This window comes from Carica papaya, chromosome 5 (assembly GCF_054855325.1).
Source record: "Carica papaya isolate Zhongbai chromosome 5, ASM5485532v1, whole genome shotgun sequence".
NCBI lineage: Eukaryota > Viridiplantae > Streptophyta > Magnoliopsida > Brassicales > Caricaceae > Carica > Carica papaya.
In genome coordinates, this window is record NC_142313.1 from 33,382,645 (window position 1) to 33,526,823 (window position 144,179).

A 144,179-nucleotide genomic window follows, 5' to 3' on the forward strand; every position below is an offset into this window, starting at 1 on the left:
TATGAGTGTATCATCTTCAAATGGTATGTAGCTCTAACTTTCTATTATTTTTCATTTTCTTATGATGTATAGAATTTAATAAAAATGACTTCTGCATCAAATTTTCTTACATTATTTTCTTAAGAAAAACTTAGAAACTCTTCAAGAAGTTCAAAGCGTTCACCTAAAAGAAAAGTGAGCAGCCAATAAAAATTTTGAGAACAAAACATGGTGGAGAGTTTCTCTCAAAAAAATTTGATCAATTTTGTGAAAAAAAAATGGCATTCAAATGTAGCTAATAGCCAGTTATACTCTATGACAAAATGGAGTTACTAAAAGGATGAATCGCAGCCTCATAGAGATGGCAAAAAATATGTTGAAAGCCAAAAGTCTTCCAATTAGCTTTTAGGCAGAAGCAATCCATACAACTCTTATATTTTGAACCAATCTCCTACATTGAATTTGATTCGGCAAAGACCATTTAAAGTTTGGCAGGGATGGAAACACAAGATATCTCATTTTAAAAATTTTGGCTGCATTAGATTTGTACATGTTCCACCACAAAAAAAAGTAAGATAATGACAACATCAAATGCATTTTTGTGCGTTATAGCAACAAAAACCAAATGATATTGTTTTTATAATGTTCTTATCGATGTTTTTCATGAGAAAAGTTATTAGAATTGAAAGAATATTCAATTAATTTCATGTGTATTATTGGAAGATAGTGAATACCTTGACACTCAAACAAATCTAGGAGATCAAAACGAAAGCAGCCCCGATTCATTTCCTTCGTCATATATGTCTATACCAAACTCTTCTTCATCAAAAAAACCACCAAGAAAATAGAGATCCTTATGAGAAATTTATGAATGCACACAATTTTATCAAGACACTAAAGGTAGAAAAGAGAAATAAAAAAATGAATAAATTAGTCTTTTGTATGTATCAATTAGGGTTAAGCTTAATATTTTGAATACACTTCCACAGCAACCACCGCTACATCAAGAATGACCACGGATTCTGGAAGTGATAATTGCTGCTTTAATTGGTTATAACCTATAAAAGACTCAATCTTTATGTTATAATCATTAAGGAAAAAATAAGAATAATTTTGTAGATTTCTCTCATCTCTCTCTTCTTTCTCTCTTCTCTCTCTTCTTTCTCTCTTCTCTCATTCTCTTAGAGGGTCTTTTGATTTGTCAAAGGAGAAACAAAAGAAGGAGAAATGGAAAAAGAAGAGGTGGAAGAAGAAGACATCAACATGGCGGCGAGAGGCAAAGCAATTAAAGTGGCCGGAAAGGTTGCACTAGTGGTGTGGAAGGGCTATTTCTAAAGGATCTTATTTCTTATTGGTAGAAGTAATAGAAAACTGTTTTAAATATATATATATATAATAATTAAAAGATATATATTTATAAATAAAAATTATAAAAACTACTTAAAATATATATGAAATTAAAATATTAAAAATATAAGAACAAAAATAAAATAAGAAATAAAAAAATAATTAAAAAAAACCAAAAGTTGGATTTTCAACCTCGAGAATGAGGTTGATGTTGACTGCAAGGGTATTATCAGAACACTAAGGGTAAAAACGAGAAATAACAACAAGGGTAAATTACTCTTTTGCATGTATCAATTAGGGTTAGAGTTAGGGTTAATGTTTTGAATACACTTCCATAGTAGTAACCCCTGCATTAAGAACAACCACCGATTCCAGTCATGATAATCATTGTTTTAATTTTATTATAACCTATAAAAGGCTCAATCTTTATGTTGTAGTCATTAAGGAAAGAATATTTTCTTCTCACTCTCTTTTCTTTCTCACTTCTCTCTTTTTTTTTCTCAAATCAGACAATCATGTTAAAAGCTTCTAATAAATGTTTACTTTCTCAAATTGAAGAAACAATCTGTTTTGAAGATGAAAGCAAGTTCAAATAATGGTGCAAAGTAATGAATGAAGAAATGAAAACTTTAGAAAGAAAAAAGACGTGGGAACTAGTCTATTTTCTAAAAGGAAAAAACTTTTGGGCTGAAGTGGATTTATAAAGTTAAGTTTCGTACTAATAGGACTATCTAGTAATACAAAGTAAGGGTGGTCATATGTGGCTACATGCAGCAGGAGAAGATAAACTTTAGATAGACTTTAATTAGAAAGTCCATCAATTTGATGTAAAATTAGCATTCTTATATAAAACTTTGGAGGAAGAAGTTTATGCAAAACAACTAAAAGGGTATGAGATAACAAGTTAAGAAAATAAAATGCATCACTTGGAAAAGTTTCTTTATGGTTTGAAAAAAGTGTCACGACTTATATGAAAAAATAGACAGGCATTTCAACAATAATGAGTTTCAAAAAAGTTTAAGTGAGCCGAATTTATATGTGAAAACTAGAGGTACAGCTGACATTCTCATTATTTGCCTCTATGTTGATGATCTTATTTATACTAACAATAACAATGTCATGTTGAATTAGTTTAGAAAGTTAATGATTAATGAGTTTGAGATGACTGATTTAGGAATGATGAATTATTTTTTGGGACTGAAAATTAAACAATGTCATGAAGGTATCTTTGTTTCTCAAGAAAAATCTGTTAATGATCTTCTTAAGAAGTTTAATTTAAAGGATTACAATCCAGTGAGTACTTTCATTTGCACAAATCAAAAGTTTTGTTTGGATGATGGAGAAGAGAATATTGAAGTTTAATTTTATCAAAGTTTGGTAGGGAGTTTGTTGTATCTCATAAATAGTAAGCCAGATATTTTACAAGCAACAAGCCTCTTATCTAGATTCATGCGTCAATCTAAGCAATACTTTGGGGTTGCTGAACAAATTTTAAGATGTCTAAAGGGTATAAGCTCATTTAGAATTTGGTAAAGCAGTATATTAATTTGAAATTATATGGCTTTTTTTTATAGTGATTTGGGAGGTTGCATTGAGGATAAGAAGAGCAAAACGGACTATGTTTTCACAATGGGTGTTGGAGCTATTTCATGGAGTTCAAAAGAATAACCATCTATAACATTGTTATGTTTAAAAGCTGAATATGTGGTTATTACAGCAGCAGCGTGTCAAACAGTTTGGTTGCAAAGAATCTTGGCTGATATGAAGCAATTTCAAGAAGAGGCGACTACCATATTTTAGGATAACTAATCAGTTAATGTAATGATAAAAAATCTCATTTTTCACAGCAGAACAAGGCATATAGGCACTTTTCATCACTTCATTAGTGAGCTCGTTGCAAAAGGAGACATCAAAATGGAGTATTACAATACCAATGATCAAGTTACTGATTTATTTACCAAGCCACCTCCAACGAAGAAATTCATATATTTGAGGGAGTTGTTAGGAGTCAAAGATTTCCAAAGTAAGGGGGGTGTTAGTGTAGCGGCCCCGGAAATTTAAATGAAATATATATATTAAAAATCTCAAATGCAGAAGCGTAATAAAAATTTTGATTAACATCCCTTACACAATAACCAAAACGTACTCAAAACATGAAGGAACAAACTAACTAAAAGAGATACTCGAAATAAAAACTATAAATATAACTATAAAGTCTTTAGGCGTCCCCTTCGCCGTCTTCATGCGGAACGGGCTCAGGAACAACGTCTTCCTGATCTGAAATGGTTAAATAAGGGATGAGCTACAGCAGCCCAGTAAAGACATCACACTATCTCACCGCCACGGAAGTAAAGGTGGGTAGAAAACAAAAATAACCAATGGAGCATAATTTATAACGAACTCGTTTATTAATATAAAAACTTTTACTGTCCACTTACTTCGGTGAGATCTATGAAAATAACATATAAAAATAATAACCTTATAATATCATGAAATCATACACACTTTATAACATAACACATATCATACCTTTACATTTCAATCATCAGAAAATAGATTTCCTCTTTTACCAGCCTACTAGAATCCCTTGGGATCCATAGGGGGTCCCCGCTACACGTGAACCATTAACATTTACAACCTGATTCCAGGGCTGTCCCCATACCCCGTCCGGTATGGGCGCCAAAACCATGAACCTCAATACCCCGTCCGGTATGAGGGTTAAACGGGCCGTCCCCATACCCCGTCTGGTATGGGCGCCAAAACACATAAGGTCTCCATACCCCGTCCGGTATGAGAGACCACGTTCCCGGTAGGGTTCCCTACGGACCCAGTCTGTCCACCATCTCCTAGGATATCTAGTCAAGCTGTCCACATTATCCATTTATCAATTCACATAACCTTTTTGCCTTTTTCCTTGATCTCAATCATCAAATCATACACAACATGTAAACCAGTAATTGACACCAAACAAGACAACACAGTATCGGGTTCACCATACTACAAACCATAATAAAAGAAACCATGATTCATGCATACGAGACCATAACATAATTACATCAAACATCATCCTGTATTTAATACTGAAAATTAGATCAAACAATAACTGACCAACACTGTATCAGACTCAGGCTCCATTAGCAACCTTAATCAATTATACATCTATAAAGTCACACAGTACAGTTTAATTATTTATTTAGCTTTAATACCGTGATAGGAAATAGGGTGAGGAGTCCTTACTTATTTTGGGGTCTGAATTCGACTCTACAGTGTGCCTACAGGCTGTCCCTAATTTTTCTGATATTTTTCCAGAAAACTGAAACGCACTACTAGTACCTGCACGTGTCCCAAAAAATCCCAAATCAGACCTAGGACCCATTTCGGCCAATATCGAAATTTTGGCACGGCGGCTCCGTCGTGCTCCGGCGCCACCGCTTGCGGCAGCGATTCACCTCGGGTTGGCCATTTTCGGCCGAATTCGGCCACACTTGCATCGGTCCCTGCGATAAAACAACCCTAGGGCCCTCGATGGGCCAAAAAATCACGAAAAACTGAAACTTACCGGCGGCAGTGCTCTCGGATGCAGCGGCTCCTCTGGCGTGAGTTGCGTTTTGATGTTTGGCTCCGATCAACCTGTAGAGAAAAGAACGGTGATCACAGCGGTATAAAATTTGCATCGAACGGAGGCCAGGAAGGTCCTCATCGGAGGCAAAAACAGAGGGGGGCGCGGCGGCACTGCTGAATTCTGCAGGGTTTTTTGGCCGTTTGGCCGGTAGTTTGGCTCCAGTTTGGCCATAGACGGACTCAACATCGAGAAACAAGCCAAGGGGAGAAAATTTACTTCGATCGGCGGTCGAAAACTTCCCCGGTGCGGCGGTGGGTGGCGGCGACCGGCTCCTCCGGCGTCTGGTTCTTCTTCTCCGGCGAGGCACTGGCGGCTAGGGTTTTGTGGTCAGGTGTGGGTGGGGTTATTTATACCTTTTGCCTTTTAATCTCAACGGCCCATCAAGATTAAATCTGGACCGTCCAATCGCGATTTAATTGGGATTAAATCTGGGCCTTCCATCGCGATGCAATTTGGGCCGTCCGTACCTGATTGAATCTGGGCCGTCCGTACGTGTGAATCTGGGCCGTCCGTAAGCGTGAATCTGGGCCGTTCGTACGCGTGAATCTGGGCCGTCCGTGCGCACGTTTGATCTGGGCTGTCCGATCGCGCGCACGCGGATCGCACACGTGGCTCGTCCCCTGGTCAGTGTTTCCTTGCCACGCGGCGTGTCTTGGTTGGCTTGGGCTGCTGACCGGGCCGTTGACGTGGCTGCTAATGTGGGTGCTGACGTGGCACAACTTTTCTAAATTCCGTTTTGACCTCTGGTTTCTGATTTTCTTTTCAAAAACACCCCCAGAATCTAAATTTTCACCCCTTTTTCCCAAAATCAATTTCAATTAAATTCAAATAATATTTTTACCCAATTTTATCATTATTATTATTTTTATTTTCATTTAATTAAATAAAATTAAATTAAGTAAAAATCTAAAAAAATCAAAATACAAAAAATGGAAAATAAAAATAATAAGAATAAAATTAAAATACTTGAGTGTTACAACTCTCCCCCCTTAAAGAAATTTGGTCCCCCAAATTTGCCTCTTACTCTTGGTCGAACAAATGAGGATATTGAGCTCTAAATTCTGATTCTAGCTCCCAGGTAGCCTCCCTGGGCATGTGGTTCTGCCACACGACCTTTACAAATGATATTTTCCGGTTGCAGAGTATTATGTTCTTTCGGTCAGTGATACCGACTGGTACTTCTTCATAAGACAAGTCCTCTTAGAGTGGAAGCCGTTCATGAGCCAGGACATGAGAAGGGTCCGGGTTGTACTTACGTAGCATGGATACGTGGAACACATTGTGGACTCTAGAGAGCTCTGGAGGCAGTGCTAGTCTGTATGCAGCAGTACCAATCCTGTCTAAGATTTCAAAGGGTCCAATATATCGGGGGTTTAATTTTCTCTTCCTGCCGAACCTACTAATCCCCTTGAAAGGAGTGACCTTAAGAAACACCCGGTCGCCTTTCTCAAACGCTAGGTCTCTCCTCCGGGTATCTGCATAACTCTTCTGCCTACTCTGAGCTGTCTGAATGTTCTTTCTAATTTTAACTATTTTGGACGTGGTCTCCTCTACAAACTCCGAGTCGAACAATCTTTTATTGCCCACTTCCTCCCAACAAATCGGTGATCTGCACAGGCGCCCATATAACGTCTCATATGGAGCCATGCCGATGCTAGCTTGGTAGCTGTTGTTGTAGGCAAACTCTATCAGGAGTAGATGGTCGTCCCAATGGCCCCCAGAGTCCAGGACATAAGCTTGGAGCATATCCTCAAGCGTACGAATTGTCCTCTCTGATTGTCCATCAGTCTAGGGATGGAAGGCAGTACTAAGAGACAGCTTTGTTCCCATAGCTTGCTGGAAGCTACTCCAAAACCGAGAAGTGAACCTGGGATCCCTGTCGGATACTACTGTCACTAGAACCCCATGCAATCTGACTATCTCCCGGATATACATCCTTGCCAACTTGTCCAATGAATCGGTCATCCTGATGGCTAGGAAGTGGGAAGACTTGGTAAGTTAGTCAACGATTACCCATATAGCATCATGTCCTGAACTTGCCTTGGGTAGCCTCGATACGAAGTCCATGGTGATGTGTTCCCACTTTCACTCTGGGATCGGTAAAGGCTGAAGTAACCCACCTGGGCGCTGATGCTCTGCCTTGACCTGCTGACATACCAAGCATTTAGATACAAAGTCGGCTATGTCTCTCTTCATCCCATGCCATCAAAACCGGGGTCGCATGCTTTGGTATATTTTGGTGCTTCCTGGATGCATGGCAAACTTCGAGCTATGGGACTCTGTCATGATGTCTATTTTTAACTCACTATCATCTGGGACACACATCCTGTCTTAGAAACGAAGTAATCCATCGGCAGAGATTCGGAATTCTGAGCTCCCTCCCTGTTCTGCATCCTTCTTGCGAGCTACTAAGGCGGGGTCAACTGTTTGGACTTTCCTTATTCTCTGGATTAACTCGAGCTGGACTGTCAGGCGGCCCAAACATGTGACTCTCTTCAAATCATGAAGTCGAACCTGTTGCGTGGCCCCAATTGGTCTGCATTCTGAAACCATCAAATGGGCTAAGATACGTGCAATTTTCCTGCTGAGGGCATCTGCTACCACATTGCCCTTACCCGGATGGAATAAGATATCACAATCATAGTCCTTAAGGAGTTTCATCCACCTTCTCTGACGCATGTTGAGATCCTTCTGAGTGAATATGTGTTTCAAACTCTTATGATCGGTATAGATTTGAAAGGTCTCTCCGTACAAATAATGGCGCCAGGTTTTCAAAGCGTGAATGATTGCGGCAAGTTTCAAGTCATGGGTGGGATAGTTCTTCTCATGATTCTTTAACTGTCTGGACCCGTATGCTATAACCTTTCCATACTGCATTAGGACACAACCCAGGCCCAGATATGAGACATCACTATAAACTGTATATCCTCCCGATCCACTCGGTAAAGCCAGCACGGGTGTAGTGGTCAGCCGCTTCTTTAATTCTGAAAAACTTCTTTCGCAGTCTTTCTTCCACTCAAACTTGGCATTCTTCTTTGTGAGTCGGGTTAGAGGAGCTGCTAGATTGGAGAATCCTTCAACGAACCTGCGGTAATAAGCTGCCATTCCCAGGAAGCTACGGATTTTCTTAACTGATGTCAGCTTCTCCCAGCCAAGTACCACTTCAACCTTTTTGGGATTCACTGATACCCCTTCCTTCGATATGATGTGTCCTAGGAAAGCGATCTATTCAAGCCAGAATCCACACTTACTCAACTTCGCATAAAACCTCTTGTTTCTAAGGACCTGCAAAACTTGGGCAAGATGGTAAGCATGTTCTTCTCTGCTTTTTGAGTAGACTAAGATATTATCGATGAATACGATGACAAATTAATCTAAGAACTCTCTAAAGACCCTGTTCATCAGATCCATAAAGATTGCCGGGGCATTGGTTAGCCCAAATGGCATGACCAGGAACTCATAGTGTCCGTACCTGGTTCGGAAGGCCGTCTTGGGGATGTCTTCTGTTCTTATCTTCACCTGATGGTAACCTGATCGTAGGTCTATTTTAGAGAAGACCTGTGCACCCTGCAGCTGATCAAAGAGGTCATCAATCTGGGGAAGGGGATACTTGTTTCTGACCGTAACCTTGTTCAATCCTCTGTAATCAATGCACAGTCTCAATGTTTCATCTCCCTTCCTTGTAAAAGTGACTTCGGCACCCCAAGGGGACACACTGTGTCTAATAAAATAACTGTCTTGAAATTCAGTGATCTGTTTCCTTAGCTCTTCCATCTCAATGCGGCTCATGCGGTAAGGAGCAACTGAAATGGGCTGGGTACCTGGCTGTAGGTCTATAGTGAACTCGACTTCTCTGTCCACTGGCAGACCGGGCAGTTCGTCCGAAAATACATATGGGAAGTCTTGGACTACCAGAATCTCTTGAATACAAATTTCCTTCTTGGGCTTGCCTAGTCAGAGAAAACAGCAAGATTAAGGCACTAGAAGTTAAGAAAACTTGCCATCAAGGAATAAGTACTGAATAATTTTATTAATTTATAAATGGCTCCTCGTTAGGAGGATTAAATACAACTTTCTTGTTAAAGCAATCTATGGTGGCGTGATACGCCGTTAGCAAATCCATTCCTAAGATTACATTAAAATCCCCCGTGTCTAACCCTATCAGGTCTACACTCAGTTTTCTATTTGCTATCTCCACGGTACAAGCCCTATAGATAGTTTTCCATAGTAGTGTTTCACCCCTTGCAGTAGACACAAACAACAATGAATAAAGTTTATCAAGTGATACATTAATTTTGGAAGCAAAAGCATGTGAAACAAAAGAGTGCGATGCACCAGTGTCGAATAAAACATGAGCAATATGGTCACAAATAGTATACATACCCTGTACTACATCCGGGTCGGCGTCGGCATCCTCCTGGGTAAGGTTGTAAGCTTTACCCTAGATAGGAGGCCTCCCTTGATTCTTGTTCCTCGGGCATTCTCTTGCATAATGCTGGGCACTGCCACAAATGCGACAAGTCTTGTTGAGGCGGTAGCAGGGTCGGTCCCTGTGATCTCTGCCGCAAGGCTGACAGATCTTCCCACGTGCTGCCCCGGAGCCTGAGGAGGGGCCTGGATCGCTAGTCTGGGCCTCTTATTTGGTTGGGCAAGCGCAGTAGGTACTTGCCTGCAGAACGGAGCTGAGGGTCGGGAACTTCCTCTTAGCTGAGGATGGGTGCTGAAGCTTCTTTCCACGATCTGTGCCTTTGCTAGGACTGCTGAATATGTCTTGAGCTCCAATACTAACAAGTGTTGCCTGATCTCTGGGCGGAGACCTGACTGGAATCTCTTGGCCTTTCGGCCCTCATCCATCAATGTCTCCAGAGAGTATCGGCCAAGCTCTAGGAACTTACGAGCATATTCTGATACTGTCATGTTTCCCTGAACCAGTTGAACAAAATTCGTTCCCTTTAGGTGTCGGATGTGCTCAGGGAGATACTCCGCATGGAAGGCCGCTAAGAACTGCTCCCAAGTGACTGGTGTAGGCAGGGTGGTCTGCTTGAGCTCCCACCAACGTCCTGCTTCCCCTACCAACATGTAGGAAGCAAGGGCAGCTCTCTGCTCAGGAACTACTCCCAAGATCCTGAAAGCTCTCTCAGTCTTCGCCAGCCAGTACTGGGCCTCTTCAGAAGAGGATCCCCTTGCAAAGGTGGAGGGGTTCAGTCTCCTGTACCTCTCTATGTAGCCCGGGTCGATCAACGAAAGAGCGGGGTCCTGTGGTGGCACCTGTTGATATGCTGGGGGCACTGGGTCGTTCTGTGGTGGTGCCCGGTAGTACCATGGCTGGGGCACCGGGTTGTACTGCGGTAGTGGTGCCAGGTGGTACTGTGGGGGAGCAGGCTCGTGCCGGGTGGCTAGGGATCAGCCTGCTGTAGCGGAGGCTCAACCTGCGGTAGTGGAGGAGGGTCGGGTAACTCCCTTCTCTCCTCTCGCCCTTACTGGGAAGCTATGAATCCTTCCATCATCTCAAATAACCTGTCTACATCCTCCCGAAGTGAATTATCCCGGGCCACTCGATTTAGTGGAGGTCTTCTTCTCCTCATCTCTCTGCACCTGCATTTCATAAGGAATGGTTGAGTAACGGTTTATCGGTAAATATTTCTCTAAGCATTATTGTGTAAGGGATAGGTCCGAGGAACGCGGCTCTGATACCAACTGTAACGGCCCCGGAAATTTAAATGAAATATATGTATTAAAAATCTAAAATGCAGAAGCGTAATAAAATTTTTTATTAACATTCCTTACACAATAACCAAAATGTACTCAAAACATGAAGGAACAAACTAATTAAAAGAGATACTCGAAATAAAAACTATAAATATAACTATAAAATCTTTAGGCATCCCCTTCGCCGTCTTCCTGCAGAACGGGCTTGGGAACAACATCTTCCTAATCTAAAATGGTTAAATAAAGGATGAGCTACACCAGCCCAGTAAAGACATCACACTATCTCACCGCCACAGAAGTAAAGGTGGGTAGAAAATAAAAATGACCAATGGAGCATAATTTATAACGAACTCGTTTATTAACATAAAAACCTTTACTGTCCACTTACCTCGGTGAGATCTATGAAAACAACATATAAAAACAATAACCTTATAATATCATGAAATCATACACACTTTATAACATAACACATATCATACCTTTACATTTCAATCATTAGAAAACAGATTTCCTCTTTTACCAGCCTACTAGAATCCCTTGGGATCCATAGGGGGTCCCCGCTACACGTGAACCATTAACATTTACAACCTGATTCCAGGGCCGTCCCCATACCTCGTCCGGTATGGGCGCCAAAACCATGAACCTCAATACCCCGTCCGGTATGAGGGTTAAACGGGCCGTCCCCATACACCGTCCGGTATGGGCGCCAAAACACATAAGGTCTCCATACCCCGTCCGGTATGAGAGACCACGTTCCCGGTAGGGTTCCTTGCGGACCCGGTCCGTCCACCATCTCCCAGGATATCTAGTCCGGCTGTCACATTATCCATTTATCAATTCACATAACCTTTTTGCCTTTTTTCTTGATCTCAATCATCCAATCATACACAACATGTAAACCAGTAATTGACACCAAACAAGACAACACAGTATCAGGTTCACCATACTACAAACCATAATAAAAGAAACCATGATTCATGCATACGAGACCATAACATAATTACATCAAACATCATCCTGAATTTAATACTGAAAATTAGATCAAACAATAACAGACCAACACTGTATCAGACTCGGGCTCCATTAGCAACCTTAATCAATTATACATTTATAAAGTAACACAGTACAGTTTAATTATTTATTTAGCTTTAATATCGTCATAGAAAATAGGGTGAGGAGTCCTTACTTATTTTGGGGTCTGAATTCGACTCTACAGTGTGCCTACAGGTTGTCCCTAATTTTCCTGAATTTTTTCCAGAAAACTGAAACGCACTACCAGTACCTGCACGTGACCCAAAAAATTCCAAATCAGACCTAGGGCCCCTTTCGGCCAATATCGAAATTCTGGCACAGAGGCTCCGTCGTGCTCCGGCAACGGCGCCGCCGCATGCGACAGCGATTCGCCTCGAGTTGTCCATTTTCGGCCGAATTCAGCAACACTTGCACCGGTCCTTGCGATAAAACAACTCTAGGGCCCTCGGTGGGCCAAAAAATCACGAAAATCGAAACTTATCGGCGGCGGTGCTCTCGGGTGCGGCGGCTCCTCCGGCGTGAGTCGTGTTTTGATGTTTGGCTCCGATCAACCTGTAGAGAAAAGAACGGTGATCACAAATGTATAAAATTTGCATCGAATGGAGGTCAGGAAGTGCCTCATCGGAGGCAAAAACAGAGGGGGGCGCGGTGGTGCCGCTGGACTTCGACTGGGTTTTTCGGTTCTTTGGCTGGTGGTTTGGCTCCGGTTTGGCCATAGGTAGACTCAACATCGAAAAACGAGCCAGGGGGAGAAAATTTACCTCGATCGGCGGTCAGAAACTTCCCCGGTGCAACGGCGGGTGCCAACGGTCGGCTCCTCCGGCGTGTGGTTCTTCTTCTCCGGCGAGGCACTGGCGGCTAGGGTTTTGTGGTCATGTGTGGGTCGGGTTATTTATACCCTTTGCCTTTTAATCTCAACCGTCTATCAAGATTAAATCTGTATCGTCCGATCGCGATTTAATTGGAATTAAATCTGGGCTGTCCATCGCGATGCAATCTGGACCGTCTGTGCCTGATTGAATCTGGGCCATCCGTACGCGTGAATCTGGGCCGTCCGTGCGCACGTTTGATCTGGGCCGTCCATGCGCGCAGGAACGGATCTGGGCCGTCTGATCGCGCGCACGCATATCGCCCACGTGGCCCGTCCTCTGGTCAGCATTTCCTTGCCACGCGGCGTGTCCTGGTTGGTCGGGGCTGCTGACCGGGCCGCTGACGTGGACGTGGGTGCTGACGTGGCACAAATTTTCTAAATTGCGTTTTAACCTCCGGTTTCCGATTTTCTTTTCAAAAATACGCCCAAAATCTAAATTTTCACCCCTTTTTCCCAAAATCAATTCCAATTAAATCCAAATAATATTTTTATCCAATTTTATCATTATTTTTATTTTTATTTTCATTTAATTAAATTAAATTAAATCAAATTAAATTAAATTAAATAAAAATCTAAAAAATTCAAATACAAAAAAAAAGGAAAATAAAAATAATAAGAATAAAATTAAAATACTTGGGTGTTACAGTTAGAGAATTAATGTAGAAATTTTATTTTATTTTAGATTTTTTATTATCATTGAACTAGTTAATTAATTGATTGTTAATGGGTTTATAATTTTTTATTTTTAGGAGAACATTTAGAGATTATGGATATTTTAGTGGAGTATTTTGTCTTTGGTTGTTGGTTACATATTTGTATACTTAAGGCTGGTTCATGGTTGAATACAATTATGTCTTGTATTTCCCTTTTTCTTGCAAATAAAGTGTTTGACAAAAGCCCTCATATAGTTGATTTTCCAACAATATCTTTTTTGTTATCTATTATTTTCTATAATTTTAACAACCCATATTATTAACACGTCAAACCTTTAGAGCTCCCATTGGACCAAAATTTCAAATTGTTGAAAGAGATGTTAAGTTTATTCCTAACTTAACCATGCATAAAAGCCTTATTGGAAGGCTAATTCATCAGACTCTTACAAAACCATACTTATCCTATTTTGTGCAACTTGTGATTCAGTTCATGGAGCATCCACAATATCAACATCTTAATGTCGCTTACAAGGTCCTAAGGTATATTAAGCATGCTTCAGGGTAAGGTTTGTTTTATTCATGCTCTTTAGAATTACAGCTTAATATATAAAGTGACAATGATTTAGGAGCTTAGCTTTACACTCGAAGATTCTACACAGGGTATTGCATTATTCTTGGATCATCTTTGATCTCTTAGAAATCAAAGAAGAAACAAACTATTCTCATTCCTCTGTAGAAGCTGAATACTAAGGCATGAACACTATGTGCTATAAGCTGACTTGAGTAAGATATTTATTATGTAATTTAGGGATTGAGTATTCACAACTTGTTATCATGTACTATGACAACAAAGTTTATGTACATTGTAATAAATTATATCTTCTACGAAAGAACCAAGCACATAAAGTTAAATCATCACTCTAATTCGTGAAAAGATTAAGAACGAAAGCATTGTGACAAAGCATGTCATCAGTACATAACAATTACTGACATTCTAAACAAGCCTCTCCCAAGTGTCATCCTTTATTCACACATGTCCAAGATATGAGTAAAGAACGATTATTCTTTATCTTGAGGGAAGGTGCCAAAATATGAGATGTGGCCCTCTCAGTTGCGTCTATTTATTCAAGCTAAACTAAAAGCAACTTAAGGGTCCTGTAGTGATTCGATGTAAATAGTATATATATATGTATAGTATATACCTAAGAATAAGGATGGTGTTTCGTGTAAATCTAGTATACATATGCCTTTCTCCTTTTCCCCTATATAGCTTTTTTGTCTCATTAATAAAGGCGCGAAGAAAAAAAAAACTGAATTAGGATTTTATCAAATCACTATCTCCTTCCCTTTTTAACTTTGTCTCTTTCTTCTTCTAGATCTGCGTGGATCTCAATTGTTTCTTATTAAAGCTTTCTTCATCAAAACCTTTTAAGTCCAATTCGAATTGTTATTTTCAGTCTAGTTTAAACTGAAATGGACCAAAATATTTTTTTCATCTTCTAAAAAATAGAAAAAAAATTAAACTGGTATTTCTTTAATTAAATAACATGGTGTAAATAGTTTCTTTTGGAGAAAAAATAAACTTTTACATGATGGTTCCATTGGGGAAATAAAGGCAAATGAGAGGTAGATATAGAGCATAAAAGAGACATATGCAAAGTAAAGTAGAGCCCTCATTCGACCTTCAGTAGACTTTTGCACTTCGTGTTTAGGGAGGAAGGTAAAAAGAATAGCTAGTAGTGCAATGGGGTTTCACTTCTCGAGCTTATGATGTTGTCTAAATTAAGTCAAAAAAATATGTTAGTCGCGTTATGTTTTTGCTCTGAACCGATATATGAACATTCTTATATTAGGCGAGTAGAAGTAATTATTTAATTTATTTTAAAACTTTAAAATCTCTACTTTCTTTACAATTTTTAAAATTTTAAATTATATGCTTAATCTTTTATTGTATTTTCGATCAAGTTATTTATTATAGCAATAAAAAATAATGAACTCAAGTGAAACATAGTTGCAATATTGCAAACTATCTCTATATTCATTATTAGGAGCAATATAGCTTAAAACTTTTTGTTTAAGGAGCCATTTGCTTAAATTTTTATAAAACATAGATTAAATATTGATTATGGGACATTATACATAATTAATGAAAGAGCTAAAATGAAAAATAGTAATGAACACAATTGAAACAACTACTAAGCACCAGCGGATGGATGGAACCAGTATGGATCGTGATTCAGAAGGATCAATTCTGATTGATCAATAAATAACAATTATTCATTGTATTATTAACTTTGTATCATTACCTTTAGGGAAAGTGACTAGTTCAAGAGTCGAAGAATACATTTATCTCCAAATAGGTATCAATAGTATATAGTAGTCATGAATATCTTCAAGATGCTATAAATTCTCAATAAATTTTAATTTAAAAAAATAAGAAAATATGTTTAGATCTACTTATGATGAGAAGAAAATATAAATATTTTAGCAAAAAAATTCAATTTTATTCATTTTGAATGCAAAAGTAGTAAAAACTTCATAAACAAATAACTCTACTATGTTTATAGACATGTCATAAATAAAAAATTATTTTTTTCTTATAAATGCAATAAACAAGTATGAGAAGTTTTAAAGACTTTTAAATAACTTTTTTTTGTTTCTATGACTTTTCAATGATAAAATAATCAATAATACAATAATAAAAATCTATGTGAATAAATACTATTTTAAATTTATTAATTTAATAAAAAAAAACTATGATAATATTTATACTATATTTGTAACAGCCCCGGAAAAATTTGATATTGGAAAGGCATATATATAGATAAATAATCTAAATTTGCGGAAGCGTATTAAACATTGCAATTAATATCCCTTACACAATACCAAAACGTGTTCAACAAATGAGGGAATAAACTAATTAAAATAAATGCTCGAAAGTAAGAACTACAATTATAACTATGGGATCTTTAGGTGTCCCCTTCGCCGTCTTTCTGCGGAACGGGCTCGGGAACCACGTCTTCCTGATCTAAAATGGTTAAGTAAGGAGTGAACTACACTAGCCCAGTCAAGACATCACTCTACCTCACTGCCACAGGAGTAAGGGTGGGTAGAAAACAAAAACGACCAATGGAGCATAATTTGTAATAAACCCATTTGTTCATAAAAACGTTTACTTTCCATTTACCTGGGTGAGATCCATAAAACAATACACAAGAAATACATTATCATCATCACGTTATCACATAGACTTTATAATACAACATTTATCACGCGTTTGCATTTCAATCTTTAAACAACATAATTCCTCTTTACCAGCCTACTAGTATCCATGGGGATCCATAGGGGTCCCGTTACCCGTGAACCCTTAACATTTATAACCTGATTCCGGGGCCGTTCCCATACCCCGTCCGGTATGGGCGCCAAAACCATGAACCTCAATACCCCATCCGGTATGAGGGTGAAACGGGCCGTCCCCATACCTCATCTGGTATGGGAGCCAAAACACATAAGGTCTCCATACCCCGTCCGGTATGAGAGACCACGTTCTCGGTAGGGTTCCCTACAGACCCGGTCCATCCACCATCTCCCAGGATACCTAGTCAGGCTATCCACATTATCCGTTTGCCAATTCACATAACCTTTTATCCCTTTTTCTTTAGTCACCATCATCAAGTCACACACAAACATGCAAACCAGTAGTTCATGCCAACAAGACAACACACAACATCGGGTTCTCAGTCATTCAGTCCATAATCAATGAAACAGTGATACATGCACATGAAATTATGAAATAAAAACATCAGACATCATACTGCATTTAAAACTGTAAAATAGAACAAACAACAATTGACCGATAAATACACTAGACTCGGGCTCCATTAGTAATCTTAAACAATTTCACACAGCTATTGATTCATGAAATACCATTTTATCATTTATTGCACTTTAATACCGTGATAGGAAATAAGGTGAGGAATCCTTACTTATTTTTGGGACCCGAAATAGGCTTTTCCGAGCACCTGCGGGTTATCCCTAAATTTCCTGAATTTTTTTTTGAAAAATTGAAACACGCTACCGGTACCTGCACGTGTCCCAAAAATCTCAGAATCAGACCTAGGGCCCCTTTCGGCCAATATCACAATTCCGACACGGCGGCTCCACCGTGCTCCAGCGACGGAGCCGCCGCTTGCGGTGGTGATTCGCCTCGGGTTGGCCATTTTCGGCCAAATTCGACCACACTTACATCGATCCCTGGTATAAAACAACCCTAGGGCCCTCGGGGGGCCAAAAAATTACAAAAAATTGAAGCTTACCGGCGGCAGTGCTCTCGGGTGCGACGGCTCTTCGGTGTGGTTCGTGTTTTGGTGATTTGGCTCCAATCAACCTGTAGAGAAAAGAATGGTGATCACGGTGATATAAAAATTGTATCAAACGGAGGCTGGGAAGGGCCCCACCGGAGGTAAAAACCGAGGAGGGGCGCAGCAGCGCCGCTAGGTTTCGGCCGTGTTTTCTAGCCGTTTGGCCAGGAGTTTGGCTTCGATTTAGCCACAGGGGAACTCAGCATTGAAAAACGAGCTAGGGGTAAGAAATTTACCTCGATTGGCACTCGAAAAACTCCCCAGTGCGGCGGCGGGTGGCGGCGGTCGGCTCCTCCGGCGTCTGGTTCGTCTTCTTCGGCGAGGGCTGGCGGCTAGGGTTTTTGTGGTCAGGTGTGGGGGGTTTATTTATACCCTTTGCCTTTTAATCACAGCCATCCATCTTGATTTAATCTGGGTCGTTCGATCGCGATTTAATTTGGATTAAATATGGACCGTCCATCGCGATTAAATCTGGGCCGTCCGTACTTGATTGAATCTGGGCCGTCCATGCGGGTGCATCTGGGCCATCCGTGCGCACGCTTGATCTGGGCCGTCCATGCACGCTGGGACGCATCTGGGCCGTCCGATCGTGCGCACGCGGATTGCCACATGGCCCGTTTCCGGGTCGGTGTGGCCTTGCCACGCGGCAGGTCCTGGTTGGCCAGGGCTGCTGACTGGGCCGCTGGCGTGGCTGCTGACGTGGCGCTGACGGGGCACAATTTTTTCTAAATTGCGTTTTGACCCCCGGTTTCTGAATTTCTTTTCAAAAATACTCCCAGAATCCAAATTTTCATCCTTTTTTTCCAAAATCAATTTCAATTAAATCCAAATAATATTTTAACCCAATTTTATCATTATTAATATTTTTATATTCACAAAAATTAATTTAAATTAAATTAAATCAAAAATAAATAAATAAAATAGAAAAAATTATTTTGGGTGTTACAACTCTCCCCCCCTTAATAAATTTAGTTCCCCAAATTTGTCTCTTACTCTTGGTCGAACAAATTGGGATATTGGGCTCTAAAGTTTGATTCTAGCTCCCATGTAGCCTCTCTGGGCGTGTGGTTCTGCCACATGACCTTTATAAATGATATTTTTCATTTGCGGAGTATCCTGCTCTGTCGGTCCGTGATATCAACGGGTATTTCTTTATAAGACAAGTCCTCTTGGAGTGGAAGCAGTTCATGAATCAAGACATGAGAAGGGTCAGGTTGTACTTACGTAGCATAGATACGTAGAACACGTTGTGGACTCTGGAGAGCTCTGGAGGCAGTGCTAGTCTGTAGGCAACAGTATCAACCCTGTCTAGGATTTCGAACGGCCCAATAAATCGGGGGTTCAGTTTCCCTCTCCTGCCGAACCTACTGATCCCCTTAAAAGGAGTGACCTTAAGAAACACTCGGTCGCCTTTTTCAAACGCTAGATCCCTCCTCCGTGTGTCTGCATAACTCTTCTGTCTACTCTGGGCTGTCTGAATGTTCTTTCTGATTTTAGCTATCTTCGAAGTGGTCTCCTCTACCAACTGCGGCCCGAACAATCTTCTGTCGCCCACTTCCTCCCAACAAATCGGTGATCTGCATGGGCGTCCATATAACGCCTCATACGGAGCCATGCTAATGCTCGCTTGATAGCTGTTGTTGTAGGCAAACTCTATCAGGGGTAAATGGTCGTCCCAATGGCCCCTAGAGTCAAGGGCACAAGCTCGGAGCATATCTTCTAGTGTACGAATTGTTCTTTCTGATTGTCCATCGGTCTGAGGATGGAAAGCAGTGCTGAGGGACAGCTTTGTTCCCATGGCTTGCTGGAAGCTATTCCAAAATCGAGAAGTGAATATGGGGTCCCTGTCAGATACCACTGTCACTGGGACTCCATGCAATCTGACTATCTCCCGGATATACATTCTTGCCAATTTGTCCAAAGAATCAGTCATTCTGATGGTCAAAAAGTGGGAAGACTTAGTGAGTCGGTCAACAATTACCCATATAGCATCATGTCCTGATCGTGCCTTGGGTAGTCCCGATACGAAGTCCATGGTGATATAGTCCCACTTCTACTCTGGAATCGGTAAAGGCTGAAGTAACCCACCTGGGCGTTGATGTTCTCCTTTGACCTGCTAACATACCAAGCACTTAGATACAAAGTCAGCTATATCTCTCTTCATCCCATTCCACCAGAACCGAGGTCGCATAGTTTGGTACATTTTGGTACTTCCTGGATGCATGGCAAACTTTGAACTATGGGACTCCGTCATGATGTCTCTTTTTAACTCACTGTCGTCTGGGACACACACTCTGTCCTTGAAACGAATCAATCCGCCGGCAGAGATATGGAATTCTGAACTCACTCCCTGTTCTGCATCCTTCTTGCGGGTGACTAGGGCGGGGTCGACTGACTGGGCTTCCTTTATTCTTTGGATTAACTCGGGTTGGACTGCTAGGTGGCCCAAACATGTGGCCCTCTTCAGATCTCGCAGTCGAACCTGTTGCGTGGCCCCAATTGACCTGCATTCTGAAACCATCAAATGGGCTAGGGTGCCTGCACTTTTCCTGCTGAGGGCATCGGCTACCACGTTGCCCTTACCTGGATGGTATAAGATATCACAATCATAGTCCTTGAGGAGTTCCATCCACCTTCTCTGACGCATGTTGAGATCCTTCTGAGTGAAGATGTGCTTCAAACTCTTATGATCGGTATAGATTTGAAAGGTCTCTCCATACAAATAATGGCGCCAGGTTTTCAAGGCATGTATGATTGCGGCAAGCTCCAAGTCATGGTAGGATAGTTCTTCTCATGATTCTTTAGCTGTCTGGACCCATATGCTATAACCTTTCCATGCTACATTAGGACACAACCCAGGCCCAGATAAGAGGCATCACTATAAACTGTATACCCTCATGACCCACTCGGTAGAGCCAGCACGGGTGCAGTAGTCAGTCGCTTCTTCAATTCTGAAAAACTCCATTCGCAGTCCTCATTCCATTCAAACTTTGCATTCTTCTTTGTGAGTCGGGTTAGAGGAGCTGCTAGGCTAGAGAACCCTTCGACGAACCAGCGGTAATAACCTGCCATCCCCAGAAAGCTGTGAATTTCCTTAACTGCTATCAGCTTTTCCCAACCAAGTACCGCTTCAACCTTTTCAGGGTTCACTGATACCCCTTCCTTCGATATAACATGTCCCAGGAAGGCGGTTTGCTCAAGCCAGAATCCACACTTGCTCAACTTTGCATACAACTTCTTTTCCTTGAGGACCTGTAGGACTTGGGCAAGATGATGAGCATGTTCTTCTCTACTTTTTGAGTAGACTAAGATATCATCGATGAACACGATGACAAATTGATCCAAGAACTCTCTGAAGATCCTGTTCATTAGATCCATAAAGATGGCCGGGGCGTTGGTTAGCCCAAACGGCATGACCAGGAACTCATAGTGTCCGTACCTGGTTCGGAATGCCGTCTTGGGGATGTCTTCTGTTCTTATCTTTACCTGATGGTAACCTGATCGTAGATCTATTTTAGAAAAGACCTGTGCACCTTGCAACTGATCGAAAAGCTCATCAATCCGGGGAAGACGATATTTCTTCTTAATTGTTACCTTATTTATCCCTCTGTAATCAATGCACAGTCTCAACGTTCCATCTCCCTTCCTTGCAAAAGTAACTCTGGCACCCCAAGGGGAAACGTTGTGTCTAATGAAACCACTGTCTTATAACTCAGTGATCTGTTTCTTTAGTTCCTCCATCTCAATGCAGCTCATTCGATAAGGAGCAACCGAGATGGGCTGGGTACCTAGCTGTAAGTCTATGGTGAACTCGACCTCTCTGTCCACTAGTAGACCGGGCAGTTCATCCGGAAATACGTCTGGAAAGTCTCGGACTACTGGAATCTCTTGGATACAAACTTCTTTCTTGGGCTTACCATGTACCACGTCCGGGTCTGCGTCGGCATCCTTCTGGGTAAGGTTATAAACTCTGCCCTGGATTGGAGGCCTTCTTTGATTCTGGTTCCTCGGGCATTCCCTTGCATAGTGCTGGGCACTGCCGCATATGTGACAGGTGTTGCTGAGGCGGTAGTAGGGTTGGTCCCCGTGATCCTTGCCGCAGTGCTGACAGATCTTCCCACGTGCTGCCCCCGTAGCCTGAGGAGGGGCCTGGATGGCGGGTCTGGGCCTCTTACTGGGTTGGACAGGTGCGGTAGGTGCTGGCCTGCAGAGCGGGGCTGAGGGTCGGGAACTCCCCGCTGGCTGAGGGTGGGTGTCGAAGCTCCTTTCTATGATATGTGCCTTTGCTAGGACTGCTGAATATGTCTTGAGCTCCATTACCAGTAAGTGCTATCTGATCTCCGGGCGGAGACCCCACTGGAATTTCCTGGCCTTTCGGCCCTCATCCATCAATGTCTCCGGGGCATATCGGCCCAGCTCCAGGAACTTACGGGCATACTCCGACACGGTCATGTTTCCCTGGACCAATTGAGCAAACTCCATTTCCTTTAGGTGTCGGATGTGTTTAGGGAGATACTCCATGTGGAAGGCCGCTAAGAACTGCTCCCAAGTAGCTGGTGTAGGCAGGGTGGTCCGCTTGAGCTCCCACCAGCGTACTGCTTCCCCTACCAGCATGTAGGAGGCAATGGCAGCCCTCTGCTCAGGAACTACTCCCAAGGTCTCAAAAGCTCTCTCAGTCTCTGCCAGCCAGTATTGGGCCTCTTCAAAAGAGGATTCCCCTACAAAAGTAGAAGGGTTCAGTCTTCTGTACCTCTCTATGAAGTCAGGGTCGATCAAGGAATGAGCGGGGTCCCGAGGTAGAGGGACTGGGGCCGGCTGAGGGTGAACTGGGGGGCCCTGTGGTGGCACCTGCTGATGTGGTGGGGGTACTGGAATGTGCTGTGGCGGTGCCTGGTGGTACCGTGGCTGTGGTACCGGGTCGTACCGCGGCTGTGGTGTCAGGTGGTACTATAAAGGAGCAGGCTCCTGCCGGGGTGGCTCGGGATCAGCCTGCTGTAGCGGGGGCTCAACCTGCAATAGTGGAGGAGGTCCAAGTAACTCCCTTCTCTCCTCTCGCCTTTGCTGGGTAGCTACGAGAGCTTCCACCATCTCAAATAGTCTGTCTAAATCCTCCCGAAGCGAATTATCATGGGCCGCTCGGTTTAGTGGGGGCCTTCCTCTCCTCATTTCCGTGTACCTGCATTCACAAGGAATGGTTGAGTAACGATCTATCGATGAGTATTTCTCTAAGGCACTATTGTGTAAGGGATGGGTATGAGGAAACGCGACTCTGATACCAACTGTAACAGCCCCGAAAAATTTTGATATTGGAAAGGCATATATATAGATAAATAATCTGAATTTGCGGAAGCGTATTAAACATTGCAATTAACATCCCTTACGCAATACCAAAACGTGTTCAACAAATGAGGGAATAAACTAATTAAAATAAATGCTCAAAAGTAAGAACTACAATTATAACTATGGGATCTTTAGGCGTCCCCTTCGCCGTCTTCCTGCGGAACGGGCTCGGGAACCACGTCTTCCTGATCTGAAATGGTTAAGTAAGGAGTGAGCTACACTAGCCCTGTAAAGACATCGCTCTACCTCACTGCCACAGGAGTAAGGGTGGGTAGAAAACAAAAACGACCAATTGAGCATAATTTGTAATAAACCCATTTGTTCATAAAAACGTTTACTTTCCATTTACCTGGGTGAGATCCATAAAACAATACACAAGAAACACATTATCATCATCACGTTATCACATAGACTTTATAATACAACATTTATCACGCGTTTGCATTTTAATCTTTAAACAGCATAATTCCTCTTTACCAGCCTACTAGTATCCATAGGGATCCATAGGGGTCCCGCTACCCGTGAACCCTTAACATTTATAACCTGATTCTGGGGCTTACCCCATACCCCGTTCGGTATGGGCGCCAAAACCATGAACCTCAATACCTCGTCCGGTATGAGGGTGAAACGGGCCGTCCCCATACCCCGTCCGGTATGAGCGCCAAAACACGTAAGGTCTCCATACCCCGTCTGGTATAAGAGACCACGTTTCCGGTAGGATTTTCTACGGAGACTCGGTCCGTCCACCATCAACCAGGATACCTAGTCAGACTGTCCACATTATCCGTTTGCCAATTCACATAACCTTTTATCCCTTTTTCTTTAGTCACCATCATCAAGTAACACACAAATATGCAAACCAGTAGTTCATGCTAACAAGACAACACACAACATCGGGTTCGCAGTCATTCAGTCCATAATCAATGAAACAGTGATACATGCACACGAAACTATGAAATAAAAACATCAGACATCATATTCCATTTAAAACTGTAAAATAGAACAAATAACAACTAACCGACAAATACACTAGACTCGGGCTCCATTAGCAACCTTAAATAATTTCACATAGTTATTGATTCATGAAATACCATTTTATCATTTATTGCACTTTAATACCGTGATAGAAAATAGGGTGAGGAATCCTTACTTATTTTCAGGACCCGAAAAGGCTTTTCCGAGCGCCTGCGGATTATCCCTAAATTTCCTGAATTTTTTTTCGAAAAATTGAAACACACTACCGATTTCGGCCGTTTGGCCGGAAGTTTGGCTCTGATTTGGCCACAGGGGAACTCAGCATTGAAAAACGAGCCGGGGGTATGAAATTTACCTCGATCGGCGGTCGAAAAACTCCCCGGTGCGGCGGCGGGTGGCGGCGGCCGGCTCCTCCGGCATCTGGTTCGTCTTCTCCGGCGAGGGCTGGCGGCTACGGTTTTTGTGGTCAGGTGTGGGGGGTTTATTTATACCCTTTGCCTTTTAATCACAGCCGTCCATCTTGATTTAATTTGGGTCGTTCGATCGCGATTTAATTTGGATTAAATCTGAACCGTCCATCGCGATTAAATCTGGACCGTCTATACTTGATTGAATCTGGACCGTCCGTGCGCGTGCATCTGGGCCGTCCGTGTGCACGCTTGATCTGGGCCGTCTGTGCGCGCGAGGACGCATCTGGGCCGTCCGATCGCGCGCACGCGGATCGCCCACGTGGCCCGTTCCCGGGTCGTCGTGGCCTTGCCACGCGGCAGGTCCTGGTTGGCCAGGGCTGCTGACTGGGCCGCTGACGTGGCTGCTGACATGGCGCTGACGAGGCACAATTTTTTCTAAATTGTGTTTTGACCCCCGGTTTCTGAATTTCTTTTCAAAAATACCCCCATAATCCAAATTTTCACCCCTTTTTTCCAAAATCAATTTCAATTAAATCCAAATAATATTTTTACCCAATTTTATCATTATTAATATTTTTATATTCACAAAAATTAATTTAAATTAAATTAAATAAAAAAAATATAAAAAATTATTTTGGGTGTTACAATATTAATTTTAATTAAATTTTAAAATAATTTTATAAATTAAAATTTCCAGAAAATTTTGAGGGGTCATGAGCCTCTACCTCTTAAAAAATTTACTTTTATTTAGAGTAACATTCTTCGTTTCTAAATTAATAATTAGTCATTCTGCTAAAAAAATATATAATTCATTGCCTCTTTAAAATTAAACTAAATATGCTTTAACAATTTTTGTATAAGCTAAGTTCCACAACAAATTTGTCAATGCAAATTGTTCACTTTTAATCATTTTTATTCTCATTGTACCTAAAATATATGTAGTGTTTGGTAACAAAAAACAAATAGAGGTGAGGTTGGCAAAAACAATTCTGAGGTTGACTAGGTAGGTTTATTGTTGGGGTGTTAAAGGGATCCAAATAGCATTCATCCAAGTCTAGTCTATCTTTGATTCGGCAAGTTCCAAAATTACATTATTAATTTGTAATTTATGTCTTGTTTTGTTTTTCATTCCAATTTTGTTTTTTGTTTTTTTTTGAAATCAAAATGAGAGTTCATTACTCCTATTGTGAATAAAATTAAATACTAAATTATTGTTAGTCTCAAAGTAAACATTGGATCAACATTATACAACATGAGAAGGTATGAGGCATCGACCATATGACATAAACTAATTAATTAAGGTTATAACTTACGTGTACTATTTGGTGTCTAATCTATGTGAAGTGTGTGATAGGAACATTCATAATTAATTAAATTATACTATGTTAACTAATTTACAAACTAGATTGGTGCGAGGGAAATCAAAATACATATGGAACAAAGACTAAATAAAAGAGGATAAAGTTTAGTCTTTATTTTCCTTTCAACTTACGCTTTTAGCTTCTCATGAAACTTTAAATCCCAAAATCATGGTCGATGAATACATGAGCAAACAATTTCTTTGTCATATTCTCTCAAAATAAAAATCCAATATATGCATATATAAAAGCAAAATTCTCCAATATCTCTAATAAAGTGATATGCGCATATGAACATGCATCCTTGAAGAATATCTCTCTCCCCCTCTCTTATTATATACTATTTTTCAAAAAGTATCACACACATTTAAAGTTTTTTCAAGAGATCATAAACATACCTACTGTCTTTAAGTTCAGTTAAAATACTATGTTATCATGAACTTGTCTGTGTGTCTCAAGTAAAATTTAGCAACTTATAATTTTGAGGAGCATACAAGAAAAATCAATTTTAAACTTGTTTGCTTTCCATAGTGTCACATATAAAACATAGGACCAAGGTTCAAAATGGTAAACAATATGAAATAATACTCAATCGGGTATATTAACTTGTCGAGAAATACCAATTTGAATATTTAATAATCCTCATCAATGAATTATAACAGTTTCAGCATTTAATGGGTCAAGAGAAGTGACAAATGGGAACATAAGAAAAAAGGAACTTGAAGTGACAAATGGGAACATAAGAAAAACGGAACTTCAAGCGATATTTGATGTTTAAGTCGTCAAAATTTTTGTTTCGCAAAGAAGACAAGTTTGACACAAAGTCATGGATTGAGTTGTCCCAATTTATTATTTTTATTTCTATTTTATTTCTTATTTATTTTAATATGTATTAGAATTTTAGTTTAATTTTTTAATATTTAATTTATAAGATTTTTATTTAATTTAATTTAATTTAATGAAAATAAAAATAATAATAATGATGAAATAGGGTAAAATTATTTTTGGGATTTAATTGAAATTGATTTTGGAAAAAAGTGGTGAAATTTTGGATTATGGAGGTGTTTTTGAAAAGAAAATCAGAAATCGGGGTCAAAACGCAATTTAGAAAAGTTGTGCCACATCAGCAGCCACGTTAAAAACCCAGTCAGCGGCCCCGGCCAACCAGAACACGCAGCGTGGCAAGGAAGCTGACGCAGGAGACCATGCGGACGGAGTCACGTGAGCGATCCACGTGCACGCGATCGAACGGTCCAGATCTCACGCGTGCGGACGGCCTAGATCTCACGCACACGGATGACCCAGATCTCACGCGTGCGTACAGCCCAGATTGAATCACGCACAGATGGCCCAGATCGCATCGCGATGGACGGCCCAAATTTATTTTCATTTTAATCGCGATCGGACGGCCTAGATTAAATCGTGATGGACGGCTGAGATTAAAAGGAGAAGGTTATAAATAACCTTACCCACACCCGACCCCAAACCCTAGCCGCCAGTGCCCTCGCCTGAGAAGAAGAACCAGTCGCTGGAGGAGCCAGCCGCCGCCACCCGCCACCACACCGGAGCGTTTTTCGACCGCCAAATGAGATAAATTTTCTCTCCTTGGCTTGTTTTTCGAAGTTGAATATGCCTATGGCCAAATCGGAGCCAAACCACCGGCTAATTGGCCGAAAAAAACCGTCGAAGTCAAGCGGCGCCGATGCAGCTTCTCTCGATTTTTGCCTCTGATGAGGCCCTTTCCGGTACCCGTTCAATGCAATTTTTACACCACTGTGATCACCGTCCTTTTCTCTACAGGTTGACCGGAGCAAAACATAAAACTACGACTCGCGCCGGAGAAGCCGCCGCACCCGAGAGCTCCGCCGCCGGTAAGTCTCGATTTTTCGTGATTTTTTGGCCCACCGAGGGCCCTAGGGTTGTTTTATCATAGGAACCAACGCAAGTTTGGCCGAATTTGGCCGAAAGCGGTCAACTCGATGCGGATCGCCGCCGCGGACGGCGGTGCCGTCACTAGAGCACGGCAGAGCCACCGTGTTAGAATTCCAATATTGGCCGAAGAGGAAACCTAGGTCTGATTTGCGGTTTTTTGGGACACGTGCAGGTACCGGTAGTGCATTTCAGTTTCTCGAAAAAAATTTAAAAAATTTAGGGACAGCCCGTAGGCGCACTATAGAGCCGATTTCAGACCCCGAAACAAGTAAGGATTTCTCACCCTATTTTCTATCACAGTATTAAAGCCTAATAAATGATAAAACGGTATTTTATGACTTTATAGGTATGTATAATTGATTGAGGTTGCCAATGGAGCCCGAATCTGATATATTGTCGGTCAGTTGTTGGTTGATCTATTTTTCAATATTAAATGCAGTATGGTATTTGATGTATTTATTTTATGATTTCGTATGCATGAATCATAGTTTTTTTTATTATGGTTTGAATTATGGTGAACCCGATGTTGTGTTGTTTTGTTTGGTGTTCATTATTGGTTTACGTATTTGTGTATGATTGGATAATTGAGACCAAGAAAAATGAAAAAAAAGATATGTGAAGTGATAAATGGATAATGTGGACAACTTGACTAGATATCCTGGGAGATGGTGGACGGACCGGATCCGTAAGGAACCCTACTGGGAACGTGGTCTCTCATATCGAACGGGGTATGGAGACCTTATGTGTTTTTGCACCCATACCGGACGGAGTATGGAGACGGCCCTGGAATCAGCTTATTAATGTTAATGGTTCACGTGTAGCGGGGACCCCCTTATGGATCCCCATGGATACTAGTAGGCTGGTAAAAGAGGAAATTTGTTGTCTGATTATTGAAGTGCAAAAGTATGACATGTGCTATGTTACTAAGTGTATATGATTTTATGATGGTTATAATGCTATTGTCTTCATATGTTATTTTCACAAATCTCACCGAGGTAAGTGGACAGTAAAGATTTTTATTATTACGAAATGAGTTTGTTATAAATTATGCTCTATTGGTTGTTTTTGTTTTCTACCAACCTTTACTTCTGTGGCAGGGAGATAGTGTGATGTCTTTACTGGGCTAGTGTAGCTCATTCCTTACTTCACCATTTCAGATCAGGAAGACGTGGTTCCCGAGCCCGTTCCACAGGAAGACGGCGAGTTAGACATCTAGAGACTTTATAGTTCTATTTATAGTTTTTATTTCGAGTATTTCTTTTAATCGGCTTATTCTTTCATATGTTAAATACGTTTTTTGGTTATTGCATAAGGGATGTTAATCAGAATTTTTATTTCGCTTCCGCATTTAAGATTTTTAATACATACTTCTTCACTTAAATTTTCGGGGCCGTTTCAGTTGGTATCAGAGCCGCGTTCCTCGGACTCATCCCTTACACAATAATGCTTAGAGAAATACCCACCGATAAATCGTTACTCAACTCTTCTGTGTGAAATGTAGGTACAAAGAATGAGGAGAGGAAGACCCCCACTAAACTGAGCAACCCGGGATGATTCGCTTCGGAAAGATGTAAATAGAATATTTGAGATGCTGGAAAGGATCATGGCCGCCCAGCAAGGTCAAGAGGAGAGAAGGGAGTTACCCGAACCTCCCCCACTACCACGGGTTGAGCCACCGTTACAGCAAGCGGATCCTGAGCCAACCCAGTACGAGCCTGCTCCACCACAGTACCACCTGACACCACCGCCGCAGTATGAACTAGTGCCCCAGCCACTGTACTGTCCCGCACAGCCACAGTACAATCAGGTGCCCCCACCATATCAGCAGGTGCCACCACAGAGCCCCCCAGTCTATCCCTAACCGGGCCATCCCTCTTCCACGGGACCCAGCTCCTCCCTTGATCGACCCAAGCTATATAGAGAGGTACAGGAGACTGAACCCTTCCACTTTTGCAGGAGGATCCTCTTTTGAAGATGCCCAATACTGGCTGACGAAGACTGAGAGAGCTTTCAAGACCTTGGGAGTGGTTCCTGAGCAGAGAGCTGCCTTTGCTTCCTACATGCTGGTAAGGGAAGTAGGTCATTTGTGGGAGCTCAAGCAGGCCACCTTGCCTACACCAGCCACTTGGGAGCAGTTCCTAGCGGCCTTCCATGCGAAGCATCTCCCTGAGCACATCCGACACCTGAAGGAGATGGAGTTTGTTCAGCTGGTTCAGGGAAACATGACAGTATCAGAATATGCTAGTAAGTTCCTAGAGCTGGGCCGATACTCCCCGGAGACATTGATGGATGAAGGCAGGAAGGCCAGGAGATTCTAGTGGGGCCTCCGCCCAGAAATCAAGCAACACTTATTGGTACTGGAGCTCAAGACATACTCAGCCGTTCTAGTAAAGGCACAGATTGTGGAGAGGAGTTTCAACACCCGTCCTCAGTCACCAGGGAGTCACCGACCCTCAGCTCCACCCCGCAGACCAGCACCCACTGCGCCAATCCAACCAAATAAGAGGCCCAGACCAGTGATCCAGACCCCTCCTCAGGCTCTAGGGACAGCACGTGGAAAGATCTGCCAGCACTGTGGTAGGGATCACGGGGACCGACCATGCTACCGCATCAACAACACCTGTCGTATATGTGGCAGTTCCTAGCACTATACGAGAGAGTGCCCGAGGAACCAGAACCAAGGAAGACCTCATTTTCAGGGCAGGGTTTACAACCTTACTCAGCAGGATGCCGACGCCGACCCGGACGTGGTACAGGGCAAGCCCAAGAAGGAAATTTGTATCCAAGAGATTCCAGTAGTCCGAGACTTTTCAGATGTATTTTTAGATGAACTACCCGGACTGCCAATGGACAGAAAAGTCGAGTTCACTATAGACTTACATCTAGGCACCCAGCCCATTTCGGTCGCTCCTTACCGCATGAGCCACATTAAGATGGAATAGCTGAGGAAACAGATCACTGAATTGCAAGACAATGGTTTTATTAGACATAGTGTGTTCCCTTGGGGTGCCGGAGTTACTTTTGTAAGGAAGGGAGATGGAACGTTGAGACTTTGTATTGATTACAGAGAATTAAACAAAGTTACGATCAAGAATAAATATCCCCTTCCCAGAATTGATGATCTCTTCGATCAGTTGCAGGGTGCACAGTTCTTCTCTAAAATAGACCTGCAATCAGGCTACCATCAGGTAAAGATAAGAACATAAGACATCCCCAAGACGACCTTTCGAACCAGGTACGGACACTATGAGTTCCTGGTTATGCCATTTGGGCTAACCAACGCCCCAAAAATCTTTATGAATCTGATGAACAGAGTCTTCAGAGAGTTCTTGAATCAATTTGTTATCGTGTTCATCGATGACATCTTAGTCTACCAAAAAAGTAGAGAAGAACATGTTCACCATCTTGCCCAAGTTTTACAGGTCCTCAGAAACAAGAAGTTATATGCAAAGTTGAGTAAGTGTGGATTCTGGCTTGAGTAGACCGCCTTCCTAAGACACATCATATCGAAGGAAGGAGTATTAGTGAATCCCGAAAAGGTTGAAGTGGTACTTGGCTGGAAGAAGTTGACATCAGTTAAGGAAATCCAGAGTTTCCTGGGGATGGCAGGTTATTACTGTAGGTTTGTTGAAAGATTCTCCAGCCTAGCGGCTCCTCTAACCCGACTCACAAAGAAGAATGTCAAATTTGAGTGGAATGAGGACTGCGAAAGAAGTTTTTCAAAATTAAAAAAGTGGCTGACTACTGCTTGGCTTTACCGAGTGGATCGGGGGGGATATACAGTTTATAGTGATGTCTCCTATCTAGGCCTGGGTTGTGTCCTGATGCAGCATGGAAAGGTCATAGCATATGGGTCCAGACAGTTAAAGAATTATGAGAAGAATTATCCCACCCACGACTTGGAGCTTGCCGCAATCATACACGCTTTGAAAACCTGGCGCCACTACTTGTACGGAGAGACCTTTCAGATCTATACTGATCATAAGAGTTTAAAACACATATTCACTCAAAAGGATCTCAACATGCGTCAGAGAAGGTGGATGAAACTCCTTAAGAACTATGATTGTGATATCTTATACCATCCTAGTAAGGGCAACGTGGTAGCAGGTGCTCTCAACAGGAAAAGTGCAGGTATCTTAGCCCATTTGATGATTTCAGAATGCAAGCAAATTAGGGCCACACAACAAGTTCGACTCCAAGACTTGAGGAGAGCCACATATTTGGGCTGCCTGATAGTCCAGCCCAAGTTAATCCAGAGAATAAGGGAAGCCCAGTCAGTCGACCCCGCCCTGGTAGCCCGCAAGAAGGATGCAGAACAGGGAGTGAGCTCAGAATTTCGAATCTCTGCTAATGGATTACTCCGTTTTCAAGACAGGGTGTGTGTCCCAGATGACAGTGAGTTAAAAAGAGACATCATGACAGAGTCCCATAGCTCGAAGTTTGCCATGCATCTAGGAAACACCAAAATGTACCAAAGCATGTGATCCCGATTTTGGTGGAATGGGATGAAGAGAGACATAGCCGACTTTGTATCGAAATGCTTGGTATATCAGCAGGTCAAGGCAGAGTATCAGTGCCCAGGTGGGCTACTTCAGCCTTTACCGATCCCGGAGTGAAAGTGGGAACATATCACCATGGACTTCGTATTGGGGCTACCCAAGGCACGTTTAGGACATGATGCCATATGGGTAATCGTTGACCGACTTACCAAGTCTTCCCACTTCTTAGCCATCAGGATGACCAATCCCTTGGACAAGTTGGCAAGAATGTACATTCGAAAAATAGTCAGATTGCATGGAGTTCCAATGATAGTGGTGTCCGACATGGACCCCAGGTTCACTTCTCAGTTTTGGAGTAGCTTTCAGCAAGCTATGGGAACAAAGCTGTCTCTTAGTATTGCCTTCCATCCTCAGACTGATGGACAATCAGAAAAGACAATCTGTACACTTGAGGATATGCTCCGAGCTTGTGTCCTTGACTCTGGAGGCCATTGGGACGACCATCTACCCCTGATAGAGTTTGCCTACAATAACAGCTACCAAACGAGCATCGACATGGCTCCGTATGAGGCGTTATATGGGCGCCCATGCAGATCACCGATTTGTTGGGAAGAAATAGATGATAGAAGATTGTTCGGCCCGGAGTTAGTAGAGGAGACCACGTCCAAAATAGTTAAAATCAGAAAGAACATTCAGACAGCTCAGAGTAGGCAGAAGAGTTATGCAGATATCCGAAGGAGAGATCTAGCGTTTGAGAAAGACGACTGGGTGTTCCTTAAGGTCACTCCTTTCAAGGGAATTAGTAGGTTCAGCAAGAGGAAAAAATTGAACCCCCGATTTATTGGACCTTTTAAAATCTTAGACAGGATTGGTACTGCTGCTTACAGACTAGCACTGCCTCCAGAGCTCTCCAAGGTCCACAATGTGTTCCACGTATCCATGCTATGTAAGTACAACCCGGACCCCTCTCACGTCTTGGCTCATGAACCGCTTCCACTCCAAGAGGACTTATCATATGAAGAAGTATCAGTCGGTATCACAGACCGAAAGAGCAGGATACTCCGCAACCGAGAAATATCATTTGTAAAGGTCGTGTGGTAGAACCACACGCCCAGGGAGGCTACCTGGGAGCTAGAATCAGATTTTAGAGCCCAGTATCCCCATTTGTTCGACCAAGAGTAAGAGGTAAATTTAGGGGACCAAATTTCTTTAAGGGGGGAGAGTTGTAACACCCAATTTATTATTTTTATTTTTATTTATTTTAATATATATTAGAATTTTAGTTTAATTTTTTAATATTTAATTTATAAGGTTTTAATTTAATTTAATTTAAAGAAAATAAAAATTATAATAATGATAAAATAGGGTAAAATTATTTTTGGGATTTAATTGAAATTGATTTTGGGGAAAAGGGGTGAAAATTTAGATTCTAGCGATGTTTTTGAAAAAAAAATCAGAAACCGGGGGTCAAAACGCAATTTAAGAAAGTTGTACCACGTCAACAGCCACATTAGCAGCCCAGTCAGCGGCCCCGGCCAACCAGAACACACCGCGTGGCAAGGAAGTTGATGCTGGAGACCACGCGGACGGAGCCACGTGAGCGATCCGCGTGCACGCGATCGAACGGTCCAGCTCTCATGCGTACGGACGGCCCAGATCTCACGCACACGGACAGCCCAGATCTCACGCGTGCGGACGGTCCAGATTGAATCACACACGGACGGCCCAGATCGCATCGCGATGGACGATCCAGATTTATTTCTATTTTAATCGCGATCGGACGGTCTAGATTAAATCATAATGGATAGCTGAGATTAAAAGGGGAATGTTATAAATAACCTCACCCACACCCGACCCCAAACCCTAGCCGCTAGTGCCCTCGCCGGAGAAGAAGAACCGTCGGAGGAGGAGCCGGCCGCCGCCGCACGCCACCGCACCGGCTGCTAAACGAGGTAAATTTTCTCCCCTTGGCTCATTTTTCAAAGCTGAATTTGCCTATGGCCAAATCGGAGCCAAACCACTGGCCAATCGGCCGGAAAACACCGCTGAAGTCCAGTGGCGCCGCTGCGGCTTCTCTCGATTTTTGCTTCCGATGAGGCCCTTTCTGGTTCTCGTTCGATGCAATTTTTACACCACTGTGATCACCGCCTTTTCTCTACAGGTTGACCGAAGCATTACATCAAACTGCGACTCGTGCCGGAGAAGTCGCCGCACCTGAGAGCTCCGGCGCCGGTAAGTCTCAGTCTTTTCGTAATTTTTTGGTCTAGAAATGGCCAACCCGAGGCGGATTGCCGCCGTGGGCGGCGGTGCCATCGTCGGAGCACGGCGGAGCCACCGTGCTGAAATTTCAATATTGGCTGAAAAGGGGCCCTAGATCTGATTTGGGATTTTTTGGGACACGTGCAGGTACCGGTAATGCATTTCAGTTTCCCGAACAAAATTCAGAGAATTTAGGGACAGCCCATAAACGTACTGTAGAGCCGATTTCAGACCCCGAAACAAGTAAGGATTTCTGATCCTATTTTCTATCACAGTATTAAAGCCTAATAAATGATAAAACGGTATTTTATGACTTTATAGATATGTATAATTGATTGAGGTTGCCAATGGAGCCCGAATCTGATATATTGTCGGTCAGTTGTTGGTTGATCTATTTTTCAGTATTAAATGCAGTATGGTATTTAATGTATTTATTTTATGGTTTCGTATACATGAATCATAGTTTCTTTTATTATGGTTTAAATTATGGTGAACCTGATGTTGTGTTGTTTTGTTTGGTGTTCATTATTGGTTTACGTGTTTGTGTATAATTGGATAATTGAGACCAAGAAAAATAGAAAAAAGGATATGTGAAGTGATAAATAGATAATGTGGACAGCCTGACTAGATATCCTGGGAGATAGTGGACGGACCGGATCCGTAGGGAACCCTACCGGGAACGTGGTCTCTCATATCGGACGGAGTATGGAGACCTTATGTGTTTTGGTGCCCATACTGCACGGGGTATGGGGACGGTCCATTTCACCCTCATACCGGACGAGGTATTGAGGTTTATAGTTTTGGCGCCCATACCGGACAGGGTATGGGAACGGCCCTGGAATCAGCTTATTAATGTTAATGGTTCACGTGTAGCGGGGACTCTCTTATGGATCCCCATGGATACTAGTAGGCTGGTAAAAGAGGAAATTTGTTGTCTGATTATTGAAGTGCAAAAGTATGACATGTGCTATGTTATTAAGTGTATATGATTTTATGACGGTTATAATACTATTGTCTTCATATGTTATTTTCACAAATCTCACCGAGGTAAGTGGACAGTAAAGATTTTATTATTAAGAAATGAGTTTGTTATAAATTATGTTCCATTGATTGTTTTTATTTTCTACCAACCTTTACTTTTGTGGCAGTGAGATAGTGTGATGTCTTTACTGGGCTAGTATAGCTCATTCCTTACTTAACCATTTCAGATCAGGAAGACGTGGTTCCCGAGCCTGTTCCACTGGAAGAAGGCGAGTTAAACGTCTAGAGACTTTATAATTCTATTTATAGTTTTTATTTTGAGTATTTCTTTTAATCGACTTATTCTTTCATATGTTAATACGTTTTTTGGTTATTGTATAAGAGATGTTAATCAGAATTTTTATTTCGCTTCCGTATTTAAGATTTTTAATGCATACATCTTAACTTAAATTTCCGGGGCCGTTTCATTGAGTTGTTTAATTATTTCAAGAATCAACTCTAACCTAATACATTTTTAAACATAAACCAAATGAAAAGGGAGAAAAATAATAATGAAATGAGGAATACAAAAAAAGTTAGGATAATGAAATTTTATAACATCATTGTTAATCCACAATAAAGTTTACAAATCAAAGAAAAATAGTAAGGATTTTACCAAGACTTTTAAAAATAACTTTGAACATGTAGTAAAGATAAAACACTTGTAATTCTTTGATCTATTTCTATTTTACTCTCTATGTAACCTAACAAAAATTAAATTACACCTAAATATTTTATGAAACACACTCTTTAACACTAAAAGTTCATTTGTGACCAACCTTATGAACCTATATATTACCTAAATAACATTAATTAACCAATTTTCTAATTTTTGTATTATAATTCAACAATAATAGAAATTAGATAATCCAAAGAATATGACCATACAATAAAAAATTAAAATATAATATACATAAATAATCTATTTAATCTTTAGTGTCAAATATCAAATATTCATTTATCTTTAAGTTTAAAATATAAAGTAAGTCTAATTGAAAGTCAAATCAATAAATAAAATAGGTAGGCGACTAATAACATTCAATCTTAATTCTTGAATTTGCTTATCTTCCTCCTTCGTTTTGTTGTTTTTCCCATCCTTTTTTCCCTTTCTCTCTCTCTTTGACATTCTTTCTTCCAGTTTCATTCTCATGCCCCTCTTTGTTTTTGTTTCTATTCTCTCTCCTCTCCTTTTTCTTATATCTACCCCCTTTCCTTCTCTTTTTTACTCCTCTAATATATATACGTTTATTGATAATGAATTTATTTTGTATTTTACTTCGAAAATATTACATTAATAATTATCAAAATATAAAATTAATGTATATTTATTTAAAATACTATTTACCTCCTATAACACAAATAATTTCTAAAAAACTATTTTTTAAAACTTTTGATTTCACTTTTATAAAAGTAAAAAAAATGTTTTTACCTAGGATATATTTCTAGTTTGTAGTTCCTAGAAAGATTTTTGGCATTTTGACTATAAAGGTAAAAGCAAAAAATTAGCTAAACATGTACTATTATTAACACTATAATTGTGAAGTTACTTAAAAATAAATTGATTTAACCCCACAATTTTGAATTGTTTGAAATTTGTGAATCTTGCCTCAGTAGGAAAATAATAGGGCTCTTTTTTTTGGTAAAAGAGAAACAAAACATGATTATTGGATTTAATCAACATAGATAGTTGTGTGTCTATGTATAAAAAAAAAAACTATAGTTGAATAAGTTTTCTAAATTTTAAAGATGATATTAGATTTAATCGTGTGTCTATGTCTTAAAAAAACTATAGTTGGATAAGTTTTATAACTTTTAGAGATGATTCCTTTTGTTTTATATATAAATGTTTAATGAAGTACAAATTTGAAATTCTTGATAAATTTTAACAAGTACAAAGTAGAAGTTCATAATTAACTATAAAGAAGTATTATGTCAATTTGATTAGATCAAAACAACTAATATTTAAGTTATTACTTTTCAGATTACATGAAAATAGTGAGATTCTTTTTCAAATAACGCTTTATAAAATATCACATATGAATTGTGTTATTGAAAGAATAAACTAAACTTTGTTAAACATGGTTTAATCCAAAATGAGTAAAACATCTTCACCAATATCTTTTTCTGGGTTATGTTCTGCATAAAACCATGTATTTATTATATAAAAACATATTCACCAATCTCCTTTTTTAGGTTATATCCTGTATAAAACCATGTATTTGCTGTTGGTTTTTGTGTCCAGCTCACAAGGGCAAATTAGTAAATTAAAAAAATAAAAATAAAAATTAGGGCTGCAAGTTTTTGTGGGAACAGTTTCTTCTCCCACACACATATATAGGTTGCACAGTGTTAAAAAAGTAGCGCAAAAAAGCAACACCAGAAAAAAAAAGGCAGAAAACTTGATACTCTCTCACTCTCATGCATGCACACCAAAAAGGGGGAGAAAGACCAGAAAAGCAAGCAATTTTCATAATATTATTTTGTTATCTTCTTTGCATAGAAACTGAGGAAATGTGAGAATTAAATTGTTTGCTGTATTTGTTTCCTTTGGGCACAGGTTTCGAGGCAAAAACAGAAAAGAGAGATTTGTCTACTTCATGCATAGAAATCAAGACAGAGAAAATTTATTGACAAAAGTGGTAATTTTTCTTTGGTATATTTGAATCAATTTTTGGAGAATACCTTTAATTATCTTGGAGTGATCATTCAAGAAAGATTGAATTTGGTTATAGAGGAATTTGTGTGTTTCTCTAAAACACTGTGTATTTGATTTTTATGATAGTGGATTTGATTCGAAACTTGTCCCGTAGTTTTTTCTTCTATACTGGAAGGTTTCTTATGTAAATTTTATGTCCTTTTATTTTGTGATTGTTTTTTTGTTTGCATTGGAACTATTTACTGATTGGTTGGCTTGAAAAAATTAAATTGGGATTCTCTAAATTAATTTTGAGATTGCTTTAATTTACGCAAGTAAATTAGAATGTTTGAAAGATCCAACAAGTGGTATCAGAACTTGGTTGATTGGTTCGTTGATTGATTTGTGGTTTGAGATTACTTGTGTGGGTTAGAATAAAGGAATTTGCTGGTACTACGATAAAAATTTTCTTCTTCAAATTATTCAATTTAGAAGTTAAAGATAAAAAATTTTCTTTATTGTAAGTATTTATATAATCCAATTAAGTTAGGAATTGCTTCCAATGGAAAAATTATATGATGATTGTAAGAAGATGCATTAAAAGACTATAAAAACTATCAGACAGTGGGTGGATAATAGTGTTTATCATTATATAAACAAAGAAGTGAATGCACAAATTTTGTGGAATAAATTGAAAAATATATATGAGATACTCGAAATAAGACTTTTATCATTAGAAAGCTTTTTAATCTGAAACTAAGAGATGGACAATCACTTGCAAAACACTTAAGTAAATTTTAAGATTTGGTAAATGAGTTGAACACAATAAGAATGACTCTAGATGATGAATTACATGCGTTATTGCTCTTGAGTTCTTTGTCACACAGTTGAAAAACCTTAATAGTGTCTCTTAGCAATTATACTCCAAACGGTATTTTGTCTTTACTTGTGGTAATAGATAATCTGCACAATAAAAAGACTAGAAAAAAAAATGGATATTGAGACTTCACAAACATTTATTACAACAATAAAGAGCAAAAGTAGAACTAAAAGTAGAGGTCTTAAGGGGCGCTGTAGATCTAGAGGTAAATCACAATCAAAATGAAAGTTGAGTTGCTATCATTATGACAAAAAAGGACATATGAAAAGAAACTGTAGGATTTGAAAAAAGGAATAAAATAGTGAGAAAAATTAGAAAACGACAGGTGATCAGAACACTACTGCAATTGTGGTTGATGATAGTGAAGAACTAGTTGTACTTTCATTTGTTGAGGATTATAGCCATGTTACTTATTCTGATACTGAGTGGATTATTAATTCTGTAGCATCCTACCATAATACACCGAGAAGAGATATTTTTACTATATACATAGTATAAAATTTTGGCAGAGTGAAGATTGGTAATACCAACTACGTAGATATTGTGGGTATTAGTGATATTTGTATGTAGATAGATGTTAGTTGCACGTTGACTCTGAATAACGTGCACTATGTACCAGATTTACATTTTAATCTGATTTCTATTAATACTCTTGACTTAGATAGTTATTACAATCTATTTGGTGGTAGACAATACAAGACTGAGGTGAATATTATTAGAGTTGCACTAAATGTAGTTGAAGATGATATTTCACCATATTTGTGGCATAAGAGGCTGGCTCACATGAGTGAGAAAGTGTTTGTAGATTTTGGCAAAGAAGTCTCTTATTCCTTTTGCCAATGGTATGAGTCTAAAACCTTGTAATTATTGTGTATATGATAAATAACATAGAATTTCTTTTATTAGTTAATTTAAAAAGAAAAAACGTAATTAAATTTGTTTACTCTTATGTGTGTGGTCCTATTGATGTGAAAATTATAAAAGGTAGTAAATATTTTATTACTTTTATTGATGATGCTTCATGAAAGGTTGGAGTGTTTGTGTTGAAAACAAAAATTAGGTTTTTCAGTATTTTAAATAATTTTATGCCATTGTGGAAAGAGAGAAATGAACATCTTTGAAGTATCTTTATAGTGACAATGATGGTGATTACACTTAAAAGGAGTTTGAGAATTACTACATACAACATAGAACTAGACATGAGAAGACAATATCTGGTACTACTCAGCATAATAGTGTAGCTGAAAGAATAAACAAAATCCTTCTTGAAAAAGTCATATGCATGTTGAAAATGGCTAATTTACCAAAGTTATTTGAGGTGAAGCATTCTACACTGCCTGTTACTTGATGAATTGATCTCTATCAACTCCTTTAAATTTTTATATTCCTCAAAGAATATGGTCTGGGAAGGATGTCAGTTATTTTCATTTGAAGGTATTTGGCTGCAATGCATTTATGTATGTACCTAAAGAGCAGAGACAGAAGCTTGATGGCAGGATAGTCTCATGTGTTTTTCTAGGTTATAGAGATGTAGTGTTTGGGTATAAATTGTGGGATCCCGTGAAGAAAAAAATCATCAGGTCCAAAGATGTGATTTTTTATGAGTATAAGACATTGTCAGACTTTGAGACATAAGAGAAGATTACAAGTGAAGATATTCATCTTCCTACATTAATTTCTCCTTCAATCAAAGATGTCACGTATGAGGGAGAGTGACATGATGATCAAATGTTTGATGATATGTCAACAGTAGATGATGTTGAACAGGGGGAACAACCCCTTGCACCTCAGGCTATAGAAGAATATCAGCTTAGAAGATCAACTAGAACACATCATCATTTTACCAGATATCATAATTCTGAATTTATTATAGTTACTGAAGAAGAGAAGCCAAAAAGCTTTCAAGAAGTTCGTAACCATCAAGAAAAACTTAGTGGTTGAAAACAATGCAAGAAGAGATGAGTTCTTTAAAAAATAATAATTCCTATAAGTTAGTTGAACTTCAAAAAGGTAGAAAAGCTTTGAAAAACAAGTAGGTATAGAAGCTTAAAATGGACTGTGAGAAGCTAATGAAATATGAGGCTGGATTGTCAATCAGAAGAAATGAATTGACTTTGATGAGATATTTTCTCCTATTATGAAGATGAGCTCCATTCGAATAATTCTTGGTTTGACTCCATTCTAGTAGATATTGAGTTTGAACAGCTAGATGTGAAGACAACATTCCTTCATGGCGATTTGGAGAAACAAATCTACGTGGATCAACTAGAGGAATTTGAAGTCAAAGGGAAAGACAACATGGTTTGCAAGTTTAAAAAGAGTTTGTATGGGTTGAAACAGGCTATGAGACAGTAGTACAAGAAATTTGGTTATTTCTTGGTCGGCCATGGATATACTAAAACGGATGTAGATCATTGTGTATATTTGAGAACATTCCCAGATGGTAAGTTTGTCATTCTATTGCTTTATGTAGATGATATATTGATAGTAGGACAAGACATTACAGAGACTAATGGTTTTAAAAAAGGAATTATTTGATTTTTTTAATATAAAAGATTTGGAACTAGCACGATAAATTTTGGGTATGCAGGTTATTCGTGACAAAAAAGCTAAAAAGTTATGGTTGTCATAAAAAGGTATGTTGAGCAGGTTCTAAATAGATTTCATATGAAGAATGTTAAGGTAGTTAACTCACCGCTTGCTAATCACTTCACACTTAATAAGAAATTATGTCATTCCACTCAAAATGAAAAAGAAAAAATGTCAATTGTTCCTTACTCATATGTAGTTGGGAGTTTGATGTATGCTACAGTTTGCACCCGATCAGATATTACTTATGTTCTTGGTTTGGTAAGCATGTTTTTTGTTTAATCCTAATAAGAGTCATTGGGAAGCAGTAAAATAGATCTCCATATATTTGAGAGGTATTTCTAAGATGTGCTTATGTTTTAGAGGCTCATAATCAATTCTAGAGGGATATGCAAATACAAATATGATAGGTGATCTTGATAGCAGGAAGTCTACTTTAGGGTATGTGTTTACTTTTACAATGAGAGCTAAATCATGACAATCTAAATTATAAAAATGTGTTGTTTTATCTACAATTGAAACAAAGTATATAGTTTTGACTAAAGCAAGTAAAGAAATGCTCTAGATGAAAAAATTTCTCAAAGAGTTGGATTTGAAGTAAGATGAGTATGTGACGAATTATAATAGTCAAAGTACTCTAGATTTGAGTAAAAATGTCACATATCATTGTCGAACTAAGCATATTGATGTGAGATACCATTGGATACGAGATGTGGTGAATAATAAATATATACTATTGAAAAAGATTCACATTGATAAAAATCTAGTTGACATGTTGACCAAAATAGTGACTTATGACAAACACCAGTCTTGCACCAAGAACATGGGATTGATTGAAAATTGAACAATGTATTGTGGACATCTCTTCATGGGCTGGAAGGGGAGATTGTTGGTTTTTGTGTCCAGCCCACAAGGGTAAATTAGTAAATTAAAAAGAAAAAATAAAAAAATTAAGGCTGCAAGTTTTTGTGGGAACAGTTTCTTCTCCCATATATATATATATATATACATATAGGCTGGACGGTGTTCGAAAAGGTAGGACAGAAAAGCAACACAAAAAAGGGCAGAAAAATTGATACTCTCTCACTCTCACACACGCACACTGAAAATGAGAGAAAGACCAGAAAAACAAGCAATTTTTAGAATATTATTTTCTTATCTTCTTTGCACAAAAACTGAGGAAAGGTGAGAATCAAATTGTTTGCTGTATTTGTCTTCTTTGGGCACGAGTTTTGAGGCAAAGACAGAAAGTAAGGATTTGTTTGCTTCATACATAGAAATCAAGACAGAGAGAAAAATTATTGACAAAGGTGGTAATTTTTCTTTGGTATATTTGAATCAATTTTTGGAGAATATATTTAATTATCTTGGTGTGATCATTCAAGAAAGATTGAATTTGGTTATAGAGGAATTTGTGTATTTCTCCAGAACATTGTGTATTCGATTTCTGTGATAATGGATTTGATTCAGAACTTTTCCTCTGATTTTTTTCTCTACACTAGAGGGTAGAGAAAAATTAAATTTTCTCTAATTTTTAGAGAATATCTTTAATTATTTTAGTGTGATCATTCAATAAAGATTGAATTTGATTATAGAAGAATTTGTGTATTTCGTCAGAACATTGTGTATTTAATTTCTATGATAGTGGATTTGATTCAGAACTTATCCCGTGATTTTTTTCTCTAAGCTAGAGGGTTTTCCACATAAACTTTATGTATGTTTATTTTTGTGATTATTTTTTCATTTGTATTGGAACTGTTTACTGATTGGTTGGCTTGGAAAAATTAAATTGAGATTCTCTGAATTAATTTTCAGATTGTCTTAATTTACAAAAGTAAATTATAATATTTGAAATACCCAACATTTGCTATATAAAGTTTTGTTTGAATTGGTAAATAAGACTCCATACAAGATGTGGACAAGTAAACTAAAAGTTAGTTTTTACTTGAAGATTTATATTCTTCTGACTTATATAAAGTATCTGTAATCTAAAAAATGAGAGTTAAAGTTAAATAAGTGTTTCTTAAGTATGAAAAATATATTAGTATACCATGTTAGAGAATTTTTTTTTTCTAACATGTTCAATTTTTAAAAGAATAGTACATTCTAAATAATAGCTGTGAGAGTGAAACGAAACTCAAATAAATTCAAGAATAGATAAATACTTAAATAGAACATATATAACCCACACAAAAAAGTTGATGCATGTGAATGAAGTGCCTTAGAGATATTATAAATTTCTTATGGATGGTAGTGTCAAGGATCTCACTGAGTATATATATCATTTAATATATGAGGATGCAATATCATTATTGATTGTGAAAAATAAGAGGAAATTATGAAATCTAAAATTAACTTATGTATTGTAACAAAGTTTAAAATATACTTGACTCTTAACTAAAGAAATTTTTCTTATTGAGAACAAATGAATATATAAGAGAAAATAATGAATAGATATAAAAATAAAGACCTCCGAAGCTAGATTAATAGTTAAATGGTAGTTAAGTGGTTTAGATAAAGACAATAAATTAACTTTGGAAAAATATTTTTGTTAACAATCATAGTAAACTTTATTATATCTTTATTTGCAATTGCAGATTGTTTCATAACTATTTTCTTAAATGAAAACACTGAAGAAGAAATATAGATTACACAATTTAAAAGTTTTATCTCTATTAATTAGATCTCAAAATGTATAATCTTTAAATGTTCATTTATGAATTTTGGTAGTAAAAGAGATCGTAATAGTAATGATAGTGACCTAGTAGTTATTGTGAGTAATAGTAATAATGATAATAATAGTTTTAGGGTAGAGGTGACAAGGATAATAGTAATAATATTTTTATTAAATAGAGGTAGAAGGAAAAATTATAAAAATATTTAGACCTTTTTATAATACTTTATAGGTATATCTTACATTTTTGCTTATTTAATTTTTATTAATAATATTATCAACTTTATTCCAAGTAACATTTACTATGTTCATACAAAATTTGTTCGTTGGAAATTGAATAAAAAAAGTAAAAATTACTCTTGTACTACCTCACTAACCCTATCAAGGCATACGCCTTTAACACACTTACCCTGAAGGAGCTACTCTCGTATCTTCAAGGACGGTGACCCACGTCAAATAACCCGCAGGTCACCCAAACATAATAATGGAAAACGCACTACTATATAATTACAGTTTTGAGACTCACTACGACTCCTCCCTCAACGATTCTTGAGTCATCAGCAATCTCCAAAAGCCCTTTCCCTACCACATCTCGCTTTATTCCTCTCCATTTCTCTTAACTTCTCCTCAACTTCCCAATCTCTGTATCGAAACACTATCATTGAATCTTTCTGGCTCTTTAAGGATATCGTATCATTGAATCTCTTCTCACCATGCTTAAGTTTTCTTCGACGGTCTCAAATCAGGTCCGTTTCTTGCTCCAGAGTTTGAAAGAAGCGAGCGCAGAATCTGTAATTCAAGAGCTCCGACAGGTATTACATCCATTTGTACATCGATACCCGTATATACATCTGCCGGATGTTCATGATGCAAGTTTTTGCTTTAAAGGAAATCCCAGCATTTCTTCAACCATCTGAACTGAAACCCTGAAAAATTTCATAAAATTTGGGGTTTTGTGTAGATTAGCAAATTTTACTTCATCTGGTTGCTGACGGTCCCGGACTAACCATTGCTTGTCTTACATCTTCACTTTTGACATGGGGATTTCTCCATCTATTTTGTGTGGTAATTAGCACTATATAATAACCAAGTGCAGTCTGTTATAGCGTGTCATGTGGGGTTTTTTTTGGTATCTTGTATGCTTTAAAAGATTTTTGAGAGCTCGTCGCTTTCAGTCATCGGGAGAGTTAATTGGGAGAGTTAACATTGAAACCTTTCTTTTAAAGAAGGGGATTCCCCTGAAATGTGGCGAAGTTCCGATAGGCTTGACGTTGTTATTGACTGAGGTCCAGTTTGATTTATTTCAATTTGATTTTTTTCTTCTTGCCTCACTTAATATTATATCATTATTTTTACAATTGAACACCTTAACTCACATCTTGAATGTCTTGGACTAGAGTCATAATTCTTATCTCTCACGATTAGTTTATGAATGAGTATCTATGCGTAGAATAAGGTAGAAACTAAAGGAGGATCTAAGCAATGCACCATGAAGTTAATGGCGTGTGAAGAATGTGTCATTTTTCTTTATAGAGAGGTCCCTTGAAACCATTTCTCTCTGAGACATGTAGAAATCTGACCTGCATTTGTGATACAGGGATGTTTGCTAGTCAACCATCAGATATTTTTTCTTGCCTTAATAAATGTGTCCAAAGTATAATAATTTTTTATTTCTGAAACATATCCAATCAGCCTACTTGCATAAGTTCCCTGGGAAAATGCATATATTGTGGCTTTAAGTATAGAGTAGGAATTTTGTTCTGATGATATGATATAAATATTGTCCATACAGAGATAACTTTAATCTCTTTATGATTAGGGAAGATTTCTGTACTGAATCTAAATAGCTTGTGATTTTCCTGTATAGAACTTCTTTTTAAATCAAATTTCATGCTTCTTACTGGTTAGTCTGTTCTATATTTTCATTTTTCTAGCAGTTTGTTGATTATGGACTCAATGGAAGTATTCTGGTGCTGGAGACCTGCTTAGATTATCTGACTTTTCAGGAGACTGATGTGACCTTACAGATTGGACCAGTTATAGCATCAGTTTTTAGATATATTGTGGACAAACCAAATTTCAGCACAGTGTTTTGTCAATCACTAAGGAATAAGGAGATCAGTGAAGACTTCCTGGAAAATTTATCAAATGTATTACAATTGTCAGAATCTGAAAAAATTGGCATTGGCCTTGCTTTGTCTGACTCTGAAAATCTTGAGACAAGAACTTGTGGTAAGCTACCGGCGTTAGGTTGGCCTGGTAGTTGATGGCCTCTTCTTGTTTTATTACCAATGAGCCATCAATTTCTCATGCATTTGTTGTGTGTATAATATGATGGATCTTAACTTCTTTTATCTATGTAGGGAAGAACTTTTATATGTCTCAAATTGAGAAATTGTTTGCAAATCCTCTTCCTCTTGATTCAGCCGAGGAAATTCGGAAAATTGTCATGTTCCTCCAGCGTTCTGAGGATCTTTCCAAGCATATAGACTACTTTATGAAGATTCTGTCTTTGCTCCATTCTGAAGATGTGGTCCAATTTGTTTTAACTCCAATACTTTCAGAGGAATTGTGTGAATCTAACTTTCTGAGGTTCAGAAGATTTTTTTCTGTTATTTTCTTCTGGAGATAAAGTGTAACATATTTTCTTAATATGTTAGAATGCATCATCTCTTTTATGGCTACAGGAACGTGGATTTAATTCAGGAGTCTGGAGAATATGATTTTGATGCCATCTTAGCAGAAATGGAGGAGGAAGTAAGCATGGGAGATATCATGAAAGAGCTAGGTTATGGATGCACGGGTAATGCTGCACATTGCAAAGAGATTTTATCTCACTTCTTACCGCTGACTGAGGTCACTATCTCTAAAATACTTGGTACAATTGCCTGTACCCATGCTGGTCTTGTGGACAACAACAATGCATTTTCAACCTTCAGTTTGGCCATTGGTTGTGGTACTACATTGGATATGCCACCACTGAGCTCCTGGAATGTTGATGTCCTTATAAAAGCAATCAAGGAATTGGTGAGTCTTACTTGTAATTTATTTCTTGTGTTTTTCTTGGCTAGGCTTTCCTTTTTCTATTGAATAACAATGCTAGTTCGTGAAAAATTTTGATGTTTGTTTCTAAACATGGATGTCAAATACAGGCTCCTGGTACCAACTGGATACAAGTAATAGAAAATCTGGATCATGATGGATTTGACATTCCCAATGAGGAGGCCTTCTCCTTTTTGATGTCTGTATACAAGCATGCATGCCAGGTATATTTCTTGTTATGTTAAATTGACATGCTTGACTGAAAGTATCATGATGTGCGAGTTTATGGATGGCATCCACTTGAACAAAAGCGAAGTAAATGACTAAATACTGATTTATTAAAATTCCCTGCACCTTGTGTTAGTGTTGAATATGTGGACATGAGTTGTGCAGGATTCCTTCCCGCTTCATGCTGTTTGTGGGTCTGTTTGGAAGAATACTGATGCTCAACTATCCTTTCTAAAGTATGCTATATTAGCACCACCGGAAGTATTTACCTTTGCCCATTCAGCAAAGCAGCTGGTATGATGCTTTGAACAACTAGTTCCGGCTTTGCTTGTGTTGCAGTTCATTTTTACTTTCATGATCAATTATTCCTGCAGGCATACATTGATCCAGTGCATGGCCATAAGCTTCAACTTGGACATGCAAATCAAGCATGGTTGTGTCTTGATCTTTTAGATGTGCTATGTCAACTAGCTGAAAGAGGACATTCAAATTCTGTTCGATCACTGCTTCAGAATCCTCTTAAACACTGCCCCGAGATCTTGCTTCTCGGGATGGCCTATATTAATGTATACTTCTTTAATTTCCTTGTCCTTTTCTTCCTCATTATTAATATTATTGTTATTATTATCTTAAATATCAATTTTGTTTGATAAATTTTGGCATTGGTTTTGGCAGACTGGCTATGCTCTCATCCAGCACGAAGTAGCATTCACTGTTTTCCCTACGATAGTTAAAAATGCTTTGGGCAATGGTATGATTCTTCACATTTGGCATGTGAATCCTAAGCTTGTGTTGCGTGGGTTTGTAGATGTTCACAATGTTGAGCCGGAAAGCATGATTAGGATATTGGACATCTGTCAAGAGCTAAAGGTAAATACAGATTTAAGCTAGTGTTTCCTTATCTTTCTTTATCACTTGAGTAGAGAAAATTCGCATGCTGACTGATTTGCCAAAGAGTATAAAGGTATCAATTTATGGATATTTTTCTTGTTTTATCATTTAGTTGCTTAGAAGTTTTTTTTTTCTTCTGTTCTGTGTTCTTCATTTATTTGTCTTATATGATGTAAGCTTATCTCAAACTGGTTGATTCTGTAATTATTTTCTTTTTTTTTTAATACAGATTCTGTCATCTGTGCTGGAAATGGTCCCTTTTCAATTTGGTATTAGATTGGCGGCTGTTGCTTCTCGGAAAGAATTCGTGGACCTTGAGAAGTGGTTGGTCAGTTACTTAAATATGTATAAAGACATCTTCTTTGAGGTAATGTCTGGTCTGTTACAGCTTTCTAATAAAGATTTTCTCACCAAATGAAGTTTTTTTTTATGCGAAGACTTGACATTCATTCAACAACTTTTCAGGAGTGCCTCAAATTCTTAAAGGAAATTCATTTTGGCGGGTCACAAGATTTTTCTGCCAGACCTTTCCATCACTCTGGTGCTATATTGAATCTTTATCTGGAGACAAGTTCTACCTTCTTGAAGGTTCTACGTCTCCAATTTGGTTAATTTTATTTTTAATGCAATTCTGATTCACTACCATGAATCATTAGTTGCTTCTATAGAAGGGAACACTTTGGAGTGAAGGAAAAACATCCAATATTATTGTTTGTGTCATGCAGGCTCTCAAAGCTCACGCCAGTCTGATTGACTCTTCCCAGCTTTCTGAGGAAATGGAAAAGTTACATGCAACAATTGTGGATTCTAATCTGAAGCTGCAGAATGGAGGGGCTACAGATTCTTCGGCCCCTGACGGATTTGGGGATGATGTAGATGCTGAAGCTAACTCTTACTTTCATCAAATGTTTTCTGGTCAGTTGAGCATTGACTCTATGGTTCAAATGCTTGCGCGATTCAAAGAGTCTTCTGTTAAAAGGTATAACATTTAGGAATTTCAGTATAGTTGACTCATTTCTTGTGGTCAATATTTTATTTTATCATCATTTTTTCTTCTGGTTTCACCTAAAGCTTTGGTATTCTTCTCAGCGGTATTTTGTTTAATTTCGTCCATTGATTCGGCTTTGTAAGAGGAAAACATATGCTGAGATTTTTATTTATTAAAGCTAGCTGTTGGTCTTGATCATATCAATTTTTTGACAAGTGCATCTTCTTGATCCTGTTAGTCTGTAGTTCTCAAATCTAACTATCCAAATGATTCTGTTTTTATATTTCAACAGAACCTCCTTTTATTTTACGGCCAGAAGGAAACATGTCTTCTTATTCTTTTCAAAAGAAAAAACTCCAAATTCGAAACTCACACTGGTTATAACCTTGTCATTACTAAAAGTGAATTCCTGAAGTGATATAATATATTTCTTGCTTGGAGGAAATTTTGATGAACCTTTCTATAGTTAATACTATTATGGTTGTTGGTTTTAGTGCTTTGTACATTTCTGCGTAATGGATTGAAAATAAAGTGCACGTTGTAGCTCTGTCTCTTGAGTTTCTAAATCTTTTAGTTGATATTCGGATATAAAAAATGATGCGGGACACTTTTTAACATCTGACAGGGAACAGTCAATTTTTGAGTGCATGATTGCCAATCTGTTTGAGGAATACAGATTTTTTCCTAAGTATCCTGAAAGGCAGCTTAAAATTGCTGCGGTCCTCTTTGGTGAGTTTAAATATACCATATAATATTTTCCTGATATTATTGATTCACACTTAACAAGCAAGAATAGTGTCTACTTGTGCAATTTATTAAGCTTTATTTTATTTGCTTCCTTGCTATAGTCTTTAGTATTTAAAATTACTGATCAAACTTAACAAATAAAAATAATGTCTTGTGCAATTCATCAAGCTTTATTTTATTTGCTTCCTTGCTATAAAAAGTTTTTATGCTTTAAAATGACCGTGCAAAGTACTTGTAGCAAGATATGTAATTATTTTAGTATCAGGGTAAAACTAATTTGCTGGCTTCACACATTCATGTAACTCTTGTTTAGTTTCTTAGTAGGTTGCTGTACTCTTTTCCTGTTCTTTTTTTTCTGTTTTGCACGAAGTCTGTAACTATGGCTCCTTTGCAACACACAAATGTGCAGTTCTACTCTAGGTTTCATTATGCAAAATGGATTTGATGTAGGTTTTTTCAAATAGATTAGCAATTATATTCCTCTTAAATCTAAAGATCATTATAATATATAGGAGTCTATGGGTACAATTTTTATAGCATTTAGACTGTTATTTATACTTCAGATTCTTCAAAGCTTTCTAAGGATTTCTAGTGATAGTTAGATTAGGGTTAAATTTAAAGCCCTCTCAGTACCTTTGTACATCAAAATTTCAATAGTGAGACAATTGTTATTTAATGCAAGTGTTCAAAAAATTTTCTTGACACACTTGTTATGTATGATTTTATGATGCAATCAAATCTTCACTTTATGTGTGATGCTTACTGATTTGTTATTTGAAAAAAAAAGTGATGCTTACTGATTTGAGATAATGCACCTATTTACATTTCGTTGATATTATTATCCAAATTCTTAGGTCTGATATCTAATTATCTTTACATCTGACCTAATTTCTCAGTTAGAAAATTTAATCCTAATTTGTCCTATATCCATTGGTTTTAGATCCAAAAGGTCCTAATTTGCTTGCCAATTCCCGAATTCGTTGTATAAGAATGTCAAATCCCAAAACCATATCCTATACTATACCTATCTCTGATTACTATAGCTTGCAAACATATCTCAATTATTTGGAAAAAATATTCGGACTTCAAAACCACTGGTTATCATGCATTTCTAGGTGGATTTCACTGCCGCCATGTCCCCCAAAGTTTCGTCAACTTATTCTCTCCAATGAATCTTTTGTCGAAACCCCGACTCTTTCTGGTGATTGGAGATCTGCTTGTGTGTTTTTAAGCGCAGCAATCCAATGAGTGGGCTTTGCCAAAAGCTACCTTGTTTTGACTGCTTGATCCTAGTTTCACTAGATCAGCTCACCTAGCCTGGTTTAGGCCCTTCCAAACAATTCTTTATCGGCTCTAAGCTGTGTTTTTGATATTATCTCTTTGTTTTGCAATTTGTGTAATGAGGTTCACACTACTGTCTTTTCATGGAAAAATCTTGAATACTTGAAACAGGGTAATAATTATTGAGGAAAGGATTTAACCATATTTCAAAGGGTAGAATTCATATCTCTAACTTGGCTGTAATTAAACACATCTGAGCAATTAAAGTGCAAGAAGATCTGATGCATTTACTTTTTTTCAAACTTCTATATTAAATAAAAGTAAGAAGCTTATCATTCTCATGAATTAAGTTAAATCAAACTGCTGTAAGTATTTGTATAGTCTCTCTCTCATGACAAAATGGATTTGTCAATACAAGAATTGGGAGTTCTCTCAATATTTTTGGTTGTCTCATCAATCAAATCTTAAGGGTAGTGGTAATAATCTGTCTTTTTGGATGTGACATCTAACATTCCTTTGGGTCTAACATTTTGGATTTACCCAATTTCCCAAGTAGGCAATTTAATCCTAGTTTTTCATGCATCTAGGGGTGGAACCAGGGGGGTTGGGGGGCCAATGGATCCCCTAGCTCCACCTCTATATGTGCAAATATAATAATATTCTTCTGGCCCCCAAAGTTTTTATAAAATAATGTCTAGCCCTCCAAAATTTATAAGAGTACATATAACACCCCAAAAATTCTAGGTGAAAATGAATACGTGCCCTGTATATTTATTTTGTAGTCTTTTTTTGAGAAAATATAAGTTGATAATATAGAAAAATAAGTTTGAATAATATAAATCAAATGTAAATATATCATATTAAGTATTTTTTTTTTGTAAATATGGTATAAGTGTAATATACATATTATTATTTATTTACAGATAAGATAAATAATTGTATGAGAAATAAATGCTGTTTTTGTTTATATAAAGTTATTGAAGTAATTTGAAATGTAACCTTGACTTCCTAATAAGAATTTTATACGAAAACTAAAAATAAAAATATAATTGAAGTGCACCTTATTGTAGAGACTTTGCCCTTGCACCCCCTTGCTCATTTTAAACCACCCGGCTAAATTTTTTTTTCCACCCCTGCCTACTTTGTTTTTTCAGATTGTCTTATCAATCTGTTTTTTTTGTCAGATTGTCTTGTCGTATCTTTTTGTTTTTCATGAACAAGGCTCATGGCGGAATGGCTTTGGCACTCATCTTCCTTTGGTGCTTTGCAATCCCAGATCACTTTACCTGTTCCATTCCAAATTCTACAGAATATGTATGGTTATAGAGGTCTACCAAAGTGAATAGAATACTATGCCTATGGTTTAACTATATTTGACTTCATTCTATTCCTAATCTTTAATCATTTGGAATGTATAATTTAATCATAATTTACAAATTGATGCATAATTGAACCAACTCTAACTAAATCTTCAAGTCCGTAGTGATGAATTTGTATTTCTGTTCACAAAATTAACTAATTTGAGTTGTACGTGGAACTAATATGTAATTAGAATAAAAAATTGAAATTTGAAGCAATTCAACCTTACTGTCATTAGAGAAGGAATAAGAAAATTTTTTATGTCGCCTGTTAGAGAATAATAAGGTTTTTATCAAATATTCTTTAGGTGTTTAGCAGTTTCTGCATTATAGGTGAATTTCCCATTCTTTTAATATGTATCATATGAGTATGACATACTAGTCCTTTAACATAATAACTAGTGCGATATCAGTAATATATCGCTTTATTCTTCTGGCAGCTGTGACTTCCCTGGCCATATTTGGCATTCTTAGCATACATGACAATAGTAAATGGATTAGACATTTCCTTGTGAGAAAATATTATTAAATTGAAATAAGTTGAGATTTCAGTTTCCTTATGTTTGCCTGTTAGATGCACAAGGATTTATTGTATGGTGTCCTGAATGGTAGTGCTACTTGTATCTTATTGAGCATCATCCCTTTCTTGATGGGTTTTTTCGTGAGGCATTTCTTCCATCATCCCTTAAGAGTAATGCAGTGTTAATACTTACATTCAGTTCTTTTGGCATTCTCTTTTTCTATATATTTCAGGGTCTGTAATCAAGCACCAGCTTGTAACTCATCTCATGCTTGGGATGGCACTGCGTGGTGTATTAGATGCCTTGCGGAAACCTGCGGATTCAAAAGTATTTTTGTCTTTGTGACTAATGTATTCTTAGTTGGTATTGATATTATATGGCATTTTCTGACTGCCTTTTGAATGCAGATGTTTGTGTTTGGTACCAAGGCTTTGGAGCAGTTTGTGGACCGTCTGATCGAGTGGCCACAGTATTGTAATCATATTTTGCAAATATCCCATTTGCGTACCACTCATTCTGAGTTAGTTGCTTTCATCGAACGGGCTCTTGCGAGGATATCATCTGGTCATCTAGAATCTGATGGGGGCAGCAATGCTTCTGCAATTCATCATCATGGTGCCACTCAGACTGCCTCAGGAAATGGAGAGGTAAATAGTGTTTGGCGTCATCCGCTTATCTGTTTAACTATGATTACTTTTTTTGTTCTCATGGTTAGTAATGAGGAAATCAAATTGACATCAGGTTTTTCCATCAAATAATTTTGTTTTGGGTGTTGTTTTCTTTCATTTTATTTGCATTCATATGTGTGTTCGTTATATTGGTGCATATGGATGTTGTTCATGTATCCTAACTGAAAGTAGAGCTGACATAGGTCAACAATGTTGATGAACTGCCATATTTCTTTAAATCTGAATTCATAGATTTGTGGGGAGCTGGGACTGGTGCTTCTATCTGTTGCATGTATACTCCAACATTGAGAAAGTAAATATGTTCATTAATTAGCACAACCAATGTTGATTAAGGATGATTCTGTTGCCTGTTTATGTTCGTTAATTTGTTTTTGTATGTGATATGTATCTGTGGTATGAGATTATGTTTTATATCTGGTGGCTGGACTGGTTGCTGCTTGCTAAGTTTATGCGGAGAAATTGTTTTTCTTTCTGTTTCTAATGTTTATTCATTGTTACAGTTGAATAATTCTGGCATTGCGCAGTCCGGACAGCAACTTTCATCTACACTCCAGCTTCAACAGAGAAATGAAAGTTCTCTTGATGACCGGAATAAAGTGTTTGGTACTTCAACTAATGATGGAAAGTTAATTCTTCCATCTGGAGGTCAAGCTGCAGTTATGCCATCGGGTGATGTTGGTGCTAGTCAGAAGGCATGCCTGATTGCTTCTCTTCCTGTTTTCCCTTTTGCTTTTTGGAGGTTTTCTGTCTTTGTCCTATTTCTTTCAATGCTTACTGTGAAATTGGACACACAGATTGCTGTCAATGCTCCAGCTATGCTATCTACCTCGCCTAGTTTTGTTCGTCCTTCCCGTGGAGCTACTTCTACGAGTAACTTTCCTTCTTGCAAAGAAGAATTGCCAATTTGTATTAACGATATTAGTTCTGTTCCCATACTTGCACAATCTTTTTTGGTACAGGATTTGGTTCTGCTTTGAACATTGAAACTCTAGTTGCTGCAGCTGAAAGAAGAGAGACTCCAATTGAGGTACTGTATTGTTTCGTCTCTGTTGTAATGATTGTATAGGATATTGGTTTAAGCATGCATGCCAATTTGTGATTATGTACCTCTACATAATAAACTGCTCAATGAATGTGGTATACATTTGTTACTGTATCCTAAATTTAGTTCTGAGGTGTATCTTTCTTTTGCCATTTCATATAATCTGAATCTGCTCATTCTTCTGCTACATCCTATGAATATGATTATTGTAAGTTCCATGCAACTGTACGAGAGAGTAATGGAAAAGTAACATAGTATCCATGAAAAAACATAGAAGCAAAATTACTGAATGGGAAACCACTTGAAAATTTTTTGTTGGGGAGTGAAGATATATGGATCCTTGGTAAATGGATGCCGTAGCTTTAAATCTTGGATCCATATATATCATCACATGTTTGTGACGCAAAAAGAAAAAAGCAAGGCCTGGGCATGCTGTAATTTTAGTGGCAAAAAATGTAAGAAATATAATATTTTTAGGACAGAAAAGTAGGAAGGCCCTTGTGACAACGAGTCCTATCCTGCATGTCGGACAGTTCTTATTGTGGTTGATCAACTAATGTTTCCTTCTTGTGTTTAGGCCCCAGCATCAGAGGTGCAGGACAAAATATCTTTCATAATTAATAATATTTCAGCAGCAAATGTTGAATCAAAAGCAAAAGAATTCACTGAATTATTGAAAGAGCAGTACTATCCCTGGTTTGCACAATATATGGTCATGAAAAGGTACTTGTTTAATTTAAAGTATGGCTGGTAGTGCTGAATTATCTGCCAATTGTATATCTTTGTTTGACTCATCATTCGATCCCACATCTCATTCTGCTAACTCTTGACAGAGCAAGTATTGAGCCAAATTTTCATGATTTGTACTTAAAGTTCCTGGACAAGGTTAATTCAAAGGCTTTGATTAAGGAGATTGTTCAAGCGACATATGAGAATTGCAAGGTTAATATCGTATACTAGTTGTTACTATAAGAAACATATTTAAACTAGTTTAAAATTTTGAATTTGTTTTTCTGAGGGAAGAACTGAATTTTGCAATTTATATATTCTTTCAGGTTCTTTTAGGGTCAGAGCTCATAAAGTCAAGTTCAGAAGAGCGTTCCTTGCTAAAAAATTTGGGTAGCTGGCTCGGAAAATTAACTATTGGAAGAAATCAAGTCTTAAGGGCACGTGAAATAGATCCCAAGTCCTTGATTATAGAGGTACTTGTTCATCAACTTTATTCCTTTTCTTTCAGTTTGATTTTTCCCTAAGGCTTTCTCCATTTTCTTTCAGTCGTCCTTCAAGGGATAATTTTTATTTTGTGGTTATCGTTTGATGTTATGAGCTTTTTTTGCAGGCATATGAAAAGGGGTTAATGATTGCAGTGATTCCATTTACTTCCAAGGTAAGCAATTGGTGATCTTTTATGTGCGCTGTATTTAATGGTGCGATTGAAGTTCCTACTTCTTGCTGCAGATTCTGGAGCCATGCCAAAGCAGTCGTGCATATCAACCTCCTAATCCATGGACCATGGGTATCCTTGGCTTACTTGTGGAAATCTATTCGATGCCAAACTTGAAAATGAACCTTAAATTTGACATAGAGGTATTTCAATGTATTCTATGCCACATGCACCTGCAGACATGAACCTCTATTATATTATTGGAACAATTCTGTAGAATAATATACAACTAGTTGTCTTTTTGTATTTCAGGTTTTGTTCAAGAACCTTGGTGTTGATATGAAGGACATAACACCAACTTCTCTTCTCAAGGATCGGAAAAGAGAAGTTGAAGGAAATCCTGATTTTTCTAATAAAGATATAGGAGTATCACAGCCACAGATGATTCCCGAGGTTAAATCAGGAATAATTTCTCAACTAAATCATGTCGAGCTACCTCTTGAGGTTGCAAGTCCACCTAATTCTGGTGGTCATACGCATTTATTGTCACAGGTTTCTTTAGCATGGCGTCTTGTTTGATATGTGCAATTCTTAAGCTGTATCTTAATATCTTACATCTCATTTCCCCCCTCTCCCCCACTGGTGGTTTCAGTATGCGGGTCCTCTTCGTCTTTCTTCTGGTGCACTGTTGGAAGATGAAAAACTAGCAGCTTTAAGCTTGTCCGATCAGCTTCCTTCTGCTCAAGGATTGTTTCAATCTACTCCATCACAGTCACCTTTTTCGGTTAGTCAAGGGTGATTTCACACTGCAACACTTTTACCATGTATGAACTCAAAAGAGTTTATGTTTTGTTTCATGTGTCTGCAGCTTTCAACACCAATTCCTAACATTGGAACTCATGTTATTATCAACCAGAAGCTCAGTGCATTGGGCTTGCACTTGCATTTTCAAAGGTTTGAAGCTGTTGCTTAATGGGCATTTACAGTCTATTGAATATATAACCTTCAGTTCTCTTACATTAATTCCAACTGTTTATGCATTACAGAGTTGTTCCAATTGCAATGGACAGAGCTATCAAGGAGATTGTTTCTAGTATTGTTCAACGTAGTGTTTCTATAGCCAGTCAAACAACCAAGGAGCTTGTCTTGAAGGTTTGGTGACTATCTCAGTAGTCTTATGTAATTATTTTGATTACTTACTTTAGAGTTGTTTTCTTATTTACTCTGACTGAATTGCTTTCACGAGGTATTTTGGCCTTGTATTAACACTGTCTGTTATATCATCTGGTTCTTGTGACATTTCTGACTTGTATAAAATCTAAACCTCCTGTAGGTCAAGTGGTTTTTTGCCCTTCAGTATGGCTGTGATGACTTTCATCATTTGGTGACTTTTGAATTCTTGTTGATGTTTAGCTTCATTTTCTTCTCAGTTTTCTTGGGTGGTTAGTTTAGTTACCCTTTGTTTGTTTAAATCTTGATTGATCTGCTTTATGTCTATCCTAAGGGCATGGTCCTTCCTAATATTGTTCTCCATATGAGGTAATTGATTTATTGAGTGAGCACAAGAGTGACCTCTTTTGGTATAACTATTAATTATAGGCTGGTTTAATTCATTAGAGTTACTTTTTTGTGTTATGAATTTCTCTGCACCTCTAGTTATATTTCTGGTAAACATATGAATAATTAACCATATGGATGTAAATATCATGAATGTATAGCCTATTGTGATGCAGTTTCTTGTTTAAATTATTTGTTGATGGTTATTGCTTGCTTAGCATTGCTCTTTTTCATTACCATATAATCTTAGCATTGCTCTTTTTCATCACTATATAATCATCACTGTTAGAGAAACCTGCAGTTTCACTCATGGTTTAGCCTTATTAAAATTCAAAGCATTTGGTGTTTTTAACGATTCATTACTTTTGTTTTAATAGTTTAAATAAAATTAGGGAAAAAAGAAAAAAAGTTGATAAGATAAGAGCTTTAAAAGCTATATTTCCATGCAAATGACAAATGACCAAAACTTAGGCTCTAAATTATCACTATTTCAAAAAAAAAGGCTCTAAATTATCACAAAAAGCACAAGGTTTGGATTTGAATAAGGCTGAGCCATAGAGAGGGAGGCTGTTATATCATGTTTTAAAACTTAAAGATATGTGATTTGGATGATGGAGCGAGTACTACACACTGAGAATGTGATCACTGTTGGTGGAATGGTGGAAGAATCACTCTTGGCTTTAGTTACTTTCAGCTTCTGATGCTTAACCAAACTTATTGGTTCTTTCTTGGTTAAGAGCTTGAGCTCTTCTTATTAGGGGGATTGAACCAACATAGGTTATCCAGTAAGTTTTTTGCTGGAGAGAATTTCAAATCAAAATGAGCCAAAAACTCCTGCTAACCTCCCCTCCCCCCCCCCCCCCCCCAAGATTAGGTTATGCTTGGGAAGATTGAAATACTCTTTCCCAGTTGTCAACGCCAGCTCATCCTGCTGACCAATCATATTCGTACCAATCTCTAGTCAGCCTAATAGTGGCCAGTCTCAACCGAGCTGATCAACTAGCTTGCTTGGTTGCATGGACTGTTTGACTCACTTGGTTGTGGCCTGGGTTGCCTACCAAAATTTTTATTAAAAACTTAACATGCTTTAGTAGTTTATTGATTTTTATATATTACTAATTATCGGATTCTGATATATTTTATTCTTTATTAGTTTTAGTATATTGCTTTACTACTTTTCTGTAAGTTATCCTGCAGTTACAAGCTTCTTCAACTGGTGAAGAGAAAAAAAAACTGCCAAGTTAGGGAGAAAAGGGCTCTTAATCCCGTGACTTAGGAGAAAGCCTCTTAAAAACCTCTTTGACTAACATTATGAATCATGGTCTTATTTATTTTTCTTTTCAACTTTTTAGCTAAAAAAGGGCTCTTAATCATGTGACCTATGAGAAAGCCTCATAAAGTCCTCTTTAACCAACCTTATGAATTGGATTTAATGAGAGGGGTGTGGGTGGGGAGAAGGAATCAACAAATTGAGGTCACTCATTTATTTTTTGCTGATGACACCCTGATTTTTTGTCAACTAGATGAGAGGGTGATCCTGGGTTTAAGCTGTATTCTAATGTGTTTCCAAGCATTTTCCGTGTTGGATATTAACTTAAATAAATCTGATATGGTCGGTTTAGGGAGCAGGGAAAATGTTGATTTCTTGGCGGACTTGTTGGGATGTAAGATGACAAAACTACCTATAAAATATTTGGACCTTCCCCTTGGCTCCAAATATAAGACTTAGGGACATGGGACCCGGTGATTGAAACTTTTGAAAAGAGGCTTGCTAGTTGGAAGAGGAATTTCTTATCCAAAGGTGGTAGACTTATACTCGTTAAAAGCACTCTTGCTAACTTTCCTATTTATTATTTGTCTATTATTACTATACCTATGAAGATTGCAAAGACTTGGGAAATAATTCAATGCCGCTTCCTTTTGGGGACGAAGAAGGGAGAAGGAAATTCCACTTGGTTAAGTGGGAGGAGGTGAAGAAGCCTATGAGAGTGGGGGGGTTTGGGGATCCATTCGTTGATTGAGATGAATAAAGCATTACAGGGTAAATGGTTATGGAAATACTTGAAGGGGGAGGAGCATTTATGGAAAAGAGTGGTTGATGTGCGGTGGGGTAGGTGGGTGGACTGTGTTTCTTTGTGCTCTTTGTGTCTTCTCATGGTTTAAGTTTATGGAGGAAAATTGGTTAAACTGTGATAATTTCTCTCATTATGTTAAGGGGCAGTTGGGTAAGGGAGATGAAATCCGTTTCTGGCTAGGAGTGGATTGGTAGTGGGAAGCTTAAAGATCAATTTCCACATATTTTTGCCATTGCTAAGAATAAATATATCTTGTTGGAGAATGTTTTTGGTGGAGGGGGGCAGGGGAGGTGTGGAATCTGGATGTGTCATGAAATTTATTGGGAGGTTGGGAAAATGAAGAGTTGCTGCAGATGCTTTCTGGTGTTCAGATGACTGCTAACGGCAACATTTTGGTGTGGAAACAAAAGCATGATGGAAAATTTACTGTTAAGTCTTGTTACAAAGTGTTGATGAATTTTAATGTAAATGAGGCTTTGCAGTTCCCCTATAAACAGATCAGGAAAGTTCATGTGGCACCTTGAATTGCTTTCTTTGCTTGGGAGGCTGGGAAAGAGTGTATTTTGACCATTGACAAGCTGAAGAGTAGGGGTAGAGTGATGGTGAGTGCTTGTTATTTATGTAAAAGAGTGAGTGCTTGTTATTTATGTAAAATAGCGACTGAAACCTGCAATCATCTACTTTTATGGTGTCCTATTGCTCATAATTTATGGCTGATGGTTTATAGTCTGCTGGGTATTAGTTGGGTTGGGGCGGGATCCGTGGAGGAGGAGATTTGGGCCTGGGGTGGGGTCTGTAAAAAGAAGAAATTTTTAGAACTTATTTCCTTGACTATTATTTAGGTGATTTGGAAAGAGAGGAATGGGAGGGCTTTCGATGGGATGGAGAGTGATATTGTAAAGATTAAAGATAATTAGTATGATTATCTTTTGCTCTATTTTTTTGGGGCGCGACATGTATAGGATTGAGGATTTCAGACATATCATAGATAGCATTATTGAGCTGTAAATAATTATTGTATATGGGGTGCACCCCCTTGGTTCTTTACCTTTTATATACTTTTTATATTTTTTATTTCATTTTTTTTAATTTGTTATTTAAAAAAAACCAACCTTATGAATCATAGTCATACTTATTCTTCTTTATAACTTCTCAATGACAGGATTATGCTATGGAATCAGATGAGACGCGCATATATAATGCTGCTCACTTGATGGTTGCCAGTTTGGCGGGAAGTTTGGCTCATGTGACATGCAAGGTTTGTCTAATTGAAAAGCAACAATTTGGATTTGTTGCTTCTTAGAATTTCTGTTCTAGTGGATTTCTTGGTTTTGTTAAACTTTTGAATGTTTATAATAATTGTGGATTGCTTGTATCCACAACAATTTCCTTTTGATGTTAAGCTTCACAGTATCAGCTCCTGTCATTGTGACCGTTTATTATGTTTTTGGTTCATTAGGATTACTTGTATTACTGATAATGTCCTTTTAGGCTCTTGCAGCCCTGAGTATCACCTTGCTTAAATCTGATATTTTGTTATATTTATGGTCCATTAGGAACCATTGCGCAGTTCTATATCAAGTCAATTAAGGAATTCACTTCAGGGTTTGAATACTCCAAGCGAGCTTCTAGAACAAGCTGTGCAACTTGTTACTAATGATAACCTTGATCTTGGTTGTGCAGTTATTGAACATGCTGCTACAGATAAGGTTGGTTTTGCATTTTAATGCATATTATTCTTGTCAATAAGTGTTTGCCTAGTATCTAACAGATTTCCTCAGATGCAGTTTGATTGTGCATACATATGTACTCTTGATGCTTGCTTTTGAGTTTACTAATGTATATTGGAAGTCATACAAATTAGTATCTTATTTAGTGCAAGTCTCCTGGAGGTCTGCATTCTGATGCTTGGTAGTTTGCTGCCTGGAGGCCCTGTATTAAAAGATTCCGTTTAATCTTTTTTTTTTTCTTTTTTTTTTCCGGTTTATGGATTCTCCTGAATACAAGAGTTCATTTTCTACTTGAATTTATCTTGTTTTGAGTTTTCAGCAAAATCATATGAATTGTAAATTAATTCTTACACTAAAATAGACACTTCTCAGTATCATGTTATAAATAAACATACATTTGTGTTTTCTTGCTGGTCTTCCAAATCATATTTATTTGGGGTCTCTGATCGTGTATAACAATCATTGCAAGAATGCATTTATAATTTTGAAGAGTTTTATTGTGCCATGAATGACGTATTTATTGATTTCTCAATGGTTTATTGCTTTTCTTAGGCAATTCAAACAATTGATGGGGAAATTTCCCAACAGCTTTCGTTAAGAAGAAAGCATAGAGAGGGTGTTGGGCCGTCCTTTTTTGATCCAAACATGTATGCACAAGGTTCTCTTGGTGTTCTACCAGAGTCTCTACGCCCGAAACCTGGTCATTTATCCCTTTCTCAGCAGCGAGTTTATGAGGTAAATATTGTTAAGCATTTTCATGTTTTATAATGGAGTACTGAGAAGAAACACACAAGTTTACTTGCTGCATATTCAGGACTTTGTTCGGCTTCCATTGCAAAGTCAATCCAGCCAGAGCTCACATGCTGTTTCTGCTGGTTCTTCAACTTCATCCAGTGATGCTGGTCTTACTGGTGCATATGGTGGTTCGGTATCAGGACAACTGAATGCAGGCTACCCATCTGGTCCTGGAAACACAGGTTTAGAAGCAGTATCTCGACCATTAGATGTTGGTCCTGAGGCATCTGAATCGAATTCTGCTGCACTTCTTAGGTGCTTTATTTCTATACGTGAAGGTGTTTTTCTGGCTTTTATAGGTTCATTGCTCACATGTCTCTCTTCTAATTTGGTAGTGCATCTTCAATTCACATGGGGACAGCTGATGTTGCAACTCCTCATACTTCAGAAAATGATCCTGTCAGTGGTTCGTTTCCTCAAGCTTCTTCAGCCTCTGATTTACATTTGGCTGATTCTTCTGATGCTGGAAAAGTGAGAGGATTGTGTGTTTTCAAGTTTCATTTCTGATAAAATTTCATTCTTTGTCATTGATACATTTCCAATTTCTTACAAGGAAATGGGAGCTCCTTTACAAACATTAACGTCATCTACTGCAACCGAGCGACTTGGGAGTAGCATCGCTGAACCTTCACTAACCACAAGAGATGCATTGGATAAATACCAGCTCGTGGCTCAGAAGGTTGTAAATCGCTCTTGTAGTTTCTAATTTTTTTTCTCCTTTGGTTTTGGCTGAGTACGGGGAGAACTGCAGTCTGTAGGCATTTGGTATTGAATTCATTATTTTCTTTTTTAAAAAAGTGAAATCTTCCTCTCTTTTTGCCTTCTTGTTTGTTTTATGAGGGGAAAGAATGTAAGCATACCCCTATATCCAATCAATGGTTATAGGCAATGCATTCCTATGCTTTATACTGGGGCTGTCCATAAATTATGATCCATCAGTAAAATAGAGAATTGCAGCATATGAAAGTAATCATACTCTTGCACATAGGAGCGTGCTGGCATCTTTCAGCCCAATGGCTGGATTGTGCCTTGTGATTAGTTCTAGTCTGCTTCTTCTAGTGTTCTTGTGTATTAGTTTTTACTTGGAATTATTGGTTGAATTCTGACTTTTTTCTCATAACTACTTGTATGGAATTTTTTCAGTTGGAATTGTTGGTAACAAATGATGCAAGAGAAGCTGAAATTCCGGTATTGTTTATCCTCCTCTTGGAATTTATTCTCACAGATTTTTCTCTTTCTTGAATATGTAGTATATTAGTGCTATATTAGCACTTACTGGTTTAGGTATTTTCTTCTTCATTCCTTTTGTGATGGTTGTTTCCTTCTGAAGGCTTTTCTTCTGAAATTTTTCTTCTAATACACTTTTTGAGGTGAATTTGTAAATTAGTGGCCGTGCTCTTATTTCAGGGAGTAGTTTCTGAGGTTCCTGAAATCATTCTCAGATGTGTAAGTCGAGATGAGGCTGCCTTGGCTGTGGCTCAAAAGGCCTTCAAAGGCTTATATGAGAATTCGTCAAACAATCTTCATGTTAGTGCGAATTTGGCTATTCTTGCTGCTATTCGTGATGTTTGCAAGCTTGTTGTTAAGGAGCTCACTAGTTGGGTATGCTCTATCATACTGTTTCTTTTATTAGGCATTTTTTCAGAGAGATCCTTTTTTTTTTCTTTTTTTTTTTTGAAGTTTCATGGTAGTCTGATTGTATATTGCTGTCTTGTATGTTCTATTTGCAGTATTTTATTTTTATCTAAGGTTTCTTTCTTTCATATGATGCTGTCTATGTAGTTTTCAGAGGAACTTATCAATTTCATAGTTCCTTTCTTTCAGTAAAGGAAGTCACCATCTTTTTGTGTCTAGATGTGACATATAAGAGAATGAACACCCACGAGATAGAGAATTTTGTGTTGCAAATGAAAGTATGACTTAATGCACATTCTCATTTATTTTTCTATATGTTTGATCAACCATTTCTGCTGCTGCAATCATCACTAGATGTTTTACTGACACCTCTATTTGTTTGCCTTTAAGCTTTCCAATGTTTCATCATTGTAAATCTTTCTGAAACTGCCTCTTGCAGGTGATTTACTCAGATGAGGAGAGAAAATTCAACAAAGATATCACACTTGGCCTTATTCGCAGCGAATTACTTAACCTTGCTGAGTACAACGTTCATATGGCAAAGCTTATTGATGGGGGAAGGAATAGTATGTGTTGAGAATGGTTTTTTTATATATATTTTATTGAATATTATAATCCTATATATGTAGGTTTTATAGGACGAAAAAGAAAATATATAATTAATTATGAAGGATGTAATTTACCCTTTTTTTTTAAATAAACAGCGCAAAATTTTATTAATAACGACACCAAGAGGATGCCAACCCGCATACAAAATATTTACATATCTACCAATAAGTCAATAAAGTTCCCTAAATCTTTCATAGAGTACAACGCATGACCTAATAACAAAAATCCAAGGGTTTGAACCATCTATTCCTAATTTGTTGAAACCATTAGCATCGTTTACCCCTTCAAAAGCTCTTACATTTCTCTCGTTCTGAACCACCCAAAAAATGGTAATTGGAATAAGGTTTGCATGTTTCCTCCACCCGTTAATACCTTTCTCATAACTCATCTTTAACCGATCCCGCTAGTACCCACATGTAAACCATGATCCAAAACCGTAGACCATGATCCAAAACTTGTAAACCTCTAGCACCAAAGACATAAATGCTTGCAAGTCTTTGCAGTTCTTTACAAAAATAGTGTCCATTCACCATAATCTTACCCTATATCATTAACTTATCAATGGTCAGAATGCACTCCATGCTGGCCTCCAAGTGAAGAAGGTTGTAATTTACCCTTATAACATTTAACGTAATTTATTCTTAAGATGGGGACTAGATGTTTCCATCCCCAACTTACCGGTATGAGTTTGAAATGTTGGATTGCTTATGCCTTTATTAACACATTTACTAGTTGAGAATTGTTGGGTATGTATAGAGTACATATTAGGTCACTGTTCAAGTTTTTCTTTGATAAAATATTTGTCAATATTTTAGTAAGGTCGTGTTGCACTAGATTGTCAAAGATACTTATCGCTGACTTGTTATCACAATATAGATGCATAGGGTTTTCCCACTTGATTCTAAGATCTTCCATTTTTTTTATCTGTAATAGTTCACATACTCCTTGTGCATTATCTGAGATGCTGATTCTGCACTCGTTTTTTTTTTTTGAGATAAAAAGTATAAACTATATATTAACAAGTTACCAAGGTGGTACCACCCATTTATAAGAAATTTATAGTTCTGTTAGTATATATTTGACATTTCCAAAATCTTCCATCTTATATATGTCATGATCCAACATCAAAGAGTGAAAATAATGTATCTATCTATCCCTAATCTTAGACATTTTGTCCTCAATACCCTCAAAAGTCCTACCATTTCTCTCTTTCCGTAACACCCAAAAGTTAGTTAGTGGAATTCTGATTCTACACTTAATCTCGCAACTATATTTTGCTTCTTACATTTCCAGGTGATTAGCTTGTCCCCAAGGAAGGTACAATATCCTATAGTAGATATTCTGTGTACTTGATCCTGCACAATCTGCATGAGGATAGTCTTTTAGGAACAATTTATCATTCTTCTTGAACATAATTCAAGGTACAATATCTTATAGTAGATATTCTGTGTGTACTTGATCCTGCACAATCTGCATGAGGATAGTCTTCTAGGAACAATTTATCATTCTTCTTGAATATAATTCCTTACTCTTTTGACCCTTTAAGTACTACAATACCTGTAGGTTGTTTGTAGGTGCACTTTTTTGGATTGTGCATGAATTCATTTACTGCACTTGCTGGATAGGCGATATTTAGTATTGTACGAGAAAGTATTTCAACCTCCCAATGAACATCTGACACATTTCTTTGTTTGTTGGCATTTCTTCTTCTGCTGCTCCTAATTTATCATTAAGATCAATAACTATGCCAGTTGGTTTGCATGCTAGCTTGCATGTGTTTTTTAGTAGGTCATGAATGTATTTCTATTGAGAAATTAAAATTTCAAATTTTGAGTAACTGACTTCAATTCCCAAAAAATAGTTCAGCTTGCTTAGTCTTTGATTGCAAATTCTTCTACCAGGTACTACTTTAGTGTTGTTACGATAATGTCATCAACGTATGCTATGAAAGTTTTAACTCCCTTTGTTAACTGATAGGTAGTTTGAATTGGTTGAAATTTGCTGGTGAAGTTTCCTATCTTGGAATATGCTTAAGTATTTTGGGATATCACCTCAGACATCTTTTAAGAAATGTATGGTAATAGATATCAAAAAGAAAAAATTATTGGAAGAATTTTACCCGAAATATATGACTGCATGCCGAGAGAACCTGCAGCTTGCAAATAATCTGGCTCTACGTTTGTCACTGAGTCAACTTGCTGATTCAACTTGGACTAGAAACTCATTGAGTTAGCTCGGATTAGAAACTCAGGGAGTCTATTCGGAACAGGAACACTAACTCACTGTACACAGGGTGTGGTGAGAGAAGAGGGCCATTTGTCTGTGTTTGCCGTTCATGGCAAGCACCATTTCTCTGCAGATAACATCACACCTGCATCTAGCATTTGTGCTTGGTTGTGAGTGGAGGCATCAACAGACAATAATGGAGCAGAGAGGATTGCGTCTGTGTTTGGTTGTGGATGCGTCTTGCAGGTTGGTGCACAAAAGATTGAGCTGTGCGGTGGCTAGGGTTGTGCCCGAATGGAGATTAGGGCACCATTGGTCGACAAAGACCATGTGAGAGGAGACTACGCAACTAGGTTGCATTTATGACAGAGAGAGCAACTTACGCATTTGCGACAGGGATGAAGTTCGTGGTGTAGCTGCATCTGTTTGCAGTGCAATTGCGTCTGGATATGCTGCTGAAGGCGACTGCGGCTGAGGGATGCTCAAATGGTGCTGGCTAGGGTTGCGTGTCTGGGTAGATTGTGCGATTGTGTGACCGTGTCTGGGATTGTGTGCAGCTGGGCTGGCGAACTGGATCTGGCAATGAAGGTCAGTCTTAGTGGAGATGGCCAGCTATGATGTTGGCTTGTGGTGGAGGTGGCTGGTCTGTGGTGGCCGACGACTAGGGTTGTGGTTGTTGACAATGAAGGCTGACCTCATTAGGGTTTTCTTATTTTGGCAATGAAGATCGAATAAAATTTATAAAAGAGTTGAAAGTTTCTTAATATAAAACTCTAATACCATCTTAAGAATGATTTTTTAATGTATATTCTATTGAAAATTACAACTCTGTATATACAGGTTTTTTAGGATGAAAAAAGAAATACATAATTAATTACAATTAATTACGAAAAGTGTAGTTTACTCTAATATCCTTTAACCTAATTTGTTCTTTCTTTAACAGTGTTCCTCATCCTTTTTCCATTTAGTCTCATGAGGTGTGTTGAATTATGGATAGCTCCTCACTGTTTAAAACTATGGAAAAAACTTTCTCATCCTTTCTGCATTTAGTCTCATGAGGTGTGTTGAATTATGGATAACTACCCGCGATTTAAAACTATGGAAAAAGCACCTTATTTTACAACTAACTATACAGTTTGTCCCTTGGTCATTCACTCTGCTAAAGATTCCTTCAATTTTTTATTTTCATTTCAGAATATAGATCATTAAGCCTGAAAATGTTCTCTTATTAGAAAACACTTTAAAAAGTCCTAACCCTAAAAAACTGGAAACTTATTTTTTCTTTTTGAGAAATATTACTAAAGATTTCTTCTATTTTCTTTTCCACATAACAAAATATAATTGTCAATAACCAAAATCCCTTCACCTATTTCTCAAAACACCCAAAGAATATATGATCAGTGAATTCAGGGGACAAACTATATAGTATGTTGTAAAGTGGATCAGTTTTAAAAGTGGAGGGTCTTTACATAATCAAACAAACATCAGGGTAAATGCACCTTGTTCAATGGCAGTTTAGCTAATCTACGTTGCTATTTGAATGTTCACTTTATTTAATAACTTATTAGACAGTCTGTCCCTTGTCATTCACTTTGCTACCCATTCATATTTTTTTTTTCCGTGTATATATATTTGTTTCCAAAATATCCTATCTTATTCCTTATGAGAACACTAAAAATCCTTGACCCTAAGAAACTGGATTTCTTTTCTCTTATTGGGAAACTTTTAAAGATTTCTTAAACAGTATATTTTATTAATAACCAAGAATCTCTTCACCTTTTTCTTAGAGCTCTAAAAAATTGATAATTGGTCAATGATTGACAAGGCACAAACTGTAGTAGTCTTTAAATTAGACTGTTTTCTGTTTAGTTTTAAAGTGAGGGTTTCTACATAATCAATCAACCATCAGGGGTAAATGGACTTTATTTATTGGCAATCTTGCTAATGTATTGTGCTATTTGAATGTGCAGAGGGTGCCACAGAGTTCACTATTTCCCTTCTTGAATCTTTGGTCACTGATGAGTCCAGAGTTGTCTCAGAACTCCATAATCTTGTTGATGCATTGGCAAAGGTCAAGTCCATTTTTATTTCTGTACATTCTTGTCTTTCTTATCTATGAAGTTCAATAAGTACCTGTTACTCTTGTTTCCTACCATGCCTTCTGTAGAAAAATTGAGTATGCATCCCAAAAAAATGAAATGAGGAAGGTTTGAAGAGATGATATCATCAATGTCCAAGCATAGAAAGTGTAATATTGTTGTATCATAAGTGTTAATGGATTTTCTCGAACTTTATTATTCCAATGTGGAGAAAATTGGTACAAGGGAGTCTTGCTGATTTCCATGCACTGTTTATAACTGATCTGTACTTGCAGCTTGCTGCCAAACCTGGTTCTCTGGAGTCTTTGCAGCAACTAATTGAGATTATCAGGAATCCAGTTTCAAGCGCTGCTGCTCTCTCTGGTGTTACCGTTGGAAAAGAGGATAAAGCTAGGCAATCAAGAGACAAAAAGGTTAGCTGGACTTATTGTTTACCACTTATGGTCTTAGAGTACTTCAGTGATCAAAAAATTTTGACATCTTTCTTTTTTCTGAGCTTTTCTTCTTAATGGTAACAGGCACCTGGTCACACTACAGCAAACAGAGAGGAGAATAGCAGTGTAGAGCCTTTGGATCCAGATCCTGCTGGGTTCCGGGAGCAGGTAAATTTACTTTATTTGGTTAAAGTATTCCTAGGTGGAAAAAAATCTTTCTAGAAGGCATGACTATTCTAACATTGAGTAAGTTAATGATTCATTTCAATACCATGGGTGCAATAAAGGTAGGTAATGCGGTGGAGAGAACTGGACCCTTTTTATTTGGTAGTACATGAATTTTTAAGTAGTGAGTTGCCTGCTTGTATGAGTAGTCTTCTTGCCTGCATTGTGAATGACACTGACAATCATAATTGCCAAATTTAGATTCCAATCAAACATTGAAATTGTAAAACTTTGAAGCAAGAAGTACATAATTAGATTTGGAGCATTTCTTGGATCAAAATTTAATACTTGTATATATGTTAAACAAAAAATGCTTAATAATAGAAACTTAAAAGAAATTTAGCAAAGTATTATATGTAGTATTGACATTGTATTAGAAAATATTTATCTTTAAATACAGTATTTATTGAAAATCCTAACAAAATATTCATGTTGTAGTTTATTTTTGTCTATATTTTATGTAGAATAAGGAGATCTTAATTTGAAATAAATTTTCTATTAAAATTTTTTATAACTATTATTATTTTGTATTTTAAAATTATATAGGTTATTTAGGCATTATAATGTTTTAGTTTTCTTCTAAGTAGGTTTTAACTAATTTAAGAATTAGAATTAGATTTTCCTTTTCTATAATTTTTTTTTGTAAGTTGTATCTAATGCGTAATGAAGACTTGTAGCTTCCCCAAAGATAAAACGGTAATTGATTAAGAATTTTTTTGTTACCTGTTGTCTATCTCTCTTCATTCTTATCATTATTGTTTTGTCTAACTTAGTTTGTTTAGTTTATTTCTCTCTTTTTTTCTTTACCTTAATATCTAATTTCCTCCAGCCAATCTTTACTTTTCTGTTTCTTACCTAAATTTTCTATGCTTAAACTATCTGTGGACAAGTTAGTTTCAATGCTGTTTGTTACACACCAGTTGATCTCACAATGCATCCTGTCAGTTTCACTAGAAAGAGACCTAATCTTTTTCCTGCCTTTTCTTTCAAACAAATTCTGAAGTCCGCACCAACAACTTACTATAACTGGTCTCAGCATAGATCCGCAGCAACCACTAAGCAGTGGCCTTACCAAATTTTAGCCCTTGATTCCATTGGAAAACGTCTTATTCATTGGCAAAAGAGAGGATCGTAGTTATGTCCTAGATTTCTGCCCTCTTGTCCATTGCGAGTGACACTAACCACTGAGATAGAACCATTATAGCAAGACGAATCCATAGCTGGAACATTAACCCTCACTGATGAATGAGGACTGATGCGTTTACTTACGTGTGCACACCTATGACTAGGAATTTTCTTGTTGACCAGTTCCAACAGGTTAACCAATCTGATTTGAACAGTCCGGTTCAGATCCTTTCAGACTGGTTTTTGACATGTTTTAGACTGGTTCCTAAGGTTTTAAAATGTATTCTACCCATTTTCAGGTTACTTTGGTTAGAGTCACATCTTATAATCATTTTCAAAGCAGATCAACAGTAAATGTGACAACTCATCATGGAATTCAACATAATTCTGGTTACAATTCATGATACAATCTACCTAATTATATATGATATATTGTGCCAAATTTTTGGGTCTTATGGATGCATAGAGAGTATTCAGATACATCTAAAATTAATTCCTATTAAATTCTCTTGACAATCATTGCATATATAGTAACTGTTGTTAGTTAAGTACTGACTATGAAATAAACTTACACTTAGAAGCTAAGAAAGCATTGGGTTCTACAAGAATTAAAGACTGAGGTTAAGAGTAGAATTAACACTTCTCCTGTGTTAGAAGATGAAAAACATGATGCTCCTTGCTAATCACCAATTCTAACTCAAGAAATATTAGTTCATGTTTAAGTTTTTTATCTTCACGTTAATGATGTTGAGCAACTTATTCCAGTCAGTAATCTTGTTCTACCTACTATCCATGATAACTGCATGAAACATATTTCTTCGGATGATTTCATTTGGACTCCTTGGTTCTATGATATGATAGAACATATAATTTTGATTAACTTAACTCTCAATTTTTCTATGGGGATTATCAAAAACCTCGACTTTTTTAAGATTTTAAAGAGCATGTTTAAGCTTTTTCTATCTTGATGCTCCACTGCTTCAAAACTCAAGTCAAGTATTCGCCAAGTGGATAGAAAAGTGTAGATCAATATTTTAATTTGTAAAAGAATTTCCATTAATTTCTTTTTATTAATTGTTAATGGTACTTACTATTTTCAAGTTTAAGTTTATCTGGACCTTATAATATATTTTTTTCTTTTTAGGTAGATTTTTTTAGTATTATAAGGATTTGAATCTTTAACGTTGATCTTTAATAATTTTCCTTACTAGTGGTAACTAATGGCTATGCAAAGGCTAGCAGCTAGTGACAAAAAGAATGAACTACGGTGAATTAAAAATTTCTTTGTAAGGTTTTTATTAGTTGTTATGTCTCTCTTAGTTCATTCTTATTTTTTTTTTGTCTAACCTATTTCATTGAGTCTAGTACTCCTTATATTTCTTCACCTTGATCCCTAATTTTCCTTGACAAATCTTTTTATTTTCTATTTCTTACCTGAATTTTCTCCATTTCTAAGCTATTTGTGGAATAAGTTAGTTGAACAGCTGTCATCATCTCTCGTGCTGTTTAGTTCTTATTTTCTTTAATATAATTATGTTTTCCATCTGATTAAACTTTCAAGTTCCTTGGTCATACACATCTGTATATGTGTGCAAAAGATTAAATTTATTCTAAGAAACTGAAACCCACAAGCTATTAATTTAAAAGTTAAGATGAAAAGTAGACAATTCTATGAATTGTTCCCTCAAAATGAGAGTCACATCTAATTTAACAACCTTTCTGTGTGAAATGGATTTTTATACTTTGGTTCAATTCAGGTCCAAATCAAAGTTTGGTCTGATCAAGTTAGATCCAATGGTATCAGGATCGGCTGAAGTTCAGTATTCAACTTGATTTTGTAGGATTCACCACTAATTCTCTCAATTTTCTGTTGCTTGATATATTGGGGTTTATCTTGTACATTTGAATCATTTTTCTTGTTAATTGGATGATTCTAAGTTTTATCTTATTATCCTAACAATATTGCTTGTGGTGCATTCTTATCTCCCTTAAGTGCATGAATGTCGTAGTCCAATACATCCAACTTCCCCTCACTTTTTCCCTTTATTATAAATCTTTTGTAGGTCTCCATGTTGTTCGCAGAATGGTACCAGATATGTGAACTTCCTGGGACAAATGATGCAGCTTGCACCCATTTTATTTTACAGTTGCATCAAAATGGACTACTTAAGGGGGATGATATGACAGAACGCTTTTTCCGCATACTAACAGTTACCTTTCATCTTTGAGAGAGATTTGATTCAGTATTTAAGAATTGTCCTCTGGAATCCTGGAGATTAACCTTTTCTTTTTCTTTTTAAATTTTAGGAACTTTCCGTTACTCATTGCATTTCTAATGAGGTGCTTAATGGTCCATTGCAATCACCTCAGCAAGTGCAGAGTCTATATCTTGCTATTGATATATATGGGAAACTGGTGTTTTCAATCTTGAAGGTAGTCATCCTTCTGAACTATATTTTCATATGGTCTCCTTTGCCCTTGGATCCATTTACATTGTGTTAACATCTTTGGTTATTACATATACAGTTTTGCCCAATGGAGCAGGGATCGAGCAAACTCTTCCTCATGTCAAAGGTGAATACTGGAATAAATTTGCATTTCCTTTTAATTTTTTTTTTATCCATTTTTGTCAGAGTGATGTATTATTTTGACATGACAGATTTTGACTGTGACCGTGAGATTCATTCAAAATAATGCTGAGGAGAAGAAGTCATCTTTTAATCCGAGACCCTATTTCAGATTGTTTATTAACTGGTTGCTAGACCTTGGTTCCTTAGACCCTCTTACAGACAGTGCAAACTTTCAAGTACGAGTCCTTCACATATTTGTATCCTATTTCTTTGTATTGAATGTCTAATGTTTGTTGTTTTACTGCAGATTTTGACTGCTTTTGCAAATGCATTCCATGCTTTGCAACCTCTTAAAGTTCCTGCATTCAGGTTAGGTCCTAATTTTTGCTTAATCATTGGCTAAGAGTGAGACTTCATGAATTTATTCACCAGACTAATTATTATAATCTCTTTGAATTCTTTCAAGCTTCTTATTTTAGAAAATAACCTAATCTATTATTAGGTAGTAAGTTATTGGTAATCGCATGGAATTCTCTGCAAGCTTCTGATTCAGAAGATAACATAATTAATTATTTGCAATTTTTGCTAGTCAAACAGAAATAACCGTCTATTTACCATGAAATGTTTTTATCAGCACTTTTGAGTTTTTGACATGCTTAAAGCTGTAAACGGAAAAGGATGCACGAGCATAAAAGAGGAGAAGAAATACCCTTATTATAGTATCTTGTTCATGAAATATCTCTTTATTATAATCTAATGGGAGTTAGGCCATTGGATTGTGTTCAGCTTTGGCCTATTTGCTTGCAATTTTAGGAGATTACGTTCGGTTGTGAAAAACCGAAGATAGATAACTTGCTAAAGAGCCCAACTTTTTGCTAGAAATTTTACATTAGAAAGATTTGACATAGCTGTTGTTGAACTGGTCTTCAGCTTTGCATGGCTCGAGTTGGTGAGTCATAGGAGTTTCATGCCGAAATTACTCACAGGAAATGGTCAGAAGGGTTGGCCATACGTCCAGCGCCTTCTGGTAGACTTGCTTCAGTTCCTGGAGCCATTTCTGAGACATGCTGAGTTAGGAGTGCCGGTTTGTCGCAAACTGTCCTGTTCTTATTTGGAGCAGTTTAGGACCTAAGCATGATTTTTTTGACTCATTCTTCTGTGGGATGCCTATGCAGGTCCACTTTCTTTATAAGGGTACACTGAGGGTGCTGTTGGTGCTACTTCATGACTTCCCTGAGTTCCTCTGTGATTATCATTTTACTTTCTGTGATGTAATACCCCCAAGTTGCATACAAATGCGTAATATCATTCTCAGTGCTTTTCCTCGCAATATGAGACTTCCAGATCCATCTACTCCCAACTTAAAGGTATAATAAAGATTTGTAATTTGGAGATAGTTTAGCATAAACTGATCTTTTCTTGGTATCCTACAGATTGATTTGCTTCCAGAGATAAGAGAACCCCCTCGGATTCTTTCTGAGGTTGATGCCGCTCTCAAAGCGAAACAGATGAAGGCTGATGTAGATGAGTATCTGAAGGTGCTTGGAAATCATTGTTTTTGAGTATTGGCCTGATATTTGGTTCCTTATTGCAATATGAGGAAAACTCATTTATACTTTCTCCTTGTTTATTATACCTGAACCGTCTTAATAAGATAATGCTTCGGTTTTGGTGTTTTTCTCCGAACTGTTCTTTCTTGTTTACCTTCAATCAGGATTTAATTGTTTCAAAATTTTCATCACCATCATTCTTTACCAGTTATAAAATATTTTGAAAATCCTGCAGACAAGGCAACAGGGTTCTTCTTTTCTGTCTGAGCTGAAGCAAAGATTACTCCTTTCCCCCAGTGAAGCTGCTTCTGCTGGTACCCGTTACAATGTGCCATTGATAAACTCTCTTGTTCTTTATGTTGGAATGCAGGTATTTTCTGATTCTTTTTCTACTACCGTGAATACGTCTTTTGGTTCTGATCATCCCAGTAATGGAGTTAATATATTTGTAATATCTGTTCTTGTCATTTAATATATTTGTAATTACTGTTCCTTGTCATTACACACACACACACACGACACATATACGCACACGCATTTATTCTTGCATTTTATCTCTCTCCCATCTATTATATTGACTGTTCTTTGGTATTTATTCAGGCCATTCAGCAACTGCAAGCAAGAACGTCACATTCACAATCAACAGCAAATGCTGTTCCCCTGGCTGTCTTCTTAGTTAGTGCTGCCCTGGATATATTTCAAACTCTAATTCTGGACCTAGACACTGAAGGACGCTACCTATTTCTTAATGCCATTGCTAATCAACTACGCTATCCGAACAACCATACACACTACTTTTCTTTCATCCTACTGTACCTATTTGCCGAGTCAAACCAGGTTAGGATTTTATTTATGCTGTTTCACATATTTCTATTTCTATACATGGACGAGGTGGAATCTTGGTTCTTTTTTATGGTCCCTCCATTGCATTTGTTACATTCGTTGTCATTTTGGAAAATCTGTGCTACATGTGCTTAATGATTCTTGATCTACTAAAGATAAGCTAAAGGTCTAATTTAGAAGATTTCTCACTTCAATTTATACTATTATGGCAATGCCAATGGAATCTATTACTTTTTAAAATGGTTTAAATTGATTGAAAGCTTTTATTATTCACAATTTCCATGGCATTGTGGTAATTCAAGATTGTTAAATTGTTAACTCCTGGCGGGAGAGTCTTGGAAGGTCATGGGATAATGAAAGTAAGACAATCTTATTCAAAAGGATAAATGACATTCTGGAGAAATTCAAGTGAAAGTAAGACAATGCAATTTCAATCCCATCAAAGTGTTTGTAATTTTATTGTTGTTTCAGTTTACTTGAAATTCATGCGAGATTAATGTTTATCATCTTCTAGTAGAATTTTCACCTCTACTAGTTGAACCCTGTTTGGATTTGTAAGTGATTCCTGAATTAAAGTTCATTTGTTTAAAACATAGCCTTGGTTTTCATTGGGATGATTTCATATTTAATTTGGCTCTGGAATCTATTATCATAATTAACTGTTATCTGTTGCATATTTAATTGCCAAAATACTTTTGCCTTGGGCAGGAAATTATCCAGGAGCAAATAACAAGAGTATTGTTGGAACGCCTCATTGTTAATCGACCTCATCCATGGGGTCTTCTCATTACCTTCATTGAGCTAATCAAGGTGATTATTCAATTGAAAGAAAAATTTCCATCTGTTGAGTTTTATGGCTTTCATTTTCAATGGTTGTTTGATCGGAGGTAGTTTAGTTTTTTTAATTTAAATTTTTGGGTGAAAATTGCAGAATCCTAGATATAGCTTCTGGAATAGAGCCTTCATAAGATGTGCTCCGGAGATAGAGAAGCTCTTTGAATCTGTTGCAAGATCTTGCGGGGGCTTAAAGCCTGTGGATGAGAGTATGGTCTCAGGCTGGGTTTCTGACAACACCCATTAGGATCTCCGGACATGTATACAGCTCTGTATTTCATTGATGGAATTGTAGACCAAAGAGAGTCGATGTCTAGCCCATGTAAATACATTGTGATTGCTTCTTTTTTCTGAAAGCATCAATAGTTTCGGTTGTATTTTAATGTTTAGGGGTTTGAGTGTTGAAGACGTTGCTTGCACATATAGGTGTTACATCGTTTGTGTTGTTTGCAGATGGAATTATATTTGAGCAGCAGTGTTTTTTTTTTTTAAAAAAAAAAAAATTAAGTTAGCTGATAGGCAGTTTATTTCGATAGTGCTCATAAACAGTTAATAATATTGAGTTACAAGCACTCCTGCAGTATCCTCGCTATTCCATTTGGTTTATCTCTCATCCATTCAATGTCTAGTTAATTTTTAATCATTGTTGTGTGTTATGATGATTAATAAATTATCAATATGGACAATAACAAAGCAACTGTGTACCATTTTATCCTTAGGTGTTTAATCTCAGCTGGCATTGCTACAGATATATTTATTTATTGTCAAACTGAATTTTTGTAACATTCTACTCAGAAATTTTAATAATAAAATAAAATTTTAGTTCAGTTTGAAAAAGAGTATGGAATAGTTTATCATTTAGTTTGAAAGAAAATTTAAAGAGCTTAGCTGAGAAAGAGATTAGGTTGAAACTTTAAAAGAGTCTAAGGATTTCTATTTATAATTAGCAAATCCTTTCTTTTTTGTAATTTGCACTTAAAAATGCAAATTATTATTTTAATCCAAAAAGTTAACGTGAAATCTAAAGCCGAAAGTGTCCCCAAAGTTTCAAAAGCTTTTCAACCACATCCAAAGAGTCAACATGGCAACTCGGTTTGCTAATTTGAAGAAACAATGGCACCATCAAAAAACCAATTCCTGGAAAATGAAAATGCACAATAATAGAAAAACCAGAGAGAAAAGGAAGGAAAACCCTAACCGGAAATTTTTTTGGAAATCCAAACACATACGTCATGTTTTTGAGAAGAAGAAGAGTATTGTTGTGGATATTTGAAGAAGAACAAGTTAACGGATTGAGAAAGAAGACTAAGTTGACTCTGATGTGAACTATGAACTCAATTGGTGAATACAATGTTGGTGGAGTTAATTTACAAAATATTTTTTTTATTTTACTTCACAGAAAAATGTGTATTTGTGGATTTTTTTTTCGAAAATGTACATTTATGAATATTGTGTTAGATTTTGCATTGTTTATTGTTGTAAAATAATAAGGTAAAATAATATTTACAAACGTGTGAGTACCCACATTTCCAGCCATATATATGTGTGCGTATATAAATATATATTTCTAATTTTTTTGGAATTTGACAATTCTCTCCACTTGAACATTAACCTTGTTCTCAAGGTTGAGATTCAACCTCAATTTTTGGTGTCAAAAAATATTACTAGTATTTTATTATAATTATATGTATATTATTATATATATGTGTATATATATATTATATATATTTTTTTGCATACTACTGAAGAATTCTATGGATATTTTGTATTGTTCTTCTGTTCACCATCCAGAGGTTGATCATTTTTACTTTTCTATCTTCTTCCTCATATGTTTCCATTGTCATGACTACTTTTTCTTTATATTGATGCTTCAGAGAGTATTTTTCCCATATATATAGCAAAGATTGTTCCTTATTTTTGTATGATTTGGACTCTTCAAGCGTGCTGCTTCTTGAAAATTCTAAATTTTATAAGAATTTTCAGTTATGGAAACACTCTTGTTAGAAGAAGTTATAGAGTGTTTTGACTTATTGTGGCGGTTGATGACATTAACTGTTTATTCTTACCATAGAGCTAACTTAAATATTTGAGTCAAGATGCATGGCCTGTGTATCCTTACCATCCATTGAATTTCAACCTTCAGACCACTTGTAAAAGTGGAGATGAAATACTTTTTAAAAAGTCTCTAGTTCTCTGTTAAGAACAGAGACCTAATTTTTGCAATTTTTTCTTGATATTGGACAACGGTATCTTCCTGGATCAATTTATTGAATTTTTTCGTAATATCAACTCCTGCTAATCCTACAAATGTTCTACACAATTTCGCCTTGAATACTTATCATTCAAACATATTAAACGCTCTACACAATTTTACCTCAAATATTTATCATTTAAATATATTTGGGTCATTTATTAACGTATGGAACTAGATCTCTACCTTGTCTCTAAGATACAATAAGGTTGTTTCTACTTTACTGTCTTTTGGGATGTTGAAAATATAAAAATACTAGTTACATCATCTTATCCACGCTCTAGAATTTTGCCTATAAAAAATAGGAATTTCAATTTTTAAGACAGGGTTACCAGTTTGGTTACCCCTCTAATCTGAAATACCAACCCAATTTTCTTAGTTCTTGAGTTTGGTAATATTTCTCTATCAATATTTAAAATAGAGGCGGAGGAACTTACTCGAGCGGATGTTTCACCAATGTACATATTACTTTGCATGAATTTGGTGAGCTTTTCTAGTTGTTGGCTAAACATAATCAATCATTAGTCCAATATGGCTTAGGTTTGCTTTTGTTATTCATAGATTTTGGATTTGAAATCTGAGAATTTTTTATCCAGTTCACGTATATTTTCCTCCAACATCTTTATCTTTTGCAGTTCGTATACCGTAGATTTGCCTTTATTTTTTACCATGGTCACGAAACTTATAAGAGTTACATCATAATCGAGTTGCTCTGACGCCAAGTTATCTATTTTGGGTGAATCACATGTCCAAGCCGAGTCCTGATAACTTGACATCAGTGTAGTTTGATTCTAATAAAACTTTTATAAGTTTCATAACTATGGTGAAAAATAAAGGCAAAACTACAGTGACCGAACCGCAAAAAATAAAGAAGTTAAAGGAAAATATACATGAGTTGGATAAAAAAATATCAAAATTTAAATATGAAATGTATGAATCACAACATCAGACCCAAGCCATAGTGGACCAAAGACTGATTATGTTTGGATAACTGGAAAGACTCACTGAAATCGTGCAAAGCAATATACAAGTTAGTGAAACAACCACTCAAGTAAGTCCCTCCATCTCTATTTTAAATATTGATAGAGAAATATTACCAGCCTCAAGAACCAAGAAAATAAGGGTTGCCAATTCAGATCAGAGGGGTAACTAAACTGGTAAGTCTGTCCTAAAAATTGAAATTTCTATTTTTAATAGCAAAATCTTATAACATGGATAAGATGATGCAACTAATATTTTCATATTTTTAATATCCTATAAAACAATAAAGTAAAAACAACCTCATTGTATCTTAGAGATAAAGTAGAGATCTGGTTCTATGGGTTAACATTTGACCCATATATGTTTGAATAAGAAGTATTCAATGTGAAATTATGTAGAAGGTTTAGAGGATTAGCTGGAGTTAATATTATGGAGGAATTCAACAAATTAATCCAAAAAGATACTGTCCTCCAATATCAAGAAAAATTTGAAGAAATGAAGTTTTTGTTATTAACAGAAAACTTGAGATTTTCTAAAAAATATTTCATTTCTAGTTTTGCAAAAGATTTGAAGGATGAACTTCGACCGATAGGATGCACAGACAGTGCACCTTCACTAAAGCATTTGAGTTACCTTCATGGCAAGAACAAGGAGTAGATGCCGTCAACTGCCACAATAAGCTAAAACACTCTATTGTTTGATTTTTTCTAACGTATGGGTTTAATATGGACCTTAATATGCGTATCAAGTTTAATGGGCTCATTTAAAAATAATCAAATATGGTTAAACAATATTGGGCTTTAATGCATTGAGTTTAAGTATATGATTGTAATGTGTAGATACTTTTTTTTTTTATAATATTCTCATTTTTTGATGAGTGAAAAGGAAATTGTAAAAATTAATCGATATAAAAGGCAGTTATGGTCCCCGAATAAGAAGGTTTTCATTTTATTTTTCTAAAATTTCATCACCAGAAAAAATTAGTTTCAAGGCGCCGCGTTGATTCAGAAGATCCTATCGCCGGATGCGAACAAATCTTCTGCGATGGATTCAGGTACACTTCCACTTATATTTCTTTTTAATTCAGTACGAGAATGTATGTTTAATTTTTACAGAGTTATGAATTTGAAAAGAAATTTTATTCTAACATTTGATATCAGAGTCATTTCTCATATTTTTTGAGAAATTTTTTTTTTATGTTATTATATAATTTTGGTTTCATATTCAGAATTTTAGATTTTGAATTCTATTTTGTTTAGTTAAAAATATATGCAGAAAACTAAGGAATATATATATATACATATATATTAAGAAGTTAAATATTGTGAAACAAAAAAAAAAATAGAGCAGTGGCCGACCGCCACTGCATGAGGAAGAAAATTCGGCGATTCAGCAACCGCTCGGCGGCCGAAACAGATGCCAAATTTAGTCTTTAACAGCTGTAGCAATTAATTCAATTTAAAAAAAATTTAAAGGCAGCTATTACAGGCTACATAAGTTTAATTTACTGTTTAATTATCTGCTTAAAATTTAAAGGGAAAAGGGTTTTGGGCTAAATAGTTTAATTTTCTATTTTTATATTTATTAATGTGGGCTTTGTCCATAAGAATAAAAGAAAAGCAAGAAAATAAGGGAAAAGGAGAGCCCATTCAAATGGCCTAAAACCTAGTCCTGTTTGGGCCGGACCCAACCTGACCCAAACCCGACGGATGTTGACCCGAACCGATCAACGTTTGACCGGTCAACAATCAACTTTTTTTATAAAAAATTGTTTTAATTTCTTTCTAATTCAGTTTAAATTCGATTTTCATTTTGAATTTTAATATTGGTATATGAATATACATATTGAAATAATTTAATTACACAACATATGACCAAAAGTGACATTTCTTGTGGATAATTTATTTATTTCATAATGTAAATAGTTGTATGTATGTAATTTATGTGAATGTTAATCGACCCAAAAGAAAGTTAATAATTAACATTATTGCATTCCATTTTTGAGGTAATGAATATGTGACAGTTATTCAGTATGACATGTGAACTTTAAATTAGCTTCAAGAAAGGTTTATTGTTTGATGTGTTTTTACTGTCTGTATTTAATTACTGTTACAGGATACCACTTACAAGTTAATATTATGTCCAAAGATAGAGTATTAATGAAGTGCTCGGTATCTTGAGATAGAAATATACCTTTATTTAAAATTTATTATTAAATTTTACGATTTATAATTTTATGTAAGTATTCGTTAGTTTATTTTTGTATATTCTCTATTCAGCTTCTTTTTCTACTGGAATCACCGCAAATGTTAATTCCATCCCAATGTTCAACGACACAAATTTCAAGCAATAGAAGAATAATGTTCGACTTGTGCTTGAAGTTATGGATCTTAATTGGATTTTACGAGTTGATCAACCCGATCTTATTATTCTTGATAGCACCTCTAAGGAAAAAAATGAGTTTAAAAGATGGAATCGGTCAAACCGTATGAGTATGTTGGTTATGAAACAAGCCATTCTAGAGGTTTTCATAGCACTATATTCGATGAGATCACAACAGTTAGAGATTTCCTTCAGTCTCTAGAACAACATTTCACCAGAAGTGATAAGGTCGAGGCATGTACACTTTTATCGACTCTTATTTCCATGAGGTATAAGGAAAATAGAAACATTAGAGAGTATATAATGGAGATGTCACATGTGCATGCAAACTCAAAGCACTTAGAGTAGAATTGTCAAAATAAGTACTTGTATACTTTGTTTTGATTTCTCTTCCACCACATTTTAATCATTTTAAGGTGACATACAACTATTAGAAAGAATCTTGGAATCTAAATGAACTCATTTCACATTGTGTTCAAGAAGAAGAAAGACTCAAGTATGAGAGGACAAAAATTGCTCATTTAGTAGTAATTTCAAAGAATAAGAAGAACAAGAAAAAAAAAATAGGCAAATTTGTTGCAGTTCCAGTACAACAGAAGAAGTAACAAAAGATTCAGACGAAAAATGCTTGTTTCTTCTATAAAGCTCCAGGACACCAGAAGAAGCAATGCGCTAACTATCATGCATGACACGCAAAGAAATGTATGCTTCTTAATTTTGTTTGTTCTGAGGTTAATTTAACTTCTGTACCTACACACACCTGGTGGATAGATTCTGGTGCCACAACTTACATTAGTACATCTATGCAGGGTTGCCTTCATTGCCGCAAACTAAGTGATGATGCCAGATTCATTTATGTGGGCGATGACAAACCAGTCGAGGTAGAAGCAATTGACAAATTTACATTGTTGTTAAGCACTGAATTTTATTTAGATTTAAAAGAAACTTTTATTGTACCGTCATTTAGATAGAATGTCATTTCAATTTCTGTATTGGACAAATTTGGTTATTCATGTTCATTTGGAAATAGAAAATTTAGTCTTTTTCTTAATTCAAATCTGGTTGGTTCTGATTCTTTATCAGTGCATGATAATCTTTATTTAGCTAATACAATAACTTCTTATAATGAATCGTTACATATTGGTATAAAAAGTATAAAGAAAAAAATTAACTAAGGAGGATTCTGCTTCTTTATGATACAAGAGATTAGGTCACATCTCCCAAAAAAAAATTGAGAGACTTGTACAGACGAAATTTTAGAACCCCTTGATTTTTTAGATTTTAATAGATGTGTTCATTGTATCAAGGAAAAACAAATAAACATTAAGAGATTAGGTGTCAACAGCGCTATAGACATATTAGAACTCATTCATACAGATATTTGTAGACCGTTCTCTATGGCTTCTTTTTCATAATGTTCATAGATGATTATTTAAGATATAACTACCTATATATCATTCATGAGAAATCTTAGTTCTTAGCTGTGTTCAAAAGTTTTAAAGTAGAAGTTGAGAATCAACTCAACAAAAAGACTAAGGCTATTAGATCTTACCATAGTGGTGAATACTATGGTAGATATGATGGATCAGGTGAACAACATCCAGGGTTGTTTGCTTGATTCCTAGAGGAATGCGATATCGTCCCACAATACACCATGTCAAGTTCTTCTCGTATGAATGATGTTACTGAAAGGCGAAACAAAACACTTAAGGATATAGTAAGGAGTATGATTAGTCATTCTACCTTACCTGAATCACTATGGGGAGAAGCTTTAAAGAACACAACATATTTATTCAACAAAGTTCCAATTAAAGCAACTACAAAGGCCTCTTATGAACTTTGAACGGGTAAAAAGCCTTGTTTGAGACATTTACACATTTGGGGATGTCCAGCTGAGGCTAAACCTTATAAGCCACAGGAAAAAAAATTGGACTCCAAGACTGTTAGTTGTTATTTTGTTAGTTATTCTGAACGATCAAATGGTTACAAGTTTTATGATCCTACTACTAAGATAATTTTTTAGACGAAAAATGCTCAGTTCTTTGAAGATGTTGAGTTTGCAGCAGGAGAAAGAATTCGTGACCTTATTTTTTGAAGAGGAATGAGTCAAATTCCTATTCCCTCAGGTGCTCTTAACAATGATCAGAATCAAGTTCTTATACCTATAATTGTTTACGAAGCAACTCCAAATCAAGATAATGTCATAATATCTATTGTTTATGTTTAGGAAACTATTTCTGAAGCACAAAGTTCACACCCTCAAAAACTTATACCATTAAGGAGATCCACAAGAAAAAAGAGAAGTGCAATACCAAATGATTATATTGTATATTTCCAAGAACATGAGTTTGACATTGGCATGGAATAAGATAATCCTATCAACTTTTGCTAAGCCATAGAAAGTTTTAACTCCCACAAGTGGATTGATGTCATGAATGAAAAGATAAAGTCCATGAAGGACACTGACGTTTGGGATCTTGACCCATTGCCTAAGGATGCGAAACCTATTGGTTGCAAATGGATATTTAAGACCAATGAGGATTCGAAAGGTAACGTGAAGAGGTACAAGGTTTGTCTTGTCACTAAGGGCTTTACACAAAAAGAAAGCATCGATTATAAAGAGATTTTCTCTTCAATTTTGTCGAAAGACTCTTTCAAGGTTATAATGGCTTTAGTGACATATTTTGATCTTGAGTTACATCAGATAGATGTTAAGACAATGTTTCTTAATGATGACAGTAATGAGATGATTTATATGGTGCAACAAAAAACTTTGTATCCAGAGATGAACAGTAAATGGTTTGCAAACTAAAAAAATCCATCTATGTACTTAAACATACTTCCCATCAATAGTATCACAAATTTTATCAAATTGTCATCTCGTTAAGATAAATTTAGTAGAAGATTGTGTATACCATAAATTTAATAGGAGTAAATATATTTTTCTAGTTTTATATATTGATGACATACTGCTTACCAGCAGTAATATAGGCTTATTGTACGAAACTAAGAAATTTTTTACAACGAAACTTGAGATGAAAGTTTTTAGGGATGCCTCTTTTATATTAGGGATCCAGATATACCAGGATCGCTCTCGGGGTATTCTTGGATTATCACAGAAGAGGTATATCGAAAAAATTCTTAAAATGTTTGACATGTAGGATTGTAAATCAGGAAACACCCCTGTGTTTGAAGGAGACAAGTTTACTTCAAATCAATATTCCAAGAATGATATAGAGACTACGGAGGCAAAAGATTCCTTATGCTTATGCTGTAGGGAGTCTTATGTATGCACAAGTTTATATGCGTCCAGCTATTGCGTATATTATTAGGATATTAGGTAGATATTTAAGGAATCAAGGTATGGATCATTGGAAAGCAGCCAAACGTGTCATATGGTATCTATAGAGAATAAAATATTATATGCTCACATACAGAAGGTCAAATCAGTTAGAGATCATTGATTATTCTAATTCTGATTTCGCCAGATGTTAAGACAATAGACAATCTACATCATACTATATTTACTTACTTGCCGGGGAGCTATTTCCTAGAAGAGTACTAAACAAACACTTGTAACCTCTTCTATTATGGTAATAGAGTTTGTGCCTTGTTATAAGACATTCAATCATAGAATATGGCTGTGAAAGTTTACCACTGGGCTGCATATTGTTGATGGCATAGAAAGACTATTAAAGTTATTTTATGACAATAAATCTGTAGTTCTGTATTCCAACAACAACAGGAGTTCGATGAAGTCAAAATATATAGATATTATGTTCCTCATTGTTCAAGAAAGAGTTCAAAGTAAGCAGATATCGATAAAGCACATTAGAACAAACTCCATGATTGTGGATTTGTTCATTAAGGGATTACCACCTAAGGTCTTTCATGAGCACACTACTTATATGAGTATTGTATCCCTAGATGATGTGTAGTTTTTGTGGGAGTCTTGTACCATAGTTGCATTTATTTTGTAAGACATGTAATAAATTATGTACTTTGCTTTGGTTTATGTATATATTGTTTCATTTAAGTTTTTATTTTTTGCATTTATGTTTATATATATTATTATCCCTAAATTTTCTTACAGTTGATCTCACTAAGGTTAAGGCAATACCAATTAGAAATATGCATGCTTAGATCACATAGCGTGTAATTTTCATACTACATAACCATGTCTGATGTATGTCGTTCGGTTATACTGATGTACGTGATCATTGATGGATTTAACTACGTTAGTTGTAGTGAAGGCCGCTTTGATCCTATGTCTTTATGATTGATGGACGAGATTATTTGGTAATGCATTTAGATATTGATAGCACAATTTTGAGTACTCCTACAGTTATTAACGCATAGTTAAGGTGTCAAATAAATCCCAAGTGGGAGATTGTTAGATTTTTTCTAATGTGTGAACTTAATATGGACATTAGTATGCGTATCAAGCTATCAATTTAATGGGTTCGTTTAAAAGTGATCAAGTATGGTTAAACAGTATTGAGCCTTAATACATCGAGTTTAAGTATAAGTTTGTAATATGCAGATACCTTTTTTTTAATATTCTCATTTTATGATGGGCAAAATAGAAATTATAAAAGTTAATCAATATAAAAGGTAGTTATGGTCCTGGAATAAGAAGGTTGTCATTTTATTTTTTTGAAATCTTGTAAAAAAAACTAGTTTCACGACGTCGTGTTGATTTGGAAGATCTATCAGACGTGAATAAATCTTCTATGATGGATTCAGGTACCCTTTCGCTTATATTTTTCTTTAATACAGTACGAGAATATATGCAAATCTACGGATTTGAAAAGAAATTTTATTATAACATCTACAACTTCTTTTAAAGGGAGTGTTCTCATCACTGAAAATTCTTTTAAAATTCATAATTTTTAATAAGTAGCATCCTTGAAGAGTTCAAATCATATGGAATTGAGGAGGAACAATTTTTGCTATAGATGTGGAAAAAATACTCTCTAAGGCATCGATGTAAAGAAAAAGTAGTCATGACAATGAAAGCATATGAAGAAGAAGAAAGAGAAAGTAAAAACGATTAACTTATGGATGGCGAGTAGAAGAATAATACAAAATATTCATAAGGAGTTTTTGGGTAATACAATAATATGTATATATATAATATACACACACATATATAATAATATATATAATTATAATAACATATTAGTAATATTTTTAGATACGAAAAATTGAGGCTAAAGCTCAACCTTGAGGATAAGGTTGATGTCTAAGTGGAAGGAATTGTCAGATCCCAAAAAAATAGAAATAGAAATATATATATATCTATAAATATTATATATATATATGGCTGGAACCATGGGAGCACGACTCTCTTTGAAACATTTCTTCACAGAACTAACTGTTCATCTTCTTCATCCATGCGATACAACTAATGGGATGAAAATGCTTCTCCGAATGGCAGCTTCTGGTGTATGGCAATGATTAACAGTTCGAGAAAATGATTCATGTATTATTCCCCATATATATACTTAAATCAAAATCATTACGTAATCTTTTGAAAATAAATCTCAAATAACTTTATCCTTTGTCTATCCCGGTCTCTATCTTTTTCTTCTCTTTGTTATCTCTTCTATCTCTATATATTTCTCTCTCCAACAACTTCTTTCTCTTTCCACAATCTATTTCTCTCTCTAAAACCAATCTCTCTCTAAAATACTCCTTTTATCTCTGTATTCTCTCTCTCTCTCTTTCTCTCTTTAAGAATTTTCTCTCTTTTTCAAACTCTTTTATTTTCTCTTCCATGACACCATATCTCTATCAACCTCTTCTTCTCTCTCTCCCCAACACCCTCTCTTGTCTTTTTCTAAAACTTTTCTTTTCTTTTTTGAAATTCCAATTCTATCCCACATTTTTTTTTTTAATTTTAAACTCTGCTCCCAATCTTTTGATTACACAAAATTACTCTAAAATTATTTTAACTTTAATATTTTTCCTATATGTTAAAGTGGAATCCCGACAAACATTAAAAATGGTATTCATAGAAAAGAAAATTGCTTGAAACTAATCAAATGTAGTTTAGGTAATTATAAGTGTTTTTATCACTTCAAGCTTTATAAATAAAGTCATATTTTTTTTTATATAATAAAGGCTATTGGGAATAAAATGAGCAAAACTTTCTAAGAATATTCTCTTACTTAAAATTAAGTCTTGCACGAAGTGAAACTTGCAATTAAGAGAAACTTTTGCTTTACTATGCTGGAATATGAAATCACCTCGAAAAGTCATGAGAAGTCATGTATGTGTTAGGGTAAAGTTGTCTAAAAGCAAGTTACAATTGTCTTCTGTTCACTCTTTTGAATAATGTTATGGATATGAAAATATTGTAGGTTTTAATTTTTGTTATTTAAAGTGAGTAGAAATGAGAAATCTGAAAAATATTTTTGGTATGAAAAATGTGCCCATGTTTTTTGTAATTTTTTGTTATTACTTTTTGAATGCACATGTGTAGAAAGAAATAAATACATTTCTTGCATGTCTAAATATATAATGAAACAAGAACTAATTTATTAATGTTGTTTTTCGTTATCTTAGTAGAATGTGATAAATTAGTCCCCAAAATTTCTATCAATTTACTAATATGACATAATGTGACAATGAACCAACTTCAAGTATTGAAATGTAATATTTTTATTTATAAATGTTTATTTTCTAATCTTGATTTCAAATCGTTGTAATACAATATTGTTTCCTTTTTAAGTTGACATAGATAAAATAACATTGTGAGTTCATCAAAGTGGTTTTCTAACAATTATACCAAAAGCAAAGTATATGCAACGAAAACAAGAATTATTACACAAGTTGATCCATACATAATATTAATGTTTTTGATGTTTGATGTCATGAATGACATGGACATTTGGGTTTGTGAGGAGATTTTCTATTTAGAAGTTAGGAAGACTCTTTAAAATGAACTAAGAGATTTTTCAATCGATTAATCTACTCAGAACATGTATAACTGTATATCCCTATCTAAAATGATTGACATTTATGTCTAGCAATTTTTGAGTTCAAAATCACAAAAAAAAATTGCACGAATCAAACCTATGCTATTACTTGGCTGGTTTAGTGATATTCCTAATATAGGTAATGAAGCTGGTGATGAGGTTATTATTAAAGACAACACTAAAATTTATATAAAAACTTATGCTGGGGAACCTGTTGATGATGAGGCTCCTAATGAAGATATTGGTGGTATGGAATATTATGCAAATGATGAAGAACTTATTGAAGATAGTGGTTAAGATTTAGAAGATGGTGGTGATGGAGAAGATTCAGAAGATGGTGATAACGAGAAAGATTTAAATGGAGATGACATAAATGATAGTGATGATGATGAGATGAGATAAAGGTGTAGGAGTGACATGATAAAAGCATTAAAACGGTGTTTGTTAAGAGAACACTCGGTGATCAACACATGATCTAGATGGAAGACTTGATAATTGACTGAGGAAGAAATATACCAAACAATTTAGACTATGCAAATTTGGATGATCTACTGGGTGCAAACTTTCATGAGGATGATGCAAGTGGACCTCATTTCCTTGCTAATAACCCTTACACTAAGATTTTAAATATCCGATTGTAATTGGAATAAGCTCACTTCAATGAGAGTGTTAAAGGAGGCAATCACAAAATTCTTAGTGATTTATAAATTAATGACAAAATACGTGAAAAATAATAAAAATAGACTTCAAATATGCTCAACAAGGTTGGGAACATCATTTACATGCTTCATGACTCAAAGACAACAATACTTTTCAGATTAAGCATTTGGGGTCAGATCATTCATGTACCTAGCCAACTAGTAACAAACATTGCTATGTTAGATTCTAATTACAAGGCAAGCTCCATGGTCAGTGATCTTAAAGAAAACTTTATACTAAATGTTGGCAAAATATAATGGGTTGGATGAACAATATAAAAGAATCCATGATTATAGTGAGGAGATCTTAAGATCAAACTCAGAAAGTTTAGTTTAGATTGAATATGGTAGGATTGACCCATCATCACCATTATAATTCAAGAGGACATATATTTACTCTTAAGGCATGGATATGTAAATGTTTGGTAGCATGTAGGCCATAATTGAATATGGGGATGGTTGTTACATCAAACCCCAACACATGATCAACTTTTGGCGATAAATTAGAATTGATGAAAATGATAGCTTGTTTCCAATTGCATATGTAGTGGTTGGGGATGAAAAAACAAATACTTAGACATAGTTTTTGACACACTCTTCCTAAATGTTAGATATTAATGCTAAGAAAAAATATACATCTATATCAAACCAGTTGAAGGTACTATATGTCATCTTAATGAGTTAAATTAGCTTCTAATTTGCTATTTGTTCTAATTAATATATTATATTTTCAAGTGTAAGGATTGCACAATGTCTTTAATGTCATGTCACCTAGTGTACCACACAGAAAATGTGTGAAGTATGTATATTCAACTATGGAAAAGAGGTACTATATAAATGAGTTATCTACTTCTTTTGGAATGTTGCGAGAGCAAGCAAAGACCATGGTTGATTCTAGTTTTTTTCTTTGTTAACGTTTTGGATGCTATTTGGTTTAATTAGTTTTTGTAAGACTTTCAAAATTTTAGGGACAATTTGAAACAAAAAGAAATTAGGAATTAAAATAAAATTATGAATACATTTGTTAGTTGAATTAAAATAAAAGTTACTTGACCTTTAAATCATGTGTTAATTTGTTGTGACTTTGGACATGATTAAATGATTTGTATAATAGTTCATTAATGTTAGGTACAGTTCGGTATGTGTAAGATTCATTAATGTTCAAATTTAACTATATTTAGATGATGGTCTATTAATATGTAGTAGTAATAACTGTTTTTGTTTGGATTGACAATATGATATGGTTGTATATTTGAGAAAATTATTTATGTTGCTCATACTTTATTAAATATAGTAATAAATAAAAAAAGATTAAAAAAATATGTAGTATTAAATATAGAGATATGTAAATATATTTAGTTAAATATATACATATATATATAATTAAAATATTACATGATATCCAGAGAGAGAGAGAGAGAGAGAGAGAGAATCTATGAGAGAAAAAATAAAAAATTAGGAAGTTGTAGGTTAGAGTGAAAATAAGGGTAATTTAGTAAATAAATTTTTTTAAGGGTATAATAAAAAAAAAATCAAACCATCGTAAAATTATGGAATTGATAATTTAAAAAAATAAAAAAAAATTATAATATTAAAAATTATAATTGAATCAGTAAAAAATTATATGATGTATTTAAAAATATAAATAAAAATAATTGGCAAAAAATTATACAACCAGTCGTGGAAGAATGGGTAATTTACAATGTAATTTAAAAAAAAGGGAAAAACAAAAGTAGGGGAGCTTCATTTTCCGAAGGGAGAAAGAGCTAGCGAGAATGGCAGTGAGACAGAGGGGGATGGCAACCTTGCCAAAGCTGATACAAAGTCTCAGGAAGGAAGCGACAAGGCAACAGAACCAAACTTTGCCGTCTTTGAGAAGAGCTTTTTCTCTTTATGATCAAATCAATCTCATTGATAACGTCCCCGATGATCAGCTTCGCTTTCAAGGGTATCCCTTCTCTCTCTCTCTCTCTTCATCCGGTTCCTCGATGTTCTTTTCTCTCTCAAAATTTCCATGTCAAGAAAATTTGTTCATTCGTATAATCGCATCCCATATGCCTCTTTCCAATTGTTTTCTATACTCCATATTTTGATACCCTTCTCATATATTACCCAAATAAATGGTGGAATATGTACATATGTATGTATGTATGTATAGAGACATCAATGAAATATCAAATTTCTGAATTATCATACTCTATATGTTATCTGGCTTTCTAGATGGAGTGACGGCTTTCATTCCTCGAGTCTCCACGCTAAAGTTTCTTTTAAAACTATGTCCAAACATAAATTTGACTGATAATGAAGAAAAAAACAAAATGAAATAGGTCTAATTTTATCAGCATGTTGCTTAGCATTTCTGTCGCATTTTGTTCTTTTAGATATGATGACACAGGATTCACAGTCAATAAGGTTCGGCACGAGGGTAGCTTGCTTTGTGTAGGGAACTTGGTGATGTCGTGGAGCCCGAAAAAGTTTTCTGAGATCACTGCCGATAGGTATATGCTTTGTTGCTTTTCTTTTGTGAGTTTATAATCACCCATTGTTTGATCTCAATGGTAATTCTTGACTTCCTTAATTATTGGAGTAGAGAAGTAGGAATAAGTCGCTAATGTATAACAACTGATACCAAACTTACCTCTTCTTTTTTTTATTTTTATGGTTAAAGTTTCTCCCAATATAAGATGCATTGTTCTATGAAACTTTTGCCATTTCTTTGACATGTTCTTCATTTTTCTTGTATTTTCTGAGAATGTTGGAGGGAAAAAAACTCTATCATCTCATATATTTGTTCCCTTTCTATTGATCCTCTATATTGTCATATCTGACAAGTAGCTGGTACCCACTCATTTGCAGAGTTAGGTCTTTCAGTCCATTTATTTACTGAGTCAGAAGAAAAATGTATTAAATCTTATGCACAAAACCTGACATTTTGAGTATTTTATACTTGCAGTTTGTCCATCTTTAAGACAGTGTGGCCAATTTCAGGTGAGTAATTAATTATGTGCAGAAGAAATCTGATATCTCCTATTTCCTAGAACCAATCATCTTTAACAGCGAATTAAAGTTACAATCTGCAAATCATGATATTTAATCTGCCAATAGAAAACAAGTAATAGAAGCTAAACTAGCGATTGCCTTGTGTAAGTCTTACTAGCATTGATTTTTTAATATTAAATGTTGAAAGCACACTTTTCTGGGCTTTCATAGTAAATGGTATACACGCAAGCTCATGTGACTTAAGTTCTCAAACTCATGGGATGTCACCTTGTTATGATCCTAGTCATCACTCAGTCAGAAACTTATTGACAGATTGCCCTAATATGATATGTTTGTTTTAATTTTATTTCAAATATATATATAAAATATATCAGTTTGTTTTTATGGTTTGTTTATCTGACAGTTTGTTGTTTTATTTATTCTCAGTTATGTGCAATAGTTATATGTTCGACATAATCTTGTCAGACTTGCTATTCTCAAGGAGCAATAACAGGCAGTTATTAATGTTCTTATTGTAAGCCGAAATGGCTGTTCCCAAATGAATAAGAAGAAATCATTAACTTTCGTGAGTGCTTAACTCTCGGAGATGGTTCTCTTGAACAGGCCCAAGATATTTAGTTAATTTAGGTCAGAAAGAGAAAGAACCAGAAGCATTCTGGTAATGCTCAGTCTGATTTTAGTCTACAAGGGCATATAATAGATCTAGGTGGAAGGAGCATACCATTATGGTATTAGCACAGGTGGTTATGGGTGAAATCTGATCTTTGAAACAACAATAAGGGACTCTTCAAATTGTACTGGGAAGTTAGGACACAAGATCGTCTTCAATGGGAGCAAGCCCAGGTTGCATTTGCTGAAAAACAGCATGTCTAGGCAGATCACATGGAAGAATTGTCACATCTATCCACTGTTTGACCAGAGGGCAGAGTTGAAATAAGGAAAGGAGGGGACAATGTGAAAGGAGGGACGATGGGGCTGAGAATCATGGTGCTGCTCCTTTTGTTCCAAAATATTGAAAATTAGATTTCCCAAGATATGGAGCAGTGGCTAAAACTGGTGTGTACACTTTCTTCATCATCGTATTACATCTGAAGAAGAGAAACCATGATTGACTTCTTTCCGTTTGGAAGTAGAAGCACAATTATGCTTCTTGAAGTCAGAAAGGGATTGATTAATGATTTCCTTGGGGGGTCTCAAATACCAAAGAAATTTGTGATTCGGACCACTGGTTAGGACCAATATGTTGAGAGAAATTGTGAAATTAAGACAACATGGTACTCTGGAAGAATATTAGGCATTTCAAACAATTGGAAACAAAAACGAATCGTCTCACTCCAGATCAAGACACTAAAATTTTCCAAGTAGGCCTCAAGATTGCATTGCAGTTAACTGGAACTACACCAGTTAGTAGATTTGACAATTTCCTTGAGTTTGGTTAGACTTTATGAACATTAGTGTTGTGACATTATCCAAACAAGTGTTGTTCACCATTGAAAAAATGGGTTTTACACCCAAATAGATTACTTGCACTCATGGCTAACCATCACTTAACGGAAATTGCTTTGATTATGCCTAAGAGTTTGATTTACTTATGTTCAACATATTATTTGTTTTAACTTTTTCATTCAATTATTAACTTATCCCACACTCAGATTGTTGAGGGTTTGAGGCTTGGGTCCAACTATAGATACCTCCTCATTTGTTGAATTGAAGCATGGGTGCAAGCCAACTGCAAGTGGAGTGTAGAGAGTGTAGTTAGTGAAGAACAGAAGAAACTATTCGTACAATGATGGCAAAAATTAGTGTCTGACTTGTATTTTCAAACACTTTAGTCATGAGATTGGGGGAAATTAGGATTTGGCTTTGAGTGTGTTTGAGTCGCAAAGAGTCCTTATAATTTCTCAAATTGGTATTGAAATTTCTCTGTTGTGTTTATCCGTGGAGTAGGCTAAAAAGCCAAATCATGTTAAATTCTTTTTCTCCTCTTTTTTCTGGAACATGTCTTGGTTCCTTATATGAACTTTTGTGTTTCTTGGTAGTCATCCAAACAATTTATCCTAATCGCTTGGTACCAAAGCTAATAACTTTGTATCAAATTATAGCAAATTGGTGTAAGGGCCACAGTTGGCAGTGTTTGGCCCAGTTGTGGTGGGTTATCCATATTTATTTGCTCATGATGGCATTAGCAAGAAAGTACAAAATTGAGAACTCAGAATTCGGATAGTGGCAATAATTTTAACTTACGGTAGTTGGAAGGCAAAGAGACACTGTTACATTCTCTAATGTACATGGAGAAAGCAGACATGATGGAGTGTGCATCGAGTGCAATTCAACTCACTCTCGAACAAAGTCAAAAGAGGATGTAGAGGAAAATTCAGCCCAAAATTTAGGATCCTTTATGTTTTATGTTTTATGTTTTCCATGCTTGCCGCTTATGATCTAAAGTTGGAACAATTTGATGTAGGATAGCCTTTTTGCCTGGTGAGTTGGATGAAAGTATGTCTTAGTGAGAAGGGTTTGTTAATCCAGAAAGAAAAGATATATAAAATAGGCTCCTCAGTAGAGATATATATAGGATTAGAGATTTTCGTGAATAACAATGGGTAATAGTCATTGTCATCATGGTAGCTGTATATCTCACAGGAAGCTCTTCATATGATCATTTTTGTTTACTTGTTATTGTATATTGATGACATGCTTATTGCTATTAAAAGCATATTGCTTCTTGATATTTTGAAGAATGATGGTGAGTTTTAAATGCAAGGCTTGGTACAATAAGAAAAATTCTTGGGACAGAAATTCACAGGAACTGAGGTTGGGAGTCTATCATGTCTCATAAGCAACACATTCAAAAGTTGCTTTAATGTTCTGATTTTCAGTAAGCCAGAGCCCTGACTACTTGTTATCTGTACAATTCAAGGTTCCATCTATTTTATCACAAGATTGAGGAGGAAGAAAAGTACGTGGAAGGTGTCCTATATGTAACTACGGTCAGGAATTTAATATATATAATGGTTTTTACTTGACCATATGTAGCACGTGCTGTCAAAATGTTTAGCCTGTACATGGCTCGCCAGTCAGGAACAGCAGTGGGCTGTGAACTGGAACACTGGTACTTACCTAGCACCATGGATATTGGATTAGCTTATGGCTGGAAATTTGATCATACTGGAAAAGTTCTAGGATTTTTTTACTCTGAGCTTTAATGGTGAATTAGACAAAGGACGATCAGTAACATGTTTTTACCCCCTCAGGCTGGGCAATTTTGTAATTCACGGTTGCGTTATCTACATAGAGGCTTTGTACATGGCTATTACTAGACAGTAAAAGAAGTCTTACGGCATAAAGGTCTAGTTAATGATCTTGGGAAAGAGCAAAAGGAGAAAATAGCATTTTGTGATAGACAGTGCTTTCACTTGACAAAGAATTGATGTACCATGAACGGACCAAACACATTTGGGTCTGGTATCATTTTGGTCAAGAAATTACATGCAGTGGAGATGTGAAAGTTAAGAAAGTATCAACTGAGTAAGGTCTGCATAGATGTTGACATGGCCAGTTAGTGGATCAAGTTTAATTGATGGTTGGGCTTGTACACTGTCCAAGGTGTTTGAAAACCATACAAGACTTTTTGGATTCATGACAAAGTAGTTCTTGTCCCAGTTTCTCTTTTCAGATGCTCACTAAGGTGGAGATTGTTTTGATATAATCCAAACAAGGATAGGTTACCAGCACGAGTGTTTTCTACACTCAAAGAAATACTTGTACTCATGGTTAACCATCATTTGAGGATGCTTTAATTACATTCAAGAGGTTGATTTGCTTACAATTTAGCACCTCATTTTTTTCTTCGAATCTTGAATTAACTTATCTCACACTCAGCATGACATGGTTCAATTTATAAATACCCCTTCACTTGTTTGACAGAAGCATGATTGTAACCCAAGTATGATTGAGGTTTAGAGAGTGGTTAACAAAGTGCAAGAGGGACAACTAGTCGGTGTTGGTAAACATTAGCACGTGGCTTGTATTCTCAAACATTTTAGTGCTGAGACTGGATGTAATTGGAATTTAGGTTTGAGTGATCTTGCAACTTGAACTGTCTCTGTAATCTCTCAAGTTCAGAGCGAAATTTCTGTCATATTTCTCTGTGGAGTAGGCAACGAAGCCAGATATAGTTAAATTCTGTCTTCTCTTTCACTTGTGTGCATCTTGATTAGTACTAAAATTTTTCTATTTTGTAGTAGTCATACAGCAATTAGAATGGTTTCTTTCAATAGCTTGGTATAAATATCTAACAAATTGACTTCAAATTAATCACAGCCAGGTTCATTCACATTGATCTGAGTCTTCTACCACTAGAAGGGGAGGGTCCTGGTCCTCCTTTACTCTCACAGTTGATTAAATGCCTCGGCCAGATGGAACTTTAGGAATGGCAGCTAAAGGGTCTTTGTTTTGATTGTGATGAAAAGTTTACACCGGGTCACTGTTGTAAGAAGCTCATTTTAGTAAGAAGCTTTTCTATCAAGAGGTTTTGAATCACAATTGGAGGTTGCGCCACCAGAGGAAATTTAGGATTCTAGGAACAGTAGTTTCAACTTTTTTCATCTAGGATAATTGCCAATTAGAAGATGGAGTAATGTTATTATTTGAGTACGTAACTTAGCATTACAAGGAGATGGTCCTAATCTGTTATGTTTATCGTGTGTTTTGTTGCAAAATTTTAAAGTATTCTCTTTTTGATGTGAGCAAGGAAAGGGAAAAGAATTTCTTTATAGGGAGAATCAATCAAAAAGGAAGATTTCCTAAACCATGTGATATCTTAAAGGAAGAGGAAATCAAATTTCATTTCTTAAATAACTAATCCTCATGGTTTAGGAAAGATATGGGTGGTTTCTTTACTCTTTTAATGGCCATTCTTAATTAACCATATTTACTTACCCTAATTTCTCCACAATTAATCAAAATATTCTCATTTAAAAAGAGAATATCCTATCTAGCATATTCTATTCAAAATCTTTTTAATTTTCTTTATGTTCTTATTCAAGACAAGATTTAATTTTTTACCATTAATTTAAACTATTTATTTTCTTGTAATGCATATAGCTTACTCTATAAGTAGGTTTTCAATTCACAATTGTAATAATTCAAGTTTGAAAATAATAAAATTATGAAATTTTAGTTTTAAAGTAGTTAGGTTTCGTGAACCTTCTTGTTGAGTGGGAATTGATTTAACTTATCAAGGTAAGTTCTTGTGGCGTTTTATCAATTTTTTTTCGAATTAATTTTTAACTTATTAAGTTTATGCTTGTAGCATTTTTAATCAATTCAAATTATCTCAATTACCTTAGTTGACATTCACATGTTGAATGTAGGTCAAGTAGGAAGGGTTTGTTGAGGGTCTTATGATTCTGAATATTAATGTTACATGCGGAATTTTTGATCACGTTAGTTAATTCTGGGTTCCGCATCATTTGGTATAAGAACTTAGGTTCAAGATAAATCTTGCTATCCGACATCTTTTATCCTTACATATTTTTTTTATTCATCACATTTAAAAAAATATATATATCTTGCATCATTTTTTGCGTATAAAAAAAAAAACAAAAAAATATCATATTCATACTGCATTTCTTGCGTTCTAAGTTTTTTTTTTTCATTGTACTTTTGTTCCATTATATCTCTAAGTAACTAATTGCACTCTAATTACTTAATATCATACATAAAACACACACTATCTTAATCCGTATGTTTGAACTGTTACTTTTAGAATTGTTTTACAACTTTTTTTTCGTAGGATTCCTTAAAGTGTTATAAACAAAACTTGATTTAAGAAAATTTAATTTTCATATTCAACTTGAAGGAAGGAGGTTGAGTAAAACATAAGGAGTGAAATACGTGAGAGAGTGTTATTTTTTTACTAACCATTCATTGCAAATTTTTGCAATAACCTTATACAACATTTCAGTCAATGACATTTTCTCAAAGAAAATAGAATTGGTGAAACTCCAACATAAAAAGTGTTCGTTTTGAGGACGAATCGTTTTTGAAGAGAGAGGGAATGATGTGAGCAAGGAAAAGGAAAAAAATTTCTTTAAAGGGAGAATCAGCCAAGAGGGAAGACTTCTTCCTAAAGCATGTGATATCTTAAAGGAAGAGGAAACCAAATTTCATTCCTTAAATAAGTAATCATCATGGCTTAGGAAAGATATGGGTGACCTCTTTGCTCCTTTAATGGCCTCTCTTAATTAACCATATTTATTTCTCCTAATTCTTACATAATTAATCAAAATATTCTCATTTAAAAAGAGAATATCCTATCTAGCATATTCTATTCAAAATCTTCTTAATTTTTCTTATGTTCTCATTCAAGATAAAATTTAATTTTTTACCATTAATTTAGGAGATTTATTTTCTTTTAATGCACATGGTTTATTTTATAAATATGTTTTTGATTTACAATTGTAATAATTCAAGTTTGAGAATAATAAAATTATGAAGTTTTAGTTTTCAACTAATTAGGTTTCCCGAACCTTCTTATTGAGTGAGAATTGATTTAATTTATCAAAGTAAGCTTTTGTGGCATTTTATCAATTTTCTTTTGAATTAATTTCTAACTTATTAACTTCATACTTGTGGCATTTTTAATCAGTTCAAACTATCTCAATTATCTTGTTTGACATTCACATGTTGAATGTAGGTCAAGTAGGGAGGGTTTGTTGAGGGTTTTATGATTCTAAATATTAATGTTATATGTAAGGTTTTTTATCACGTTGGTTGATCATGGGTTCCGCATTATTTTTATTTGGCAGTTTACTATTTTATTTATTGTCAGTTATATGTGCCAGTTGCATGTTTGAGTTATACATAGTTATTTGTTTTTCTTTTTGAAATAAAAGTGAAGTATTATTGGTCAATGACCGCAACCATATCATTAATATCTTTAATATCATGACCCAACAAAATAGATTCAAAAGAGTGTATTCATCTATCCCTAATGTTACCAAAGTTAGTCTCTACTCCCTCAAAGTCTCGAACATTTCTTTCTTTCCAAATTATCCAAAAAATAGTAAGTAGAATAAGAAATAGATGACCTCTTTTCTTTACACAACCCCTCCCAAGCCCAAAGTTCATTACTTACACTACACGCCATAACCCAATCCACCCTAATAAGCCTCAGAACAACAGACCAAATGGATCTTATCCCTAGCCCTCCTTCTTTAATGGGCCTCTTCACATCATTCTACTAAACCAAGTGGCACTTTCTATCACCGCCATCGTGATCCCAAAGAAATCGACATCCTCTCAAGTTTATGCGCAATGCTAGCAGAGATAAATAATATAGAAAGGTAATAGATAGGTAGGTTTGCAAGAATACTCTTAATCAAAGTGAATCTACCCCCTTTAGATAAGAACGCCCGTTTCCATCCCGCCAATCTCTTCTCAAAAAGATCCACCACGGAATCCCAAGTATTAACATTTTTATATTTAGTGCCCAACGGGATTCCAAGATACTTGATTGGTAAAGTGGTAACCTTGCAGCCCAATACCTGCGCCAGCCTATTTTCATCCCCTCTACTCCCAATTGTCACCAATTCTGTCTTTCTCATATTAATCTTCAGTCCCGAAACTATTTTCAAATAGAGTAATATACATATCAAATGCAATAAAACGTTAACATCAGGTTCACATAGAACCAAAGCATCATCAGTGAAGAATAAGTGGGAAACTTTCACCTTATTAGTCCCCTTCCCCACTAAAATACCCCGCACCAACTCAAGTTCCCCCACCCGATCCATCAACTTTTTAAAAGCCTCCATTATAGTGAGTAATAAGAGAGGGGAGATGGGATCCTCTCGGCTAAGCCCTCTTGAAGCTTTAAAGAATGACGAAGGTCCACCATTCACCATAACAGCAAAAGAAATAGTAGTGATGCTACATTTAATCGATTTCCTCCGTCTATCCCCAAACCCAAATCTCATTAGCATGTAGTCCACAAAATCCCAACAAACCCGGTGATAAGCTTTCTACATATCAATTTTGCAAATAACTCTTTTTTTCTGTCCTACCATTTCATCCATCACCTCATTAGCAAACAGAACTGCATCGAGAATTTGCCTACCCTCCACGAATGCATTTTGATTCTCCCCAATCACTTCACCAAGAACACTAGCCATACGCTTCGCTAAAATCTTGAAAATCAACTTATAAATACTACCCACAAGGCTTATAGTTCTGAAATTTTTAATGTCCTTCGCTTCAACCACTTTGGGGATAATCATTAAAAAAGAAGTATTGAGAGATTGAACAAAGGATCCAGATTTATGGAAATTGTTGAACATTGCCATGACATCCTTCTTAATGACATCCCAAAAAACTTGAAAGAACTTCATATTAAATCCGTCAGGATCCGGAGTTTTGTCACCCTTACACCCATCAAGACCCCCGCAGACGACCTCCTCAGAGAAAGGAATCTCCAGCCCAACCCTGCTCTCTTCACTAAGTTATTTAAAATGTAGCTCGTCAAGTTTCGGTCTGCTGCTATGATCTTCACTGTAAAGGTTTTGAAAAAACAGTCTACCCCTTTTCCTCATGGCTTCATTACGTCCCACAGCCTTCCCATCCACCCAAAGTTCTTCAACATAATTATTTTTTCTTCTATAATTTGCCATACTATGAAAATATCTTGTATTTCTATCCCCATCACTCAACCACTTTTCCTTAGCTTTTTGTCTCCACGAGATAGCTTCCAAATGCGGGTTTACAACTAAATCTTTTTTAATATACTCCTTTCTCTTCCTATCTCCCTCCCCTAAATTCTCCTCCATTTCTTTTAGGTCTAGCAACTCAATTTCCTTTAAATTGTCATTGATTGTTCTCTCCATTTTGTCCACCTCACATCTGGTCTAATCTTTTATCTTATTTTTCAATATTTTAATTTATGAGCAAACTGAAAACTGGCTGTACCCTTCACACTTGACTGCTACTAAGGTATTAGACACCAATTCTTTGAAACCATCCACCCTCAGCCACTTATTATCCAGCCGAAACGGTTCAGGCCCCCAAATAATGTCATTCGGAATTAAGCATGTGGGGAAATGGTCCAAAATGGGTTTATTTAACACTTTCTGACTTAACTCTGCAAGCTGCATTAACAAATCGTTAGAGATAAAAAACTGGTCAATTCTCGACTATGAAGGCTGCTCCTTCGAATTAGACCAAGTTCACGTCCCATCCAACAAAGAAAGATCCACCACATTGAGTTTATCCACCCCTTCCCTAAACTCTTCAATTTCAGAAGTAGTAATTCCCTCCCCCGACCTCTCGTTAGAATGGAGGACCATGTTGAAATCCCCACCAATGACCTGTCTCTCACCCCATTTGGATTTACAGTAATGCAGATCCTTCCACAATATCTCCCTTTCCTCCTTACTCCCATCCGAAAACAACCATCCATCACCACTCCCAAAACGTTCAAGTTTAATGGATAAAGAAACTCTCCCTTTCTCCACTCCCATATAACTATATTTTTCTCCATCCCACATAATAAGAATACCCCCAACAGATCCAACAACAGGTAAAAAAACCCATTCGACCTTGCATTCTTTCCACAAATTTTTGATAGTCTTCAAATCAATTTCCTCCATTTTAGTCTCTTGGAAACAAACAACATCTGACCTTCTGATGCACCCTTTGATAACCCTTCTTTTCTTCCTATCGTTCAGCCCCCTAACATTCTAAGAAATTATCTTTTTTATTATGGATACTTACATCGTTGCACTAGATCACCTCTCCCTTTTTTCCACTCTTCTTTCTCATAATTTAAAGACCACTCAAGTCTTTTTAATTCTCTACTCCCTCATTCTCCCTACTTCTTTCCTGTTTTTTTTTTCCTTTCTTAGTGCTCTTCTCCGTTTCAGTAAAATTTTGTTCCATTTCCTCTATGTAAATTCAAAATTTTAATTTCAAGACCATCAATAGTCAGTCATACCAAACATTTTACTAACCTTTGTAAAGTTTCTTCGAACCAAATCAGAATAATGGCTCTCCAAGCTAACATCTTCCTCCAAATCCCGAACGGCTTCCATCAACGGCCCACACTGTAGTGGAATCACATTTAGCCATGCTCCCAGCTACATCATACAGCCTGGCATCCGTCAGTGGAAACCCTTCTCCCCCTGCACATGCTAACGCCAGATTGTATCTCGCCTCTTCCCCATTCTTGTGATCATCCGTTAACGTCGAAATACCTTCCCAAATAGTGACAGCATCCGTTACACGCTTATACTCGCTGCTCCCATCAGCCATATCCTCCACACTCGTCACTAACATGTCACTCTCGCTTTCCTCCCGAGCCCTAGCAAAGTCGAGTCCCACGACTTGATTTTCTCTTTTTTTTTTTCTCTTCATTTAACTGTATCCCATCAGGAGGAATAATAATGCTTGGACCGGGTTTGACCTGTTTGGGCTCCCAAAATGATTTAACTCGTTTCTTTCCCATCTTCTTGGGTGGCCCAGGATGGTCGATCCACTTTCCTTTTTCAGCCCACGTGTATCTTTTCCTTCCTTCCCCTTTCAGCCCATGAAGAGAGTTACTCAAATCCCGCCCAATCCCCTTCACGTGACCAGCCTTCTCCGTAGTTTTGAAATTCAAACTTGTCCGACCGGCCTCTTCCTGACCCGACAACCTCGTCTGCCCTACCTGTTCCGTGGTAATGGATGGTTTGCAAAGGATCTCAACAAACGTCACCGGTTTCTACTCTAATCAAAATTCTCACTCTAGTTTGCACCCAGGGCACCTCACAACCATTATTGAGGGCACATCATGACTAATCTTCTGCGATGCTGCCCCCCTTCCCTTACCCTTAAGCCACTTCGGAGGAACCAGATCAATCTCTGCTACTTCGTGAAAAGCCTCCATAAGTTGCCACCAACCCTATGCTTTCTCACTTATGGAACAAAAATTCTATTGATTCCCCCTCTAACCCCTCCTTACTTTCCGAGGACACCAAAAATTTCCCTCTTCTCCTACCACCAAGTGCCATCCATAATGTTCTCCAGTTAGACTCGCGACGCCTTCCCAAAACTCCCTCTTCATACTTCCACTTGAACTCTTTGAAACAATGGAGCAGCCATTCCAAGTCCGCTCTTTGATAGAAAATGGATTTTTGAAACCCCCTACCATTCTCGTACACCCTTACCTCTTTTCCTTCTTCCACAACATTGAATGACTTTTGCTCAACTAATAAATGTCTCCTAAGGCCCATGACCATTCTGGCCAGAGCGATTGCCGCGTGGACTGGCAGTCGCGATGTAAGTGTATTAGAGAGAAGAAAGAGAGAGTAATTACCAGCAAAAATCTAGAGAGTAATTACACGGTTATTTGTGTTCTTGTTAAATAAGCGGTTTTGGATTGAATAAGATATGCAGATAAAATTCATAATGTTTCTTGACTATTTAACTCTTGGAGATCTTCAGGTTTACCCTGATGAGCCCGAGAATTTTATTCTAGATAGGTCAAAAAGGGAGAGAGTAAGAAGTATTATGATACTTTTGATATGATTTTAGTCTGCAAGGGCCTATCACTAGGTGTAGGGCACAGGAGCAGAACACACCAATGACACTTATTTGCCTTGTAGCGTACTTTTTATCATCGTGTTTTTCTTAACGATTCGGCCTTTTGCATGTGCTAAGTTTTGTTCCTTCTTTGGCCACCAGAAATCTTGATTCTTGGCTGTGGGAGATATATTGAACCACTGGATCCTGCACTTCGGCGCTTCATTCGCTCAACTGGAATGAAGCTGGAAGTACTTGACTCGGTATTGTCATTAGTATTACTAATTTCTTGATATTTTGAGGGATGGTTGTTGTTGTGAGTGGTATATTTCAGTAATTATCACTTCTATAAGCCTTATAAGACAGTGAATGTTCCTATCCTGTCCTTCAGATCACATTGAAACTTTTCATGTCGAAGCTGAGAATTGAAATCTCTGTGCCATGTTGTTAGTGCAAGTTTCTAACTGATTTTTAAGGCATTAAATTTCTGGTAGTTATTACATGGTGGTTAGCTGATCACTTTTTTTTCTTGCTTTCTTTAATATAAAAAATGAATATATTCAAGAGCACCAAAGGAGTGCAATCCGTGCAAAAACATTTACAAATCAATTACAATATCAATAAAATTCCCAAGATCCTAGAATAAAACGGATGACTCTTGATAAAAAAACTTAAGAATCCTTAAAGTCAACAATCTTTTCCCTGTTTATTTCTGAACTTTCCGTAGGTTTATAGCTTCCATTTGGAGTACCCTATTAGAGCTTCAGATTATAGCCATTAACCCAATCTTTAGCATGCCAACTTAGTTGACTATGAATGAGGAAAAGAGTCAGTTATGACTTTGGTATGCTAATTTTTTTTTCTTTTCGCTTTTCCATACAGAGGAATGCTGCGTCAACTTACAATATACTGAATGAAGAAGGTCGAATTGTGGCCGCCGCCCTTCTCCCATATGGGGTTTCTTCCTGATAAATTGATTAACGACGACAGATGTTCCCCCCAGATTAGCAAGCATTGATGAGCTTTCTAAGTGACGCCAACTTGTTTCATGCACTCATAGCCTACCATATTGGACAGGAATTGAATCAACTTTTTTGTACACTGTTGAACAAGGTATGATCCCATTTTATATATAGGCTTATAAGGACATGAATAAAGTGATGTTCCTTGAAACGTCACTGGATGTGAAAAATGTGGTTTTAGCACAGAAGAATAGTTAGGTAATCTTGGTTCAAGCATTGGCATTAGAACGAAAAAGAACTGGGACTGGTTTTTAGAAAACATATTCTGGTATAATATATGTTCTTTTTCTTTCTTGTTATGGCATCTGATATTCACACGTCAGTTCTAAATTTGCATGTAAAAATAAACAACCTGATTGATCTCCACAATGGCTTCCGATTCTCTGTTTCTGTCAAGATATTGCATCAGGAAAAGAGCTTATGATGAAATCGAAAATAGTAACAACTCTGCGAAGGATCAAATTAAAATAGTTAATCAAAATAAGAAGCAATTAATATTATAATGAGCTTTCTTTTCTTATTTTGATTATTTTCTGCAACCCTTTCATTATCTTATAATGAGCTTCATGCACGCCAACAATCAATATTTTTTGTTAGGCTTTCTTTTCTTCGTTCTTTATGTTTGTTTTCTTTCTTTTCTTTTTCCTTTTCTCTTCCTCCTTCACGCTTCGAGTCTCTTCTCTCCTCTACAATCTCTTTCACCGTGTCAGATTCAAACTTAAAAAAATAATAATATCAAGAAGATTGTCTAATAGCTATATGTCTAAGTATATATTTCTGTATATAATTCATGTTAAATCACATTTGTTAAGTTTATTTTTCGCACAAACACAAAAATAGATAGACTATCAACAAAAATGTGTATGTATATAAGTAGAAAAGGACAGACATCAACATGGACAGATGATTGACAAAAGAATAAAGATGTGATAGAAATGTTCTGTTATCACGGTATGTTCTTACTAAAAATCGCAATAATGTTCGCAAGAGTTGTCAAATATAGATTTTCGTATTAGATCAATACGAGATTATATCTTTTTACCTCACCATCTTCCTTGTGGATAGACAGAATATTAGACCTGTCCATGCTATGAGAAAAGAGTGACTGATATTTTATTAGATTTTTATCCAAAATTTACTGTTAGGAAGAGTTGCTTAACATGTTGTAAATCACTATAAATCCACATACTTGTTTGGTATGATATTATGTCTTCCTAACACCCTTCCTCACGTAGAATTGGCTTCAGTAATAAAAGTTTCCATACTTGGTTGATGTGAGATTATTTCCCTCGACGTAGAAACTTCTTCTGCAACACCAAGAAACCTCTTTATCTCTAATTCTCTTTTCAACCCTGCAACACATCATCCCCTTCTACCTTATGGAAATGGCTTAGATTGTTTACTATGGTGGTGGAGCTTGAGAGGGAGAGAAAAAGAGAAAGAAAAAAAAAAAAAAAAAAAACAACAGTAATGGTGGAGCTAAGTGGAGACATTGATTTAGAGGGATGAGGAAGAAATGGATTGTTGGAGGAAAATGGTATGTTTGGCAGGTAAGAAAAATGAGAGAGAAAAGTATATATGTTTCCTTTTTATAATTTTAAATGTTAATTGTTTTAGTGTTTATTATAAAAATAAGTGTTTTATTTATTTTAATTTAATTTTAATTATTATCCTTCTCATCAACATGACATCCAATTATTATTATTCTTATAATTATTTTCTTTTTCAGAAAAGTTAATTATTACCAATTTATATTATCACTACTTCACTGATTATTTATTACTTGACTTTCTAATACAAACTAAGAGAAAATATTTGGTACGGTGAAAAGTAATAATTAGAAAGATAAAAATACACCATCAGAGTATAATGATTAATTTGATAACTAACTAAAAGGTAATTATTCTTTTATAAAAATGATTATGACTGATATATCACAGAAAACTCAAATACAACCTCATGATTATGTTGAAAACTCTTCAACGGTCAAATAATTATCAAATAATATTTTAATGTAAAATTAATAATATAACAATACGATAAAAATGAAAACTATTTCCATAATTATGCTTAAAATAAATAAAAATGATAATGTTTCGTCAAATTAATTTTACATTTAAATTTTAGAATCAATTCTTTAATTGTAAAATTAAAAATTAAAGTAACATTAATTTAATTACAAATCAATGATTAATTTCTAAATATTAATTGATTAAGATATAAAAATTAAACACATTTCTACCCATAGGCAACATAAACAGACAGCTTGTAAATTACATTATTAGCACTGTATTACAGGAATAATTCCTTAAATCAGTGACATTTGTGTACACTGTCAAAGCTATTTTTACCATCTAAGTTACACTGACGTATACAGGTTACCCCTTTAATGAACTACATATAGTTATATATATATATATATATATATATATATATATATATTTCATGCTCGGCGCCCTCTAGCAGGCAGGTCAAGCAGAGTAGCAAATAAACATTCTCCTATACCCATGCTAATAATCTAAATTAGATAAGACTATGACTACAGAAATATGAAACCAGTGTTGCATCAACTCAATCCCTTGCAGTTTCTGTGTAATGCGTCTAAGCATGCGGTGAAACTGAAGTCTGATACTCAGCCAGCAAGTTTCAAGACTTCAACCGCGTGAAAAACTTACCACCTTTCTTTCCCATTCCAGTCCCTGCGAGATTTGATGATAGCAGAGATCTAGAATCTGGTCTCCACTTAAGCTCTTTAAGAACAGTAAACAATGATGCCAGTTCAGGAGTTACTTCACTATCCTTTATGCCGTTACACGAAACTACTCTAAGTCTCTCAAGCTCATTCCAAGAAAGGACTACTGTCTCCAAACCTCCTATTGTCAGCAATGCACAGCGTTCCAAAGACAGTAACTTCACCCACCTGAGAACAACATTTTCACTTATCAAAAGTTGACATACATGCATCATACTAAACAATAATGTACTAAACTCCCAAGACCATAACTTCACCTAATTGACAACAGCATTTTTTGCTTATCAAATAATGATATACATGTATCCTACCCAAAAAAGAAAAAAATAGTGAACTCCATTAACTAGTTTCCGTCCTATCACAGCAACATTGCAATTTTTAGGTTTACGACCCGCGCATAGACAGGATTCTCAAGCCACATGCACAGAGGGGGTTTCAGCAATGGCAAAATTTTGAATTTTCCAGAACAAAGCAATGATAATCGCTAGGACAACCAAAAGCAAGACACCATAACCATCATAGTGCCATTTTTATCATCTTTTGGGAGCTCAATTTATTAAATAGTAGTTGACAAACCTCCAACATATTGAGTGGCAAACCCAGATTAAAGAACATTACATGTCATTCTTTCTCTTATATAACTCATATAAAAGAGTGCGGAGCAAGTATTAATTTGTATCACCATCAGCATCTTTCGGTCCAAAGCATGTGAAATGCAGTCCTTTTACTAGTTAGTTTGATTCAGTACAGTATCCTCGCAGCAATAGAATTTGCATCAACCCATCAACTGTCACTTTCTATTATCTACATTTCTCAAGTACCCAAGAACCTAATAAGCAGATACAACATGTTCAGTTTGTTCGGTTCACATGAATAGCCATGTTCAGCAGATAGATTGTACTTAGCTGGTGCATGTATTTAGAACAAGAATTAAGACACATAGCAGCCATACTCTCAAAGTTTCACAATTGAGAAAAAACCTTACCTACAGATACTCGCCATGCCGAAAACATCATCCTCCAATCCCCAGCAGTTCTGCAAAACAATCTCCCGTACATTCTGGCAAATAAAAAGCAAGGCTCTCACGCTCTTCTTATCTCTCAGTTGACACTGCTGCAAATGCAACTCGTCTAGTGTCAAACACGACCCCAAGTGCTCATCCGGGCCAGGACTAGAATCAATGTTTTTGCACGACTTGAGCCTCAGAGTCTTCAAATTTCCGCAGAAGGAAAGCGCAGCCAACCATCCACTGTCCATCCTGTGATCACACAGAGTCATTTCCTCGAGCATCTGGCAGCACTGCCCTATGGCCTTGATTCCATCGTAGCTACCGTCACATCTGGATAGCTCAAGCTTTACTAACCTATTACAACCGTGTGCCAATATCGTTAAGCCAATATCCGACACCACTGAGTTATAGAACCCATCAAGGCGACCAATTAATTTCACCACCTGTAAATTCCTACACCCTGAAATTCCCTTCAATGGCAAATCCCCGCAACAATGCAGCTCCAATTCCTGCAATGTCTGACATTCATTGGCTAGACTCAACAACCCATCTTCGCTTGCCCCAGTTGCCACCATTCTTCTCAAATTAGGATATTCCTTAGATATAATTTGCAGTCCATAATCGATAGAATCCGAGGGTAATATATACTTTTCATTGATAAACCCATTTGGGGTAAAGTCAGTATCAACATAGGCAGAGAACAACTTAGTGGTGACAAGAATACCAGAGTTTTGGGGGACTCTGATACAAAAACTGGAAATATCGATGTCGGTGAGATTGGGGAAGCGGTGAAAGATCCGACCCGAATGAAGAAAATCCCAATCCTTGAGCTTCAGAGATTTGACCAAGCGGCCGTGAAGGTAGAACCAGCGTTTGCAGACGAAGGAACTGGAAAGGTGGACGGAGACGGGGAGCTTCGAAAATATATTGAGAAGAACCTCATCGGAGAGGAGGGAAGTGAAATCAGGCGCGAGTGGTTGTAGGGTAAGCGACTGGAACGAACAATCTAGTTCGGACTGGGCGGATTGGGATGGGGATGGGGATGGGGATGGGGATGGGGATGGGGATGGGGGTGGGGATGGAGATGATGGTGAGGAGGAGATGGAGTCATGGCGAAAGTGCATCTTTAGAACGGCACTCTTTAATGAATGCGCATTGAAGAAAACGTGTGGTAAGCTGGGAGTCCTGCGTGGGTTTGTTGGGTTGAAGTTTTGGTATGGAGCAGGGTTAGGGTTAGTGTTTGGGTCGCCCAGGGAACATGACATTTACGAAATTAAAGGACAATATAATCACTAGAGTAGAAGATAATTTAAATTTTTTATATTTTTTTATATTTTAATTAGGTGCGGGAGGGTTATAATAGATAAATAAATAACCAATAAAATTATGACACGTAGGAAGAGCAAGACAATTTTGGTTGGTTGATATAAAAAATGTGTCTCTTGTGGAGGATAAGACAAGACATGTAATGTGGGGTTGCAAGTACGTTTTAGCTTTGATTTCTCAACAGACAAAAGTGAACCGAATGTATCTCAACTACTCAAACCATTTATATATATATATATATATGGATGGATTGGAAGGTCACAAAAAGTGTGTGAAGTTTCAAAAGAGTTCATCTTTTTCGCAATCATAAAAATTATACAAAAAAGATTTACCTTTTAAATGTAAATTATCTGTAAGTATCTCTCAATTTGCCTCAAATTATACCATACAATTTTAAATATGATAATTTGAAACTTGCATTATCATCTAATTACAAATTGATTGTTCTATTTAAATTTTTTATCTAAATTAATACTAAATTCCACATTGTGTTAACTCTTCCTCTACTATGGGTCTTTTCCATTGTAGATTTTTATTACAACAATTAAATTTGAAGTTGAAATAGCTTTTTCCTACTCAAGTCCACAAAAAGATAAATCCAAGAAGAACAATTTTTTTAAAAAATACATAACTTATGTCAAAGATTTTAAGTACTTTTACGATAACATATGATTAAAAAAGAATAATATTTTATCATTTTAAAATTTTAATATTTTAAAAATTAATTAGACAATTTAAAATTATTAAATTTAATGGATGGGTCACTCATGATAGGATCTGATCCGATTATAATAATTCACGTATTTAAATTTAAAATTAAAATTGTAGTTAGTTATTGTATCTAATAAAAATTATCTTTTGTTTAAATAATTTATAAATAAAAAATAAAAAAGGGAACCATGTACAGAAAAAAACAAAAAAATAATAACAAAAAGTACTGTTTTTGTGAAGAAGAAAGATTTTTTGTTGAACCCACGCGCTGACAAAGCCCCGATGATTTTTAATAATTGCCAGTAACCACTCTGCCATACCATCTGTATGATGTTGCTACGAAAACTTTATAGTTATCTTTAAGTTGAATAATAATTAAAAAAACTTGTCTTGTTATATAAATTAATTATTCATTAATTAATTTATCATACATGAATAAATTAATTAGTAGTTAATTAATTTATTATAATAGCCACTGTGAATACATTAATTATTAGTTAATTAATTTGTTATAATAGTTATTTTATGTGAATTAACTATTAGTTAATTAACTCATAAAAATAACTTATTAATATTTTCTTTATTTATAAAAAATTAATAATGATAATGATAAAAACTCCTGTGATAATTAGGACTCCTCAATAGAGAGAAAAAGTTAATCGATGATATAAGACTTGAAAATACTCATATACAGAAGATTGACAGACAAACTGAAATTGAACTTTTAATGAATCATATAATTAAAGTGAATGAAAAACTTCAAAAAATTGTATGAAAATAAGTTCTTTTAAAAGATGAAGAAAAGTATGATGCTCTTAAGGATAGCTTTCATATCCCTAGCCATCGAGTGTTACTTGAGCTTTGTTGGGATAAATAACAAATATATAAACTCACAATTAACAAATTTATCGAGAAATATGTTAATTAGGGTGCTAGAAAGATAGCTGATACTTCAATAAAGGTGTCCACACGAAAAGGACCATAAAATTGTTAGTGTCCCTTTACCTAAAACAAGTACAAATTTCCTTAAGGATGGCCTCCAAAATAAGCTTAGAGAATCTTTTTCTAAACATAGGATTATAATAGGATAATTATTTTATATTGTTATTATTATTATTTTTAGTTTTGTGAATTACTTATAAATTTTGTACTTTATTCTTATTAATGAAATGTTATTCATATTTTTCATAGTTATTTATATATATATGATACCATGTTTTTTCTTTTATTTGAATTGTTAAAATTATCATAAAACTAAGAGGTTTTAGTAACCAAAAGTAATACCTTACGTGATTAATTACACTAATAATAAGTAAATATTAGAATTTTAGATGATAATTATAAATATAATGTTCTTTTAATTCTATATCTAATATGAGATTATTGTTAGCATAATTAATATATCTTGAGGATGCATATGTATGTTGTTAGGCATTGAGTAACATACATAATATCTATATGTATAGAGAAATGACATTTGCATAAAAAAATATTGTCGTTGAACTTAACAAAGGAGAAAAATCCAATATGTGATATGACGACAATTATGAGATATGGAGTATGAAAATCTAATATGTACTAGAAGAGCAAGAGGCTCTGGAAGCTTTGAATGAATCCATGAAGAGCAAGAAGGAACACAACCCAACATCGGAGGGACCATGTAACTTTTGAGACTTGAAAGAAAAAGAACTCTTTCACTCACATTACGTTGCTGAGCAGTATGGAAAATGACATCATAAGAGAGTTCAGAAAGTATGACCTAGCTAAGGACATGCGGTCTGTATTAGCTCAAAGGTTAGGTGGTACGTCATTGACCAAACTTCGGTCACTTACTATCAAGTTTAACACTTATAAGAAATACCTTGATCATATAATGAAAAAACATTTAAAAAAATGTCAAACATGATAAGTGAGCTGAAAAATATTGGCCATATTCTTACTGATAAACAATAAGTTCAAGTTGTGATTCGTTCCTTGCCCTACAATTGGGAACATATAAAGATCCACCTAACCCATAATGAAGGTGTTAAATCTCTTGAAGATGCCATAAGACACTTGGAGCTAGAAGATGATCGAATTGAGGCCAATAAGTCAAGCACTGATATATAGATGACCAGTTCTAGCTCACAATATGCTGGGGGACATAAGCACAAGTTCCATGGTGGATCCCAATAAAAGGGAAAAAAAGGTTTCAAAGCCAACAAGAAAAAAAAGTTTCACCAACAATGAAAAGGAAAATGTCATTTTAAGAAGAAAAATATAGCAAAGGAGAAATACTATAACTATGGCAACAAGGGATATTTTACTCACGATTGTAGTGAGCCTAAAAAGATAAAAGACTTGTTTGCACGTGTGAGTGCAATTTTTGTTTCTAGTTCTATCTTTTTGACTGAATCTCATCCTTTGTAGACTATAGACTTAGCAGCCACAAACCAATAGCGAAGGACAAGAATGCTTTTGTGGAATTCTGACGCATTCCACATGGATCACGATGGATATATGTAGGAAACAATTCAAAAGTGGAGGTAAAAGGTATTGGTACATGTAAGTTGGTGATGTGTGAAGGTCGAACCCTATTCCTACATGATGTGCTGTTTGCTCCAAAAATTCGCCAAAATTTAATTTATGTGTTGGTTTTACTTAAACTTAGTTTCAGTTTGAATTTTAAACCTAATGGTGTAAGCTTGTATTTAGGAACAAGCTATAGACATGGTTATTTTCTAGATGGTTTTATTATTTTAGATGTTGACTATAGTTCTTATAATATTAAGTTTTTCTTATTTACATCTTCTAATAGTGTTGGAATTGATGTGAATGTTTGACATGCTAGACTTAGCCATACTGGGCAACAAGATTAGTCAAAGATGACTTACTAGGAAATATAAAAAAGTAGAATTGTCTACTTGTGAGCATTGCTTAGTTGGAAAAACAACAAGAAAACCATTTAGAAAAGTCGTAAAAGTAAATACTCCATTGTAATTAATTCATTCTGACATATGTGGTCCAATGAATTTGAGGGTAAGACATGGTGCTATTTATTTTATCACATTTATAGATGATTATATTCGATTTGGTTATATCTATTTGATATCTCACAAATATAAAGTTTTCAGTTATTTTCAAAAATATAAAAATTTAGTTGAGAATCAATTAGATAATAAAATGAAAGCTTTAAGAACCGATAGAGGACAAGAATATTTATCTGATTAGTTCAGAGAATTTTATGATGAAATGGGAATAGAATGTCAATTGACTATTCCAGCAAACCACAACAGAATGGGGTTGTAGAAAGAAGAAATATGACATTGCTTGAAATAGTTAGATATATGATGACACAAGCTAATTTGCCAATTATCTTTAGGGGTGATGCATTATTATCTGTCATGTATGTCCTTAACCGAGTACCCTCAAAATTAGTTACCAGCACACCATATGAGTTATGGACTAACAGAAAACCAAACCTAAGTTTTCTAAGACCTTGGGGTTGTGCCGCATATGTTCATGAATCTTCCCATAAATATGAAAAATTAGGTCCAAGAGAGAAGAAGAGTATCTTTACAAGATATTCCGAAGAATCAAAAAGCTATGTGTTCATAGGCACACAAGAAAATGGTCATATAACTAAACTTGAATAACGAGATGTCACTTCTTAAAGAATGATTTTCCTAACAAGAGTGGGATAGGTCAAGACTTATCTCTATATGAAATTGAAGACCAAACTGTTTCCACCCCACAAGTACAAATGAACCCACTATATTTGAGTGAGAGTGATATGAGATTCAACAAACTTGTTTCAATTGAAACCCAATCACAACTAATGGTGGGCCTAAGTATGGAAGTTAGTCCCTGTGGGAGTAACTTAAAAGAATATCAAATACGTCGAACGAATAGGAAAAGTATTTCTCATTCCCGTTTTGAGATTAAAGGGGGACTGTTCTTAATTATTCCTGAAGATGAAAAAGAGCCAAGAAACATAAATGAGGCTCTTAAATACCTTGTAAAGGAAAAATAGATGAAAGCAATGGAAGAAGAAATGGAGTCCGTGAAATCTAACCAAGTTTGGGAGTTGGTCGATTTGCCTAAAGGACGCAAAGCCATTGGGAACAAATGGGTTCTCAAAATCAAGCGAAAAACTAATAACAGTATTGAAAAATACAAAACTCGCCTAGTTGTGAAGGGGTATACACAACAAGAAGGGATAGATTATGAAGAAACCTTTTCATTTGTTGTTAGATTTACCTAAATCCGACAAATTCTAGCTATAGTAGCATACTTGGACCTTGAATTACACCAAATGGATGTAAAGATTATTTTTCTCAATAGAGAGTTAAAAGAAGAAATCTACATGGAACAACCAGTAGGTTTCATAAAAAATGACCAAGAACACAAAGTGTGCGGACTTTTAAGTTAATATATGGTTTTAAGTAGTCTTCAAGACAATGGTATATTCAATTTCATAATGCGATGATATTGCATAACTTTAATATAATTGAAGAAAATCATTGTGTATATATTAAAAGATCTAAAGATAAATTTGTTATTTATCATTATATACGGATAACATATTTATAGCTGAAAATGATAAAGGGTATGTAAAAGAAACCAAAAATTGGTAATCATCTCATTTTGAGATAAAAGATATGGGAGAGGCTACATATATCATTGGAGTTAAGATTTCAAGAGATCGTTCAAATTTTTTTTTTCTTTTACAAGAGCCGTATATTAAAAAGATACTTGAATGATTTCATATATAAGATTGTAAACTCATTGATACCCCTATCACAAAAGATGAAGCTTTAAGTTAAAGGTTGTGTCTTAAAACACCACAAAAAAAGGAACAAATGAGCAAAATTCTTTTTTCAAGTATAATTGAAAGCCTTATGTATGCTATGATGTACACAAGGTCTAACATATGTCATGTAGTTGGAATAGTAAGTAGATATCAATCCAACCCTGGTCAAGCGCATTGGAAAACAGTGAAAATGATCCTACATTATTTCAAAGGCTTAACTGATTACTCATTGTGTTATCAAGGGGTTGATTTACACTTCAAGGGTTATACATATGCTGATTAGGGAGGAGATTTATATGAGAAAAAATCTACCTTTGGATATGTTTTCTTATTAAATGGCTGTGCCATATCATGAAGTAGTAAGAAACAATCATGTATAACCCTTTCCACAATGGAAGTTGAGTTTTTAGCTTTTTTAGCTGTAGTACGAGAAGTTGTTTAGTTAAAAAGATTTATGGACCATTTAGGAGTCAATAGTATTGCTAGTGAACTAGTAATTGTAAATTATGACAATTAAACAACAATAACATATACCAAAGATCCCAAATTTCATGAAAAAATAAAACATATATATATTAAATACAATTTCGTAAAGGATATGTGTAACACCAAAAAAAAAAAATTTTCTTTTATTATTTTATTATTTTATTTTAATTTTATTTGGAATTTTGTTTATTTTAATAATTAATTTATAAGGTTTTAATTTAATTTAATAGAAATAAAAATAAAAATAATAACAAAATGGGGTAAAATTATTTTTAGAATTTAATTGAAATTGATTTTCGGAAAAAAGGGGTGAAAATTTGGATTCTGGGGGTGTTTTTGAAAAGAAAATCGAAAACCGGTGGTCAAAATACAATTCAAAAAAATAGCGCAACGTCAGCAGCCCGGTTAGCAGCCCCGGCCAACCAGGACACGTCGCGTGACAGGGACACTGACGCGGGAAGCCACGCGGGACGGAGACACATGGGCAATCCGCGTGCGCGCGATCGGACGGCCCACATCCGTTCCCGCGTGCACTGACGACCTAGATCAAAAGTGCGCATGGACGGCCCAGATCTCACGCGTGTGGATGGTCTAGATTTGATCACGCACAGACAGCCCAAATCGTATCGCGATGGACAGTCAAGATTTATTTTTAATTTAATCGCGATCGGACGGCCCAGATTAAATCATGATGGACGGCTCAGATTAAAAAGGGAAGGTTATAAATAATCACATCCACACCCAACCCCAAACCCTAGCCACCAGAACCTCGCCGGAGAAGACGACCCAGCCACCGGAGGAACCGGTCGCCGCCACCTGCCGCCGCACCGGAGGATTTTTCGGCCGCCAAACGAGGTAAAATTTCTCCCATTGGCTCATTTTTCAATGCTGAACCTCCCTGTGGCCAAATCGGAGCCAAACCACCAGCCGATTGGCCGGAAAACACCGCCGAAGTCCAGCAGCACCACCGCAGATTTTCTCAATTTTTGCCTCTGATGAGGCCCTTCCCGGTTCCCGTTCGATGTAATTTTTATACCACTGTGACCACCGTCCTTTTCTCTACAGGTTGACTGGAGCAAAACACCAAATTGCAACTCGTACCGGAGGAGCCGCCGTACCCGAGAGCTTTGCCACCGGTAAGTCTCAGTTTTCTAGAATTTTTTGGCCCACCGAGGGCTCTAGGGGTCTTTTATCACAGGAAACAATGCAAGTTTGGCGAATTCGGCAGAAAACGGTCGGAAACGGCCAACCCGAGGCAGATCGCCGCCGTTCCAGAATTCTGAAATTGGCCGAAAGGGCCTTGGGTCTGATTTGGGATTTTTTGGGGACATGTGCAGGTACTGGAAGTGTATTTCAGTTTCCAGAGAAAAATTCAGGGAATATAGGGACTGCCGTAGGCGCAGTAAGAACCCGATTTCAGACTCCAAAACAAGTAAGGATCTCTCACCCTATTTTCTATCACGACATTAAAGCTTAATAAATGATTAAACAGTATTTTATGAATTTATAGATATGTATAATTAATTAAGATTACTAATAGGGGCCGAACCTGATGTATTTGTCGGTCTGTTTCTGTTTGATATATTTTACAGTCTAAATGTAGTATGGTGCTTGATGTGTTTATTCTATGGTTTCGTATGCATGAATCACGGTTTCATTTATTATGGTTTGAATTATTGTGAATCCGATGTTGTGTTGCCTTGTTTGGTATCCATTGTTGGTTTATGTATTTATGTTGATTGGGTAATTGAGACTAAGAAAAATAAGGATGGTATGAGAATTTATAAGTGGATAAGTCGACAGCTTCACTAGATATCCTGGGAGATGGTGGACGGACCGAGTCCATAGAGAACCCTACCGGGAACATGGTCTCTCATATCGGACGGGGTATGGAGACTTTATGTGTTTTGGCGCCCATACCGGACGGGGTATGGGGACAGTCCATTTTACCCTCATACCGGACAGGGTATTAAGGTTTATTATTTTGGCGCCCATACCGGACGGGGTATGGGGACGGCCCTGTAATTAAGTTATTAATGTGAATGGTTCACGTGTAGCAGAGACCCCCTATGGATCCGCATGGATACTAGTAGGCTGATAAAAGAGAAAATTTATTGCCTGATGATTGAAATACAAAAGTATGACATGTACTATGATACAGATTATGTATGAATTCATGATATTTATGATGTTATTGTTTCCATAGGTCGTTTTCATGAATCTCACTGAGGTAAGTGGATAGTAAAGATTTTTATTATTAATAAATGAGTTTGTTATAAATTATGCTCCATTGGCCCTTTTTGTTTTCTACCAACCTTTACTTCTGTGACAGTGAGATAGTGTGATGTCTTTACTGGGTTAGTGTAGCTCATTCCTTACTTAACCATTTCAGATCAGGAGGACTTGGTTCTCGAGCCCGTTCTGCAGGAAGACGGCGAGTAGAACCCTAAGAATTTATTAGTTTTCCTTATAGTACATATTCATAATATTTCCTTTAGTTAGTTTATTCTTTTATACGTTTAATTTGTTTTGGTTATTATGTAAGGGATGTTAATCATAATATATTTTATTTCGCTTCCGCACTTAGAATAAATTTGTACATTTCTTTTTAATTTCTGGGGCCGTTACAGTTGGTATCAGAGCCAGGTTCCTCGGACCCATCCCTTACACAATAATACTTAGAGGAATATCAAACTGAGAATTATTACTCAACTTTTCCTTGTGAAATACAGGTGCAGAAAGATGAGGAGAGGGAGACCCAAACTAAACCGAGCAGTGTAGGATGATTCGCTTTGGGAAGATGTTGACAGAATATTTGAGATGCTCGAAAGGATCATTACTGCTCAGCAAGGTCGAGAGGAGAGAAGGGAATTATCCGACCCTCCCCCACTACCACAGTTTGAGCCACCGCTGCAGCGAGCGGATCCTGAGCCACCCCGACAAGAGCCTACTCCTCCACAGTACCACCCGGCACCACCGCCGTAGTATAATCCGATGCTTCAGCCATAGTATTGCCCGGCACCGCCACAGTATAATTCGGTGCCCCCACTATATCAGCAGGTGCCACCACAGGGCCCCCTAGTCTATCATCAGCCCGGCCCAGTCCCTCTTCCACGGGACCCAGCTCCTTCCCTGATTGACCCAGGCTACGTAGAGAGGTACAAGAGACTAAACCCTTCCAATTTTGTAGGGAGTCCTCTTTCGAAGATGCCCAGTATTGGTTGGCGGAGACAGAGAAGGCTTTTAAGACCTTAGGAGTGGTTCCTGAGCAGAGGGTTACTCTTGCTTCCTACATGTTGGTGGGGGAAGCAGATCGTTGGTGGGAGCTCAAGCAGACCACCCTGCCTACGCCAGTCAGTTAGGAGCAGTTCTTAGCAGCCTTTCATGCGGAGTACCTCCCCGAGCACATCCGACATTTAAAGGAGACTGAGTTTGTTCAGCTGGTCGAGGGAAACATGACGGTGTCGGAATATGCTCGTAAGTTCTTAGAGCTGGACCGATACTCCCCTGAGACATTGATGGATGAGGGTAGAAAGGCTAAGAGGTTCCAGAGGGGCCTCCGCCCAGAGATCAAGTGGCACTTGTTGGTACTAGAGCTCAAGACATATTCAACCGTTCTAACAAAGGCGCAGATCATGGAGAGGAGTTTCAACACCCTTTCCTAGTCATCAGGGAGTCACAGACCCTCAGCTCCACCCTGTAGACCAGCACCTACTGCGCCTGTCCAACAAATTAAGAGGTCCAGACCGGCAATCTAGGCTCCCCCTTAGGCTCCAGGGGCAGCACGTGGCAAGATCTGTCAGCACTGCGACAGGGATCACGGGGACCGACCATGCTATCACCTCAACAACACCTGTCGCATATGTGGTAGTGCCCAACATTATGTGAGAGAGTGCCCGAGGAACCAGAACCAAAGAAGACCTCCTTTTCAGGGTAGGGTTTACAATCTCACACAGCAGGATGCCGACGCCGACCCGGATGTGGTACAGGGTATGCACACTATCTGTGACCATATTGCTCATGTTTTATTTGACACTGGTGCATCGCATTCATTTGTTTCACATGTTTTTGCATCCAAACTTAATGTATCACTTGATAAACTTGATTCAATATTGTTTGTGTCTACTGCTGGGGGTGAAACACTATTAGGGGAAGTTGTCTATAGGGCTTGTGCCGTGGAGATAGCAAATAGAAAACTGAGTGTAGACCTAATAGGGTTAGACACGGGGGATTTTGATGTAATTTTAGGAATGGATTGGCTAGCGGCGTATCACGCCACCATAGATTGTTTTAACAAGAAGATTGTATTCAATCCTCCTAATGAGGAGCCATTTACAAATTAATAAAACCATTTGATGCTTATTCCTTGATGGCAAGTTTCCTTAATTTTCAAGTACTTTAACCTAGCTATTTTCTCTAACTAGGCAAGCCCAAGAAGGAAATTTGTATCAAAGAGATTTCGGTAGTTCGAGACTTTTCAGATGTGTTTCTGGACGAACTGCCCGAACTGCCAGTGGATAGGGAAGTTGAGTTCACTATAGACCTACAACCAGGGACCCAACCCATTTCGGTTTCTCCTTACGGCATGAGCCGCGTTAAGATGGAAGAGCTGAGGAAACAGATCACTGAATTGCAAGATAGTGGTTTTATTAGACATAGTGTGTCTCCTTGGGGTGCCGGAGTCACGTTTGCCAGAAAGGGAGATGGAACATTGAGACTGTGTATTGATTATAGAGGATTGAACAAGGTCGCAATCAAGAACAAATATCCCCTTCCTAGAATTGACGACCTCTTCAATTAGCTGCAGGGTGCGCAGGTCTTTTCCAAAATAGACCTGTGATCAGGTTACTATCAGGTGAAAATAAGAACAGAAAAAATCTCCAAAACGGCCTTTCGAACCAAGTACGGACACTATGAGTTCCTGGTCATGCCATTTGGGCTAACCAACGCCCCCGCCATTTTTATGGATCTGATGAACAGGGTCTTCAGAGAATTCTTAGATCAATTTGTTATTATGTTCATCGATGACATCTTGGTATACTCAAAAAGCAGAGAAGAACATGCTCACCATCTAGCCCAAGTTTTGTAGGTCCTCAGAAAGAAGAAGCTATATGCAAAGTTGAGTAAGTGTGGATTCTGGCTTGAGTAGACTGCCTTCCTAGGACACATCATATTGAAGGAATGAGTATTAGTGAATCCCGAAAAGGTTGAACTGGTACTTGGCTGGGAAATGTTGACATCAATTAAGGAGATCCGTAGCTTCTTGGAAATGACAGGTTATTACCACAGGTTCGTCGAAGGATTCTCTAGTCTAGCGACTCTCCTAACCCGGCTCATAAAGAAGAATGCCAAGTTTGAGTGGAATGAGGACCGTGAGAGAAGTTTTTCAGAATTGAATGAGCGGCTGACCACTGCACCCGTACTGGCTTTACCGAGTGGATCAGGGGGATATACAGTTTATAGTGATGCCTCCTATCTAGGCCTGGGTTGTGTCCTGATGTAGCATGGGAAGGTCATAGCCTATGGGTTCAGACAGTTAAAGAATCATGAGAAGAATTACCCCACCCATGACTTGGAACTTGCCGCAATCATACACGTCTTGAAAACTTGGAGCCATTATTTATATGGAGAGACTTTCCAGATCTATACTGATCATAAGAGTCTGAAGCACATATTCACTCAAAAGGATCTCAACATGCTTCAGAGAAGGTGGATGGAACTCCTTAAAGACTATGATTGTGATATCTTGTATCATCTGGGTAAGGGCAATGTGGTGGCAGATGCCCTCAGCAGGAAAAGTGCAGGTATCTTAGCCAATTTAATGGTTTCAGAACGCAGGCAAATTGGGGCCACACAACAGGTTCGGCTTCAGGACTTGAAGAGAGTTGCATGTTTGGGCCGTCTGACCGTCCAGCCCGAGTTAATACAGAGAATAAGGGAAGCCCAGTCAGTCGACCCTGCCCTAATAGCCCGCAAGAATGATGCAGAACAGAGAGTGAGCTCAGAATTCTGAATCTCTGTGGATGGGTTACTCCGGTTCCAGGACAGGGTGTGTGTCCTAGACGACAGTGAGTTAAAGAGAGACATCATGATAGAGTCCCATAGCTCCAAGTTTGCCATACATCCTGGAAGCACCAAAATGTACCAAAGCATGCGACCCCGGTTTTGATGGAATGGGATGAAGAGGGACATAGCTGACTTTGTATCTAAAAGCTTGGTATGTCAACAGATCAAGACAGAGCATCAACGCCCGGGCGAGTTACTTCAGCCCTTACCGATCCCGGAGTGGAAGTGGGAACATATCGCCATGGACTTCGTAACGGGATCACCCAAGGCACGTTCAGGATATGACGCCATCTGGGTAATTGTTGACCGACTTACCAAGTCTTCCCACTTCCTAGCCATCAGGATGACCAATCCTTTGGACAAGTTGGCAAGAATGTATATCCGGGAAATAGTCAAATTATATGGAGTTCCAGTGATAGTGGTATCCGACAGGGAGGTTCACCTCTCGATTTTGGAGTAGCTTTCAACAGGCCATGGGAACAAAACTGTCTCTCAGTACTGCCTTCCACCCTCAGATAGATGGACAATCAGAAAAGACAATCTGTACACTTGAGGATATGCTCTGAGCTTGTGTTCTTGACTCTGGGGGCCATTGGGACGACCATCTACCCCTGATAGAATTTGCCTACAACAACAGCTACCAAGCGAGCATTGGCACAGCTCCGTATGAGGCATTATATGGGCGCTCATGTAGATCACCTATTTGTTGGGAAGAAGTGGGCGACAGAAAATTGTTCGGCCTGGAGTTGGTGGAAGAGACCACGTCTAAAATAGTTAAAATCAGAAAGAACATTCAGACGGCTCAGAGCAGACAGAAGAGTTATGCGGACACCCGGAGAAGAGATTTAGCGTTTAAACAAGGCGACCGGGTGTTCCTTAAGGTCACTCATTTCAAAGGAATTAGTAGGTTCGGCAGGAGGGGAAAACTGAACTCTCGATTTATTGGACCATATGAAGTCTTAGACAAGATTGGTACTGCCGCCTACAGACTAGCACTGCCTCCAGAGCTCTCCAAGGTCCACAATGTGTTCCATGTATTCATGCTACGTAAGTACAACCCAGACCCCTCTCATGTCTTGGCTCATGAACTGCTTCCATTCTAAGAGAACTTATCTTATGAAGAAGTACCAGTCGGTATCACAGACCGAAAGAGCAGAATACTCTGCAACCGGAAAATATCATTTGTAAAAGTAGTGTGGCAGAACCACTCGCCAAGGGAGGCTACCTGGGAGCTAGAATCAGACTTTAGAGCCCAGTATCCTCATTTGTTCGACAAAGAGTAAGAGGCAAATTTGGGGGACCAAATTTCTTTAAGGGGGGAGAGCTGTAACACCCAAAAATAATTTTTTTATTTTATTTTATTTTAATTTAATTTGGAATTTCGTTTATTTTATTTTATTTTAATAATTAATTTATAAGGTTTTAATTTAATTTAATTTAATTTAATAGAAATAATAATAATAATAATAATAAAATGGGGTAAAATTATTTTTGGAATTTAATTAAAATTGATTTTGGGAAAAAGTGGTGAAAATTTAGATTCTGGGGGTGTTTTCGAAAAGAAAATCAAAAATCGGGGGTCAAAACGTAATTTAGAAAAATAGCACTACGTTAGCAGCCATGTCAGCAGCCCCGACCAACAAAGACACTCCGCGTGACAGGGACACTGATGCGGGAAGCTACGCGAGACGAAGACACGTGGGCGATCCGCGTGCGCGCAATCGGACGGCCCAGATCCGTTCCCGCACGCACGAACGACCCATATCAAAAGCGTGCATGGACAACCCAAATCTCACGCGTGAGGACGGTCCAGATTTGATCACGAACGGACGGCCCAGATCGTATCGTGATGGACTGTCCAGATTTATTTTCAATTTAATCGCAATCGGACGGTGTAGATTAAATCATGATTGACTGCTTAGATTAAAAGGGGAAGGTCGCATCCACACCCAACCCCAAACCCTAGCCGCCAGAACCCTCGCCAGAGAAGAAGACCCAACCACCGGAGGAACTGGCCGCCGCACCAGAGGATTTTTCGACCGCCAAACGAGGTAAAATTTCTCTCATTATCTCGTTTTTTGATGCTGAACCTCCATGTGGCCAAATCGGAGCCAAACCACCAGCCGATTGGCTGAAAAATACCGCTGAAGTCCAGCAGCGCCACCGCGAGTTTCCTCAGTTTTTGCCTCCGATGAGGCCCTTTCCGGTTCCCGTTCGATGTAATTTTTATACCACTGTGACCAGTCCTTTTCTCTACAAGTTGACTGGAGCAAAACACCAAATTGCAACTCGTGCCGGAGGAGCCGCCGTACCCGAGAGCTTCGCCACAGGTAAGTCTCAGTTTTCTAGAATTTTTTGGCCCACCGAGGGCCCTAGGGGTATTTTATCACAAGAAACAATGCAAGTTTGGCCGAATTCGGCCGAAAACGGCCAGAAACGGCCAACCCGAGGCGGATCGCTGCCATGGGCAGCGGCGCCGTCACCGAAGCATGGTGAAGCCACCGTGCCAGAATTCTGAAATTGGTCGAAAGGGTCCTGGGTCTGATTTGGGATTTTTTGGGGACATGTGCAGGTACCGAAAGTGTGTTTCTGTTTCTGGAGAAAAATCCAATGAATCTAGGGACTGTCATAGGCGCAGTGAGAACCTGATTTCAGACTCTGAAACAAGTAAGGATCTCTCACCCTATTTTTTATCACGACATTAAAGCTTAATAAATGATTAAACAGTATTTTATGAATTTATAGATGCGTATAATTAATTAAGATTGCTAATGGGGCCTGAACCTGATGTATTTGTCGGTCTGTTTCTGTTTGATGTATTTTACAGTCTAAATGTTGTATGGTGCTTGATGTATTTATTCTATGGTTTCGTATGCATGTCTCATGGTTTCATTTATTATGGTTTGAATTATTGTGAACCCGATGTTGTGTTGCCTTATTTGGTGTCCATTGTTGGTTTACGTATTTATGTTGATTGGGTAATTGAGACTAAGAAAAATAAGAATGGTATGTGAATTTATAAGTGGATAAGTCGACAGTCTCACTAGATATCCTGAGAGATGGTGGACGGACCGGGTCCATAGAGAACCCTACCGGGAACGTGGTCTCTCATAACGGACAGGGTATGGAGACTTTATGTGTTTTGGCACCCATACTGGACGGGGTATGGAGACTTTATGTGTTTTGGCGCCCATACCGGACGGGGTATGGGGACGACCCGTTTCACCCTTATATCGGACGGGGTATTGAGGTTTATAGTTTTGGCACCCATACCGGACGGGGTATGGGGACGGCCCTGGAATTAAGTTATTAATGTGAATGGTTCACGTATAGCGGGAACCTCATATGGATCCCCATGGATACTAGTAAGCTAATAAAAGAGGAAATTTTTTGCCTAATGATTGAAATACAAAAGTTTGACATGTACTATGATACAGATTATGTATGAATTCATGATATTTATGATGTTATTGTTTCCATAGGTCGTTTTTATGAATCTCACTGAGGTAAGTGGATAGTAAGGGTTTTTATTATTGATAAATGAGTTTGTTATAAATTATGCTCCATTGGCCTTTTTTGTTTTCTACCAACCTTTACTTCTGTGACAGTGAGATAGTGTGATGTCTTTACTGGGCTAGTGTAGCTCATTCCTTACTTAACCATTTCAGATCAGGAGGACTTGGTTCCCGAGCCCGTTCTACAGGAAGACGGCGAGTAGAAGTCTAAGAATTTATTAGTTTTCCTTATAGTACTTATTCATAGTATTTCCTTTAGTTAGTTTATTCTTTCATACGTTTAATTTGTTTTGGTTATTGTGTAAGGGATGTTAATCATAATCTATTTTATTTCGCTTCCGCACTTAGAATAAATTTACACATTTTCTTTTAATTTCTGGGGCCGTTACAATATAGTTATACAAAAAGAAGTGAACATGAAGTATATATCTACGTATGATATGGTAACAGATCTATTTACAAAGACTATATCAAGAGATACATATTATAGGCATGTTAAATTATTAGGTTTACATAGTTGTTAAATGTACTTACATTTTATATGTTTCCCAATCATGTTCACTAATTATATTATCAATGAAAGGCTTTATTTTTTTTTCTCTTATTGCCTTGTTTACAGTTGTTATAAAGTATACATATATAAACATATGTAGTATACATCTATACATTTAAAGAAAGCATACCAGACAAATATAAGTTTGGTCTTCTCACACAGGTAATCACCTTTGTTATTTGGTGTAACAAAGATGAGACAAATTTAAGGTAACTACCTAGGTGGTAATTGAGAGCTAGCTTAAACATTAATAATTGTTGCCACTCATCAGGGTGAAGAATTAAGTCATAATAAAATTACTAAGTTTATGACACTAAGTAAATAATTTAATAATTATTACTTTATATGTCTTATTGCCATATTAGAGTTCAAAAGAATTAAAAGGTATGTAAGTGAAGTCAAGTTAGATATTAAGCATATCTGACTATAATATGTACGATATTTATGAGGAAGAAAAGACATCCACTCCATGGGAAATGAGAGAATACAGTACTATGTGATTCATACCACATGTGCAACTAACTTGACCGAAGAGTAATAAAAGTAAGATCTCAACTTTAATATTGTATGAGACCCTCAGATTTTAAGAGAATCTTAGCTAATACCCTCATGACTCTAATACGTTTTTTTAACTTTTTAGTTAAGATTTGCTATCTTAGGATATAACCAAAGGGTCATAAATGATTTAGTCTAATGGAATATCTCTGAAAAAAATTAAATAAAATGTGAGAGAATCAAGATAGGAAAAATATCACAATTTAAAGAATATATCACATTATTGATGTACATTCATTGGTCAAATAATTATGTTTATCTATAAAGAAATATAATTATGAATGTACTCGATTTATTAGTTAAATAAAATCGTTAGAGATATAAATGTGATATGTGATCTAGGATCTAACATACAATTATATACTCCAAGCTTCACTATTTGAGAAGTTATATACTCCTAACAGATATATAGCTGAAGTAGTCTCAAAGTATGCATGGTCACATGACCTATTTATGTATGAGTCTTGTAGAATTGTAAAGATAGGTGGTCCCATCACGTGTGAGTGAGAGATATTAAATTTAATTGGGTAAGTCACCTATGATGGGACCCGATTCGGTTAGGATAACCCACTTATTCAAATTCAAAATTAAAGTTGTGGTTAGTTACCACATCCAATGGAAGTCACCTTTTGTTTGAATAATCTGTAAAAAGAAAAAACAGAAAAAAGGGAGAACCACGTATAGAAAAAAAGAGGAAAAAAATACACACTATATCTCTCTCTCAACAAAAAGTTCTGCTTCTGTGAAGAAGAAGAGATTTTTGGTAAGTTTTTTCTTTAAAAGTTTGGATTTCTATTAGAGGTATTTATGCCGTAAAAATTATATACAATTCGTTATGCGTTAAAGTGATTATATGTGATATTATGTAAAATGATCTAAAAAAATAATTGCAAATTTTTTTTTATGAATAATATTTAATTCCATGAATTTTCTAACAAAAACTTTAAAAAAAATTATATATTTATTCACCTCATAGATAGTAATGATACTTATGGTATGTGACAAAATTTACCCACATGGTATAAAGAAGACATTAAAATTGATTGACATGATTTAACAATAAAAAGTTAAAAAAATACAGAAAATTTACAAGAGGGTATCTTTTTTTGCGTCATGGATTTTTTTGAGTATTATTTTAGCTTTAATTCATATAGTTATAACGTGAAAGTTTTAGACGTCTAATACCTTAACCAAGTATCTTTTAATTTTTTGGCTTAAGATAACTATTATTTATGTCTTTGCATTTTTAATTTCACATCTTAAATATTATGTATTTTTGTATATAGTATTAATTTTTTTTTTGAATGCTCTTTTGGCAAAATAACTCATGAGGTGGCCACAAAGAGAGTTTATGATGCGAGCATGGATTACTTGAATTATTCAAACAACCAACCAAGTTAAGAAAGGAAACAACCCCTAAAGAAATTAAAAAGCCCATTGGAAATCTCTCCTCATCCATGAGACCTTTTCCCACTCAAGAGAGATTTTTTTATCTAAAAGAAAATTTTTATTTTCTACTCCATATCTTTTTCAAGTGGCAAAAAGGAAACCATAATAAAAGAATTTTGAAAATCCGTAAAGGAGAATTAAGATCATATATTTCCAAGTTTTAAACTAAGATCATATATTCTTAAAAGAGCATATTCACATATGAGAAAAATCAAGGGAGATCGTAGATGGATTTTAAATATGTATCACAAGATCATGGATGGATTTAGTTCTCAAAGAATCTAAAGATCTTCATTAAATTAAGAGACCTTTAAGAGATCTTTTTTAAATTACAAGACCTTCCTAAATGAATCAATATTTCAAGAAAAGAGGAAACAAAATTTTCAACTTTTAAAGGAAGATATCTCTACAATTAATTACGATATTCTCCATTTAAAAAGGTTTACTCATAGGAAGATCATATCTATTATATTTTAGAAAACAATCCTTTCAATTGTTGTAAGTTTCCTATTATATTTTATATTTATTTTTCTATATAATTTTGAAATTAATTTAAGAAATTATTTTCTTTATTATTCACATGATCTTCATTATAAATAAACCATCAATTCATAATTGTATTAATTCAAGTTTGGAGTTAATAAAATTACAAAGTTTTACTTTTTAACTAGTGAAATTTTCTTCAACCTTCTTGTTGAGTGAGAAATTGGTGTTTACTTATCAAGATAACTTGTAGTGTTTTCGTCAATCTCTTATTTGAATTAATTTTAACTTATCAATATTTTCTTCGTAATGTTCTAATTAATTTATTTTTCTATATTACTTCGGTTTTCACTCCTCTATTAAGTGCGACTCAAGTAGGAAGTGTTTACTTAGGGTTTTGAGTTTCTAATTACTGATGTATATTTGGGGTTTTGGATTCTGCTATTGATCCCAGATTCTGCATCAGTTCAGTCTTTAAACTTGTCTTGTAAATGTACATTTCCTTAAAACATTATCCAAATTTTGTTATTCTTCCCACACATGGGATACATAGTATCAATCTCTAATCCTTTACTTGCCAACCTCTTCCCGCAAGTTTCACCCAAGATAATTCACTCATGTGAGAGCATCAACACTCCATAATTTCTTATGAAGTTTTTGTAGGCCAAAATTTGAAGATCCTAGTGAAGAAGTCCTCGTTTGTCATGTTTAGTTATACCTCAATATAACCAAGTATTTTATCCAATTTATTAAAAGACTACGTAAGCTTCTTTAAAGGTAACCTATAACTCAAAATCACACTAACAATATTAGCAATATCCTGTGAACTAAATAATTGTTGAAGTAACAAAATATTCCAACAAGGGTTGTCCTCAGCAATCAAGTTAGACACTCTTTGTGTTAATAAGTTGCCAACTCCATAGTAGTCCACCAAGTTTATTTAAAAGTCATATGTTCTGTTATATATGCATCTATTGCCTTTAAAGTTGAATTATTATCAAAATCTTTTTATCACACTGATTTATTTTTAATAGATGAAGACGACATTATTTAAACAAGCTGAAAGGATTCATATATATGATTTGTTCATGCATTTGGATACGTTATTGTAAGAAAATTTGATGCGACTGTCATTTTTATTGAATTGTACACATCTTAAGAAAATGAAAAGCAACAAAAAGTTAGAGTTACATACCATTCGAAGATGATGCAATCATAACATGATTGACAGACCCCTTAATAAAATTCTTAATTCTTTGACTCATTTCTTCTCTCTATCTATGTATTATGCATAAGAAAAATTTGTGCTCTTTTTATAGATGAGAGAAGATGTTAAATCGCATTCATGATAATTGAATGTATTGATAACCGTTTCTATTATTATAATTTATTTTTCATAAAATACAATAATTCTATAATTTATTTTAAGGTTACCCACTCCATCAAGGTACATTTTCTTTTATAACGATTATCTATTATTTTAGGTGTCGTTTCAGTTAGCCTCAACCATTATGAGTGGATGAGAAAAAAATAAAACATCAGGTTAGTGGGTCATCCAATTAATTATTGGAATTAACATCCTATGACTTGACTCATTAAACCAATTATGAAAACCATAATAATATATATAAATTTTTATATTAAAAAAATATATTTATTGATAAATAAATTTGATATGTGATTCCAATAAAATTAACCAATAAGCCCAAAATTACTATACCATAATACTAAAATAACTTAGATTATAAATGTGAATCATAGTAGTTACATGAATTCAACTTCACTCTGATAGCAAAGATAAGAAAATTTGATACGGAAGTTATTTTTATTAAACTACACATCTTAAAAAAAAAGAAAAAATAATAGAGAGTTAGAGCTATATATAATTCGAAGATGATGCAGTCATAACATGATTGAGAGACCCCTTGATAATTCTCTGACTCACTTCTTCTATCTATCTAACTATTATACACAAGAATGAAGAACTTTAGTTGATTGAAGACTCAAATGAAATGAGAATTTGTGCTCCTTTTATAGATGAGAGAAGAGGTCAAAATACATTCATGATAATTGAATGTGTTGATAACTATTTCTATTATTATAGTTTAATTATCATAAAATATAATAATTCTATAATTTATTTTAAAGTTACTCCATCAAGGTACATTTTCTTTTATAACAGTTATCTATTATTTTACGTGTCCTTTCAGTTGGCTTCAACTGTTATGAGCATATGAGAAAAAATAAAATATCATGTTAGTGGGTCATCCACTTAATTATTGGTATTAACATTTTATCAGTTGACCTGACCTACTAAACCGATTATGAAAACTATAATAATATATATACATTTTTATATTAAAAATATATATATTTATTGATAAATAAGTTCAATATGTGATCTTGATAAAATCAGCCAACTAGCCCAAAATTATTATTCCATAATACTGAAATAACTTAGATTATAAATGTGAATCATAATTGTCACATGACTTCAATGTCACATTTCCTTCTATGCACCACACATCAGTAACCTTTATTAATTCAATCCATAATGTTAAAACAGTCTCTATAATTTGTCTTATCAAGATATTTTCTGCTAATTAAATACTAATTGTGCACCCATGATTAAAAACAGAAAATAACATAAATAAACTTTAATCTATAAAATGTCAATTATTATACCACTGAAAGATCTATCATCATATTGTAGATTTCTTAAAAGACCTAACGTTATAACATGTTCTGCATATATCTTTGGAGGTAGTACTTTAGTCAGTGGATTAGCAATTATAAGTGTGATACTAATATTTTCAATAGACATTTTTTTTTTGGAACTCTTTCTCTAACAACTAAGTACTTTAAGTCCAGGTGTTTGGATTTACTAGAATATTTGTTATTCTTATAGAAGAAAATAGTTGTCGTATTATCACAAAATATTTCGCAACACCAAATACGTGACTTGAGACTTCAAAACATGCTATAAACTCAACCTCCATTGTGGATAGGCACTAATGGATTGTTTTACACTCTTTTACCAAATTATCTCATTTGCTAGCATAAAGATAAAACATGAAGTAGACTTTAAGCTATCACAGCATCCACCATAATCTAAGTCCAAATATCCAGTCACCTCTAACTATTCTAATTATATGTGAGCATATAATCTTTTATCTCTTGAAGATACCTCATAACCTTCTTTGCAGCTTTCTAGTATTTAATTCTTTGATCACTTCGATATCTTTCTAACATACTAAAAACATAGCTGATATCTCTGGTTTAGTACAGGTTTGAGCATACATCAAACTTCCCACAATAGGTGTATAACGAATTTTCTTCATTCGCTCCCTTTCTAAATCATTCATTGAGCGCTGAGTTTTACGTAATTGGTCACACTTCGTAATGGGTGCAATATTGATTGAACATAACTGCATATTGAATCTCTCTAAAACTTAGTTAATATATCATTTTAGAGACAAATCTAACAATCCTCGAGATCAATCTATGAAGATTCCTATTTCAATCACATAAGGTACCTCACCCATATCAACCATCTTAAAGTTTTTAGAGAGATATTTTTTGATTTTGTATAACAAATCAATATCACTACTAGCTAGTAAAATATCATCCACATATAGTATTAGAAATATAAACTTACTCCCACTAAATTTTAGATATATGTATTGATCAAAAATGTTTTTCTTAAATCTGAAAGATGTAATGGTATCATTGAACTTTATATACCATTGTCTGGAAGCTTGTTTAAGACCATAAATGAATTTCTTTAATTTGCAAACTAGAGTTTATTTTCCTTTCTCTACGAACCTTTTAGGTTATTCTATATAGATATCTTCATCCAAATTCCCATTTAAAAAAGCAGTTTTCACGTTCATTTGATGTAACTCTAAATCAAAATATATTGTAAGTGCCAGTCTGTTTTAGAAATTAGAGAGAAAGTATCTTTATAATCTATATCTTCCTTTTTAGTAAAACTTTTGACCACTAGTCTAGCTTTAAATCATTCGATATTGCCTTTAGTATCACCTTTGGTCTTGAAGACCTATTTACAATAAACACTTTTACAATTATCCAGCAATTCAACAAGATCTCAAACATCATTATGGTCCATAGATTTTAACTCTTCTTTCATTCCATTTATTAAAATCATCAACTTTCATGGCTTGTGAAAACTTAACCAAATTTATTCTTATCCTAATATCAAAATTAGATTCTTGTAGGTAGACCACATAATCATCTGATATAGTAGATTTTCTTTCCCCTTGAGATCTTTTCAAAGATATTGATTAAGGTTGTTCTATAACATCTTCAATGACGGCATCTTCTTTTGGTAATGAACCATTTCTATTATATAGCTCATTTTTTGTAACTTGCTGAGAAGGTTGAGCAACAATTGTTTCTAGAGGCAAAAAGAATGGTGGGATTTCCACTCTTATTTCCTCAAGGTCTACTATTTTTGGTTCTTCACTACTACTGATTTTGTCATTCTCTAATAATCTAGCATTACTTGTTTCAACTATTCTTATATCATGGTTAGGATAGTAAAATCTATACCCTTTAAACTTATCTAGATAACCAATAAAATATCCAGATATTGTCTTTGAATCTAGGTTTCTTTCATGAGGATTGAAGATTCTTACCTCTGCTAGACAACCCCATATATATAAATGTCTTAAACTTGGTTTCTTATCAGTCCACAACTCAATAGAAGTTGCAGATACTGCCTTACTAAGAACTTTATTCAAGATATACATTGCGATCTTTGAGACTTAACCCCATAAAGAAATAGGTATAGAAGAGTAACTCATCATACATCTAACAATTTTCATTGAAGAACGATTATACCTTTCAATAACTCCATTATGTTGTGGTGTACTTAGCATTATGTATTGAGCACAAATGCCATGTTTTTATAGGAATTTGGCAAGGGGGCTACAATTTTGTCCTTACTCATCATATCTACCATAAAATTGAACATGTCGATAAGATATTACAATCTTAACCTTTTTATTTAATTGTCTCTCAACTTTTATAATTTACATAAAAGATGTAAATGACTTGAGACTTATCATGCATTAGATATACATAACTATACCGAGATAAATTATCTATAAAAGTGATAAAATATCTCTCTCCAGCGAGACAAGAAATGGAGAATAGTCCACAAATGTTCGTATGAATTGTCTCAAGAAGCTTATTACTTTTTGTGTCATTTTTCTTTGCATGTTTAGTTTGCTTTCTTTTTATGCAATCTACATATAATCGGAAATCAGTGAAATCAAGATTTTAAAATTCTATCATTCACCAATCTCTCAATTCTTTCCTTAGAGATATGTCCTAGCCTTTTTATGCCACAAGAATGAAGAATTTTTATTAATGAAGACATATTTTGAACCAATATTTGAATGTAAGGTAATTAAAGCTTGTGAAAATTTATGATTCAGATAAATTTTATATAAACCATCATATAAAATACCAAAACCAACTGTCATTGAATTAAACACTAAACTTATTTTTTCACAACCAAAATAAATTAAATATTCAACAACACTTAATTTAGATAGTGAAATTAAATTCTTAGAAATCGAAGGAGCATGAAAAGTGTTCAAAAGATCTATCTGATGACTAGTTTCTAATAGCAAGCGATAACTATCTACAACTACCACCTTTACTTTGAGACAGTTTACCATATAAAGGAACTTTTCACTTTCTTTTAGTTTTCAGGTTATAAAAAATCCCTGCATTGAATTAGTAACATAAGTTGTGGCTTTATAATCAATCCTCTAAGTATTAGAATGAACCTCAACAAGATTTGATTCATAATATACAAAAGAAATATTCATACCTCTCTTTTCAAATCAAGCCTTACACTTATTATATTCCTTTTTCACATGATCTTTCTTGCCATAAAAGTAGCAACTCAGAGTAAATTTTCCATCATGACTTTGGTTATTCTTCCCAGGTCTATTTGTTTTCTTTCGTGGAATGTTCTTTACTTTTTTGAATTTGTCTTTATTCTTCATAGTTCCATGAGTAACTGTAAAGGCAAAATTATATCCATCTTGTTTTAGTCTCATTTATTCCTGAATACACTTGCTAGTAAGCTCATTTATATTCTACAACTCATTATTAAGTTACAGTGAATTTTGAATAGAGCAAATTGTGAAGGAAGTAAGTTAAAGATAAATTGTACTAAGAATGACTCATCCATGTTCATGCCTAATGCCTTAAGTTTTGCAACCTTTTTAGCCATATTCAAAATATGTTGCTGAATTTCTTTCTGACTATCATATTTTATAGTGGTCAATTCAGCCATCAATATGCCTATAAGAGATTTATCGACAAGTTTGAAATATTCATCCACATATTTTAGAAAATCTGAGACTATCTTAGTTTGAGGGAGGGAATTTTTAATGTTAGTGGCAATGGTCATTCTCATAAACATAAGACTGAGCTTGTTTGACCTTATCTGACCTTGTTCAGGCTTCTAATTGTTCTATCTGCTTTAGAGTATTATCATTAGTAGCTTTAGGAGGTTTTTCAATTATTAAAGCTAGGTCAAGATCCAATAAACCCAGTGAGAATTGGACCCTTTCATACCACTCCACAAAATTCGACCAATCAAAAGTTGTCATTTCAAATGTGAGAGAATACAATGAAGTAAGAACTGTAAAAAAGAATAATGCTTACAGTAAGGCCTCAGTGCGAGAGAATACAATGAAGTGAAAACTGTAAAAATAGACTAATGCTTACAGTAAGGCCTCAAGTATTTATATATAATATAGAATTGAAATTTATAAACAATAAACTATTAATATCATTGTAGTTTTTTCTTTGGATAAAATGTTAGCATATCTAGTATTCACTCAAAGGGACTTAAAATACTTAATATTTTGTGTCATTTATATGTTATGTTTGTGTATCTATCTAAACAACACAAAATAAACTATCAGTTCATAATTAGTAGAAAGTGAATCTCCTTTGGGTTAGTCTCAATATCATAATTATAAAAAATATATATATATTATTCTTTTATAAGTCTCCCTTAATTATTTAATGTAGTTTAACTAACGCAAGACTCATCAACCTGGGTTACTTAGGTAACTCGACATATTAATAAATCTTAAGTCATAAAACTATGAAACTATAATTTGTACAAAAAAAAATAGATATTTACATTATGAAATGAACTGTAATTTTAAAAAATACACATATGTGTAAAATGTTAGTGTAAAAATATATACATATGTAATATCCATGCCCGAAAAGAGGCCTAAGATAAATTTTTCTTATGAAATTATTAAATTAAAATAATTAATCAATATATTTTAATTTTATTTTATTGAATTTTTAAGAAAAAATTAATTAGAGATGAGATTAAAAATAATTTTGGAGAAAAGGGGTGAAAATTTGAGTTTGGTGGGTGTTTTTGAAAGAAAAATTAGAAATAAGGGGTCAAAGTACAAAAAGAAAAAATTCGGCCATGTAGGACAGCCCAGATTCGTTTCCTCCTTAGGCACAATCGGATGGACGAGATCAATCATGATGAACGATCTAAATTGACGCGGAATGAGTATAAATATCTCGTGTCGTAGGGGAACCCAAACCTACCCATCAGCCCTTTCTGGAGAAGAATAACTAAGCATTTGAGAAGAAGGCCGACCGCCGACCGTTGCCGCACTAGATTCATTTTCTCCCCACCCGCTTGGAATTTGATTATGAGCATCCATTTGGCCATATCAGAGCGAGAGGGACGGTGGGTGAGCCAGAAACCACAGACAAAGTTCGGCAGAGCTGCCGCGGCCCGAAACCCAAAAATCCCTCCGATGAGCGCCTTTTTATTTCCCGTTTCATGCAATTTTTCGATCATTGTGTTCATCTTCATTTTTTATGCAGGTTAGCTGAAGAAGGAATCCCAGTCGTGAAGGAGAACTAGCAGAGCCGCCGAACCCAGAGACCCACTCCTCTCCCTCCACCCCCCGCTTGTAGGTTCGATTTTTTGTGATTTTTCAGACAATCGAGGCCCCCTAACTTGTTTTTATGTAGGGATACATGTAAACCCAGTCAAAATTGACCAAAACCAACAAAATTCAGCCAGGTTAAGATGAATCACCATCGTAGGAGCCGGCCTCGGAGCACGGCGGAGCCGTGGTGCCGGAACCCCAAAATTAACAGAAAGAGTTTTGGATACTAATTTTAGATTTTTAGGATATGTTTAGGTACGTGACAATTGTTTTAGATTATGTAGGAAAAATTTAGAAAACTCGGTACCCGTTAGGAGGTGTAGTAGACAACACAATGTTTTGAAACACCGATCTGGGTAAAGATCTCACACTCTATTCTCCGTTGCGATAAATTGAGGCTTAATGATTTATAATTTTGTATTTTTGTGAAAATTTAAAAAATCTTAAAAATAATTACAGGTCACTAGTTGAGCCGGAACCCATTAATTCACAATTATCATGATTTTTTATTTGTTTTTTTATATTGTCCTACTTGTTTGTTATCATATTGTGCATGTCCTTAATTGAGAGTTTCTATAGTCATATCGATTTATCTAGTTTGCATGCCCTTATTATGATAAGCTATATCGTCTGCATAAATGTCATCTAATTGATCTGTAAATATGAATATTGGTATGCGTTTGTTGGTGTCTTGTTGATAGAAATCTTTATGTACCCAAGAAAAGGGTGGACGGGTCCGGTACATAAGGAACCCTACTGTGAACGTTACCTCAGCCGGACGGGGCTGAGAAGTCCCTTATCAGAAAGGTTTAGGAGATATGATTCAACATCATACCGGACGGAGTATCGAGACGATAAAATATTTAGCGCCCATTATCGGACAGGGTATGGGGACGGCCGGTTAATTGTTAAAATTAGATATTGGATTCACAAGTAGGGGAACATCTCTATGGACTTCCAAGGGTACCAGTAAGCAAGTAAGAAAGGAAAATTGTGGTCTCTTGTTCTCTGATGCGTGAAAATGAAAAATGATATAGATATGGGTCTTCATATATTATTTTTTGAAAAACTCGTAACGATAAGTATCAAACTAATATTTTAAGTTAAATGCATTTAATTAAAGTAAATGCTTCATTAGTTATTTTTTTTTTTTTGATTTTTACCGATTTTCAGTTTTTCGTATTTGTTATTAGTATTTTTTCTAATTAAAGAATCAAACAAATGTCTTACTGGCTAGTGTAGCTCATCATTTCATTAACCATTTCATATTAAGAAGATCAAGATCTAAATCCCGATCAAAAAGAGAGTTGTGAGTAGTTCACCACCTGGACTTCCTTCAAGTACTAGTGAAGGTTGTCCTAGGATGCTTATTTATTCATATTTTTATATTACTGTTTGACTTTTAGAAAAGACATTCCCGTATCCCTATTAGGTATTCTAAATTATTGTGTAAGAAATGTAAACCCTAACTCTATCATTCACTTCCCTATTTAAATTATAAATTCATTTCCTTGAAGGTTCTGGGCCTTTACAGTTTGTATTAGAGTCACGTTCCTCGGAATCATTCATTCCACAAAGATTTGAAACATTTAAATATAACTTGTCTCTTAACCCTTCATTGTGACAAATAAGTATAAGGACATGAGGAAAGGAGGACCCCCACTAAATAAGGCAGCTCGAGATGGGTCGCTTCAAGTGGATGTTGATTAGCTCTTCGAGATGTTAGAGAGACTCATCTTTTCCCAGCAGGCCAGGGAAGAGAGGAGGGAGCAGTTTGACCCTCCACCATTGCCACAATATGAGCCACCCCTATAACGAGAGGATTTAGTGCCAATTCGATACAACCCTGCCCCTCCACTGCATCATCCGGCACCACCACAGTATAATCCGATGCCCCACCATACAATTAGGTGCCACCATTGGGTCACTTGGTCCCTCTCTAGCATAATCTGGTTCTTCTTCAATTGAATGCAACAAGACTTGCTAGCACCGCGACAAGGACCATAGGGACTGACCCTGCTATCACCTCAACAACACCTGCCGTATTTGCAAAAATGCCCAGTACTATGTGAGAGAGTGTTTGCAGTCCAAGGCATAGTCTATTACCCTCACTCAACAAGATACTGAAGCCAACTTGGATGTGATACAAGGAAAACCTAAGAAAAATGTTTGTATTCGAGAAATCCCCATTGTTCGAGAAATTTCATATGTGTTTCCTAATGAACTACCCGGACTGCTAGTGGATAGGGAAGTTGAGTTCACCATAAACCTTCAGCCTGACACCTAGCCTATCTCAATTGTCCCTTACTGTATGAGTCGTATAGAGATGGAAGAACTAAGGAAACAAATCAAGGAATTACAGGATAGTGGGTTCATCGACACAGTGTATCTCTTTAAGGTATTAGAGCCACATTTGTAAAGAAAGGGGATGGGACTCTGAGACTATGCATCGATTACAGGAAATTGAACAGAGTCACAATCAAGAACAAGTAACCCCTTCTCTAGAATTGATGACCTTTTTGACTAATTACAGGGTGCACAGGTTTTCTCCAAGATAGAGTTGCGTTCAGGTTACTATCAAGTAAAGATCAAAGCAGAGGACATTCCCAAGACAGCCTTCAGAACTAGGTACGGACACTATGAATTCTTGTTCATACCATTTGGATTAATTAATGCACCAGCTATTTTTATGAACTTAATGAATAGGATTTTCAGACAATTCCTGGATCAATTCATCATTTTGTTTTTCGATGATATTCTATCCTATTCAAAAACAAAGAGGAACACGCTCACTACTTAACTCAGGTCTTGTAAGTTCTCACATAAAAAAAAGTTATATACAAAATTGAGTAAGTGTGGGTTCTGCCACAAGCAGACTATCTTCCTATGACACATCATATCAAAGGATGAAGTATTAGTGAATCTCAAAAAATTTGAGGCAGTATTTGATTGGGAGAAAATGACCTCGGTTAAGGAGATTTGTAGCTTCATAGGAATAACAGATTATTACTGCAGGTTTGTGGAAGGATTTTCTAGCCTAGCCGCTCCTTTGACCCGGTTCACAAAGAAGAATGTCAAGTTTGAATGAAACGAGAACTACAAAAAGAGATTTACAGAACTCAAGAAGTGGTTGACTACTGCACCTGTGTTGGCCTTACCGAGTGGGACAGATAGATATACAGTTTATAGTGATGCCTCATACTTGGGATTGGATTGTGTTCTGATGCAACATGGGAATGTCATAGCCTATGGGTCCATATAGTTGAAGAGTCATGAGAAAAACTACTCCACCCACGACTTAAAACTTGCCGCCATTATCCACGCCTTGAAGACCTAGTGCCACTACTTGTATGAGGAGACTTTTGAGATTTATACTAACCATAAGAGCTTGAAGTACATATTCACTCAAAAAGATCTCAACATGCATTAGAGGCGTTGGATAGAGCTCTTCAAGGACTACGACTATAATATTTTGTATCACCTGGGTAAGGGCAATGTAGTAGTCAATGCGCTCAGTAAAAAAATTGTGGGTATGTTAGCTTACCTAATGGTTTCTAAATACTGGATAATAGAGGTCACACAACAGATACGACTTTAGGACTTGAAGAGAGTTACATGCTTCGCCCACCTAACTGTTCAACCCGAATTGATCTAGAGAATAAAGGAAGTCCAATCCACTGATTCCACCATAGCAGCTCTTAGGAATGATGCAGAATATGGAGTAAATTTAGAATTCTAAGTCTCTGCCAATGGGTTGCTCAGATTTCAGGACATGGTGTGTATTCTAGGTGACAGTGAACTAAAAAGGGACATCACGACAGAGACTCATAGCTCAAAGTTCTCCATGCATCTCAAAAGTACTAAAATATATCAAAGTATGCGACCCCGATTTGGGTAGAGCAGGATGAAAAGAGAGGTAGCCAACTTTTTTTCCAAGTGTTTAGTATGTCAACAGGTTAAGGCAGAGCATCAACGCCCAGATAAACTACTTCAGCTATTACCGATTCCAGAGTGGAAGTGAATATATATCACAATAGATTTCATGATAAGGTTGCCTAAGATACGCTCAATACATGATGCCATTTGGGTAATTGTTGACTGCTCACCAAGTCTTCTCACTTCTTGGCTATTAAAATGACCGACCCCTTGGACAAGTTAACAAGAATGTATATTTGGGAGATAGTCAGGTTACATGAAGTTCTAGTGATAGTGGTATCTGACAGAGACCCCAAGTTCACTTTTTTATTTTGGTCTAGTTTTCAGCAAGCCATGGGAATGAAACTATCCCTTAGTACCGTAGTCCACCCTCAAACCGATGGACAATCAGAAAAGATGATTCACACACTAGAGGATATGCTCTAAGCTTATGTTCTAAACTTTGGAGGCTATTGGGATGATCACCTATCTTCGATAGATTTCACCTACAATAATAGCTACTAGATAAGTATTGACATGACTCCATACGAGGCATTGTATGGCTACCCCTGCAGGTCGTCGATCTGTTATAAAGAGGTGGGTGATAGAAAGTTATTCAGACCAGATCTTGTGGATGAGACTACAAGCAAGATAGTTAAGATTAGGAAGAATATCCAGACAGTTCAAAGTAGGCAGAAGAGTTATGCAGACACCTAGAAGAGGGATTTAGAATTTAAAAAAGGTGATCGAGTCTTAAACTCACCCCTTTCAAGGGGATCAATAGGTTTGGTAAAAGGAGAAAATTAAATCCCCCAGTTCATTGGGCCATTTGAGATTTTAGACTAGATTAGTACGACCGCCTAAAGAATAACACTACCTCCAGAGCTATCTAGGGTGTATAATGTGTTCCACATATCCATGCTGTGCAAGTACAACCCGGACCCCTTATATATCCAGTCCCACGAGCCCATTTCACTTCAAGGGGATCTATCCTATGAAGAAGTGTTGGTAGGCATTGTAGACTGGAAGAGTAGAGTACTTCGTAACTGAGAAATTCCTTTGTCAAGGTCCTATGGTAGAACCATATGCAGGAAGAGGCCACCTAGAAACTGGGATCAAGCTTCAAGGTCCAGTACCCCCAGGTGTTCGACTAAGTGAGAGAGTAACCAATTTGAGGGATTAAATTTTCTTAAGAGAGAGAGAGTTATAATACCCGAGCCCAAAAAACAGCCCAAAATAAATTTTTCTTATGAAATTATTAAATTAAAATAATTTATTTATTTATTTTAGTTTTATTTTATTGAATTTTTGAGAAAAAATAAATTGAGGATGAGATTGAAAATAATTTTAGAAAAAATGGGTAAAAATTTGAGTTCGGGGGTGTTTTTGAAAAAAACATTAGAAATAGGGGGTCAAAGTACAAAAAGAGAAAATTCAGCCACGTGGAACAGTCCAGTCAGCAGTCTCGAAGAACCGGAGCATGTCGTGTGTCAAAACATGCTGATGTCAGTGCCACGCGGGAGGCCACGCAGGCGATTCGCATGCCCAACGATCCGACGGCCCAAGTGCGTGCGTGAATGGCTCAGATTCGTACCCTCCTTAGGCGTAATCGGATGGATGAGATCAATGGCGATGAATGATTTAGATTAATTTCTTCTTTAGGTGCTATCGAACAGACGAGATCAATCGCGATTAACAGTTCAGATCGATGTAGGATGGGTATAAATACCTCGCGTTGCAGGGAAACCTAAACCCTAGCCGTTAGCCCCCACTAGAGAAGAAGAACTAGGCGCTGGAGAAGAAAGCCAACCGCCAACCTGTAACGGCCCCAGAAATTTAAATGAAATATATGTATTAAAAATGTCAAATGCGGAAGCGTAATAAAAATTCTGATTTACATCCCTTACACAATAACCAAAACATACTCAAAACATGAAAGAACAAACTAACTAAAAGATATGCTCGAGATAAGAACTATAAATATAACTATGGAGTCTTTAGGCGTCCCCTTCGCCGTCTTCCTGCGGAACAGGCTCGGGAACAATGTCTTCCTGATCTGAAATGGTTAAATAAGGAATGAGCTACACCAGCCCAGTAAAGACATCACACTATCTCACCGCCACGGAAGTAAAGGTGGGTAAAAAATAAAAAATGAGCAATGGAGCATAATTTATAACAAACTCGTTTATTAATATAAAAACCTTTACTGTTCACTTACCTCGGTGAGATCCATGAAAACAACATATGAAAGCAATAACATCATCATCATCACGAAATCATATAGACTTTATAACATAACACTTACCACACCTTTGCATTTCAATCATTAAACAACATATTTTCCTTTTTTACCAGCCTACTAGTATCCATGGGGATCCATAGGGGGTCCCCGCTACCCGTGAACCATTAACATTACAACCTGATTCCAAGGCCGTCCCCATACCCCGTCCGGTATGGGCGCCAAAACCATGAACCTCAATACCCCGTTCGGTATGAGGGTGAAACGGGCCGTCCCCATACCCCGTCCAGTATGGGCGCGAAAACACATAAGGTCTCCATACCCCGTCCGATATGAGAGACCACGTTCCTGGTAGGGTTCCCTACGGACCCGGTCCGTCCACCATCTCCCAGGATATCTAGTCAGGCTGTACACATTATCCATTTATCAATTCACATAACCTTTTTGCCTTTTTCTTTGATCTCAATCATCCAATCATACAAAATATGTAAACAAGTAATTGACACCAAATAAGACAATACAGTACCGGGTTCACCATAATACAAACCATAATAAAAGAAACCATAGTTCATGCATACGAGACCGTAACATAATTACATCAAACATCATGCTGCATTTAATACTGGAAATTAGATCAAACAATAACAGACCAACATTGTATCAGACTCGGGCTCCATTGGCAACCTTAATCAGTTATACATCTATAAAGTCACAAAATATAATTTAATTATTTATTTAGCTTTAATACCGTGATAGGAAACAGAGTAAGGGGTCCTTACCTGTTTTAGGGTCTGAATTTGACTCTACAGTGTGCCTACAGCCTGTCCCTAATTTCCCTGAACTTTTCCCA

At 36.2% G+C, this 144,179-nt stretch overlaps 3 protein-coding genes across 4 annotated transcripts; 2 read left to right on the forward strand and 1 right to left on the reverse strand.

Moving 5' to 3' along the window:
* Positions 1-44,668: 44,668 nt before the first annotated feature.
* Positions 44,669-77,195, forward strand: LOC110815350 (transcription regulator). The gene is made up of 50 exons (XM_088220232.1): positions 44,669-44,957; positions 46,080-46,377; positions 46,509-46,737; positions 46,833-47,172; positions 47,298-47,411; positions 47,581-47,709; positions 47,790-47,981; positions 48,091-48,285; positions 48,536-48,673; positions 48,772-48,894; positions 49,032-49,285; positions 49,920-50,023; positions 53,434-53,528; positions 53,609-53,848; positions 54,391-54,582; positions 54,685-54,760; positions 54,850-54,917; positions 55,510-55,655; positions 55,766-55,874; positions 55,988-56,134; positions 56,272-56,319; positions 56,391-56,519; positions 56,629-56,868; positions 56,969-57,100; positions 57,185-57,270; positions 57,363-57,468; positions 61,111-61,206; positions 61,505-61,657; positions 62,231-62,413; positions 62,493-62,728; positions 62,809-62,944; positions 63,027-63,152; positions 63,617-63,661; positions 63,881-64,075; positions 64,548-64,674; positions 68,914-69,014; positions 69,318-69,455; positions 69,561-69,644; positions 72,890-73,036; positions 73,134-73,259; positions 73,353-73,400; positions 73,486-73,632; positions 73,704-73,765; positions 74,327-74,480; positions 74,572-74,763; positions 74,830-74,934; positions 75,182-75,316; positions 75,547-75,783; positions 76,498-76,599; positions 76,721-77,195. Exons 1-50 carry the CDS (start codon positions 44,859-44,861, stop codon positions 76,868-76,870), a joined length of 7,254 nt encoding a protein of 2,417 aa, XP_088076358.1. The 5' UTR covers positions 44,669-44,858; the 3' UTR covers positions 76,871-77,195.
* Positions 77,196-91,624: 14,429 nt separating this feature from the next.
* LOC110819911 (uncharacterized) lies at positions 91,625-105,795 on the forward strand. Its single transcript, XM_088220234.1, has 5 exons — positions 91,625-91,866; positions 92,300-92,416; positions 92,872-92,906; positions 104,637-104,737; positions 105,357-105,795. The coding sequence occupies exons 1-5, from the start codon at positions 91,694-91,696 to the stop codon at positions 105,441-105,443; spliced, it is 513 nt and encodes a 170-aa protein (XP_088076360.1). The 5' UTR covers positions 91,625-91,693; the 3' UTR covers positions 105,444-105,795.
* Positions 105,796-107,731: 1,936 nt separating this feature from the next.
* LOC148265790 (F-box protein At5g51370-like) lies at positions 107,732-110,547 on the reverse strand. Of its 2 annotated transcripts, XR_015819210.1 has the most exons (3): positions 109,234-110,547; positions 108,931-109,077; positions 108,277-108,416 (listed from the first exon to the last, which is right to left on the reverse strand). XR_015819210.1 is itself a non-coding variant. In XM_088220233.1 (2 exons), the coding sequence occupies exons 1-2, from the start codon at positions 110,520-110,522 to the stop codon at positions 108,143-108,145; spliced, it is 1,563 nt and encodes a 520-aa protein (XP_088076359.1). In that variant the 5' UTR covers positions 110,523-110,547; the 3' UTR covers positions 107,732-108,142. The 2 variants fall into 2 exon arrangements, 1 of the variants encoding a protein (XP_088076359.1); XM_088220233.1 differs by lacking the exon at positions 108,931-109,077 and having other exon boundaries at positions 107,732-108,416.
* Between the last annotated feature and the right edge of the window lie 33,632 nt (positions 110,548-144,179).

What these genes read in the sequence shown, in the direction of transcription:
- LOC110819911 (XM_088220234.1), top strand. Translation starts at nt 91,694, where the DNA reads ATGGCAGTGAGACAGAGGGGGATGGCAACCTTGCCAAAGCTGATACAA. An exon ending in TCTGAGATCACTGCCGATAG is followed by an intron (nt 92,417 to 92,871) that starts GTATATGCTTTG and finishes TTATACTTGCAG; the next exon opens with TTTGTCCATCTTTAAGACAG. An exon ending in GACAGTGTGGCCAATTTCAG is followed by an intron (nt 92,907 to 104,636) that starts GTGAGTAATTAA and finishes TTTGGCCACCAG; the next exon opens with AAATCTTGATTCTTGGCTGT.
- LOC110815350 (XM_088220232.1), top strand. Translation starts at nt 44,859, where the DNA reads ATGCTTAAGTTTTCTTCGACGGTCTCAAATCAGGTCCGTTTCTTGCTC. An exon ending in TAAAAGCAATCAAGGAATTG is followed by an intron (nt 47,173 to 47,297) that starts GTGAGTCTTACT and finishes TGTCAAATACAG; the next exon opens with GCTCCTGGTACCAACTGGAT. An exon ending in TTGTTGATGCATTGGCAAAG is followed by an intron (nt 69,015 to 69,317) that starts GTCAAGTCCATT and finishes CTGTACTTGCAG; the next exon opens with CTTGCTGCCAAACCTGGTTC.
- LOC148265790 (XM_088220233.1), bottom strand. Translation starts at nt 110,522, where the DNA reads ATGTCATGTTCCCTGGGCGACCCAAACACTAACCCTAACCCTGCTCCA. An exon ending in GGCATGGCGAGTATCTGTAG is followed by an intron (nt 108,417 to 109,233) that starts GTAAGGTTTTTT and finishes TGTTGTTCTCAG; the next exon opens with GTGGGTGAAGTTACTGTCTT.